Source organism: Pipistrellus kuhlii, unplaced genomic scaffold (assembly GCF_014108245.1).
Source record: "Pipistrellus kuhlii isolate mPipKuh1 unplaced genomic scaffold, mPipKuh1.p scaffold_m20_p_37, whole genome shotgun sequence".
In the NCBI taxonomy this organism is placed as follows: Eukaryota; Metazoa; Chordata; class Mammalia; order Chiroptera; family Vespertilionidae; genus Pipistrellus; species Pipistrellus kuhlii.
Genome location: NW_023425537.1, coordinates 5,165,886 through 5,308,280, shown reverse-complemented (window position 1 = coordinate 5,308,280; position 142,395 = coordinate 5,165,886). Strand labels below are relative to the sequence as shown.

The window sequence follows — 142,395 nt, the reverse complement described above, 5'->3', positions numbered from 1 at the left end:
AGAGGGCACTGGAACTGCTGCGAGAGGATACAGATGATAACTGCAATGTATCTGAACTGCCAACTGTCTTTCATAAACCACAAAACAAATCAAAAAAAGGTATACGGTGGGCCTTGCTATTCACGTGTGGCCTATGAACTAGTAGCACGGGCTCCACCTGGGAGCCTGTTAGAAATGCAGACTCTCAGACCTTACCCCAGACTTACTGAATTATAAACATTCTAATAGATCCCAGGTGATTATATGTCCATTATAATTTAAGAAGCACAAGGTAGTTCCCTCATATATTATATACGGGCATACCTTGGATATACTGCAAGTTCTGTTCCAGAACACCACAATAAAGCAAATATCTCAACAAAGTGAGTCACATAAATATTTTGGTTTCCAATGCATAAAATAGTTATGTTTATATTATACTATAATCTATTAAGTGAGAAATAGTATTATGTCTAAAAATGTACATATCTTAGTTAAAAATATTATATTGCTAAAAAATACTAACCATTGTCTGAGTCTGTTTGAAAAATGGCACTGACAGACTTGCTCAATGCAGGGTTGCCATAACCTTCAATTTGTAAAAAACACAACATCTGCGAAGTACAATAAAAACAAGGTATGCCTGTATACGCATGCCAAAGATTCATAAAACTTGCAAGAGTACATTTTTCTGTAGTCCTTCTTTAAGGAACAGAATGCCTCTATTTTACAAACTAAAATGGAAATTTATGGGGCTGAGAGTGGGGTGTGAAGGCTACATCATGTCCTGAATAGAGGGGAGATTGTATTTTTAAATCGCAGGTTACAAACCTAAGGAACACCCTTATAGCCAGGACTCTGAACTTCTGTCATTCTATTAACACTAATGACATTACATAAATCTTGCTTTTTTTAAAACTATTTCTGTTCACTGACGGACTCAAAACTATGACTCTGGCTCTTTTTCATAGCCAATCAATTCTTAAGCTTTCATTCATCCTTTTGACTCTGATAGCAAATAAACTATAGACCATCACACGCAAAAATTTCTTAAGATTTTACATCATTGAAACTCTAATTCCGTATATTAACTTCTAAAAGTGGTTAATCTGCAGCTATTTTAATGATTAATGATTAATTTAGGGCAATAAAACCAACAAATAGTCAAAAAAGAACAAGCTCTGGTAAGGTAAACAGCACTCTTCAGACTCTCTTAAGTGGCAAAACACTGAGCTATGGAAAGCTGACTATTGAAGGACGATGACCAAAAGATAATGGGCTCTGACTTAACAAATGGCATAAAATAAGTCAACTTCATTTCCTATCCATCGCAAAGAAAGTAAAGCAGCTAGAAAAAAGTAAGTGTCCCACTTCCATTTCTCTCTCAAGCTATTAAAGATTACCTGTGGCAGCATTCTTTTGCTGGAACTTGGTTAAATACATGTTCATTCCTTTCTTAAAGTCCTGAGAAAATACAATTTTTAAAAATTCAAGAGTCAGACTTCAGAATTTATAGTATATTTACATATTAATACTCAAAAGCTACTTTACTAAAATTATTGAGTGTCAGATTTATTGAAATACATATATGTCTACTGCCTTTTATTTATTTTAAAATATATACTTTTATTGGTTTTACAGAGGAAGGGAGAAGGAGAAATAGAAACATCAATGATGAGAGAGAATCATTGATCAACTGCCTCCTGCATGCCCCTTATAAGGGATCAACTCTGAAACCCAGGCATGTGCCCTGACTAGGAATCAAACCATGATTGCTTGGTTCATAGGTCAATGTTCAACCACTGAGCCACACTGGCCAGGCTACTGCCTTTTATTTAAGAATGCATACTGTGGCCCTGACTGGTTTGGCTCAGTGGATAGAGCATCGGCCTGTGGACTGAAGGGTTCAGGGTCGATTCCAGTCAAGGGCATGTACCTTTGTTGTGGGCACATCCCCAGTAAGGGGTGTGGGGCACATCCCCAGTAAGGGGTGTGCAGGAGGCAGCTGATCGATGTTTCTAACTCTCTATTCCTCTCCCTTCTTCTATGTAAAAAATTAATAAAATAAAAAAATGCATACTCTGGCCCTGACTGGTTGGCTCAGTTTGTTCAAGTCCTGTATACTAAAAGATCATGGGTTTGATTCCCAGTCAAGGCACATACCCAGGTTGTGTGGATAAAGGGGGCAACTGATTGATGTTCCACTGTCACATTAATGTTTCTCTCTTAAAAAAAGAAAAATCAATAATAATAAAAAAATGCATACTCTGCCTTCTCCTTTTAAGTTTTATACCAGCCTTCCACCCACTTCCAAACATATTTGTATATCATTCATCTAAGAGATCATAAGAGTCAATATAAAAAAATAAAGACAATCCAGTAATGTAATATTCTTCTAGATGCAAAAAAAACAATAAAAACTTTACTTAGAAACTTAATCTAATTAAGATCTTTTTTTTCACCATAAAAGAATAGAAAACTTTAAAAATTGCTTTTTTACCGTATCCCCAATGTAGTCATGCAGCATACGGATGACAGATGCACCTTTGCTATATGATATAGCATCAAATATCTCATCAACTTCAGAAGGATGGCCCACACTGACCTGGTAGACAGTGTAATTCAAGGTTATGACAGGAAGCAGACAATCTATAATATGAATTACATAAAAAGCTTTCTAGGAAAATACTTCTAATATGATACTTTTCTACATTTAGTTCCCTCATAATGTATAACGATGACCCTTAAATATGTGTGTGTGTGTGTGTGTGTGTGTGTGTGTGTGTGTGTGAGTGTGTGTGTGTGTGTATCATGATCCCTGTCAACTCTTAGGGTCCAGTCTTGGCTCTACTTTGCTTGGGATGCAAGTCACTATCAATCTGTGTATTGGTGGTGGTAGTGAATGGGAGTGGAGAAGAGAGCAATGAAAACACTTTCTTTCTTTCTTTCTTATGGTTTATAATTATATAGGACCTTGGTTAAATATGTCAAAGTAGATTATAAGTCTAGTTCTTTGAAAACAAAATTTATACATATAAACTTAGCTAAAGTAACAAACAGGTAAGTCAAGAGAATTAAAAAATATATATAAACAGATAATGACAACAATAAAAGAATATGTTCAGAATTTTCTTTGAAACAATGGAATGATAATGTTCCCCTATGCATATTACTCAATAGATATGGTTCTCCCATACTATTCAATAAAAATATATTTAATGAATGCTTAAGGGTACATAGTACTTGAGTCTACTAAGATCAATTTTTACAGTGTCTATCTTAAAAAGAAACATAATTAGACCAGTCTTGCTAGATTTTCAAGACTGGAAATATAAACTATAAAAATGAGTGAATCACCCATGCAATTTTCAGAGTTTTAAATAGCTCTGTAACAAATTACTTCATTAAAAATGAGAGCAATGGTTAAAATTATGGCTCACTTCAATAGGATGGCTGTTATCTAAGGCATCAAGCTCCTGTGCACGTGTATAATCAGCAGAAACAAACTGAGTCCAGATATCATACTCTGGGAAGCAGTGGTCTACACACAGATATTCAATCCAGGATGCAAAGCCTTCATTTAACCATAGATGTGTCCACCATTCCTAAAAACAAAAGAGAAATATGTAAAGAAAACAAAATACTTCTCATTCCACTCATTTGAAAAACTCACATGTCCTTTCCACTATACTCTAAAACTTGCCAATTTAATGAACTAAAATAAAAAATTAGTAAATAACTAAAATCTCTCTTTTTTAATCCCCAGCTGAGAATATGTTTCTACTGATTTGAGAGAGAGTCAGAGAGAGGGAGGGAGAGAGAGAAACATCAGCTGGTTGTCTCCTGTACTTTCCTGACCGGGTTTAAATCCACAATCTTTCTGTGTACTGGACAATGCTCCAACCCACTGGGCCATACAGGCCAGGGCAATAATTCATATATCTGAACTACAGGCTCTACAGCAGCGGTTCTCAATCTGTGGGTCGCGACCCACTACTAGCAGGGTTACCTAACACCATCGGAAAACACAGATATTTACATTACGATTCATAACAGTAGCAAAATTATAGTTATGAAGTAGCAACGAAAATAATTTTATGGTTGGGGGTCACCACAACATGAGGAACTGTATTAAAGGGTCGAGGCATTAAAAAGGTTGAGAACCACTGGCCTAAGGGCTGCCAGTTCAATTCCTAGTCAAGTGCATGTACCTGGGTTACAGGTTTCATCTCTGGCCCTGCTTTGGGAGTGTGCAGATGGCAACCGATCTCTCTCTCTCTCTCTCTCTCTCTCTCTCTCTCTCTCTCTCTCTCTCTCTCTCTCTCTCTCTTCTCTCCCCTTCCTCTTCCCTTTCCACTTTCTTTAAAAATCAATGGAAAAAATATCCTAGGATGAGCCGAAGCCAGTTTGGCTCAGTGGATAGAGCCTCGGTCTGCAGACTGAAAGGTCCCGGGCTCGATTCCGGTCAAGGACATGTACCTTGGTTGCAGGCACATCCCCAGTGGGGGATGTGCAAGAGGCAGCTGGTCGATGTTTCTCTCTCATCGACGTTTCTAACTCTCTATCCCTCTCATTTCATCTCTGTGTAAAATCAATAAAAATTGAGGATGAGGATTAACAAAACAACCACAACAAAAAAAACCTCCCCCCAAAACAAACAAACAAACAAAAAAAACATACACAAACAAACCCTGAAAGCTACTAGGACCAAACAAGAAAAACTGGAAAACTATTTCCATAATGTCTGAGAAAAATCATTGTTTATGGATGAGTTAAACATTCTAGATAAATAGAAAAGCAGTACTGCTTATATAAGAATTAGGTGAGATGAACAGTAATGGCAGTAAGTAGTTCAGTAATGAATGGTATTTAAGCATTTATCAAATAGAAAATTCTCACCTGTTAAGAATTAATAGGGGGATGGACAAAGAATATAATGGGTCAAAAAATCAACTTTTATTTTCTTAAAGCACATTTTAGAGATTTTAATATAATTTTCATTACAGTTGATTAAATCTCTTATGAAAAGAAAAAGATATATAAATCCATGCTAAATGCTAAAGGACTAATGCAATGGTAAAAAACAAAAAGGCATTTTAAAATTCTGAAAAGACCAAGATTTTCCAATATTAAGTGATAAATGGCTATTTGTCTAAGTGTTTTGTACTACTAGCCTCCATTAAGATAGCTGGTACAAAGCTATTCTCCAATCTATCTCCAAGCCCTTGAATTTCAGTTATTGAAACAACTAGTATTTAATAACTACAATAGTTACTCAAATCAGATAAAAAGCTGCTTAAAATCAATATAATAATGCACATATTTCCCCAAGAGTTATTACTGGTAGTTTCAAAATAAAATCATAAAAAATAAAGTTGGCTGAAAGCTGAGCCAAAAAAGAAATTGTTTAGTAGCAACAAACTTGTTGCATTAAGTAGAAAAAAACATTTATGTACATATCTGAATATGCATACTTAATTCCACATAAAATTATATTTCAAAAAAATGTTTTTTCACCCCTAAGTAAAATTTTAAACATCCAAAGTAAAAGGATAGAGTTTACTTTCAAGAGCTGACTTCCTTTAGAAACTGTCTCAGACATGTCATAGTTGCTACATGTCTTACTTTCTTGCTTATTTCTGTGACATATGGTCTTAACTAACACCCAAGTCAGGTTTTGCTCTTTGGCAGCCTAAAATGCCATCAGGGATTTGGCTGACTCCAAAATCTCCAGTTCTTCCTTTGCAGAGGTACTTCTAGTTCACTAATTAAAGCCTGTGCTCCCAAGCTTTAACATAATTGGCTATTGTAGATGATATTTATTTACACTAATTCTGCAATTTCTTTGCTTGAATTTCTATTAAATTTCAATATAACATTTTAGGCAATAAAAAATAAAAAAAAACAGACCCCGAAAAACATTTCAATATAATCGAACTACAAGCCTGGAGCATGAAATTCATGTGTATAGGGAGGGTACTTCAGCCTGGCCTATGCCCTTGGGGGATATCTGACTGATGATTTAGGCCCGATCCCTAGGGGCCTAAACCGGCAGTCAGACAACTCTCTTGCAATCTGGGATGCTGCATGCAACAGTGACCATACTTTTCATACAGATGAAAAGCATCTTGCTGCCCTAGCTGGTTTGACTCAATGGACAGAGCATCAGTCTGTGAACTGAAGGGTCCCAGGTTTGACTCTGGCCAAGGACACATGCCTGGGTTGCGGGCTTGATCCCTAGTGGGGAGCATGCAGGAGGCAGCCAATCAATGATCCTCATCATTGATGTTTCTATCCTTCTTTCCCTCTTCCTTCCTCTCTAAAATCAATAAAATATATTTAAAAAGAAAGAAATAAAAAAAAGCATCTTGCAGCTATATATTTTTTGTCCTGATTATAAAAAGTAGCACATAAAAAAAAAAAAAAAGTAGCACATAGCATGATCCTTCTAGGCAGTAGTACCATTTTCCCCATCTTATGGGTAGAAAAACTGAAGCAGAGAGAAGTTAATTGGCTTTGTCACACAATGGTAAGTGTCAGAATCAGGGCTGGCCACAAAATGTGCAAGCCAGAGTCCATGCATGTCACTGCATCATCCTGTTTTTTCAGTGGTAGAGTAGCCTTGCCAGGTTTTAATCTTTAACTCTAAGAGACTTCAATATATAGGGTAGAATATTAGGTAGATTATTAGGTAGATTATTAGGTAGATTCTATATAGGGTAGAATCCCTAGACCTTGCCGACAATGAGAGTCCATCTGTGGGGCAACCGGTGGGCAGGACAATTGGGGGTGACCAGAGTGATTGGGGGGGCCTGCTGGTGCCTGCCTTGGCTGGCGACATGGCACCGCCCACTAACCAGCCCTGCCCACTGACCACTGATCCCTGTCGCATCCCTCTCGGGGGGAAGGAGAACAGATGCCCCATTTATTTCTGTGGCACAATGTTCCAGGCAACCCTGAAATACTATGTAGCCAAAATAATGTGCAGCAGGATGAAGATAAATATAGTTGAGCACTTAAAAATATTAAATACCATAGTAACAAGATTTCCAAACCATTGATGGGCGAGTTCATGTCCCACAACCAGAGCAACCCACTGGCGTGATGAAGAACAGGAATTTTTTGAATCAATAAGCAATGCAGTCTCCCTGTATTTAAAAAAATAATAATAATAATTAAACAATAAAAATATAATAAAAACATGCACAAGTAGGGAAGGGAGATTCAAATAGTAATAAGATGATCAAATTAGGCTTTAGAGATGTCAAGAAAAATTTTCTTAGTATAAAGAATAAAAAACAGTTCCATGAAGATTAAAGACTACATCAGTAGAAATCATACAAACAGAAGATGTGACACAAGTTTAATTATCAGGTTATTGAGAGGACAGCTGCCTGAAATTTTGAAAAAACTTTGTCTTAGTGATTTAGGGATTACTGTGCTAGATAGAGAGAAGACAGTTCTTCCATTAAAAGAATGGGAGTGCCAAGTTGGGGAAGATATATTCCACAATCCTAAAAAGAACACTAAGAAGATTGTCTGAAACTTGGCTCATCATAGAAGGCAATTGCAAGTAGAAGGCAAAAACTTGTTTATAGACCCTGCTTCAAAAATTATATAACCCACATGTTTATAATGTAGTGACAGATATGTAAATATTTGGCTAGAAAATACTTTAAATCAAGGAAGGTTCGTCAAGCTAGATAAATAACTATGAAACTACTGGGAGGAAGAGAAGGCATCGAACTGAGAAACTGAGCCCCAAACATATCTAAAAATGTTACTAAAGCCAGATGCTCACTAAAAATCATACAATCCTAGATAGTAGGACTAAAAGGTGTTCATCCACGTTTTTGAAATGTGCACAGAAGTGAAGGGAGGTAGGAATATTTATGGTAGATCATAACGCAGAAGATACTCAACTGTGATTATGAGTGAAGCTTTTATGAAATCAGTGATTGAAAAGATAAGGCAGGGTAATGCCTCATTAACATACCTATAAGTAACAAGGCCCCAGTTCTCCATGGCACCTTCATAAAATAAATATAAACATTTATTGATATATACACATACTTCTTCCTCAAAAATCACAAAATCAAAATAATTATTACAATTCAGCAATAAAATGAAATTTACTTTACCAGCTGCAAAGTCTGCAATAGCAATGAGATCAATTTTAGGTAGAGGATAAGGAACATTGAAGTAGTCCTTATAAAAAGGCAGGGTTTTAGCAGCAACCTATAAAAGTATAAACAAAAAAACCATCTAATAAATATTTTATTGGAATTCATATAGAAATCCACAAAGGAATCCTGTTGCAAGCCAAATTATCTCAAGTTACTAGAAATCAATCCCAGGGGCCCTACGTTCAAAGAATGTGTTAGCCGTAAGCTTTGTTGGCCAAACTCTAGTTATATATAACTGGGTATAAAAAATATAATTACATATTTTCCCACTCACTCTCTGGATAAATAAATTCTACTCCAATATTCTCTTAATCATTATCTATAAAATGTTAGTGCAACAGCAAGGTGGGTACTTCAAAAATTCTATTACAAATAAAACCAAAGTAGCACAACAAATTTCAGTTTAAGTTATAAATAAATGTACTAATAATTGATCAGAAATGTAAATTCCCCAACCTGGAGTTATGGACTGTTGGAACAATCCTCTTCAAGTACATTTACCTCTAACGCAAATTTTCCTTGCTCTGCTTTGCCAACAGGGGTGTAAACACGGACACACACACCATCTTTTGACCTTGTTTCTACAAAGTCATATTCACCCACAACAAATGCCACCAGATACGTTGACATGACAGGTGTGCGGGCAAACTTCACTTCCACTACATTTTCATCATCAGGGTATGGTTTCCGATCAATTACATTCTTAAAAAAAAAAAAAAAGTAAAATTTAAACAGATTTACATTAAATATAGAGAAAACACTAGTCCAAAATTGTAGGCTTTGTTGCCTCTCCTTCCTCATTTCCAGAACTTATCTATAACAATTCATCCAGTGCTTTAATGCTGTCAAAATCTTTCCTATTAAGAAGAAAAGTGTACACATATAATACCTTAATAAAAAAAAAATAAAAAAAAGAGAAGGTAAATGAGTTGATCATGCATTCACATTAAAAAGTTCTAGGCTAAAGTGTTAAAAGAATGAGTAAAAAGAAACAGCTTTTTTTGAATGCCTAAATATGCCAGGCACTGGAATGTTTTAAGACAGAGCTCAATACTTTTTAAGTGAAATAAGCCTAGGAGACAATAATTATTAATAAAAAGAAAAGTGCAATTGTGAAATCTACATTTCAAAGGGAACAGATTTTTAGATTTAGAGCATTCTCTGTACTAAATAAGACTAGCTCTAAAGCAAATTTGTGAAGAAATCTCCATTATATTTTTGGAGTCCCTAATTTCCCTTTGGTCTTCTACCCTTTTTTCCTATTCAGGCTCTCAGTTTCCCCAAGATCTCTCTCATCATTCTTCCAAGGAAGACTTATTCAAAAACAGACCTGATAAATTCATACTAAATTGTAAATTAATATTTTAGTTTACTATATTAGCCTGCTCTCTAAGAATATTTGAGAAGAGAATGGCATTCTATCTGTGGAACTCTTTTCCCTAATAAAGGAGGCAAAAGCCAGTTATTTTCAGGTGCAGTAGGCTTTCCCAAGTTTCCCAGATTCACATTATAAGCTATAGGATATACTCTATGTCTGAAAGCAGTCCTAGACAAAACATTCAAGTGGTGAATGCTTGCTTTGTTTATGAATGAGATCAGTGCATATTCCAAAAATACAATCAGCCCAAAATCTAAATACAATTCATTATGTGGTTATATCTTTTGATATTTAAGAAGTCAGATTTTTTGAGGGTAGTGAACACACGATATAGGATACAGATGATGTATCATAGAATTGTACACCTGAAATTTATATACTTTTTTATTAATCAATGTCACCCCAATAAATTCAATTTAAAAGATGTTTTTTTCTTTTGTGTTATATTTATTATTCTCATCACTGATTTATGCCTCTAAATGAAAAGAAGATAATCTGGCAGATATGGTTTACAGCGGTTGCCAACCAGTGATCCTCGGACCATTGGTGGTCTGTGAGGTCCGAAAGGTGGTTTAGAATTTCTCCCATGAAGTGGAAAATTCCAAATAAGGCAACTAGAAAAAAGAGGGCTTATCAGAAATAAAAAAAACTAACATTTGTTAACTATGAAGCATATGTTAGGTGGTTTCATGCTATCTCATCTAATTAGTAAACTAAATGTGCTAAAATTCAAAATTTAAATATACTTACAAACACATACATACCATGTTTGATAAAGCTACTCTGTCTTTAGGAACAACCAATGAGATATCAAAAGTGGCTTTGATGGCAGGCTCATCCCAGCAAGGAAAAGCCCTCCGAGCATCAGTAGCCTAAAAAAAAAGAATATGAAATGTAAGTATCACTGATTAACTTAGCAGTCATCTCTTCCTCTCTATTTCTATCATTCCTTCACTTGTGCAAATGTTTACTTTCTACTTAGTGCTAGGCAACAAGCTAGGAACTAACTACAAAGAAACACAAGGCTTATTATAATTGTCATATAGTAAGGAACTATATCTTCTATAGATCATAACAATTTTTTAAAAATATATTTTATTTCTATTATTTTTTTATTAAAAATATATTTTATTGATTTTTCACAGAGAGAAAAGGAGAGGGATAGAGAGTTAGAAACATCGACCAGCTGCCTCCTGCACACCCCCCACCGGGGATGTGCCTGCAACCAAGGTACATGCCGTTGACCAGAATTGAACCTGGAACCTTTCAGTCTGCAGGCCGACGTTCTATCCACTGAGCCAAACCAGTTTCGGCTGATCATAACAATTTATAGCATCGATTTTCAACCAGTGTGTCCCAAGAATTTGTAAAACATGCAATACCTGACTATTTAATCAAAGGCACTGACCTCTTTTCCTTTAGTTTACCAAATAAAGAAATGACAACAGCCAACACAATAGCTGTCCTGTGTAAATAAATAAAAATTATACCTATTTTTGCCAATATGGCAAAAAGTTATTTTTTGGTGTGCTGTAGAATTTTAGTAGTTTATGTGTGCCATGTGATGAAAAGGGTTGAAAATCGCTGATTTATAGTATTAGAGTTATTTATAATTTTATATATATTTTATATTTTTGTTGATTTTTAGAGAGTAGGAAAGGGGAGAGAGAGAAACATCAACGAGAGAGAGAAACATCGATCAGTTGCCTCCTGTTTGCACCCTGACCAGGGATGGAACCCTCAACTAGGGGGTCTGTGCTCTGACCAGGAATCGAATCCACAGTCTTCTGGTGTACAGAAAGATGCTACAACCAACCGAGTCCCACTGGCCAGGGCCATAATTATATACATATATTTTTAAAAATAGAGATTTTATTGATTTTTTTTACAGAGAGGAAGGGAGAGGGATAGAGAGTTAGAAACATTGATGAGAAACATCGATCAGCTGCCTCCTGCACACTTTCCTCTAGGTTTGTTCCCGCAATCTAGGTACATGCCCTTGACCAGAATTAAACCTGGGACCCTTGAGTCCACAGGCTGACGCTCTATCTACTGAGCCAAACTGGTTAGGGCTATAATTACTTTTTTTTTTTTTTTGAATTTTTTTTGTGAGTTTATTTGAGCCTTACTGTCGACATATGCCGGGAAGCAGAACCTCAACGGATTGAGATAATGCTCCAAAGAATGGCGGGTTACATTTCTCTATTTATACACTGAAATCAAAGGAGGGACATAGGTGGGTTACATGAAATTCATTGGTGATGGAGTAAGGAGGCGGGAGAAAGTAAAGCGGGATTGGATAAAAAGTAAAATGATGGACGTGTACTCAGGTGAGTGCAGGAACAATTAACATAATAACGAAGGAATTTGAGGCATCTGTCCTGGCGCCCACCACATTTGGTTGTGCCCCAGGGGCTCCATATAATTACATTTTTAATAAAAATATTTCAAAAATGGAATGCAAATGGCTCCATCAATAATGTTAACACAATAAGAGCATAGAGAGGGTCAATAGTATACTGTAAGGATTCAGAATTGGGAAAATATGATAGGTTGCCTCTCTGGCTTTTATTTCAAAAGTAAAAATATTTTCAGAATCTTTGGTGTACTTTGTTCTTTATCTGAAATGTTAGCAATGGGGATAAAGACAGACATTTCATCAATTCTAAGCAGGTAATTTGTTCAATGGCATTTCCATATACTAAACTTAAAACTATCACCACTTGACTTACTTAAATAGACCTCATTCTTTCTTTAAAAGTAAAAACAGAGCACAGTCGTTAAAGCAAAATAAAACTTAGTGGTTCAATAGAATATCAGTGGCAAAAGGACAAAATTAAATAAAAGAACAAAACAGAAAAAAAAGAACTAATGACAATATTCTGTGTCATGAAAAGGAAGTAACAAAATATACAGAAGTAGCCGAAACCGGTTTGGCTCAATGGATAGAGCGTCGGCTTGGGGACTGAGGGGTCCCGGGTTCGATTCCGGCCAAGGGCATGTACCTTGGTTGCGGGCATATCCCCAGTCGGGGGTGTGCAGGAGGCAGCTGATCGATGACTCTCTCTCATCGATGTTTCTAACTCTCTGTCCCTCTCTCTTCCTCTCTGTACAAAATCAATAAAATATATTAAAATATATATATATACACACACACACACACACACACACACATACACACACACACACACACACACACACACACACACACACACACACACAGAAGTAGAGAAACCCTGAAAAGGGTTTTCTAAAGAGGAAAAATGTTAGATGGGTGATTGCACTCTCAAAAAAATTAGATTAAAATTCTGTCAAAGAATAAAAAAGACATTTGAAAAGTAAGTAGAGTATAAGAAAAGAAATGATAGTAAAGAGAACTTAAATTAGGAGCAGAAGCAGTACAGAAAGAAATTTATACTAGAGGAAATTAAATGAATGATACAAATAACAAAATTTAAAAATTTCTGAAATATTCAAAGGATAAAGTGATGAAAGCAATCAAAGGCACGTTTGCACGATAAACTCAATATGTATACACACACACACACACACACACAAATACATGCAGGTAATAAATTTTCAATAATTATATATTGCTTTTATACTAGTACCTTTCTTAATTAAAATTATCCTTAGCACTTGACACGTGTGGTTTTTCCTATTAAATTAATAGTAATCCTGTTTTTCTCCCTCTTATAATGAAAATAATTGGCTGAATATAATATAAAAATCTAAAATCATAAATATAATTATGGCCAAAGGCACCTAGCATCAAATGATCACACAAATAATAAAATAAACCTTTGTAAAAATATCTCATTTAAGATCATAATACTTCAGAAAAGAATACCATACCTCAAACTGTGTGACAGCAGCATAGCGTACCTCTCCAGAAGGGGTAGTATATTTACTTCTATAGAAACCTTTCATTTTGTCATTCAGTTCTCCAACAAAATCTATCTTTAAGGTTCCTGTACCTGTGATTGAAGATAAATGAAAACCACTTTTAGGGAAATGTTAAGTACAAGTTATCAAAAATATGTCCATGACAATAATTCGACAGGCTATTTACAATGTTTAAATCAATCCTTCCTTTCTCACATACTCCTCCTGGCGATGGAGAGAATGTAGTATTTACTAAAGTTACATGGCAGACTAATTCTAAAGTAAACTTAAAGTCATGTATAGGGTGGGTAACTGCTTAGAAAGTTCTTCAACTGTATTATTAATCTCAAATGACCATTAAAAAACAGAAAAAGAAATGAATATTTATTATTAAATGTATAACATGCTATTGTGTTTTAAAGTATTTATAAACTTGCAAATACCGTGTTTCCCCGAAAATAAGACATCCTCCGAAAATAAGACCTACTTACAGGTTTCCTTCTGAGTGAAATATAAGGCATCCCCCCGAAAATAAGCCCCCCCGCCCCCCAGGCTCTGTCTCAGAATGTTATTGCTAAACATGAGAGATTTGGTCCACTGATTCTGAAAGAAATGGAGTCACAAGAAATTCACCAGGAAATTCAGGAATTGAATTGTTATGATGATGTTCCAGAAGATGATGACATGATTGTCATTGAATAAATGAGTAAATTCTTGATACTGTAGGATTCACAGGTTGTCTGGTTTGTGTTGACAACTACCATACTACCGTACCGTATACAGGTAATAAATTTCCTTTATTTTCATTTAACAATAAATGTGTACCGTATTCTTCTTCATGGAAAAATAAGACATCCCCTGAAAATAAGACCTAGCGCATCTTTGGGAGCAAAAATTAATATAAGACACTTGTCTTATTTTCGGGGAAACAGGGTAAGTATTGTCTCAGATGAGGAAACAGGCTGCAAAGTTAAATAACTTGTCCAAGATCATACAATTAGGTAAGTAGCAAAAATGAGATAAAAACTTAAACCTGTTTAATTTAAAATTCATGCTTCCTGCTCATTTTACCATGTAAATTGGTCCTTTTAGATGAATTCATGTCAATACCTTTATCATTAAGAAAAGACACTATGTGCTCAATCTACATGGAACAGTGAGTCCACACTTTTTAGGAGCCACAGGGAATACCAATGATTTGATCATCCAAGGGCATAAAACAATTCTTAGAGCCACCTCAATCATTTGCAATCTGATATGAAATACATTTAATCAATAATTATTAAATACAAATAAAAATGAATATTTAACCTGAATATATATTCTATCAGAGGCCTGGTGCACAGATTCATGCATGGGTGGGGTCCCTCAGCTTGGTTAGCAATCAGGGCCAATCAAAGCCTTCTCGCTCAGTCCCAATCGAGGCAGACTGGCGCCAGCAGGCTGGGGGAAGGGACTGTAGGAGGTTGGCTGTGCGAGTGCACTGACCATTAGGGGGTAGTTCCTACATTGAGCGTCTGCCCCTGGTCAGTGCACATCATGGTCAGTGCACATCATGGCGACTGGTCAACCGGTCATAATAGTAGCTTAGGCTTTTAAATATATAGACTAGAGGCCCAGTGCACAAAATTCATGCATGGGGGGGGGGGTCCCTAGGCCTGACTGAGATCAGGACCCCTCAGGTTCCCCAACTCCCCACCTCCTCCTTCCCCTGCAGCCAACATCCACTGCCACCCACCCCCTGGTTCTCAGTCCCAGCCCCGGGGGCCAACCGCCACCGCAGGAAGGAGCCAACTGCAACCGTGACAGCTGATTGAGGTCTGACGGCTGTGAGGTTTGTCAACAGTCCAAGGAGGGAGCTGGCCATTGGCCCCACTGAGAAAGGGGCCACATGTGCCACCACTCACCCCCAGTTCTCCATCCCAGCCCGGGGGCCTGGCCCCAATCAGGCGATCAGAACCTGCCAACCAGGAAGAGGAACCAGGAACTTGGCCAGTAGGCCCCTCAGCAATCAGGGCCTGTGGGCTGGGGAAAACTCCTGAGTTGAGCATCTGCCCCCTGGTGGTTAGTGTGCTTTTATATAGATAGATAGATTATTGTACAGATACAAAACAAACTCAGATAAAATGGGATTTTTTGGGTGAGTATATATACTTTTTTCATAAAAGAAATTATTATCTAGTAGTCATCTACTAAACTCATATGCACGACAAAATAATAGTAATTCCATTCTACATTTTACAAATCAAGTCACAAAAAGAAACAGAAAAATGTTGACTTTAAAAATGATCCTTTTAAAGTACCTATACATACATATTATAGAATCTAGAGTATGGAAGTACAATGAATCAAGATATAGTAGAACTATAAATTAATCATACCCAAACTTTTGTATCATAAAGTTTTAAACTGTCATTTTAGAATGCCATGAAACAATGACACTGACAATGTTCAAAATGCTCTTGTATTTCTCCCTCTACCTTTCAAACTTATCTCTTGGATGTTCAAAAACTCAAATCTTCATCTTCCAAAATTGAATTTGCTTTTCAGAAAGATCCAAAAGTTATAAAGAGTCCAAGTCTACGAATAAGTGAATGATGAGTTGTAAACCATTTCTAAACAAAACACTAAGTGTATTTATTAACTACTTAAACTGATGATTTTCTTATCACAAACTGGTTCTGAAAGTAATTTCAAGTGAAAATTTCAGACTTTTGTACCAAATTCATCACTAAAGCAAGTTCCACGTTCTTTCTTTTTTAAAAAAATACTATATATTTTATTGATTTTTCAAAGAGAAGAAGGAAGAGGGATAGAGAGCTAGAAACGTCGATGAGAGAGAAACATCGACCCGCTGCCTCTTGCACACCCCCTACTGGGGGATCTGCCCGCAGCTAAGGTACATGCCCTTGACCGGAATCGAACCAGGGACCTTTCTGTCCGCAGGCCGACACTCTATCCACTGAGCCAAACCGGTTTCGGCAAGTTCCACATTCTTAAAGTAATCATATTGGGAAAAGAGAACAACTGAATTGAAGTTCAATTGAATAGACATTTGTGATTTTTAAAAAATATATTTTTTTATTGATTTTAGAGAGGAAGGAAGAGGGAATGAGAGACAGAAACATCAATGATGAGAGAGAATCATTGATTGGCAGCCTCCTGCATGCTCCCTACCGGAGATCAAGCCCACAACCCGGGCATGTGCTCTTGACCAGAATTGAACCCGGGACCTCTCAGTCCCGCAGGTCGACACTCTATCCACTGAGCCAAACCCGCTAGGGCTGTGATTATTTTTTTTAAATGAGACATTCTGGTCTGGCCAGCAAGGCGCAGAGATTGAGTGTCAACCTATGCACCAGGAAGCCACGGTTCAATTCCCAGACAGGGCACATGCCCGAGAATGCGGGCTCACTCCCCAGTGTGTGGTGTGCAGGAGGTAGGTGATCAATGATCCTCTCTCATCATTAATGTATCCCTCTCTCTCTCTTCCTCTCCTTTCTTCTCTGAAATCAATAAAAGTATATATTTTTTGAAATATGACATTCTGTCTTAAGGGAACAATGAATAGTTTTTTTATTTTAAAGAGAACGACAGATTACAAGGACAGTAAATGTAAATATAGTAAAAGAATCTGAAAGAGTTTTAAATTACTGATAATTTAAAATTTTAACTACAAAATTTCTCTTTTCTTTAGGAATTCACTGACTTTTTAAAAAAGCAGATATATCGACATTAATAAAGTTTACAAGGAATAGCTAATAGATTACCAAAACCCATTCCCTTCTATGTTACAATTCCATTAATAGAATTGGTAAGTCTGTTTTCACTAAGTTAACTGTTAAGGTGTCTTTTATATAACTCAGATTCCATGGTAAATCTACTTTCAACTTTTCCTATTTGGAATAAAATTCAAAACTAAATAAGAAAGGCTGCTTACACTTTTACTTGGTATTAAATCGCCAAGGCCATCAAACCATAACAAGATAATGACAGTGACCACTGCCAAAAGTGGCATACTAAACAAAATACAAAGTATTAGGAAGGGTTATTACCTGAAATTCAAACAAAATACAAGTTAAAAATGTTTTTAATCATTAATAAATTTAATTAGTGTCACACTGTACAATATTAATTACAAAGTATTTATTATTAATGTAGTAGAATTTTAGGCCAAGAAAGAAAAGGAGAAAAAAGAACTTCTAAAAAATTAATTTCACATCAAATTTATACCATATGGAAGAACTGATTGCCAGGTTGACTAATTTTATACATATCTGCACATATAAATTACAATGCTTCCTCAAATTATATATAATATTTTGATATCCACTATTTATCTGCTTGGGGTGGTAACCCTTTTAAAACATACAATGAGCCGAAACCAGTTTGGAGCGTCAGCCTGCGGACAGAAGGGTCCCGGGTTGGAGGTCAAGGGCATGTACCTTGGTTGCGGACACATCGCCAGTGCAAGAGGCAGCTGATCGATGACTCTCATCGATGTTTCTATCTCTCTCCCTTCCTCTCTGTAAAAAATCAATAAGATATTCTTCCATAAATCATCTGACTCCTTCTTTAAAGAAGATGGTTTATGGAAGAATCTGACAATTAAAATTAAAAAATAATAAAAAAATAAAATAAAACATACATTGAGCTCATTTATAAATTAAACAACTGAAAAATTGAGACTTGCACTAAAAAATTTTAATTGCTTAGTATTTAGGAGAGTATAATAATTATTATAAAAACTGAAGTAGATCTTGAAATACTTTAATACAAATTTAATGAGCCTACTAAATACAGTAAAATCAAAGACAGATTATAGAAAAAGAGAGTAAAGGTCTTTGCCTCTGTGTGATCATTTCTTATGATCTTTCAAAATGTTAATATCTTCTAGTGTTTCTCCAAATAAATGCCACTCTACAGGATTCTTAACCACTGATTCTGAGGTTGTTAGGTCTTACAAAGATTATGGTAACTTAACACTATTCTAGAATGGTGCCAATTTCAGAAAAGATATTTTACTTAGAGAGAGAGGATGGAAGAGTGAGAGAGAGAAACATCAACGTGAGAGCAGAACATCAATGAGCTGCCTCCTGCATGCCCCTTACCTGGGATCAAGTCCACAATCCAGGCATGTGCCCTGACCAGAAATCGAACTGGCAACCTTGTGGTGCATGGGAAGATGCTTAACCAACTAAGCCATGCTGGCCAAGGCTATTTTAACCTCTTTAAATGCTAAGCATGGAATTCTAGGTTGAAATTTAGAATCTCATAACTTTGAATGGCTTCATTAGAGTCTAGTTTCCATTTTTTTTAAATATGATTTTTATTGATTTGATTGGGGAGGGGGGGGAGGGAAAGGGAATAAAGGGAAAAGAGAGAAGGGAGACAGAGAGGGAGAGGGAAAAAGAAACACTGATGAGAGAGAACGATCAACTGGCTGCCTCCTCCATGCCCCCTGGGACCAAGTCCACAATATGGGCATGTTCCCTGATCAGGAATACAATGGCAACCTGGTCCAATACAATGGTCCATGGGATGACACTCAAGCAACTGAGCCACATTGGCCAGGGCTAGTTTCCATTGGTGATGGTAAATCAACTGCTATTCTGATTCCTGAACTTTGAGGAGGAATTTCAATTTTTAAGTTATATTCTTAGGTATCTGTTAATGATCATAGCAAAACACTTATATTTATAATAATTTCATACAAAAAAATCCTAGTTGGAAAAGGGCAAAATGAAAGGTCATTAAGAGCCCTGAATAAAAGATAACTTGCCCAATTAAATTTTTACTAAAAACACTTTTAGCCCTGGCTGGTTGGCTCAGTGGATAGAGCATCGGCCTGTGGACTAAAGGGTCCCCGATTCAATTTCGGCCAAGGGCACACGCAGGGGTTGAGGGCTCAATCCCCAGTAGGGAGCATGCGGGAGGGAGGTGGTCTATGATTCTCATCACTGATGCTTCCATCTCTCCCTCTCCCTTCCTCTTTGAAATCAATAAAAATATATTTTTAAAAAATATTTTTATATTAAGGCAATGTTTTCTCAGTGTAAAAATTATACAAACCAGAGAGAAAAGTGTTAATCAGAATAAAAATCATCAATTACTTCAACAACCAGACATATAATTTTATTTTTATCATTTCAGTTATGATTCATCACCCTGGATATGTAATTTTGTATTCTGCTTTTTAATTTCACATTATAATAAGCACTTTACAGTGTTAAGAATTCACAAACCTCACTTTTAATTGCTACTATAGTATATATATTTCACCAGATAGACACGTCCTACTATGTCATAGCTTGATTATTTCCTTAATGTTGGACAAACACATTAATTCCAACTTTTTACTACCTTAAGTAATGTCTCTGTAGATATCCTTGGAATAAAGCCTTTTCGAAATTTATAATTTTTCTTTAGGATATATTTCTATTACCAGAATTGCTGGGTCAAAGGACATAAACATGTTTAGTCTCTTGAATCATTCTGCTAGACTGCTTCTAAATAAATTACATGGATTTACATTCCCACCAAAAATATCAAGTCAGACATATTATGGAGAATATTTTTAAAATTTCTCTTACAGAACAGACAAAAACTGGCATATCGATAACTGTTGTTTTAATATTTCTCATGACTAGGAAGCTGAATATTAGTATATTTTCACATTTAAAAAATATATTTTTTTATTAAGTTCAGAGAGGAGAGGAGAGGGAGACACAGAAACATTAATGATGAGAGAGAGAATCACTGACTGGGGAGCAGGGAGCAAACCTGCAACCCACATAGGTGCCCTTGACAGGGAATGGAACCTGTGACCCTCTGGTTCTCAGGCCAACATTTTAACCACTTAACTTCACTGGCCAGGGCTAATCAAAGTCTTAGTGCTTTACCAACAAATTTGTACATAATTTTTCCCACTATTTTAAGTTTGGAAAGTCTTCTATTTTCTTTGTGGTTTTATACCTAATAGTAACATATTAACAAATCTTTCCTTTCATGCCCTCACTAACATTTTATCTATCTAGTCTCCAGTTGTACATCAAAATTATCTATGGGATATTCATATCAGAGATTTGGAATCACAATTAGTTAAAGATGGAGCTAGGTAAATGTATTTTTAAAAAACTGAAACTGAAAAGGTGAAAAACAATGTTCTAGGGTAAAATGAGCATTAATTTTGAGTCTCTCTCTCTCTCTCTCTCTCTCTCTCTCTCTCTCTCTCTTTCTCTCTCTCTCTTGTTCCCCCTGGTGGTCCAAAAGCTGCAATATACCTAACTTTAATCTGCTTAAAACATGAGTGGGGAAAATGGCATGCAATGAATTTCTTTGGAAGAAGTATGATGCCACTATTTTTCATCGGACTTTACAAAAGCCATGTCTCTTACCTGGTTGGAGAGTACTAGGAAAAGACAAGGTGACTTTTTCATCTTCATTCTGATAGTTAAATCCTGTAGCATGTATTTCTGGAATGGAAAAAAAAGTTACAATAAATCTGACTGAACTAATAAGGTTAAAACAGAATGCAGCAATTAACATTTTCAAGAGCAAAATCTCTACTAAAATGAAATTCTTAACTTAATAAATTAAGTTCCTACTAAGAAGAGTGTCATTTCAAACTAACCTCTTAAGGATATGTGACCTTCATTAAATATACTCCTTAAAAATAATCCTTACACATCCTACATTCATTCACAACACTTTATAAGGGAAATGGGGTTACTATAAATGTAAAAAGGTTTTCTACCAGATTCTCAGACCTGCTTCATTCTTGCCTTTGAGTGGCAATATTGCTTTTTATGTTTCAGTCTTACTCGTGATCATTTGAAGATTGAGAAAATTGATGAGCTTTCAGTGTTAGAGATACCAATGAAAGTTCTGTTTCCCACCCAAAGATAGGTAACAATTCCAAATAAGACATAAATTATACTAACTTCCAGCAAAATTCTTTGTTGTTACATTTTACGGAAATAAAGGAGGTGTGTGGGTTAAATTAAGGCTTTGATTTGCTTTCTGCCAAGAGTGAGAAGAGACTGCTTATTTGACAGACTTTAGAAAACTTAATTGACACTTTCGGGAAAGAGCTAAGCAGATCAGCTTCCAATCAGAGTACATCCCCATCCCAAATGAAAAGTCAGCCCGTCGAAGAGGTAGCCTTAATAAGCACATGAAAATATGCTCAACATCATTAAGTCAAAACCACAGAGAGATACTATTTCACAACCATTAGTATGACTATAATAATAACAAAAAATATAATAGTAAGTGTAAGGGAAGATGCAGAAAAATGGGAACCGGTCAGGGCAAGAATAGCAGTTTTAAAATTGAAACAATAAAATATTGTATTGCTAGATTCCATTAATGAACACATCAACTACATTATATTACATGTGTATTTAAAAAAAAAAAAAGTAAAATTTCCTCCAAAATTTTTTCTTATAAAAAAGAGAGTAGTCATGTATTTGAATTTCTTAAAAGTCTCATGTATTATGGGATACTCTACCAATTACTTTACATTGGAAAACGTACTACTTTGCAAATATACATTAGAGTTTGAAATAACCTTGGTCAACACAGTTTTGGATATTCTGTAAATATCCACCATTCATCCAGTAGCTCAAGGCAAAAATATGGAACCATCCTAACTGCCTCCCTCAATATGTGTCTGTCTGTCTCTCATACCATCATCCAATATGTGGATTTAACAGCCTATACCTTTAATCTCAGACTATTTAATGCCTCCATCACTACAGCCCCAGTCCAATATACCATTATTTCCCTCCTAGACCACTACACAATATCCTTCTATTTCTATTCTTGCCGCCTTATAATCTATTCTTCTTCACACATCAGCCAGGGTAATGAGAGATCAAAGCCTCTAATAGAGTCCCATAATATTCAGCATGAAAGGCTCAGTCTATTTGAGTTTGACAATTATTTGTTTGTTAGAGAGGACAAAAAAAAAGCACTAACCACAAAAGAAAAAAAGTGATAGATCTGATTTAATATTTAGTAAAACTTGTGATTATTAAAATACACTGTTAAGAAAATGAATAGGCAATGCCAAAACCGGTTTGGCTCAGTGAATAGAGCGTCAGCCTGCAGACTAAAGGGTTCCGGGTTTTATTCCGGTCAAGGGCATGTACCTTGGTTGCGGGCACATCCCCAGTAGGGGGTGTGCGGGAGGCAGCTGACGATGTTTCTCTCTCATCAATGTTTCTAACTCTCTACTCTCTCCCTTCTTCTCTGTAAAAAATCAATATTTTAAAAACAGAAAATGAATAGGCAAATCATGTGCATATTTTTTTGTCATCTATATGACAAAGAACTTGTATCCAGAGATACACAAACACTTCTACAACTCAATAATAAAAAGATAGCAACTAAATAAAAAGATAGGCAGAAACCTGAACAATTTCCTAATGGAAGATATATGAATTTTGCCAAATTTCACTGGGGGAATAGTTTTGACACAATTTATAGGTATACCACTCTCACTGGTGCACAAAAGATGTCCTATGTACTGTTTATAATTGATAAAAAAGTGAGGGATAACCAAGATGTGTAATATTAAGAAATGACTTTGTAAAATGGTACATCTATACAAAGGATAACTAGGTCTTTATGAGACATGTCTACATATACTTCCTTAAAAGTTGTACACTAGATTAAGTTAAAAAAGCAAGATGAAAATATTATATATTTTACAATCTCACTTCTGTAATTAAAGAAAAAAATTGCATGTATAAAAGAATTCATATCAAATTATTAACATGGATACTTCTAGAAGTGGAGGAGTAGGTGATATAATGAAAAAGGAAAGAGAACTTTTACATCTTATATTCTATACTTGACTTTATTATAAGTATTTCTTTTATAATTATAAAATATAAGCAAAAGAATATATTAAAAAGCATTTAATGATATAAACAATAATTGTTTTATAACTGTTCACATTTTAGAAGTTATTCTTATGCAATGTTTACAAAAGTATTTTACACTTTAATAACAATCTTTAGATCATCTTAATATTTGCGAACTATAATTTGTATATGGATTAGGGCCAATAACCTTTGAACCTACAAATAGCTGAAAGAACTATCACTTGCTATAGTTCTCATAATGAAATATGTTTCACTTTTTAAAATGATGCATCTCCACATGTGTCAAACACAAGGCCCGCGGGCCAAATCCGTCCCGCCAGGCCTTGCAATGTGGCTTGCACCGCGCTGTCATCACTGCATTCCGCTGCGTTTCCATCACAATGACAGTTTATGACTGTTCAGTAAACCATTCGGCCCGCGATTTAGGCTGGATTTTAGATTTTGGCCCCTTCTCTGATTGAGTTCGACACCCCTAATCTAGACTTTCGCTTTGGCTGTGACAGCTTAGCTGGTGTCAGAAAAACTATAAAAACTGGGTCAAATGTTTTAAGTGTTTGGAAATCACACAAAAATTTGCTCTATATTCACAGGCTCTTTATTCATTTGTTGTATTTATTGACTTCTAAGTAGAACATAGAGGTCAATAAAGAAAGAAGAGTCATAGGCCAGGCCCGGAGCAGCCAGGCCCGAAACAGCTCGCTCCTCGCCTGCCCCTGCCCCACGGCTGCCTCTCAGACATGGCTGGAAACTTTTGTGGGAACTTGAAGGTCTGCTGAATCAAGTGATGAAGGCTTAGATCTGGATGTGTTGAGTTAGTATAGGGCTGGGGTGTTGACCTATGAGTGCCTTGGGTGGGGCCTGGATGAGGCTGGTTGACCTATTTGGAAATGTCTTTTGTGTGAAATGTATCATTGGGCATGTGGTGGTATTATTGATATGAAAAAATGCTAAGTAACTGTTTTACTATCTGAAAGGGATTTACTATCGGGGAAAGGGAGGGAGAAAGAGACTGAACATAAACTGCACCTATAGATGAGGACAATGGGGGGTGGGGAGGGGGCGGAGGGTGGGGTGGGAACCTGGTGGAGGGGGGAAGAAATGAGGAACTTTTGTAACAATATGAACAATAAAGATTGATTTAAAAAAAATTTTTTTAATTAAAAATAAAAGGAGAGGGGAAATGAAAATATATAAAAAAAATAAAAATAAATAAAAAAAAGAAAGAAGAGTCATAAAGTTTGCAGCAGTCTCACTGGGCTGAGGAGAGAAAAACTGGATTTAAGGACTACCAAAGCAGCCAGGATTCAAGGCCAAGATTTCAGAAAAGTGGAATAACAGATGAAGTTTAACATGCTTCATTCAATTTCCCCTCAAGATATCTGCTGACTACTAGATTTAATTTTGTAATGATATGGAAGTAAAAAATAGATTTCAGGCCTAAAAAGTAAGGGAAAACCTTAGTAAAGATTCCTGACAGGGCTACAAACTATCAATAAGAGCAAATTGACGGGAAAAAAACAAACTTAACTGGATCAAGATGATCTCACTTAGTGAAAACATTGAAAGCTTTTCTTTCCCCTATGATCCAGAACAAGACGAGAATGCCTGTTTTTGTCACTTTTATTCAATATAGTACTAGAGGTTCTAGCCAGACTAAACAAGAAAAGGAAATAAAAGACATCCAAACTAGAAAAGAAAAAATAATTATCTCTGTTCATAGACAAAATAATCTTATATGTAGGAAACCCTAAAAGTTCCACAAAATAAAAACAAAACAATAAAAAACCAAATAACTATAAGAATTAATAAACAAATTCAGCAAAGTTATACAATACAAAACCATCATTTAAAAAAATCAGCTGTATTTCTATACATTAATGATGAACAATCTCAAAAGAATTTAACAAACCCATTCCAATAGCATAAAGAATATATAATACTTAAGAACAAATTTAATCAAGGAAGTGAAAGACCTACACACTGACAATTACAAAACATTGCTGAGAGAAATTAAAGAATATACAAATTGCCCTGGCCTGGTGGCTCCATTGTTTGGAGCATTGCATCATACACCAAAAGGTTGTAGGTTTGATTCCCAGGCAGGGCATGTACAAGAGGCAACATACCGATGTCTCTTTCTCTGTGTTCGTTCTCTCTCTCTCTCTCTCTCTCTCTCTCTCTCCCCCACCTCCCATCTCTCTCTCTCTTTCTCCAACCCCCCTCTAAAAATCAATAAAAACATATCCTTGGTGAGGATTAAAAAAACAACAATAAATGGAAAGACATATTCCATTCATGGATTTAGAAGACTTAATATTGTGAAGATGTACATTATATCCAAAGTGATCTATGGATTCAATGCAGTCCCTCTCAGAAGCCCGACAGTATTTTTTGTAGAAATTTAAAAATCCATCCAAAAATTCATGGAATCTCAAAGGATCCCAAAGAGCCAAAACAATCTAGAAAAAAGAACAAAGTTGAAGTATCATATTACACAGTTATAGTAAGAAGAGAGAGAGTATAGTACTAGCATAAAGACAGTTATAAAGCATTGGAGTAGAACAGAGAGCCCCAAAATGAACTCTTCCATATATGGTCAAATGATTCTCAATGAGGGTGCTAAGACCATTCAATGGAGGAAAAACAGTGTTGGGAAAACTGAATATACATATGCAAAAAAAAATGAAGTTAGACCTTTTATATCCTATAGAAATTTTAACTCAAAATGAATCAAAGGCCTACATGTCAAAGTTAAAATTATATAATTCCAGAAAAAACATGCAAAACATAATCTTAATGTCCTTAAATTTTGCAATAACATCTTAAATAGGTTACACAAAAACATGAACTATAAAAGAAAATTAAGTAAATTGGAATTCATTGAGATTAAAAACTTATGCTCTTTAAAAAGTACTGCAATGAAAATGAAAAGGCAAGCCACAGATTGGGAGAGAGTATTTGCAAACATGTCCAAGAAAAGCTTATATCTGGAATATATAAAGAATTCTTAAAATTCACTAAGAAGATTAACAACTCCCACCCCCAAATGGCAAAAGGTCTGAAGAGTTATTTCACCGAGATAGACATGGGGCGTGCAGAAGGCAGCCAATCAATGATACTCTCTCATCGATTGATGTTTCTATCTCCTTTCCTCTCTAAAATCAATAAAAAGATATTTTTTAAAAGTTGAATATATTTATATGAGATATATACTCTCTAGCTCAGCTTCTGTCCCAACATTCTTACTTTCCTACATCCAGCTCAATTCATTAATTTTTATTATTTGCTTAACCCCAAGGGTAACTTTGGTTTGAGCCCCTACCATATATCATTGTTATACTTGGAGCCCTAGCCAGTTTGGCTCAGTGGATAGAGCATTGGCCTGTGGCCTGAAGGGTCCTGGGTTCAATTCCAGCAGGAAACATTCCCAGGTTGTGGGCTTGATCCCTAGTGAGGGGTATGCAGGAGGCAACCTATCAATGATTCTCTCTCATCATTGATGTTTCTCCCATCCAAGTACTAACCAGGCCCGACCCTGCTTAGCTTCTGAGATCAGATGAGATCGGGAGTGTTCAGGGTGGTATGGCCGTAGACTCATCATTGATGTTTCTATCTCTCTCTCCCTCTCCCTTCCTCTCTGAAATCCATAAAAATTTTTTTTAGAAAAGTTATACTTGGATTCCCTTTACACAAAATTTCTGTATGAAATTCTGTATCATATGTCAATACATTTGTATTAGCAATTTTCCCTTCTCTTTCAATCTCCCTGATTTGAGGGTTAGTGCTTAATTAGTTGTATATGTATCTTCAGAATGATACAGCAACTCTATTGCAAAAAAGAGAGTGGGTTATTAATGCTATTATTAATGCACACATAATTATATGACAGAATATATATTACTAATAGCTAGACAAAAACTGATAATCAAGTGTCATGAACCTTTCCTTTTTTTCAAGTTAATAGTTTTGCTTAAAATTATTAATGTCTGGCAATATTTCTATTTTATCCTTTTATTAAACACACACATGTACATATGCACACACTAAAAACTACAATCATATTCAAGAATAACATGCTAAAGTTTACATGTCTTATATGGATAAATCAGTGATGCTGGTGGATCTGAAACTATTTTATATAATAAAAGACTAATATGCTAAGTGTTTGGTCATCCGGTCGGCTGTTCAACCAATCAAAGCATAATATGCTAATGATATGCTAATGCTGCTCAATAGTTCACTATGATGTGCACTGACCATCAGAGGGCAGACAGTGAACTGGTAGGTTTGCTTGCTGCTGGAGTCCAGCCAATCAGGACTGAGCGAGACAGGCCGGACACACCCTGGAGCCCTCCTGTGGTCCCTCCCTGGCTGGCCAACCTCCTTTGTCCCTCCCCAGCCCTGTTTGTGCACTGGTGGGGTCCCTTGGCCTGACCTGTGCCCTCTCTTAATCTGGGACCTCTCGGGAGATGTTGGAAAGTCAATTTTGACCTGATCCCACAGGCCAAGCCGAGGGACTCCACTGGTGCACAAATTTCATGCACCGGGCCTCTAGTATACTATAATGTTGTATGAAATATTATGTCACTGATTAAAAAAAAGGTTTTTTCTTACGAACATATACCTAGCAGAGTATAGTGAGGGAAACATTGATACAAATCTTTCAAGTGATCATTTTCTATGTGGCTATGCCCAAGCCATCTATTAATGATAAATTAAAAGACTCTTTACCTGTCAGGACCTGAGTTCAGGCACTCAAAAGTTTCGTATTTCTCTTGAAGAAGCTGATGACAATACTAATCCCTGCACTGTGTAGGGAGGTGCATTCCTTGCACTGGCTTAAGTGCTAGTGATTTCACCAACCCTTGAAGTGCAGAACAGTAAAAAAACAGTTTTCAGCCGTTTTTCTTACTGATTTCTCATTTTTAAAATATTACAAAGTAAGATCTCAGATATATTTTTTAAATAAATTAGTTCTGTTTTATAAAAGGCAGTGCCTTAGTTTAAAGAAACACATGCCAATAGACACTTCTGAGTTATTTCACATATAAGATGGCCTTTTCAATATTAAGAACTTACACAAAAAAGCAAAAATCGTATGCTTTCAAATAATTTTCTAATTTTATCTTAAAGCACCAAGATTTGGTGGCTACAAATATGTTAATCGGTCTTACAGAAGGCACCCACCAGTATTAATAGGTACTACATGAGATTAGCTGGGTTAATAAATGGTATCTCTGTACTGATTCATTTGTTCCCCTGCCATCAGCATAGAGCCCTGGGAGGAGCTGGAAGTCAAATTCATAACTACTAGTTTATAAAGCAACATTATACTCTCTCATAAGATAAAAATAAAAATACTGCCCTGGCTGGCATGGCCAGTGGTTAGAGTGTCGGCCTGAACATCAAAGGGTCTCAGGTCCGATTCCCAGTCAAGGGCATGCACCTGGGTTGCAGGTTCAACACCCCCGCCCCCATTGTGGCATGTGTGGGAGGCAACCAATCTATTTATCTCTCTCACATTGATGTTTTTCTTTCTCTCCTCTCTCCCTTCTCGGCCTCCCTTCCACTCTGAAAAATCAATGGGGAAAAATATCCTTGGGTGAGGATTAAAAAAAAAATTTTAATGCTACTATGTCCAAGAGTAAAATTAAGGTATATAAGCTATATATGTATATATATGAAAGGCAAAATCTATCTTTGTTTCTGACTGAAATCCTAAAGTGCCAAATTCGTACAACTTTTCAATCTCTTATACTCCAAAATAAAATGGGTTTACACACGACTCCAGGATTTTCTGTTGCTGTAGGAGAAATGGTTTGAGAAATGTACCTTAGCTAGTTCTAGAGAAAATATTTTATGTATCTAAAAAAAATTAATATTTTATCTGAATTCTCTCCAAATCCTCTTCATTTCCTTTAAGTTTTCATTTCTCTCCCGACTCTCTTAGTGAGAATATTAACACTACTTCCTTGAGGTTCATATCATTATGAGTTGGCACCATGCAATTATACATTTTCAAAATTCTTACTTGACAGTTTAGTAGAGGAAGATAAAAAACAAACCTGAGGCCTAGCTGGTTTGGCTCAGTGGATAGAGAATTGGCCTGTGGACTGAAGGGTCCCAGCTTCGATTTTGGTCAAGGGCACATGCCTGAGTTGCAAGTTCGATCCCCAGTGGGGGGCATGCAGGAGGCAACTGATCAATGAGTCCCTCTCATCATTGATGTTTCTCTCTGTCCCTCTCCCTTCCTCTCTGAATTCTATAAATAAATAAATTCTTAAAAATAAATAAATAAAAAGGGAAATGATTAGCTTGGTATGTTTCTAAATTACTTTAAAAAAAAAATATATATATATATATGTGTGTGTGTGTGTGTGTGTGTGTGTGTATGTATATCCAAGCCTTAAATGTTACTTTTATGCTTCTTTTCAGTATAATGTAAAAGAGAGGGAAACCAGCAATGCAAAATGTAAAAAGGTCAAATTTTTAACTTATTTTATACCAAATGAAAAGACTTTCTAAGAGGAAATCTTAGAGTAGTAGAAACTAACCAATCAATCATTTTGACAAGGAATGTCAAGGTAAAGTAAAAAATTAAAAGCAATTCAACTCCAATATTAACATACCTTCGAGTTTGTGCCAAACTGGGTAACTTTAAAATATGCAGCTTATGTAGAAATAAGTTCATGCCAAAACTGATTACTAAATTTAATCCTTGTTGTAATTATAAGATCTAAAATAGTTCACATTTTAAAGATGTTCATTAAGTTCCTACTCATTCTATGCCATGTTTCTTTTTAATCTATTCTTCCCCTGTAACTAACTCCATCATTTAGCTTCTAACCTTTATATTTGATATCATAAAGCAAAAGTTTTTCTCTCAGTTAAGAGTAAGACTTCTCTCAATTTTAATTTATAGTTCAAGAGGAAAAAAATTTTTAGGAAAACCACATATGAACTAAGCCAACTTGATGAACCTTTCGTGTTCAAATTGCTTAATTTTTAAAATAACTCATCAGTTTTTTAAAGCATGGTATTATGTTCATTTTATACTTAAAAGTGATTTGTCTAGAGTCACAAAATAAGTTAATGTTTGAAGTAGAATTAAAATTGTGACATTTCCATTATCTGGTAGTACAATCAGATTATACTATTCAAATATTTCCCATGAATACCTTAAGAATTTTTCTATTTCTAAAGTAAAACTGATATCTTAATATAATGTATATTTATACATGCACACAAAAGCACACACAAATATAGGGTGCAGCAAAAGTTGGTTTATAGTTGTTTGTATGAAAAATAAACTATATATATAGAAGGTTAAGCAATTAGCCGACTGGCCAACTGGCCAGTAGGTATGATGTGCACTGACCATCAAGGGCAAACACTCAATGCAGGAGCTGCCGAGTGACAGCAACTTTGCTGAGTGCCCTCTCTAACTCCTGGACCCTTCGGGGGATGTCAGACTGCTGGTTGCCGCCAATCCCTGCAGACCAGCCAGAGGGACCCCTCCAGCTGGAAGAACCCCACTCACTCCACAGATGCAGTTTGTGCCCTGGCACCGCCCCAGGTGCGGCTGACCAGCGAGAGACCACGGGAGGTTAGCTCCAGGGCGTATCCAGCCCATCTCGCCCAGTCCTGCCCCACTGGCCACCTTCTTTATTTTATTTTTAATTTTATTTTATTGTTTAATGTATTACAAATAGTAGTACATGTGTCTCCTTTCCCCCCCCCCCCCCATTGACTTTTTTGGCCACTTTCTAATTAATTTCCTTTCAATGTGCATGAATCCATGCACTCGGCCTCTAGTAATTAATAAATACCAGAATAAACTGTCTTTCATGTACTGAACTATAAACACCTACTTTTGTCCCACCCTGTTCATAACATACACATACAAATAGAACAGCAAATTGAAATGAAAAACAGCTCTTACCTTCATCTCCCTCTGGTACATATGAAGCTGTAATAATGTCAATATCAGCACAATTCATCACAATCTGATTGGTTGCCTGCCTCACCTAAGGGAAAAGAAAAACCAGCAATGTCAGAAATTGCTTGATTATTATTTATATCTTCAACTTGACTTAATATATGTAGCAGACAAACTTTTTATTGTTTTGAAATATATTTTTATTTATTTCAGAGAGGAGGGGGGAGAGAGAGAGGGGAAAAAAACATCAATAATGAAAATCATTGATTGGCTGCCTCCTGCACGCCCCCTACTGGAGATGGAGCCCACAACTCGGGCATGTACCCTTGACCAGAATCAAACCAAGGACCTTTCAGTTTGCTGGCTGATGCTCTATCCACTGAGCCAAACCAGTTAGGGAGAGGCAAGCTCACTAAAACTTAAACTATTTATGCATCAACGGTAGAAATAAATGATCAGCTGCCTCCTGCACACTCCCTACTGAGGATCGAGGCCACAACCCAGGCATGTACCAGTACCTTAACCAGGAATCAAACAGATAACCTCTTGGTTCATGGGTCAATGCTCAACCACTTAGTCACCTTGACTGGGCAAACATGATTAATTTTAAACTAAAATTATCTGACCTATATTACAAATAGTATGCTATCAAGCCTATAAGAGACTGTCAAAATCTCTAACACATAAAGTGTTGGCTCATTATTTATTTTGGCTCAATAAAAAACATCCTTCACCCTGGCTGGGTGGCTCAGTTGGTGGAGCATCCTTCCATATACCAAAAATATGGCAGGTTCTATTTTGGTCCCTCGATCCTCAGTAGGAAGTGTGCAGGAGGCAGCTGATCGATGTTTTTATTGCTCTATTCCTCTTCCTTACCCTTTCTCTAAAATCAATAAAAACATATTATAAAAAAATATGCTTATGTATGGTTTGTTAGTAAAATGATTACTGTTAGGTATAGCTTTTTTATACAGATATTATATTACTCCTGTAGGTAATATAGCCAGGTTCGAGTTCAATCCCAGGTTGAAGCACATAAGGGACGCAGCCAACTATGTGTTTCTCTCACATCGATGTTTCTCTCTCTCTGTCTCTCCCCCCATGCCTTCCACTCACTCTAAAAATCAATGGAAAAAAATATCCTTCAGTGAGGATTAACAAACTAACAAAAAAATCCTTTTCATAAGTCAAATCTTCTTGTTCCTAAACAAAAAATGTCATTTAATAAACATATTTTTTTAATTTAGTATTATTTCACCAGAACATATTCAAACAACACTAAAACTTTTATGACCCAACTGGCCACTTATAGCATTACATCTGACCAACATCAAAATCTTTGCCTATTCATATATATGACTTTTTAAAAATTCAGAAACAGAGAAATGAAGCACTTACTGGTTGTTCGCCAAAGGGCAAAATGAATCAAAACCTTTCAGAGTTTGAAGTTTATGCCAACAAAATAATAACAGGAGTTTAGTTATATATCTTAATCTTTATCTAGGCAACTATATTTTCATCCATCAACATCTACAGTGAATTTAATAATAGCCAAGCAGTTAATCTACCAATGTCAAGATACCAGTACAACACTACATATGCCAAATGATACCATTTATCTCAGTACTATTATAATATTCTGAGGGAAAGTGTGTATTTTGGTAAGACATGGTGCACAACATCTAGTTACAAGTACATTCCAATTCCTCTCATGATTAGAGAAAACCCACTTGTTTATACTAATGAATTAAGCTACTTGTTGAACAGCTACTAATTTTTTTTCCAGGAATTACTGCCATTTCTGGAAGGGTGGGAGTAAAGAAACAAAGGAACAAAAATACTTAATAATTAAATTAAACTCACATTTTAAAAATCTGATATATCTATCTCATATTAGAGATGCACTTAAAACAACAAAATAATCCATAGAAAGTGCTTATAGAAGCAGTTAGTGCCCGATACATAGTAATCACTAAATAGATATTATTAAGGTTCCCACACAAAGACCAAGAGTAAATGTGCTCCAATCATAAAGATATTACTCTGAATATCATCTAACAGCACTCACCTGACAGTTTATAAAGCACCCGATCAGAATGATATAAAATTTAAGAACTAGGTACTGTGATATATACCGTTTCCCTGAAAATAAGACAGCGTCTTATATTAATTTTTTCTCCCAAAGTTGCGCTAGGTCTTATTTTCAGGGGATATCTTATCTTTCCATGCGCTAGGTCTTATTTTCGGGGAAACATGGTAGCACTTTGGATATCAGCATATATGTATTGCCTAAGGAAGGCAATTTAAAAAAAAAACATATAGACTTAGGCATATGCTTAAGTGGTTGATTACTACACTAGAACACTTGTTTTTAATGCTTTTCCAACAATAGCACTGACCTGATGATTTCATATTTGATTTCTCACATTCTAACATCATCCTGTTAGTGATATGACCTGTGTGTTCCACTATCAAAATAGTAATAGTGTGGCCGGTGTGGCTAAGTGGTTGAGAGTCAACCCACGAATCAGGAGGTCAGGGTTCGATTCTGGTGAGGACACATGCCAAGATTGCATGATTAATTCCCAGTGGAGGGTGGGGGGCGATTCTCTCTCATCATTGATGTTTCTCTCTCTCTCCCTCTCCCTTCATTTCTCTGAAAGCAATAAAAATCTATTTTTAAAAAATACAGGTAACCATGCAAAGGATTTTCAGTTTTCAAGCTTAAAAGAGAGCAAATGCTAAAGTTAGCATATAAAATTGTGTTGCACTTCAACAAAACCAAAGCTAAGTAATAGCTCTACTGAAGAGGCAGCTTGACCATTTGTAAGAATTTTACAATGGAAGTTTCCTATGAACTAGGAAGACAGCAATTTGAGGCATTTTTTCTGCCCCTGAATGAGTCTTGACTACAATCATTCAGAAATACACCTTACATAGTAAGACTCAAGAGGTTTTTTCTGGTTGCCCAAATGCTGAGATTTTAGTAAAAGGAAATCTCCAGTGTAACAATTCCAAATACCAGTAAATCTGAAGCCTGAGTCACTTTGCGTAAGAAACAATTTCATCGTTAAAATTTTGTAATAATTGTCATCTTTGTGGAACAGGGCTATAATTTCTTAAGACAATAAGGAGCAAATAATTAGTAAGCACAAGTTGAGCCAAGTTTTCTAATAATAAAGACATTGAAAGAGCAAGTTGCAGAAAGTCATAATAAGTACCAATAATGTAAAAATGTTAAACACACAAAACATTGCTATTTATTGCCTGTGGCTACTTACATACACAATAACACTTTAAAATTACACACAAGAAAATACTTACCTACCTAAAGAAAGAAGTTACCGCTGGGTATGAGTGGAAGAGATGGAAATGGGCTTTAGTGATGCCTGTGACATTTTATTCTCCCCTCCCTCAAAATCATGCAGTCTGAAGCAAATGGGGCCAAATATTAATAACTGCAAAATCTAGGTGGTGGGTTAATTTTCCAATTTCTTAAATATGTCATAGTTTAAAATAAAAATTTTAAGTGATTACAAGTGGCCAAATAAATTGAGAACTACATGCATGTATGGTGTTCAAAGTGAAATCTCCAAGGTCTACAGAACTAATCTCAGTTAACAACAAAACAGCTATTAGAAGGCTCAGTCCTTTGCCACTGACTCACATACAGATTAGAATAAGACTTAATTTTACAATAAGCACAGCTCATTTACTATGTAGCAAAGTTCAGAGACATTTCATAAGTTTCAATTTACTACTTAAAACCACATTTATCCAGGTTGTATTGACAGTATCAATTATCCAGAACCCGGAAGTTAAAAAAAAAAAAAAAAAAAAAGCCTCTATGGAAAGCCAGAAGAGTTAATACAAAGTCCATACTCACAGCTCATACCCTTCACTCAAAGGAGAATCCATCAAACCCTCTCTTAGGAATGTCTTTATAAATTCAAACAAGCCTGTTTATCTGGTTACTTAGACCTCTTCAGATCAAGTTCAGTAAAATAAAAGAGGCAAAAATTTCACAACAGGCAGCAACAAGGCACAATAAGCAGCAAAAAATAATAGCCTCAAAGTAAGAAAACAAACAAACAAAAAAACTTTAAAGAACAGATATGAAACTAATATATATATATCATAGTGCATAGTTTTTAGTAATCTATGACTATAAGTATCAATGACAGATGGTCAGAATGGTGTACAGTATTTTAAAAAAGAAAAGAAACAAACCTAGATTATGAGGAAGTATAGACTTTTTTAAAAATAACAGATTTTAGGAATATTTTCATCCTAATCAGTAAATATTTTTAAAATTCTAAATGCCTCAATGGGTATGCTTCATTTATCTAAAAAATTAATTGCAGAATTCACTGCCAGATGATATTAGATAAAGCTTCACATATAAAAATTTCTTAGGCGTTTCTTCATAGGTACATTTCAAAAAACAGAATAGAAAATCTGAACAAATTCAATTCCTTATCCAATCTTTCAAATTTAATTTCTTAAGACAATTTAGTGTTCTAGCACAATGCTGGACAAATTATTAATTTTATCATTTTTAAAGTAATAAAGATGACCAAATTCACTGCAAATGCTAAAATGGGGCAGAAAATTCCATAACACGGGGTTGACAATAACATCCATTTATGTGTCAACTTTCAGTGTTCCAAACAAACTACTATATCTGTAACTCTCCTGTAAGTGCCAATTTAGTCACCATGGACATGAATATTTTGTTGGCGCAGGCCAGGGTGTATCCTGACTTCTGGCCTTGAAAGATGATGGTAATTTCCCTGGCACAGGTGAAATATTTCCATAAGGAAAAAAACCAATTATTGCATAAATACAATTATAATAAAGAATTGTAGCCACTCACATAAGCTTGTAACCTATTTCTTAATTATCCACAAAGCAAGAAAATCAAAATTTGAAATAATTACAAAAATCCAGTGCTCTCAAATATTCTAAAGGGACGAAAAAGGGAATGTTCCATTTCTCCAGGTCAGTGATTTTCAATCTTTTTCATCTCGTGGCACACAAACTAATTTCTCATCTGTGGCACACCAAAAAAATTTTTTTTTAATAATCTGACAAAAAAAGAATACTTTTTATTCATTCACACTCGACAGCTATTGTTGTAGTGGCTGTTGTCATTTTTTTTTATTTGACAATCTATGGAAAAAGAGGTCAGTGCCACAACTAAATAGTGAGGTATTTCATGTTTTCAAAATTCTTGTGGCACAGGTTGAAAATAGCTGCTCTAGGCCCATGATAAACATCTTTTCAAAACCTGCCGAATCAGACCACACTCACTTTGTGTAGAAGACAACTACTTTTTAAATTATCCACATTGACAATTTCTTCACCTTCTTCAAGAGTCCACACCCCAGGCCAGGTTAAAAATCCACTAAGTTTCTAATATGTAACCTGTACAAATACTCTGGGCTTATCATAAAATTCTGTAACTTAAGCAACCAAGCAACTTGCATACTTTGTGTAATGTGATTCCAACTATTAGGAAACTGACCCAATCCCAGTTATAGATCTGGTTTCTAGAAATATAATTTTGTCCACATTTTAAATTTTCCACTATAAGATACTACCTAATGCCACAATTTATTGCTCCAATCCATGGATTTCAAAAAAACATTAACATCTGCTTTTTACTATTAATGTAACTTTTTACTAATGTTAATTCCTCTTTATACTTCCAAACATGGCAATTCACACAATTGAAGAGTCCAACTGTCCTTTAATAACACCTGTTAGAATCCACTATGGATTGAAATGCCGTCTTTCATGTGTTGCATGCACCTAGCCTGAAAAGTATTTCTGAAAAGAAACACTTTGAAAAGTTCATGCTACCAAAAAAATCCACATATTTCCTTGTATCAAATTCCCAAGTCCCTGCTAATATCTAGCATGTTACCATGTGCTCCCTCAATGACCCCAACCGATCTTTGAAGTATTTCTCATCTTTTTGAAAAAGTTAAAAAGGGATAAGAAGTACATCACTGCTTGTTGTTCTATCCTAATACTCAAATTAAACTGTCACTTCCTAACAAAATAATCATTTCAAAATCTTTGGCAATTTTGTTTCCTGAAAATTTCCCTTAAATATACATTCCTCTCAGAATTATGAGCCTATTATGCCAGCTAATGTGGTAAAGAAACAAATAATGTTTTTAAATGTTAGTCTTTTCACATAATGCGAACTCATTCATCACTAGGGCCTTCCTTTGCCAAGTCACAAGACACGCTACTGTTTACAATCCCTCCCATCTGCCCCCTGCCAATATATATCAAACACTCCAGTCACTTGGCTTAAACAAACACCGTTCCCCAAATAACCCTTTCAAATCCTAATTCAAACCCAAGATGCATTCATTCTGATCCATACTCTTCATGGAAAAATTCTAAGTCACCTGACTTTCACAGGGTTAAGTTTTGCTTTTGGATGCAGCCAGACCTTAGACCCAGTCCTCATGCTTTCACACAAGTGCCCCAAATTTGACAGTACACTTTTTTAATTGTACGCTTTTAGACATATTTTTCATCTGAGCACTCGGCTTTCAAAGACAATTGCCAACTTTCAACTCATTCAAACACTAGTCTGCATCTCTTTCATTTCGCCGCTATATACACACCCTGTTCTTTAAGGCTGAGGCCTACAGATTTTTCCTCCTGACTGCAGTGGGAAGAAAAACGAAACAAAATATTTTTGACCCTCATTCTTTTCAAAGATAAACTGCTACACAGTTCCCACGTTTCCTTAGAGATTTCACATACTACATCATATAACATGGTATATATACAATGTCTACTGTTCAGGACCTTTGAAAGGGCATCAATGTGAATGGTCTCCAAAATCCAAAATCAAACAATACTTCAGATCATGCTGCAGAGGGTGAGGGGCGGTGGGGAAGAGCATGATTCACCAAAAAACAAAACAAAAAAAAAACCTGCCACCAAGAGGAATGGAATATTTTCACCAGTGGAATGCTCACACTAATAGCTTCTTTCAGGGGACCGGGCTGCCACACAAACCATCGCCGTGGCAATAAATCCACCTGCTTCGGGGGCTGCAAAGGGCTAGGAGGCTGGGAGGACAACCGGAAACGGGGTCCTCCTCCAGCTTCTCCGGGGGGTCGGGGAGAGCAGTCAGGCTGCACTGTCACTTGCGGAGAAGGGGAGGGGGGAGGGGCGGACCATCTCGGAAACCCAGCCCCTGGGCCGGAGCAGGCGGGGAGAACTCAGCCTGGCTGCCCGGGATTAACATTCTCCTTCTCACCCCGTCCCCGCTTCTAGAATCTCCCCTCCGCCTAACGCGCGGCGGGCCGGGGGAGTCCCCGATGAGCGGCCCCGCCAGTGTCCTCCGCGAGGCGTGGGCAGGACCATGGAGGAGACCCGAGTCGGGCAGCTGAGGCAGAGCGGGGACGAGGAGGACCCCTCTGGCCTCTCCCAACACCCTCCACCGCTCCCACAACACCTCCGAGCCCGGAAGGGCCGGGGGTCCGAGGGGTGCCCCCGCCCAGGTGTGCCGGCCCCGGAGGGGCGCACCGGGCCGGTCCCGCCGGCCCCCGCAGCGCTCCCCGCAGCGCGGCCTGGCCCCGGCCCCCGGCCCCCGGCCCCGGCCCCCGGCAGGCAGGACACCCCGGACCCCGCGCCCCGCCGCCGCCCCGAGGGGCGCGCCCGTCCGGGATCCAGCCGCCCGGCCCGGGGCCCGCAGCCGCCCAGGCCCGGCCGCCCGGCCCCCAGCCCAGCCCGCGGGCGCGGCCTAACTGCTGGCCCGGCAGCTGGCCCCGGCGCGAGGGTCGCCGTACCTGGGCGGCGGCCTCCAGCTTGCCCTCGAAGGTGAAGTCCAGCAGGTCGGGCTTGAGGCAGAGGCTGTAGTTGATGGGGGAGACGTCGGCGGGCAGCCTCTCGAAGGGCCTCTTCTCCGGCATCGCGGCGAGGCCCAGGCTGTGGAGGCGGCGGCGGCGGCGGCGAGAGGAGCGGCTGAGGAGGAGAAGGAGGAGGGGAGGAGGCGGAGGGCCGAGGAAGAGCAGGCGGCGAGCGAGGGAGGGGGCGGCGGCTGCCAGCCACATCCACCGAGCGAGCGGGAGCGGCCGCCTGAGGAGAGCCACCGGGGAGGGGTCCTGGGGGGCCGGCCGGGGAGAGGCCCAGCCCGAGCGCCAGGGGCCGGGAGGGAGTCAATGCGGGCGGGCGGGCGGACTGCCTACGGGGAAGGGGGCGGAGGGAGGGCAGGGGAGGAGAGCCGGGAGGGAGGGAGGGAGGGAGGGAGGGAGCGAGGGGAGGGAGGCGGCGGCAGCGGCGGCGCTGCGTGCGCGGCCCCGCGGGCCAGGCGCGGCCCCGCCGTGTGCGCGTGCGCGGCGCAGGGGGCGGGGCGGCGCGGCGCGGCCCGCGGGCGGGGATGGGGGGACGCGGGCAGGCGGCCGGCGGCTGCGCACCTGTCGGCGGCGCCGGGGACCCCGCTAGCCTTCCGGGAGGAGCCGGAAGGACGGGCCGGCCGAGGGGAAGGTGTGGCCGCCGCCCCCCGGCCCGCTCCTCCCCGCCCCGCGCTGTCCTGGGAAACAGAAGCCTACTTCTCTGGTCAGGGCAGTCAGGGCTAAAGGGTAAAACGTCAGTTCAGAGCAAACCCTCCCCCCCCCAACCTGGATGTTCACCCCCAGATCAGTGCAAAGCCGCTCCTGTGATTTGAAGGAGCAACTTCAAGGGATGTTAATGGAAAACGTTGTCAGAAAACTTTTAAGAACCCACGTTTCTTAAGCCCGGGTGATCTGGACCTTTGAGGGAGTGAGTTCAAAAGTTAAGGTTTTTGTGTCCGTGATTTAATGTTCAAAATAAAGATAGGCTCTACCTTTTTCCGTTTTCATCTTTGTTCTTGCTTTTTTTTAAAGTAAAATTTAAAAAATTTAATCCCTTTCCCAATTGTGGCCTCTTGAAAGGTAAATTAGCTGTGGCTCCCTCAGTTCTATAGCTACCTAGCAAATTGAGGCATATATATATATATATATATATATTGCTGGAAAGACCTCTTGCTCCTCCCTTTCTTTAAAACTCATCTTTCCCAGAAAGTCCTCATTGAGTAACTCCATTCAACACTAACCCATTAGTCATCTGGGGCTATTGGGCATCCAAAAGATGGCTAATCAGATTTCAAAGCCTTAGTACAAAAAAAATATCAGCTCCCAAGTACTGGCTTGTGCTGATTTATGTAAATTTGTTCTGTAGTTATATTTTAAATTTTTTTATATGTATATCTTTTCAAGATGTACTACTAGCAAGAGCTTGACTTCTAATTATTTTTACAACTGTCAGTACTCAGCCTTGCACAAAGTACAACTCAGTTGTTATTGACCCAACTAACCCAGTGGTCGGCAAACTCATTAGTCAGCTGAGCCAAATATCAACAGTACAACGACTGAAATTTCTTTTGAGAGCCACATTTTTAAAACTTAAACTTCTTCTAACACCACTTCTTCAAAATAGACTTGCCCAGGCCGTGGTATTTTGTGGAAGAGCCACACTCAAGGGACCAAAGAGCCACGTATGGCTCTCGAGCTGCAGTTTGCCGACCACGGAACTAACCAATTGACTAAAAGAGAGTATTTTATCAGCCTGTAGCCTTTCCTTTATATATAAGATGTGTGCCTCACGGAGAAAGCACAGTGCCTTACTATGTGAACATAAGACTAGAGCCCACCATTTTTTTATTTAAAAAAAAAACACACAAAATGATTTTTAAAACAAAACTAAAAAAGCCAAAACCTGTTTGGCTTAGTGGATAGAGTATCAACCTGCAGACTGAAAGTTCGATTCCGGTCAAGGGCATGTACCTTGGTTGTGGACACATCCCCAATGGGGGGTGTGCAGGAGGCAGCTGATCAGTGTTTCTCTCTCATCGATGTTTCTAACTCTCTGTCCCTCTCCCTTCCTCTTTGTAAAAAATCAATAAAATATATATATATATTTTTTAAAGGAGGGCCATAGGCTTCATCGCAGCAGTGCTTGCGACCCTGTTGAGGAAAGGGTGGGTGGGGGAGACTTAATTGTCCTAATCTCTAGTCCCAGGACCCAGAAGGTTCTAATGAAACAAGAGTAAACCCAGACTTACTACCTACAACTTGATGTAGGGGAATTGAAGGTTGCTTGTAGTTCCCATAATAATAATTTTTTAAAAGACTAGCTAGTAATCTCTCATATGCTCAAAGCAGGCTTCTCTGGAATAACTGAAATGAAGGGCATATGTATTCTTGAAAATTCATTTCCCTTAGAGAGGAGTGGGCGGGGGTGAGGGGGGGTGGGGTGGAGAACTGGGTGAAGGTGAAAGGATTAGGAAATACAAATTGGTTGTTACCAAATAGTTATGGGGTGTAAAGTACTGCATAGGGAATATAGTCAATAATATTGTAAATAACTATATATGGTGCCAGGTGAGTGCGGAAATATCAAGGGAAACACTTTGTAAAGTATATGATTGTATAACCACTATACTATACCCCTGAAACTAATATAAAATAATATTGACTGTCAACTATAATTGAACCCCCTCCCCAAAAAAGAATGAGAGTTGAACATGTTCTATACTTAGATTGTGGTGGTGGTTGCATAGCTCTGTGAATTTGCCCCAAACAATTACATGGGTGGATTTTATGGTATGTGAATTATATTTCAATAAAAATGTTTCAAATAGAAAATAAAATTATGGTGAATACCCGATAGCATAATATGATAATATTAGGTCCAATAAACAGTCTTTGATTTAAAAAAAGAAATTAATTTCCCCCCATGGGATTTCAGAAGGAGTGGGAAAGTCAGTAATGTGTCAAAAAGTTGTAAGTCCTACCTATAACAGACTTCTAGGCATCTCTATTTAGAAGCCCTTGAAAATCTGCAAATGAAAAACCTATGCACGTTGTATACTTTAATAAAAATTTAAAAAAGCAAAAAAATGAATTAAGTTCATCCTTATCTTGGGCACTTTTTGTCTTTAGCTTTCAAGCACTAATCTGAGCATCTAATCTCAGAGCCTGAATCTTATCAGTGACTTGTCTATGACCTAGATCAAATCTTATTAATTTCTCTGCTTCAGCTTTCTCATTGGTAAAGCAAGCAAGGTGCATAATGCTTTTTTTTTTTTTTTTTTTTTAACAAAAAATGTATTATTTTACCTGTGGTTTGGGGGCTTCTCAAAAAACAACATAATGTTCTTAATATTAGAATAGTCTTCAGAGCAAGTTGTAGATAATGAGTTGGTGTAAAGGATATATACTGGTAAAGCAAATGTAAATCATTGAAAGAAACGTTTCAAAGCAGAGAGAATATAAAGGAGTTGGGTTAGGAAGCCAAAATATTCGGGCAAGCCCTGGCCAGGTTGTTCAGTTGGTTAAAGAATCATCCTAATACACCAAGGTTTTGGGTTCAGTCTCCGGTCAGTGCACATACAAAAATCAACCAATGCCGAAACCGGTTTGGCTCAGTGGATAGAGCTAGAGCGTCGGCCTGCAGCTGAAGGGTCCCTGGTTCAATTCCAGTCAAGGGCATGTACCTTGGTTGCAGGCACATCCCCAGTGGGGGAGGGGTGTGTGTTTTTTTTTAAAGAATCAATCAGCCAAAACCAGTTTGGCTTAGTGGTAGAGCGTCTGTCTGTGGACTGAAAGGTCCCAGGTTCGATTCCGGTCAAGGGCATGTACCTTGGTTGCGGACACATCCCCGGTAGGGGGTGTGCAAGAGACAGCTGGCCGATGTTTCTCTCTCATTGGCGTTTCTAGCTCTCTATCTCTCTCCTTTCCTCTCTGTAAAAAATCAATAAAATATATTTTAAAAAAATCAACCAATGAATGCATAAATAGTGGAACAACGAATCAATGTTTCTCTCTCTCTTTCTCTCTCTCTAAAATCAATAAAATATATCTATATACAGGCAGAAGGGAAGACACACTAGCTATAAATCATTGAAAGGGGAAAAGAAAGAAGTGGAAAAGTTTGGAAAACCGTTATAAAGCCCGCCACATGAGATAAAAAACAAAGCATTGCTGGTACTACTTAGCCTCCCTGACTTAGAAAGTGTGGCCTTCAATGTCAATGTCAAGAGTGGAAATTAAAACTATAATTCCACTAATATGAATCTTACATGCGGAAGACGGTAAAGAGGTTCCAAAACCCAGGAACACAAAAAGTTGGAGAGCAATCCATAGGAAGATCCCAACCTTCTGCTTCCTTTTCTGTAACTTTAAACGGCTGTTGGGATGACAGTTGGAAATGCGGAGAGCAGATGGAATGTTGCCTACCTATGCCGTGTTCTTCATGAAAGGGAAGTAGATCAATTCCATATGCTTTAGCCCTGGCTGGTGTGGCTCAGTTGGTTGGACATGTCCTGTGCACTGAAGGGTTGCCAGTTTATTCCAAGTCTAGGCAGCTAGCTGCCGGGGTTTTGGTCTTGATCATAGCAGAGGCAGCAGATCATGTTATGCTCTCATATCAATGTTTCTCTTTCTTGTTCTCTCTCTCCCTCTTCCTTTCTCTCTCTAAAAAATAATTTTTAAATCTTTAATAAGTAGGTAAATAAATAAAATGTATCCTATACAAATGAATAACAACTATTGATATAGCAGGTGATACATGTATATATCTATATGCATATATGTATGTATATATATGTATTTGAAATTGGCAATATGGCATATACATCTAAATATGGCCACAGAAAGGTTCTCAGAGTTAGAAGTTTTATTTATTTCTTTATTTTTAAATTTCTTTATTGATTATGGTGTCACATAATTGTCTTCATCCCCCATTCCCATCCCAAACCCCTCACCATGTATGCCCACCCGCTGTTGTCCATGACCTCTGGTTAGGCTTATATGCATGCACACAAGTCCTTTGGATGATATCTCCCCTTTGCCCCCATCCTCCCCTACCTTCCCTCAGAAGTTTTATTCCTTTTGGTATCTTTCCATCAGGAAGTTGAAAAAGTCATACGTTTCCACCTGCCTTACTTCCTTTCTAACCCCTTCGCCCCTCCCTTTTTATTTCACTACTTCTGCTTCCTTTTTCAAAACCACTTCCCTGAGATTATTTACCAATCCCAAGTGACTGGCAGCTACATGACTAAACCCCTTTGCTGGTGATGTTTAAATTGAGATGAACCTGTTTGGCTGTGCCCTCTTAAGAAGGGTTACTCACTAGAATCTTGTAGAAAGTGAGTTAGGGAGCAAAGCCAACGCCCCCTTGCTGCGGGCAAGAATGCATATGTCTGTGTCTGACGCGTGGGTCTCTGGAATGCTGCTACATTTCTTGTGGAATCCCAAGTTTTTAAAGGTTACAGTATTTGGGAGCTAGCATGCTGGAATTGACTTAGCACTGATGTTGCCTTGACTTCAAATCCAAATAAATAAATAAATAAATAAATAAATAAATAAATAAGTAAGTAAAGGCTCAGGCTGAACCAGACCAGTAGAGTAGGCAAGAGGATTAAAAATCTTAGAGGCTTGCCAACAGTCAGGTGGCCTCAGTTTCTCCACCCTTGGCTCTATTTCTGTTTGCTTTTGAAATTCCTGAAAACAAGAATTTACATCAGAATTAGTTCTCACTCAGTTAAGCCTAGCAAAGAGAATAATTTTCAACCTCTGGCTAACCCTAGGGTAAGGGTGGGGTGCAAAAAAAAGACCTAAAACATTAAGGCCTGCCAACTTGGTCAAATCACATCATACAGGATGTGATTTTTTTTGTTTTATTTTTTTTTTGTTTCATTTTTTAAAATATATTTTATTGATTTTTTACAGAGAGGAAGGGAGAGGGATAGAGAGAGAAACATCTGGGGATGTGCCCGCAACCAATGTACATGCCCTTGAACAGAATCGAACCTGGGACCTTTCAGTCTGCAGACCGACACTCTATCCACTGAGCCAAACAGGTTTCGACTTGTTTTATTTTTATTTTTATACAGGGTGTGATTTTATGAGAGCCAATTTGCGTTGGGGTTTTAGCCACCTAGCTTAAATAACAGAGGATGAAAATCTTCCACTTCCAGCTTCCCTAATTTGAATATGAATCAAGATTAATAAACATTTAAAAAGTGTAGGAGAAGCTAGAAATTGGCTCATGGCCTGCTTATGCACAGGACTGAGCCAAAGTCATCTTGTCTCCAATAAACTAAAAATGCTGAAGCTGAACAGAAACTTAAGGCGAGCATTGAGGACCCTTTCATTTTCAGATAGTCTGCATTTTCTAGGGAATAGTCTCCAGCATGGAGGCTAGCCTTTGGGATCTGGTGTCTTAAAAAACAACAACACCTAAATGGTAACATCTCTGTATTGTGAACTGACTCAAGAAGAAGCCAGAGACAAAAAGCAATTCAACCTCTTATATTCTTTAGTCCTGGGAAGCTGTACCCTCAGATTTCTAGATATGGTCTATTTTAGTTCAAAGTGTGATCACACTGTATAAAATATACATTCACTGAGAATGAGACCTAGCACAGACACCCTAGGGACCTGACATCAGGAATTAGGGCAGGCCAAAAAAAGACAAAATTCTTTAGGCAAACAGGCACAATTCAAACATTCAAGAGGGATTTATAGTTTTCTTGCCCCAAACCTATAGTAGCTATGAAGTGGGAGCCACAGTTTTAGGAATTCTACATCAGGGAACATCTATGTACTTTTGCTAAAGTGATTCATTACGTCTCATCTCACCGTAAAAGTATATCAATATGTGGAACAGAAGGAGACAGAATCAAAGGGATTAGAGAGGTGGAGGGGAGGGAAAAGTCACTATTTCACAGAACCTGTTACTCTTTCTCTCCGATGAAGTAAATCACTTTCTTTTTAAAAATACATTTGTATTGATTTCAGAGAGGAATGGAGAGGGAGAGAGACACATCAATGATGAGAGAGAACCATCGATCAGCTGCCTCCTGCATGGCCTACATGGGACTGACCCTGCAACCCGGGCATGTGTCCTTGACCAAAATCGAACCTGGGACCCTTCAGTCCACAGGCTGACACTCTGTCAATCCACAGAGCCAAACTGGCTAGAGTAGTAATTTCTTTTAAGGCCTTTGTTTTCCATAACTACCCCCCCCCCACACACACACACACCTTTCCTGGTAAAGGGACAGAGAAATCCAATATGCCATATTACAAATACTAGGATTCAAACTTAAATTTTAAGGATAGGCATAATAAGTAGTTATGTTCTTTTTTTATTATTGTTTTAGGGGACTTCAAGTAAAAAAAAGGACCAGAAACTGACACAGAGCAGAGATAGAAGCAGCAATTTGCTCAAGGTTAACTGCAGAATTGTGACAAAAACCATGATGAGTAGAATTTCTGATTCGTAGTCCTGTCTCTTTTCCAAACATCCTTGCAGTTGTAGGTAACTGTTAGAGGACAGGTGTTGATATATTAGCGGGACTACTTGCCCTAGATTTTATCAGACAGTCCTGGTTTCACATTATTCCCCACCTTTGTCATAGCCACGTACCTGTCCTAGAAATTCCAATATCCCAGCATTTGAGTCTAAAGAAAATGAAAGAAGAATTGTGTACCTGGGAGTCAAAGCAAAGAGGGCACACACGATAGCTGGTGTCCAGGCCCGGTAACAGGAAGGAGACAGAAAGATCTGATTGCTAGCATAACCAGGCAGCTCAAATGAAGGTAATAGAATCCCATGCAGAACATCAGCTGATGCCGAAAAGAATGCTCTCTCCATGAGTGCTTACCACAGACTCGGAGCAATATTGCTGTTTGGAGCCCACCTCTGGAGCACTAATACTCCGGCCTCCATAGAAGCAGGCTTCCACCTTGGAGAGCTGACATAGTATCGATATAACGAGTCCTATAAAGCAAGAGAATCACATGGGGATAATCCCTTAGTGAGAGTTGAGGGCCGAAACTGGTTTGGCTCAGTGGATAGAGCATCGGTCCCGGTTTCAATTCTGGTCAGGGGCAGGTACCTTGGTTGCGGGCATATCCCCAATGGGGGCGGTGCAGGACGCAGCTGACCGATGTTTCTCTCTCATCGATGTTTCTAACTATCTCTCTCCCTTCCTCTCTGTAAGAAATCAATAAAAAACATTTTTTTAAATATATTTTATTGATTTTTTACAGAGAGAAAGGGAGAGAGATAGAGAGCCAGAAACATCGATGAGAGAGAAACATCGACCAGCTGCCTCTTGCACAACCCCCACCAGGGATGTGCCCCCAACCAACATACATGCCCTTGACCGGAATCGAACCTGGGACCTTTCAGTCTGCAGACCGATGCTCTACCACTGAGCCAAACCGGTTTCGGCAAAAAACATATTTTTTTTTTTTTTAAAAAAGAAAGAGGTGGGGGCAGAACTTCATTAAAAAAAATACACTTTTATGAAGCAAATTTGAAGTCCTCCAACTGCTTTACAAAATCAGGTCTGGTCATACCTCATAAGAATAGCAAACCTAGCAAGAGAAACACGTTCGCTGGGTTAGTCCTGGGCTCTTGGCCCCTACACAAACACTCCCTAGAGATCCTATTGAAGTATCCTCTTCATTTAGTACAACTAATCCATTACAACTCTGAATAAATGGAAACACATTTAAATGCTTCTCAAAGTATTTTTCGGTGTGAAAGAGAGAATAGAAACCCATGGAGTGGAAGAATGGTTCAGTTTTTTCTCTTCCCAGGACCATTGCTAACCTTTTCATTCCATGTACTAACCCTAAAGACATTCTCATCGGCCAGGTGGGGCCTCTTGTTCTACACAGTAGACCAAGTAATTCTCCCCTAAGGATATCTAGTTAAATTTGATTTTCAGGTAAACAATAAATAGGGGTTTTTTGTTTTTTTTTTAGTATAAATATGTCTCAAATGTTTCATAGCACATGCTCATACTAAAAATATGCAATATTTGGGGGGTATACTTATTCTAAAAACTATTCATTGTTTATCTGAAAATCATATTTTCTTGAACTTCCTGTATTTGTATTGCCTAAATCTGGCAACCCCACCATTAGTCTGCTTTCAGATTTTGAAGATGGCAGCCCAATGGCTTTGGAACTGTTTGATTGTATAAAAGGGAATTTTAAAATAGCTTTGTGTCGTCCTAACCATTTTGGCTCAGTGGATAGAGCGTTGACCTGAGGACTAAAAGGTCCTGAGTTTGATTGCGGTCAAGGACATGAACCTCAGTTGCAGGATCCTCCCTGGCTGGGGCCCTGGTCAGGGTGAGTGCAGGAGGCAACCAAACAATGCGTTTCTCTCACATTGATGTTTCTCTTTGTCTTTCCCTCTCTCTTTCATCCTCTCTAAAAATCAATGGAAAAATATCCCTGGATGAGGATTAAAAAAAAAATCATTAAAAAAAATAAAGAAAAGAAAATAGCTTTGTGTGTTTGCAAAACTTTTTCTTGAGAGTTGATTGGCATTCTGCCATCTGTAGTGGTTTTTTTAAAATATATTTTTGATTGACTTTAAAGAGAGAGGAAGGGAGAGGGATAGACAGAAACATCAATGAAAGAACATGGTTCAGCTCTCTCCTGCATGCCCCCTCCTGGGGATTGAGCCCACAACCTGCGCATGTTACCTGACCAGGAATCTAACAGAGGACCTCTTGGTTCCTGGGTCAACATTCAACCACTGAGCTACACTGGCTGGGCGTGTTTATTTTTTTAGGCTTTGAAACTCCTTCAAGGACTTTCTTCTAATTTTCGTACACCCCAGGTATTAACCTTAGTGGAAAACAGATTAGTTTAGTGTCAACTGGCTCCATTAAAAAATCAACTTGTCTCGTCAGATATTTCAAATGCTTTAAATACTTTTTCTGAGATTAAATACCCATGTTCAAAATAGGGTGGTGATTGTGCCATATTTTATGAGAGAAACTGCTTTGAGAGTGATGTTGGCAAGATTACATGGAGTTGCAGCCAAATGCTGATCTGCCACACTGGGAAACCAATGATAGTTTCTTATTTCTTTCCTCTCACCACTGATACTATATTAATATACTTTTAGTATTTCCACTCACCTGAAAATGATGCAGTCAGACATTATAGACCTGATTCTGCCACTCCTGTAGATATTACTAGTAAAGCTTAACCATTTTAATGGGGAAGGAAAAAAAAAACTTTGAAGAATAAAATTCACAGGATTTTCATAAGGAATTTTCCAAAAGAATCTCATATTTTAACATTATTCAAGAGAAGGAAATCTTTCCATAATTATTAATAATTTGGTCTTTAAAAAAAACATCTCTTCCAACCTGTTTCTTAAACACTTATTGCTACTGTGTGCTACTCTTGAGTGTATGTGTCTTCTTTCAGATACAAAACTAGAGGCCGGTGCACAAAATTTATGCACGGTGGGGAGGGGGGTGTCCAGCCCAGCCTGCAACCTCTCCAGTGTGGGACCCCTCAAGAAATGTTCGACTGCCTGTTTACAGGAATTGGGCCATGGGGGTGTGGCCAGCCTGGGTGAGGGGCTGAGGGCTGTTTGTAGGCTGGGCACACACCCCGGTGACCCAAGGTCCCAGCTCCTCCTTTTTTTCTTTTCTTTTTATTATTTTTTTCTTTTTATTTTTTTTGTGCCTCCTTGAGCAGAAACCAGGGCCATCTGGGATTTATTTATCCCCCATAATTGATACGTAGGATAGAGGCCTGAGTGGCGGCCGGCTGATTTGCCCTGAAGGGTGTCCCGGATCAGGGTAGGGGTTCCCTGGGCAAGGGGCCTGTGGTGGTTTGCAGGCTGGCCACGCTCTCCCGGTGACCCAAGCGGAGGCCCTGGTATCTGGGATTTATTAATCATCTATAATTGAAACTTTGTAGCCTTGAGTGGAGGCCTGGGGCAGCCAGGGTGTGGGAAAACTTGGCTTCCTTCATTGCTGGGGGAAACTCAAGCCTCCTGCTCTCTCCACGGCCACAGCCATCTTGGTTGGGTTAATTTGCATACTCCCTCTTGATTGGCTGGTGGGCGTGGCTTGTGGGTATAGCAGTGTGATGGTTAATTTGTATATTACTCTTTTATTAGACAAGATATTTGTGAGGGGGAGGAAGGTTATGAAAACTCATACTTAGTACATTTCTTTCCTATCATATTAAGAACAAACATATAGACAGGTAGATATGATAGATCTCCCCTCATACACACACACACACACACACACACACACACATACACATTTGATTGTTTCTTAGGCTAAGTATCTAGAAGTAAAACTCTGGTTCAAAAAGTGTGAACATGTTTTAAGGCTCTAAATACACATGCCAAACTGACCTCCAGGAATGTACCAATTTACACTCCTTTTAGCAATATATAAGAATGTCTGCTTCCACACCCTCTAGCATTATTAGCTTCGTTTTCTTTTCATCTTGATTTGGTGGGTGAAGGTTATAGCCCATTGCTGTTTACTCCATTTGTTTGATTTCTGGTTAGGAAGAATATTCTTTTTCATTTTGGCCGTATTTATTGCTTTGGTGAATTGCTATACACTTTACACTAAGTATTCTTTCAGTTATTCCCCCAAGTACTACATGGAATATATGTTATTATTTTCATTTTGGAAAACTGAGAAATGCATGAGTTAAATGACCTGCCTGGGACCTCGGTGGCTATTAACTGGCAGAGCCAGTGCCAGAACAAACCCAAGTCCGTCTGATTCAGAGCAGGCACTCTTTCCTCCTCAATACTCGGTTTTCCCATTATCTCTTTCTATAAATTCCAGGGCTGATGTAACTTAACCCAAAGAATGGAACAAGACTAGGAGGAACAGAGCTGAGTTCCTATTTAGCTCATCGCTAACAGATGGCGCGTAGCATGGCCTGCTCAAGAGCAGATGAGTTTCCATCACCTGTTTCACTTAAATATTAAGAACTATTAAAAGACATTGTTTTCTCTTGATGACTCTCAGAATCTCCTGACTTTCCAAAAATGTCACCCAAATCCTTTATCTGTCTCTGGAATCTCTCAGTGCCTTAGTTTCTTCATCTATAAAATTAAGTTATATAAATGTCAAAGAAATATGTTGTACACTTGAAACTAACATTATATTGTATGTTATTATAATTGAAAAATACATTTTTATAAATAAATAAAAAGATTAGATGTTGCATTATATACTCGTTTTTTTTTCTACTAATTTTTTTCTACTAATTTTCTGTAGAAAAAGTTATTATACTTGCATCCAGCAGCTTTGGCCAATGAGGGCTACATTCATTGTGAAGTTTAGAAAATTCCCCTTAAAATATGTGTTTTCTTTTCTTACATACCTTTCCATCCTGACTGTCCTTTCTCCTTGATATGTTTTCAGAGGATCTTTTTCTCTCCCTCCCTCTTTCTACCTCTCCCTCCCTCCTCCTCCTTTTTCCACCCTCCTACCCTGGATTTCAATATTCCACTCCACCCAATTTTGCAACCTTTGTGCTTCTACTTTCCCTCTCTATCTTTCTCTAGATTCTTTGGGGTTTTAATTGCATCTATTCTCTATGTTCATCTCTGTGAAAGCTACAAGATAGCCATAAAACCTGGAAACATACATAATAGCTTATTTTTTAATTTTCTTTTATTTTTTAAAATATATTTTTACTGATTTTTTTTTTTACAAAGAGGAAGAGAGAGGGATAGAGAGTTAGAAACATTGATGAGAGAGAGACATCGATCAGCTGCCTCCTACACCTCCCACTGGGGATGTGCTCACAACCTACTAGATGTGAGTTGCTTGTGGGCCAGAAACATCTCTTCCATCTTTATATCCCCAGTGTTGGAGCAGATTTTGTAGCTTCATATTCTTTGAATAGCATTAAATGAATAATATTAATACTGGATGTTTTGATTATACCGGTACATGTAAAATTTAAAAAATTATTACATATGCATTTTAATAAAATATTAATTATTCAAAACTAATCCCCTTACTATTGGTGACACATATTGATGTTATCTATTTTATTTTGTTCATTTTAAAAAATAGAAGTTGCCCTTGACCGGAATCAAACCTGCACCCTTCAGTCAGTAGGCCAATGCTCTATCCACTGAGCCAAACCAGTCAGGGCATAATAGCTTAGTTTTTACACATTGAACTCCTTTGATTACTTCTTCTGGGCTGTATAGGTTTGTTCAGTGGAAATGAAAATTAAGTTATATGAGACAAAGCATCACAGATTCATTTGCAGGAATTGATAGAAACTCTATAGCACTGACTGTCCTATAGGTTGATGCATCACATTAACTAAGCATTTGCGTTCTTTTAAAAATATATTTTATTGATTTTTTACAGAGAGGAAGGGAGAGGGAGAGAGAGTTAGAAACATTGATGAGAGAGAAACATCAATCAGCTGCCTCCTGCACACCTCCTACTGGGAATGTGCCTGCAATTAAGGTACATGTCCTTGACCAGAATTGAACCTGGGACCCTTGAGTCTGCCGGCTGATGCTCTATCCACTGAGCCAAACCAGTTAGAGCTAACTAAGCATTTATAGTGAGGGACATTATATTGACCATATCATGTAATGTTATTGAACATAGACTATTTGATATTATAATATTCACTAGAGGCCTGATGCACGAAGATTCATGCAAGAATGGGTCTCCCTTCCCCTGGCTGCTAGCACTGCCTTTGCTCAGGCCAGGAGCCACTTTTCTGCCTTTGCTCCAGCCCAGAGCCGCCTTTCCACTTTCCCACACTGCCCAGAGGCCCAGAGTGGTGGGGGTGGTGCTGCAGAATGCCTGTATCGTCGCCATGGTGATGATGCAGGCATCCTGCACCATCCCCTGGTCACTCAGCACCTGCATATGCAAATTAACCCACTATCTTTGTTGTGTTAATTTGTATAATCACTCCTGATTGGCTGGTGGGCATTGCACAGGTATGGTTAATTTTTATCTTTCTCTTTTATTAGTGTAGATAAGCCTTCAGTTATGGATGTTCACCTATGTTTCCTGATTTTCTGGCCACTTGTGTTCATCAGTGGATTTTTGTTCTTGCCTTTTCTTTCATTTTGCATTATACGTATTTCTTCTTAAATATGCTCTTCACGTCGGTCTGTGAACTGAAGGGTCCCGGGTTTGATTCCGGTTAAGGGCATGTACATTGGTTGCAGGCACATCCCCGGAGGGGATGTGCAGGAGGCAGCTGATCGATGACTCTCTCTCATCGGTATTTCTAGCTCCTATCTCTCTCCCTTCCTCTCTGTAAAAAATCAGTAAAATATATTTTAAATATGCTCTTCATTAAAACTAGCCCATGTATTAATGATTTAGCTTTGAAGATAAAACCAAATGCTTAAATGGAGTCTATCAAGAACCAGAGTTGTAGAACAGTTAAGTTCTAGCTTGCCCCTTCTATGTTTGTCAATGGCCAGAATTTCTGTCCCAATTAAGAGGAGGAAGTTACTCAAGAGAGGCCCCTGAGTAAACACTCAGCATCCATTTAGAAAAATAATATATCAGCCATGTCCTTCTTACTTTTCTGAAACAGTCTGAGAAATAATTAAGACAATAAAATCTATCTCTACAAAGTGCTATTTCCTGAGCCATTAAATCTATATTTCTTACTCCTTTCTTCCATTCTTCACAATATTGAGAGACAAGAATTTATAGTTCCCACAACACAAATGAGATGTACAGATAGGCTGTGAATTTCCAAAGCTCACAGTAAGTTGGACCAGGTCTGAAAGCAGAAACAGGATCTCCCTGCTGGCTGAGTCTCCTGTCCACGGTTCTTTATACTGCGAGAAGCTGTCTGGTTAATGTAGAGGATGTGGCTTGCTTATTCATTGCTCTTGGAAAATGAACCTTTCTCTTCCTCTCTTCCTTCCTCCCTACCTCCTACCTTCAAAATCCACACGTACGCACGCACACACCTTCACTTTATTAAATGAGCACGAGGGGAAAGAAGTCCAAAACAGCCTGCCATCTGGAATGGCTCAGGGGGTAGCCAGCCACCTAGAAGCAGGGAAATGACTGTGTGGTCACTGGTGATTTCAGTGATTTCCCCCACCCCCCACCCCCCACACCAGCTGTCATCACAATTTCCAGAAAAGCTGCCAAGAAAAAGCAGTAATTAGCATTTCACAGAACCCTCACCCTCCACGCTGTTATGGATCTTGGAACTTTTTCTGACTGCTTTTTGCCCACAGTCCCTCCTTCCTCCTCCATTCTGGATAAAAAGACAAGGCATTGGACCTCACCTACAGATGAAGGACTCTTCTCCTGAAGATGCTTCCCTTCTGCCAGGAACCCTTGCTGAGACTCAGTTATTATTCCTTTCCCTAATCTTCCCCCAAGGAAAAAGCCCCTTATTCCTCCTTTCCTTTCCCCCCTTTCTCCTGGTGAGCTCTCTCACTCTCAACAATACACACGCAGGCCTCTAGCTCCTGAGGCACCTTATCACACTGTAGGTAACTAGCAATTGAAGTGCTTATCTTCACTTATAAGGAATGTGACTTAATGTATCCTAACCCGGCATAATGCCTGGCCCATTGTTGAGACTCAGTCAATCTTTGTTGAATAGAATTTGCCTAAGTTGGTCTCAGGCACCTCCTGAATTTCACAGTGTGCTGAATAAACCCGCTGCTCCCTTCCCGTCTGGGGAGACCCACCCAAAGACCAGAAGAGGGAGGTCACAACTCTGCAGAGATAGGGGCTTGACTGATGTCCCGTCCCTCTCTATAATCCTACTCCACACTTTCTCCTCTGCCACAGGCTAAGTAAGGCAGTCCTCAAACTTGTTTTTTCCAGACACATTTGTGCGGGCAGAGCTGCTAATAGAACCGGCTATGGACTAGTTAGGGATCAGGGTAGAGTTCAAAGCCTGAACTATCCTAAATATAATAAAAGACTAATATGCAAATCGATCGAACAGCAGAATGAGCGGTCACTATGAAACACACTGACCACCAGAGGGCAGACGCTCAATGCAGGAGCTGCCCCCTGGTGGTCAGTGGGCTCCCACAGGGGGAGGGCTGCTCAGCCAGAAGCCGGGCTTACTGCTGGCAAGGGCCGCGGTGGTGGCAGGAGCCCTTTTAGCCTCTGAGGCTGTGAGACATCCCCCGAGGGCTCCCACCCGGGCTGAGTGACCCTCCTGAGTGCACGAATTTCATGCACTGGGCCTCTAGCATTATAGAAATCCCTAAGAAAGTTAGCTTAGAATTTGATACGGACCAACAATGTACTAGACTTGTATAACCCAAGAGAGGTCTGTAAGGGTGGGTTAAGAGTTTTGTCTCTAGCCCTAGCTGGTTGCCTCAGAGGATAGAGTGTTGGCTTGTGGACCAAAGGGTCCCAGGTTCAATTCCAGTCAAGGGCACATACCTTGATTATAGGCTCCTCCCAGGCCCAGGCCATGGTTGAGGCTCATGCAGGAGGCAACCAATCGATGTGTTTCTCTCACATCAATGTTTCTCTTTTCCTCTCTTTTCTACTCTCCCTAACAGTCAATGGAAAAAAATATTGGGTGAGGATAAATAAATAAATAAATAAATGGTTTCTTAGGAGGGGGGAAAAAACAAACACACACACAAAAACAAGGCAATTAAAAAAACCTGATGAATAATATTAACTGTTGGATATGGTAGATCGGAGGTATGAACTGATGATTCTCAGGGAAAAGAGGAGTGGGGGGTGCAGGAAGAGACTGAACATAGACTGTGCACCTTTGGATGAGGACAATGGGGGTGGGGAAAGGGCAGAGGGTGGAGTGGGAACCTGGTGGAGGGGGGGAAAATGAGAAACTTTTGTAATAATATGAACAATAAAGGTTTATTAAAAAAAAAGTGTTGTTGTAGAGACCTGTTATCTAGGTTCAAATAGTATTTGTGCAATTTTAATATATAAATATATATTTTTTAGCTGAAACAGATTTAGCTCAGTGGATAGAGTGTCAGTCTGCAGACTGAAGGGTCCCGGGTTCGATTCCGGTCAAGGGCACGTACCATGGTTGCGGGCACATCCCCAGTAGGGGGTGTGCAGGAGGCAGCTGGTCGATGATTCTCTCTCATCAATGTTTCTACTATCTATTCCTCTCCCTTACTCTCTGTGAAAAATCAATAAAATATATTTAAATACATATATATATATATATATATATATATATATATATATATACTTTATTGATTGTTTACAGAGAGGAAGGAAGAGGGATAGAGAGTTAGAAACATCGATGAGAGAGAATCATCTCTCAGCTGCCTCCTGCACACCCCCTACTGGGAATGTGCCCGCAACCAATGTACGTGCCCTTGACCGAATCGAACCCGGGACCTTTCAGTCTGCAAACCGACACTCTATCTACTGAGCCAAACCGGTTTCAGCTATTTGTGCAATTTTTAATCTATGTAACCTTGGACACATTAATCTCTACTTTATCTCTCTATACCCCACTTTTCTCATGAAGTAGGGAAAATTACGGCACCGGTGTCATAAGGTTGTTAAAGGGTTAACTAAGTTAACACATGTTAGTGCTCAATGTTGTGATTACTAAGGAGAATGGCTTTGGATGGCACCAAATTTATGATGGGATTTTATGTGCAAATGCAGGGCTGGGACAGAGTTAAGTAGCAGGGTCTGGAGATAGCAGAATTTCTTTGGATAAATGAGTGCAAAGAATTTGGAGTTTAGGGTGGGGGAACACTTAGAGAAGAAAGTAGAGAAATAGGAAAGAGGAAATTTTAAAAGCAATTTCAAATTTACAATAGTAGTTAAGAACAGGTATATTTAATTCAAAATTGTTTATGTTGCTGAGGTCTAAACCACCACAAAAATAAAATGGTACAGTACTCCTTGGAGAGTACTTTGGCACTCTCAAAATTAAAATGTTTGTATTTTGACCCTTTAATTTTATTTCCAGGAATTTATCTGACCTTGGTACTTGCAAACAGACTCATGACCTTTTTTTGCAAAACCAGAGTTTAGGAACCACCACCTATCAATGGAATACTATGTGTCCATTAAAAATATTGAGGCAAGGTTATACATATAGCCAATCTAAAAAAGAGATACACTTCTCAGGCAGAAGGGGAGCACTAAGAGTCCATGGAAGGAGCCATGCCAAAGTCCACGCCAGAGTCTAAACACCTGGAAGAACTTAGAGGCTTCCTATTTAGAGTTGCTGGCCGTGGGGTTAGGAGGGATGAGAATTGCCAAGCCTCCCACAGAGTTGTGTGGAGGAAATATCAGCATGACAGCAGGTGGGGAATTAGCAAAGGGGAAGGTGCTTGACAATTCCTTTAAAAACATCAGGTGTTTGTAGGGCCCATACAGAAAGCTGTAGTTGTGTGGTCCCTGGGGTGGGTCTGGTTTGCTAGATGTCCCAGGGACAGATTGAAGAAAGGTAGTAATGGAGCGAGAAGATGGGGCTAGGGAAATGAGCCTGGGAAGCTATGGGTGGATAATCACAGCTACGTGGATTTTAACTAGCTTTTCAACTGAGCTCAAAGGATATTAATTAAAAGATTGATATCAACAAAGAGAGGTGCCTCACTGTCTTAGTAAATACATATACGTATACATACATATATATGTATGTGTGTGTGTGTGTATTTTAAATGTTTTTATTGACTTTAGTGAGAGAGGGAGAGAGAGGGTGATAGTAACATCCATGAGAGAAACATTGATCTGCTGCCTCGTGCACCTCCCTACAACTCCAGCATGTGCCCTGACTGGGAATCAAACCAGCGACCTCTTGGTGCATGGGTTGATGATTAACCCCTAAGCCACACCTGCCAGGCTTACTAAATACCTTTTTAAATCAATGACTTAGCTAAGCAATTTTCAACCTTTTCATCTCATGGCACACATAAACTAATTACTAAAATTCTATGGCACACCAAAAACCATATTATTATTTATTTTATTGTTTTGCTGGGATCTGACCAAAAAACAGGTATAATTTTGATTCATTCACACTGGACAGCTATTGTTGTGTTGGCTCTTGTCATTTTTAAATTTGAGAATCTCAGGGAAAAGAGGTCAATGCCTCTGACTAAATAATCAGGTATTGTGTGTTTTAAAAATTCTCGTGACACACCACTTGAAAACTGCTGACTTAGATGATGATCTCGCTGGGACAGATAACTAATAGGATGGGTGATAGAAGCAAGATTTAAAATAATCTTGACAGATTAGAACAAAGTGCCAAAATCAACAAGAAGTTTGACAGGGCTAAAGTGAAGACTTACCTACATTTAGGTTTTTAAAAAAATCAATTGTACAGGAAGGAGTGAGACTGGCTTGACAGCATTTGACGTGAGAAAGGTTTGGGTCTCGCTAAATCCAGTGCCGGCACAGTTTCATGAAAAGACAATGTCAGATCAAGAGCGCTAATAGTCCCACCATGGTTTGAACTGACCAGTCCTGACTGCCCTGAAGGTATTGATGAGTTAGTGTATATCAGTAAGAGATCAGGTTGAGAAAAAATCCAGTAATCTCACCAGGTGAGGAAAAACGGGTCGAGTTTAGAGATGTTAAATAGGGGGAAGAGAACTCCACGGTGCATAAATAATAGATGTCCTCAAATAGCTGATTTTGACAAGTATAAGGTAACACCATGAAATTGCCAATGCTTAACCATTTTGATCCCTAAATTGGCAATTTCATTTGGTTCGACCTAGTGGAAGAGGATTGAGACTCTTTTTGTAATGCTGCAGAGACAAATGAGAATCATTGGGTGAAAGAGGGAAGCAAAGATTACAGTACATCAATATAAGAAGGAATTTGTCACAATCAGGCTCTCTAAAGCAGATTGAGCTGCCTTACAAAGGTCACTGAGAGAGGCCAGGCAGAGCTGGGCAACAGTCTCTGGAGGGCATTTAGAATTTTCTGCACTCAGTGGGAGACTCCATGGTCCAGCCTGAGTCTCCAGTCCCTCCAGCTCAACTCCACAATACACAGACAACACAGCAGGCTGCTGTGAATGCTGTGGCCAGGCTGTGTTTTTGTGCACGTCAGTCTGTGGTGGGGTGCTTCTCCTTTGTCCGCCTCCCGCACGAAAAGGGAGAAGGACAGCTTCCTGAGTGGAGGAGCTGGGGATTAAGAAATAAAAGGGGAAAAAAAGACAAGAGGCAGAAATAGATTCATCAAGCTAGATGCTAGGTGGGCGCCATCCTCTCTGATGGAGAGGCAGCAAGCAGCTGAGCCACGAAGCAGGTTTATTTTATAGGGTCAAAGGAGCTTATTTGCATTCTTAACTAGGCCCTAGCATTACTGGATTTACATATCTAGACCCACCCCTGCTGACACCTGGACAAAGGTAAGTCAGAAACTGAATACACCCTCAGCCCTTGGTCTCAGCTGACAATTTAAAGGATGTCCATGTGCCTTCTCAGGCGGCCCCCTACATCAATCCTAGAATTTCACATCTCCTAACTATGCACCCTTCAAATTCCTGCTCACCTCTGCAGACTCAACTCAAGTGTAGGCCCATCTGAACTCTCCAAATGGTCTGCCATACTGTCGCCAATGCACCTTGTATCTACTGCTTACTCTGTAGTGTCACTTAACATTCTTTTGTAATTTTTCGTGGACCTGTCTCTTTCCTACTAGATGTGAGCTGCTTGTGGGCCAGAAACATCTCTTCCATCTTTCTATCCCCAGTGTTGGAGCAGATTTTGTAGCTTTATATTCTTTGGATAGCATTAAATGAATGAATAATAAATATTAACACTGGATGTTTCGATTATACATGTAAAAATTTAAAAATTATTACATATGTATTTTAATAAAATATTAATTATTCAAAACTAATGCCCTTACTATGGGTGACATATGTTGATATTTTCTGTTTTATTTTGTTCATTTTTAAAAATAGAAGACATACTCTAGGTTCCAAAATTAATGTACAATAGGTTTCCAGTCTTAATCTGAAAAACATTGAATTGCATAGTTAAGAGCAGGGATTTGAGGTCTGGCCTGGTAGCTCATTTGATCAGCGTGTCATCCTGATACGCCAAGGCTGCAAGTTCAATCTCTGGTCAAGGCACATACAAGAAGCAACCGATGAATACACAAATAAGTGGAACAACAAATCAATGCTTCTCTCTCTCTCTCTCTCTCTCTCTCTCTCTTTCTCGTTTCTCTCTTTTCTCTCTCTCCCCTCTCTCAAATCAATTAAAAAATAAAAATAGCAGGGGTTTGAATGGAAGGTCTGAGAGCCTATGGGAGCTGTGGGCCTTCTTGCCAGAAAGATGCGTGTGTGCACTAAGTTGACATTCCGCTTCAGAGGCTCCGTGTACCCACTAAAGTCCTTCTGTGCATCATGGGTTATGAGAGTTCCTTCTAACTCCTGTTTTTCTGAGAAGCATGTAGACGTAGTCTAGGAACATCTAAGAGTCGCCCATAGAGAGAGCACAGAAATGGAAGGGAGATGCATAAAGAACAAAGACTAGAGGGACAATTCAGAGGTGGGGCAGGCTGGACTGTTGCGTCCATGTGAAAAGCAAAGGAATGGAGAGCAAAGTGAATCCTGGCTAAGGGTTAGGAGGAAGGGAAGGTGCAGCGCCCCTGGGCCAGGAGAGTAGGCCTGCTGATCGGATATTCTTTCCAAACTATGGGGCTTTCTCCTCTCCTCCCTCTGGCTCACTTTCCCTTCCTCCCCTGTAGGCAGCCCTATGGAAACTCTGAAACTTTTCCTCTTTTCTTCCAGATGGGGAGCTCTGGCAGAAGAAGCGTGCTGGCCTGTGTGCAATGACGCCGTTCCCTCTGCCAAGGGATCAAGTTAAAATCTGCTTCCTGGGAACCAGCTAATGTCTTTCGGAAGCATGACCCTGGTGAGGGAGAGATGGGGACCTTTGGGTAAAGGAGGGATGGAAAAATAACTTTCAGCATGCGCTGATATAGTAACGTACAAGGATAAAATGTGAACATCACCCTAGCCGGGTTGCTCAGTGGATAGAGCGTTAGCCTGCGGAATAAAGGGTCCTTGGTTCTGTTCCGGGCAAGGACACATGCCTGGGGTGTGAGCCAGATCCCCAGTAGGGGGCGTGCAAGAGGCAGCCGATCAATGATTCTCATCATTGATATTTCTGTCTCTCCCTCTCCCCTCCTCTCTGAAATCAATAGAGAAATATATTTTTTAAAATAAATAAATAAAATATGAGCACCAACAAATAATTTAAAAATGGAATCTCCTATTTCTGAGATCTAAACCCAGGATCACAGACTTGATAAGGTCTTCCTTTCCATCTTAGATAACTCTAAAGTGCTTCCAGCAACAAACATATAACCTACATTCCACAGGACATGTAGTGAAAGGGACATGAGCATAACACGATTGATTTCCTATTGCCCTTTAGGAATTTGGGGGTTGTAAGGCATTTTGTAAAACCCAGAAAGCCCAAGACATTATTGTAGTCCATAATTAGCATGGCTAAGGGGAAAAGAATGAAATTTGGGGCGGAGTTCTGTGCCTAGATAGGCCCTGACTCACTCTGCGATAATGGCCAGCCACTTCCGGGCTCAGTGTTCCAGTCCCCCTTTCCCCAGCTCCTTCGTCTGCCCAAGAAAAATAAAAGAACAATTTTATTCTCTCTTAAGAAAGTTAGACCTGATTGTTTCTATAAAGCACTCTGGAAAGTAGCCAGCCTCTGAGGGTAGCAATGGGAGATGATTTTGTTCATTTTATAACCAATGACCTGGGTGGCACCTAAACCAGGAGGACTGTAAACTTCTTATTTTGGTCGGAGTCCTCGGATGGGGAGGAAATACATAGGTGGTCCGCTGCCTCTTCTCTTGGGTCTCTTCTGCCTTCTGGGAAGGACACTGTTGAGTTGCTAAAACCTCCGCGGGGAGATATTTGGGAGATAACTGGGTAACACCCAAGTAGGTCAGGGAATGAGTCAGGGCTCAAGGACTCGATACCAACCTCTCCCACTCCTGCCAGGAAACCTCCTGGGGTGAGACAGGGATGAGAAAGGAGCCAAAGGGGCCAGCCTCACGGCCGCCTTCCCTGGGGCCTCTGGCTTGCAGTTTCACCCCGGTTTGCCCTGCAGCTGTACTGTGTCAGCTGACGTGCAAGCCCTCACACACTCCCTCCCTCTCTCCTGAACCTCTGCTCAGGCTCAAGAACAGATGGCACATTCCACCCCAGAAGTGACTGCTAGAGAGTTGAGAAGGAAAGGGAGGAACCGAACCAGGTGGAGACCTACCACTTCAGGAAACACAGGGCAAAATACAAGAGCGGTTTGCCTAGGAGGTGAAGAGGAAGTGGAAACTGAACTCACCTCTGAGGACTCAGGATAAGGAAAGAACAGAAAAGCATGATGGCCGGCTGACACAGATGATGATAGAACAGGATTGAGAGCTAACGCTGAGAAGAACCAAATAATATTAGCCTGAAATCCTGCAAGACTCAAGAGTGAAATGGGGAAAAAAAAGAAAAAAAAGAAAAAAGAAAAAAAAAAGTCTCAATTCTTCTTTGGAAGTCCTCAGCTCGTGCAAATCCATCTTTCAACATCAATCCCAGTTGGTGGCAATTCTTAGAACTCTCCTCCAGGACAAATAAAATAAAATAAAATAAAATAAAATAAAATAAAATAAATAAAATAAAAATTTTAGGCACCTAAGGTTTACCAGTCCCATGTTTCCATAAGTGATTTCACTTAGTAGTGTTCACAACAGCCTTACCAAGTAAGTTTTATTATCGCCATTTCACAGAGGGGTACACTGAGACTTTAATCATTTCAAGGATTAAAGTGATTTGTTCATAGAGTTTGGAAGTAGTGGGATCTGTACTAGTTACCAGAGTCCCCGGAGCTTCCATTATACCAAACTAGTGCCCCTGAACACGAATCGTGCAAAATAGCTCGCTGCGCCTGGCCTCAGCTGGCGGCCCCGCCCACTGCTGCTGTAGCTCTCCGCTGCACGTAGCTCCTAGCTCCCTGCCCACTGCCCCGCCCGCCCCGCCCTCCTGCTGTTCAGTTGTTACGTGACAGCAGTCCTGAACCAATTTGCATATTACCCTATTATAAGTAGAGATTGCCTTTGATTTGAAATCAAATCAAATCAAAATGACGTCAAAAAAAGAGATTTCTTGAAGCTCCCAAGGAGCAGTAAGGAGCAGACCAAGTAAAGAGCCATGGACAGAGAGCTCGAATTCTCTAAATGTAGGTGTTTTAACATCCTGGGATTGCTGGGTTTGCATAGGCCTCCGTGCAGTCTGAGATCCCAGTGCAGCCTTGGTACCCTCTAGTGGAAGTTTTCTGCATTCACACAGCTTCCCTTCAACCCCAAAGAGCAGGAGAGCATCCCAAAGAATGGTCAGCGGGAAGGTGCATGTTTGTATGTCAGAGTCCGTGGCCGGTAAACAGAAGAAGGCAGACTAAAGGTGTGCTAAGCACTTGGTTCACAAGGGGCCCCAAAGGGAGTCCTTCCAGTGTATTACAAATGAGCACAGGCCTTGGTGCATTACTGATAAGAGCTAAATACACATCACATGAGACTGGAGGCTTTTGGGGCTCTAGTCTAGAGAGTAACTTTTTTTTTTAATTTATTTTTTACAAAGAGGAAGAGAGAGGGATAGAGAGTTAGAAACATCGATGAGAGAGAAACATCGATCAACTGCCTCTTGCACACCCCCCACTGGGGATGTGCCCGCAACCAAGGTACATGCCCTTGACCGGAATCAAACCTGGGACCTTTCAGTCCGTAGGCCGACGCTCTATCCACTGAGTCAAACTGGTTTCAGCTAGAGAGTAACTTTTTTGGAAAATAAGTGGTCAGAGATGTGAAGTGACTTTCTTTAAGGCAAGATAAGTCAATGTCAGCAATGGTGGGACTTGAACCCATGTCTCCTGCCTCCCAACCCAGAGCTCTTCTCACTGTATCACACTTTCTGTTTGTTGACTTTAGACATAAATTGATGGCATATAAGGACATGGGATTGTAGGTGTAATCAGGAAGTTGTTTTTGCCTTCATCTGCCCAGAATCTATACATTTTTCAAGTTTGTTGTTCAACACATTTGTAAAATACCTTTTATTGCCCAACACTACTCTAGGAATTGCTTTTTTTTTTAATACATTTTATTGACTTTTTTATAGAAAAGAAGGGAGAAGGATAGAGAGTTAGAAACATCAATGAGAGAGAAACATCGATCAGCTGCCTCCTGCACACCTCCTGCTGGAGATGTGCCCACAATCAAGGTATTCCTTGACCGGTATCGAACCTGGGAACTTTCAGTCCGCAGGCCGACTCTCTATCCACTGAGCCAAACTGGTTAGGGCCTAGGAATTGCTTTTACAGAGTACCCCAGCATATGAGAACAGTGCCCAGGCTCCAAACCACGTGACTACAGCCCTCCTGACACTCCTGGAGCTTCTTCCCCATTTCCCAGCACTTACGTGTGTGTCAGATTTCTTTCTGTCTCCTTCCTCCAGGAGAGGTAAGCCCTGGGAGCGAAAGTGGGTTAGAAACAGATTACTCTGATCCAGGGGCTTTGTTCTCTCTTCTCTAAATGTGGCTCTTGGCTGCGGGGGGGAGGGAGGGGGAAGGGAAGTTGGGGGGGCAGGTGTAGGGGGAGAAGGGTCGGTGTCACAAATAGCTTGAAATTCCCTTTTAGGATTATTGCTTGATTTAGCCAGCTGGGGCGAAAGTGGAGTGAGAAGAGGCTAGGGATTAATTCTAGACCCAGTGTGAACAGCGGGCAGCCTTGGCTTCTTTTCTGGCTGAGCTGGAACCAGCAATATCTTTTTTTCTAAACAGACCTTAGAGCTAAGGAGTCTGAGGCGGGCAGAAATGGTAAAGGAAAAGGCCTTTGCCCTCAGCAGTAGGGATGAGTGGAAGGACAGATGAGAGAGAAGAACAGCTAGGAGAAGAAAGTTGTGCGGCACAGAAATAAGAAATCACCTTTGGACTTGGAAACAGACCTGCCTCTAGTGGGCTTAGTTTCGGCAGCGGTGAGAACTGCCCCCCAGGGGACGGCAGCTGACACACAGGCTTCCTGAAGATTTCCCGCGTCTGGCAGAGTTAGGAGCCCTCCTGCTTTAGGGACATTGCCCCCAGCGGACGCTGGGGGCGGGGGTGCTGTGTGTCCAGCACAAAGAGCAGCTGCCCGTAGCGGGACTCTGCTAGGCTCTGTACATCCCTTCCAGGGTCATAGGACTTGGAAGCAGTGGCCATAACTAACCGGAATGGGAACATGAACTCATTTAATGATTTCATAACAATTCTATGAGTTAGCTATGTATTTACCCCTTTGTACAGCTGAGGAAAAGAGGTGGGGCTAAGATGTAAATGTAGGCACTATAGCTTTCTTCCTTTCTTTCTTTTTTTTTTTAAATATATTTTTATTGATTTTTTACCGAGAGGAAGGGAAAGAGATAGAAAGCCAGAAACATCAATGAGAGCGAAACATTGACCAGCTGCCTCCTGCACACCCCCCACTAGGAATGTGCCTGCAACCAAGGTACATGCCCTTGACCGGAATCGAACCTGGGACCTTTTGATCCATCGACCGAAGCTCTATCCACTGAGCCAAACCAGTTTCAGCGGCACTATAGCTTTCTTAACCCTTATGTGAGAGTCATAGATAGTTAACCCTTGGAGTGATAAATAAGCTCTGCTAACATTAGCTGAAAATCACTTGAGAACATTTCCTAGAAAGTCAGAATTCTTGGCTTTTCTCTGCCACTTTACCTTGGAGGATTCTGCATGCTCTCAAGGGAAGGAAGTACAACAGGAATACATGGCAAGCCTGATCCTTGCACTGTCATCAATAAATACATTGTAACCAGATTCGTTCAGTTCTCCAGAAGGATTTTTCTTCTTTTGAATCAACTGTGCTCCTCTTAGAATGTAGGTTGCCAGAAAGAACTCCAGGAATTTCAATCTTAGCCGCCACCTGCCCTGGGAGAAGAGAACAATGCCAGTATGTTTATGAGATATCCCACTGCTTATGAGCTATTCCATTCTTTTTGGCTCCGTTTAGAGATTTCAAAATTTGGAGAAGCAAGAAATCAATTCTGTCTTCTGCTTCATCGTATTTCATCTGGGATTCTATTCATTTATTGAGTAAATCCATGAATGTCTACTAGCAAGGCTGTCCTTTGCGAGGCTGAACCGCTAACCACTTTATTCCTATCTCTAATTGCACGAGTTCCCTTCTCTCGCTTTTCCTGACATGTGAATTACTAGGGTTATAGAATTAAGACATATCCCATGGTGTTACTTTCCCAGCAGACAGCTCCCGGTTTTCCATGGAGTTAATGAGATAGAAAGATAATATGAGTTTTCTAAAAGAGCAGCTAATAGAAAAAGAGAAGCTAATTCATTCATCACAGAATGAATTAAATGATGTTAACTTCCCTTCTTATTTCATCCAGGCTGATATGAAACAAATTTGCATTCCTTGAGAAGTGGATTAGAGGGCAGGCAGAGGATGATCTGTGATGTGTTGGCTACCATGTGAGGCCAACAAGAAACTCAGCAGTGGAACAAATAATGCCAGACAGACTATACCAATGTTCTGTAGTAATCAATAACTATTTAGTGGAGTGGGGTTTTTTTGTTTGTTTTTTTTCACTTCTGTGGTGAGACAAGTAAAATAAAAATTTCATGTTTTATTTTTTTGGGCATACATTGACAGAAGTCTGTTAAGAAACGAGTAATCTCTCTCATTTAACTACTTCATAATATATGTTCTTTAATTAATGCATACATAGGGCAACTAACTTCATGTTGCTATTAATTTGCAATGCTATAGGTTCAGTGCTGTGGCTAGGACTGATAGGGGAATTCTGATCCTTGAAGAATTTGCAGCATAGTTGAGAAGTCAAGACTTAAGACAGTACATGTGATCCCCAAACCCAAAAGTAATCTCTCTCTTTCCTTTCATAGTCCTTAGCATTTTACCTGGAACTTTGTAGCAGTTCTATTCCAGCCAGTAAGCTCTTGTATGTACACACTATAGCTTCTAACTCATTGCAAAATACTATAGGTAAGTGCTCAATAAACACTAATTGTCAGGATAAAATGAGAACCTATGGGTAAGAGGAAAGTGTTTGTGGTGAGAAGTAATTTAATTAATATATGTACATGTTTAGAAAACCATTTGGCACCCGGTAAACATTTCTAAGTGTAAACTATTATGTGTTCATGTTGATCCCATGCCTCTTTCCAAAAAAAAAAAAAAGACAGATAAGAAATGTTTTTGTCGCCCACGTGTCTTTCGCTTCAATAAACGCAGCAGCCCGTATGTTTGTTCAATAAACATACCAGTCATCTGACATTAAGAAAAAAAAAAATTTTCTTTCCACAATACAGATTGGGAAAACTAGGGCTTACGTTTAAGGTTACCCAGCACATTGAGGTCAGATCCAGATCCAGAAACTAATCGTTATTGCCTATCTGGCATCCAAGGAGGCATTGGGGGAAAAAAGAAAAAAAACTTGTCCCAGGAGAGCCACACCTTCCCATTTTCCTCGGAACTGAAACGAGGTGCAGCGGCGGTGCAACCACCTAAGACTGCAGCAACTCCCGGCCGCCCGCGTGCCTCCTGCGCAGGCGCAGCTCGCGCCCCGGCGCTCTGGGGTGGGCGCGTGACAGCCGTGCGCTCCACCCCGCCCCCAACGCCGTCCCAGTGCGCACGCCCGGCCTGCGCACCACGCGCCCGTGCGCGCGCACGCCGCTCACACTCCGGCGGCGGAGGGCGCGCGCCCTGGAAAATTCCACACCCGAGTCGGCTCCACCCTGTGCGCCTGCTCCCGGGTCCCAGGCTCTCCGCTCTCAGTCCCCTACCCAGAAGGCTTTGCGCGGATAAGATGGCTGCCCCCATGCCGCGGGGGCTGTCTTGCCTATCCAGGGCTTTAGGATGGTGGAACCGACAGGTGGGTAGGGAGGGGGCTGACAGGGCTCTAGGGGCCGGAGAAGGAGGACAGAGTAGAGGAAATACTCCCTTCGCAGCTGTCCTCGGTGAGCTTGGAGGATGCGAGTCCCACCAAGTCGAGGGGAGAGTTTAAGGGAGATGGAACCCAGCTACTGAGCTAAAGGGCTGGGTAGCGAAAGTCTCGGTAGGACCATGAAGGGGAGCAAGTTCTCGGGTATTAACGTTCTCCAGTGTGGTCGGGTTTGTTTGGCGATGAGGGTTTAAAGGGGAAAGACGTAATGGTTTGGAAGGTGAGCTCGCTTCCCCTTGATTCTCTAAGCGTCCCTAAATGGAACAGTATCTGGCCCTGTCCCTGCCCGAGCAAACCTCATGGTCACAGAGGAAAGAGAGCTGGCCTTTAAAGAGCTTATTAATCAGTTGGGAGCTATAATGACTGGAATTGACAGTGAGGATGCCAATAGGATGAGCAGAATGTAATCTTAGTAAACAAACAAACAAAAAATAGAGGAGATGGTCTGTGATGTGTTGGCTACCATGTGAGGCCAACAAGAAACTCAACAGTGTAGCAAATAATGCCAGACAGACGTTTCTTATGCTTTAATAATAGCATTCTGCTCATTTCAGCATCAGGTCGGTGTTTAATCCCCTTCAGACTGAAATTCTTTGAAAGCAGAAGCCTTGCTTTAGGGGCGGGGGCAATGTTAAAATATGTACACAGATAATAATTTAATAAAAAAAGTAAATAAATAAAAAAGCCTTGCTTTAATCAGTCTGTATCCCTTGGAGTTGGCATAGCCCTGCACTATGGAGACATCTAAAGGGAAGCTTTTAGTAAATTTTGAGGCGTTAGTAAAAGTTGCTTACTAGCTTCTAGTAAGAAATGCCCATAAATATTAAAGTAGTAATGTATCTACTCCCCCTCCCGCATATGTGGCTTTATAATTGTTCCTAAGTCATTCTTTGTATATTCCCTTTCTACCATTGTTTAGAGTTTGTTCAAGATAGTAGTTTTTTCCAAGTTTATCTATATCCTATCCTTTCCTACCTTCCAGCCAGTCCTGGTGACTCAGTCCATAGCTGTAGTTCCAGTGAGAACTAAAACACGTTTCACACCTCCTCCTTATGAACCTAAATACAAATCACAAAAGGAGTTTATAGAACGTTCCCGGAAAGCAGGAATCGTCATTCCTCCAGAACGTTTGGAGCGTCCCATACATCTGGCCTGTACAGGTGAGGCATGATATTTCTGGGGCCTTGACCCATTCCCCTTCTGTCAGAGATCATCTGGAAAGTAAAATGATTTGTACTATGATTGACACTAGTTAGTTAACCACAAAACCAGTGGATCAATAGAACCTCAACAATCATTTACTTTGTATGCATTGTATTTCATGAGGTCATCTTTGATCTTGTTTTTCCACTATTCCTAGAAGGCAAAGGTGAAATTTCCCCATTTTGTACAAGAAGAATCTGAAGCTCTGAGAGGAGACTTAAATTATTCTATTTTTTTCCTAATGTAACATGATTCCCTCTACATCAGTGTTTCCCAAAGTGTGGTACGCGTACCCCCAGGGGTACAGGAAGAGTTTGGTGGGGGTACGCGTTGCACCGAAGTTTGGTGGGGTTATGCACTGCACCGTGCTTAGCTGCGCCTAATTCTACATTCTCATGAGAACGGGGGGGTACTCAGCATTAAGAAAATTATAGAAGGGGTACACATATGTCAAAAGTTTGAGAAACACTGCCTACATGAAAGTCTAGTCCATTAATCTACTTTATTAAGGATTCCTCCTAATTTTATATGACTTCAAGATGACTTTTTCTTCGTCTTTCAATGCTTTCTTAGTTGTCTCCTTCTCTCATTTCAGGTGGTATCTTTGACCCCTATGTTCCTCCAGAGGGTGATGCTCGGGTATCAGCTCTTTCAAAGGAAGGACTGGCACAGAAAACTGAACGATTGAAGAAGAATGTGGCATCACAGTTGTCGTAGGTGTCTTAGACAACTGGGAGTTAATATTAGAATAAAATTCCTGGTTGCTACTTTATTCCAAAGAGATCATCCTGGATTAGTTGGTTGGATATAACTCTTATAACAACTTGACGTTATTTTCTTTCTCAGTAATAGAGTCCGTAGTTAATGTAGAATAGTATGGGCATTCTGATTCTTAGCATCTCAGCCTTTATTGGTTGTTTTTGTCACATCAATTAGGGAGTTGACTTTGAAGTTTGTAGGACTTTAAAAAAATATTTTTAATTACTTAAAAAAATTTTTTAATTGAATTCAGAGAGGAAATGTATTTTTATCGATTCCATACTGGCGGGGCAGTTTGTAAGACTTTTTTTTTTTTTTTATCACATATTTTGTTTTATTATTATTTAAAAAGATATATTTTTATTGATTTCAGAGAGGAAGGAAGAGGGAGGGGGAGAGTAACATTAATAGTGAGAGAGAATCATTGCTACCTCCTGCACATCCCATACTGGGGATTGAGCCCACAACCCCAGCATATTCCCTGACCAGGGATCAAACTGTGTTCTGGTTCATAGGTCAATGCTCAATCATTGAGCCATGCCGGCCAGGTCTGAGTCTTTTTATAAAATATTTTTATTGATTGATTTGAGAGAGAGAGAGAAACATCAATTTGTTGTTCTACTTATTTGTGTATTCATTGGTTAATACATATATATGCACTGACCAGGGATTGAATTTGCAAGCTTGGTGTATTCTACTGGGGATCTAGCCCACAAACCTGACTGGGAATCAAACCATGACCTGGTTCATAGGTCAATGCTCAACAATTGAGCTACATCCGCCAGGCTCATTCTGACTCTTAAGCCTTTCTATGACATCCTGGAAAAATCCAGGATGTTTTCTTTCTTAGTGCTTATAGGATGTTTTCTTTGATGCCAGAGTTATGAAATTTTACTATAGGAATCCTTGATTTTTCTTTAGGATGGTTAATTAAAATGAAAGTTAGAAGGTTGAATTCATAGGACTGGACACATTTAAAAAACAATTAATGAATAAGTAGATAGACATTAATGGAGGTTAATATAAGCTGTGAGTAATAGAATTGAACGAAGTCTTTAAAAATGATTCTCATGCTTAACTTTACAGCATACGGAGGATAAGAGACTATGATGCTAATTTTAAAATAAAGGACTTCCCTGAAAAAGCTAAGGATATCTTCATTGAAGCTCACCTTTGTCTAAATAAGTAAGTGAACTCCCTGTCCTATACCCATTATGGTCTCATAGCCAGCAGTACTAAACCATGGCATCACTTGCTCTGGTCTCTGCAATCCACCAGGCTGACCAAAATGTGCAACCCCAAAATTTTGGAGGACAAGGTATCTACTATCCGCCCTGGCGCCAGCCATCCACTCCAGAAACACAGGCCACTATCCCCACAGTCATGATAGGGTGGAGGAAGGGGGGGGGGGGTAGATAGGTAGTTTGCACATATTGTTCTTCTACCTGAGATCATTAGCTTCTCCCCTCATCAGGCACTCCTCTGCTGGTTATAAGTGTCCAGTCAGAATCCAGAGTTCTGAAATAGTGGTTCTGGTAATTTTTTCTTAAGTTACCAGGTGTTTCAATGGAGGGACCCACCCCTAGAGCTTCCTACTCCATTATTTTGCTTGATATCTTGAGTCTGTTGTTTTCCCTGAGTAGATTCCAGGTCTCCGTTTGAAACGTTTAGTGTAAGCTCATCTTCATTGGAGAGGGTGTCTTCTGAGGAAATCCTAAACAACCTAAGTTATGAACAGGCTTCCAGAGAGGTTTTGTGTGTGTTTCTGCCAGATACCTCAGGGATATCATTGACTAGGTGTCAGTTTTTATGTTAATTTCTTAGCTTAGGAATTCTGTTTTTAAATATATATATTTTATTGAGTTTTCACATAGAGGAAGGGAGAGGATAGAGATTTAGAAACATTGATGAGAGAGAAACTTCAATCAGCTGCCCCCTGCACACTTCCTACTGGGGATGTGCCCAAAATCAAAGTACATGCCCTTGACCGGAATCAAACCTGCAACCCTTCATTCTGCAGACCGTTCTCTATCCACTGAGCCAAAGCAGCTAGGGCAGCTTAAGAATTCTTACACCATAAATTTCATATTCACATTTGCATAGAATGTGGGCTTAGAGCTTTAATTTTTCATTTTCTTTGTTTTTATTCTCTCTCCCTCCCTCCCCCCCATCACAGCCCTAGACAGAGAGAAGTTTTATCTCTCAGTTGGTGGGCTATTTTTCTCGTCTCCATTTTACTCTTATAGTCATAGCTTTATTCAGGGATTTCAGTTCCAACTCCCTGTTTTTTGAGGGCCCAAGGTTTTAGGAAGAGACCAGTTCCTAGTCTTCAGACCCAATTTCTGGATCCCTTTGTCATCTGATGTGCTATTGTAGCAGATTGTATTCTTTCCATCTGGTTTTCCTTCCCTCTTCCTTTCTGGCATCTAGGGATTTACCTATCTTTCTAGTGAACTAGGACAGTGCATTGAAAAGTGTGTGTGTGTGTGTGTGTGTGTGTGTGTATCTGTGCAACATTTCTAGATGCTTATAGTGGGTATAATTTTTGTTTTGTTTTTTTAGTGGGTGTAGTTTTACATTAGTTCAGTCCATTATGTTACCAGAAGCAGATGTCTTTATTTTTCAGTGTAAGTTCCATTGTAAAATAGTAAATGAACTCATAGAAAAGGGGATCTATTTCTACTGAGGATTTCTAGGTCAGTACAGAGAGGAGGAAGGGTTCATCAGAGGTGCCAGGCACAGTGGTTGAGGTAGCTCTCACCACAGTGCAGTCTAGTCTAGAGCCACAGCGGGAGAGATGAGTTGGCATCTTTTCTCTTAGAAATAGAGGTGGGCGGGAAGCAGCTAGAACTAATTCCTTCTCCATTCTGGGATGAGAGTCAAGAGTTTTTAAGGGGATAAGGACTTAAACTGCCCAGGAAGTATCAAACTGAGGGAAGGGCATGAATGTGTATATAAAGAAACTAATCTGTACTCTTAGGTTTATATGAAACTCCTCAGTAAGGAATCTTGCTAAAATCTTGTATGTACAAAGGCTGGGGTTTGCAGTTTTCTTTTACTGCACAGAATCAGCATGACTAGGACACTGTGGCAGTAACAGAGATGGGCGTGGGGGAGGGGAGCATGGCTCAGAAAAGGTCGATGATTATCTTTGCTAGGTTCAAAGATGACAGTGTAAGATTCAAGGCCCAGCCCTTGGTACTAATGATGTGTCTGCGGTGAGAAGAGGCGATGAGCTTTTGATTATTTATGTTGGGTTTTGTTCCCTGTTGCAGTTTAGAACAAAAGTCAGTCCCCATGTCAGGGTCTCTTGCCCATCTTAAGGATGTATATAATAATTTCAGAGAAATCTCTTTCTGCTCCTGAGATTTAGACCTAACTTTACTCAGCTATGGAGCTCAGGATTTTCTGGTGACTGTTCATCTTTGTGTCTCCAGGACTTAGCACATTACCTGGCTTATGGTAGGAGTAAAGAAAATACTTATAAAAGTGAATTGTTTTTCATTTTCAGGGTCATTTTTGACTTTCATACAGGGTATCATAAAAGTAGGAGTCACTGATATGTATCTCTTTTTTAGCTCAGACCATGACCGACTTCATGCCTTGGCAACTGAAAACTGTTTTCCGGTAGGTTCTCGGCCTTAGAATTGTGGGATGCTGAATGGGCATATTGTAGACATCACCTTTGGTTTCCTTAAGTAAGATCAGTTTTGAAAGTGCAGGAAGTTTCCAGCAAAAGCTGAAGCTCCATTGTTTTTGCCTGAATGATAATGACTTGATGTGGACTTTGGTAAGGGCCATGCAAATGAGGAAGGAGAAAGTCCCTCAACAAGCAGTACTGGAACCTTAGGTACGGATCTTGAGCTCAGGGTGTGGGCCACATTGGGCCAGCCCACACTTGCCCACGCTGTAATAAAGGACTTAACGAGCATTCACAAGGCTTCATTGTGTGGTAACAGGGGTGCTAGGTACTTTGGGAGACCCTCAAGGAGGGGAACTTTGTGATTCAAGAGTAAGAACTTCAGATTCTATCAGTTTGGCCTTATCTCCCCAGAGACAGGGGTAGCTAACCAAGTCTTAGCAGTGTAGCTTTTATATCCCTGCAAAATCCCACTCTTCTTTGCTAGAAAGGGGAGGGGGCAACATATATGCAGTCAGCAGCAATGCATGCAATAATTACCAGAATGTGAAAGTGTATGGGAGGTTGGGTGGTGAACACACAGCATAATATTCAAATGATGTATTCTAGAATTGACCACCTGAAACCTAAATCATTTTATTAATGAATGTCACCCCAATAAACTCAATAAAAAAGGGGAAAAATAAAGCTGTCAATTTGGAGTGTGGCTTTCATTGATTCAGAGAAGGGTCCTCAAGGAGGCAGGTTGGTCCGGAGTTGTGATTTAAATGAAAAGAGGGTTGTTGTGAGGTGGGCTTGAGCAGTAGTTCAGTGAAAACTTGGGATGGTTAAGAAGAAAGCATTTGGTGGGAAATGTTGCATGTTGGCTGTAACATTGTAAGAAGTGAGAGCAGGTGCGGAAGGAAGCACCAGCTTTCCTAAAGGGAGGGAAACACTCGGTGGAACTTGTTCTCTTCTGCCTTCAGGACATGGTCTGGGACATCCAATACAAGACCGTCCGCTGGAGCTTCGTAGAGTCGTTAGAGCCAGCCCAAGTGGTTCAGGTTCGCTGTTCGAGCATGGTGAACCAGGGCAATGTGTATGGCCAGATCACCGTCCGCATGCATACCCGCCAGGTAGGGTCGCCAGTCTGCGTTCCTCCCAGCTGCTCTCCTTCCCTCAGGTTGGGCACCTACCTCTGGAATGATGGCTCCAGCTGCCCAGGATTGTGGGCTCTAAGGAAAGGCTCACTGAGATCTTCCTTGCCCTTTCACTACGCCCTTCCCACTGCTGGAAGTTAGCTCTGCCAAGACAGATGCAAGGATATTTTCTCCAACCTTCCCAGGCTCAGCTTCCTCCCTCCTCTCCTCCCCAGTAACAATACTTCTAAAAACAAAGTGTCAGTAGTTGATCAGTTAATCTAGATTCAGAACCTGAGATAATTTTTCTACCCATTAAAATGTTTTGTTACGGTTGTTTTTAAAATGGTTGCATGCAAAAAAAACAAACAAAACAAAAAACAAACCAGACAGGACAATTCTGAGATTAACTGGCCAGACTTGGTTTCATCCTTGTAGACTTTGGCCATCTATGACCGGTTTGGCAGATTGATGTATGGACAGGAAGATGTGCCCAAGGATGTCCTCGAGTATGTTGTTTTTGAAAAGCACCTGACAAACCCCTATGGAAGCTGGAGAATGCACGGCAAGATTGTGCCTCCATGGGCGCCCCCTAAGCAGCCCATCCTCAAGGTAAGTCAGCCTGAAAAGAGCTAAAAGAGCTGAGGCCATCCTAGCGGTATCCTGTCAGTCCCGTTAGACTCCCCCTAGGGGAGAGAGGGGCTGATGCAGCACCAGGAAAGGGTTGGGCATGAGGGTGAGGGAGAATCTCCTGGGTGAGCCTTGGGCTTGGGTGATAGATAACTTGGCTTCCTGCTTTTCAGACGGTGATGATCCCTGGCCCCCAGCTGAACCCTGGAGAAGACTGTGAAGAGCCACAAGCAGAGGCCCAGAAGTCTCAGCTGGCCTGATGGCAAACATGACTCCTGGGGTGAAGTGTGGGCAATGAGACAACTGGGAGCTATGAAGACATCCACCTCCATCACGCTGTAGCAGGAACTATCTTTGTTCTCTCCTGCTCTGCTTCGGTCACTACAGCAGTCTCATCCTCGATAACCACAGCTGATGGCCGGGCCCAGGTGGGTGGCTGTTATGCACAGCCCTGAACCCACTTCTTTTAAATTGTCTACATACCTCCTGGGTCCAGATGAAAGACACTATGTTTCAGAGAACGTCTGACACCAGTCTTTCCTGCAGCAGGGACTGACAGGAGCAAACTGGCAGAAATTTCTTTCTTACCACAGGACAGGGGTCAGAGTTTGAAATAAAACACTCTTGCAGTGTTGGATCAATTGTGGTTGGTTCTGTCCATATTCCCGGGTTCAGGCTAGTAGTAGACCAGCCTTCAGATGGCAGTAATGGAAAACAGGTTTAATGGTGAGTGATATGACTTCCAGGAAATCCAGCCTTGGGAAAAATAATTAGTGTTTATAAGAGATGGTATCTCATATAAGAGGATCTTTTCTCAGACGCTGACTCAGTGAATCAGCATTCGTATTTCACAGAAGAATGTAAATCCAAAGAAATCATTTCTCCCTCAGCCTTTGGATTGTGTTCTTAATTATCAGCTGTGCCCTGGCATGATCCCAGGAAGCGTGGGGGAAGTTTATACACTAGGGTAATCCATCTGTAAATCTTGGTTCCCTGACTTTGATCGCCTTTGAGAGTAGGTGATTATTTTCAGCCCAATGCAGGGAAAGCCAAGGTACCAGACTGTGGGCCTGTGTAGAGTGAAACAACCCAGCCCCTCCTCGTTCCTTAGCTCCAGCTGGACTGTCAGGAGGAGGAAGAGGGACTGCCCATGTGTCCTGTGTCATTGGAGGTTCAAGACGAGGGAAATCAGTCTGTACCCATCAGCAAGCTTGGCTTATAGTACTATTGCTTCATCAGCCCGGTGTGGCCTTCCCTGGAAAAACAGGACCTTAATTCTCATACTTTGTATTTTTCAAACCCAGAATTTTCTTTTAAGGAGTCTGTAAATTAGGGTAAGGATTAATCTGTTCTGACCTTGACCTGAGAGTAGAATCCAAATAAACTGGAATCAGTTGAGAATAATCTAACTCCTCAGTCCCTCTAAAGCAGGCGTCTTCAAACTACGGCCCACGGGCCACATGCGGCCCGCAGAGGAGTCTGATCCGGCCCGCCAGGTTTTTTGGGCAGTGAGCGCAGCCGAGGTGTTACAGTAGGAATTAGTAGTTCATATAGTCCGGCCCTCCAGCTCTCTGAGGGACCGTGATCTGGCCCCCACTTTAAAAAGTTTGAGGACGCCTGCAAAGCTACCATCTCAGCAAAGGAGCAAACCCACCATGCTTCACTGGGGAAGATGGTTGTTTCTGCACCAGCTGCTGAGTGCTGGCTGTGGAAACAAGATGTGTGTGCTTCAGGAAGAGGCAGCATTGATGGGTTAATCCAGAACAGTCACTCTCATCATGCTACTTAGTATCAACCTCTTCGGCTTAAAATGTACATCATTTTGCAGCCCATGGAAGGTTTGGTCAAATCCTATTTGTGTGATCCCCAGATTAAGGCAAAATGAGATGGGAAGTGCTTTGAGCAGGATCCACAGCCATGATGAATAAGGGGCGGTAATGCAGGTTGGGTAGGGAAGCGGAGAAACAAAGCACACTTACTGGGCAAATGATACATTGATTTATCTGAATATGTGAAAACTGTGCTTTAAATAAGCAAGCGGTTTCACCCCACTCCCCTCGATCTGTCTCCGGGGTCTCTAGATAATCCTAAACAGCAGCTAAGCAGTAGCTGCCACCAGGGAGCCAGAGGATAAGTGCAATTTTCATTTCCCCTTGGGATCAAATCCAGATGAGCGAATGGCCCAGATGTGAAGGATTGACTAGAAAGACCAGCTGACACCATCTGCAGTGCCTCCCGCAGAGCTTAGGTCCTGAAGGCTGCAGTGTGTTACCTTGGGCTTCAGAGCAGGCATTGTTTTTATTTCCTGTTCTTGTTTAAAAACATTGGGAAAAGAAAATCATAATGAATAAAGCTAGAACCAACTGCCAAGAAAAAGCATTCTTTATTTTTTTCTGTATGGTTTATTTCACAGCAGTGGGCATAGAGACAATATTTTTGTTCCCAGCTAGACCAGACCCAATGGGATTGTTCTGAGGTGCACGGTTAGCAAACTATGCATTGGTTCAGAAGCTGTGGGGTTAGCCAGCCAGAGCCCAGAGCAACAACACACATCAAATACTTGTGTGGATAGGAGGACAAGGGTATTTAGTCCCTGAAAACGTGGGTTACTCCATTCCTTTTCCTCCTTTATGGAAATGTAGCTACTTTTTCTGTGACTTGCTGATTCTGCCCAGAGTATTCTCATGCAGACTCATTTCTTCCCCATTGGGTATTTGGTCTTATTTTGCCTTCCCTCCTTGTGAATGGCATCAGTACCTGTTTAGTTAACAGGTGGGCATACTGCCATCTGTAGTGCCTCCGCCCAGTTCTGCCATGTTTAGCCTGCATGTTTCTATCCCCCACTCACCACTGCCAATCCTGGGACTTCTTTGACCAATGTTTTCTCTTTCCTCATTTCCCTCTGGTAGTATCATCTAATTCCAGCACTCTGTTATCTAGGATTGCTTAAGAAAGAGGAGCCTGAACTGACTTGAGAGAAGAGAGCTGAGCTAGGAACAAAAGAGCTCCCCAAGAAAGAAGGCTTTGTATTTGCACGATGCCCTTTCCCCAGCCCTCGGGCCTCTCACCTGCTCTGCAGCCCTCCTCTTTCTGGGGGCAGTTTATAGTGCTGGCTGCAAACAGGACCTCCTTTCTTTCTCAGGAAGGAGGCTGATGTGGGCCTCTTGTTACTGGGCAAGTGATTTGGAGTGGTTCTTGCATCAGAACCAGAGAGTCCCTCTGGCTCCAGTTGCATTGACAGCAGAGAGGGGTCGCTTTGATGGCAGCTCTGAAAGGCTAGGAGCGGGAGAATGAGCCAGTGAGATGAACTCTAGACGCAAAAGATGGGGCAGGAAGAAGGGGCCATCTGAAAGAGCTAAACTGGGAGACAGGGTGTCTAGAAGGGAGAACTTGACCTTGGCCTGCATGGGGCGGGCCTGGAGCGATTGCCTTTCCTTCTTTGCTCCGTCTCTGATACTGCTTTGGTTGGCAGATGACATGGATGTAAGATTGCCCAGTTGGCTCTGCTTCATTAGTAAACATGGCAGGTCTGAGGATCGGTTAAGCCGAAACTGGAGATCCAAAGTCAAAAGGACAAGGTCTTAAGGCCTTTTCAGGCACTTCCTTTGAGCCACTTAGGTTTTTTCTCTTATTTATCTTTGAACTTCAATTAAGTGGCTTCTTAAGCTTCCCACGGTGACCTGTATAGCCTTCTGTCACCCTCAGCCCTTGTACAGTCAGCACCTTGTTTGGTTTCGTTCCTTCTTTAAAACAAAAAGGTCCTTTGTAGACTTCAGAGAAGACATGTTCTCCCTGTGAGAAAACGGGGGCGGGCGCTACTGATTTCCTTTCATCCCTAACCTTGGCTTTCAAGTGAGGGTCTAGACACAGACTGCTTGTGTTGAGTACTCTGGCTGGACAGGAGGATTCATTAGGAGCAGAGGGTCTGGCCTTTGTCCCCTACAGCAGGAAGAATTGGCGGTCAAGAGAAGGTACGACTTCCTGTAGGGATTTGAGCTGCACCCTTCTCGTACAATTTGTCTTTGAGTGAATTGACCTCTGGCTTTCCTGGCAAGGGGTGGTCCAGGGTCTTTGTTCCAGCTCTTTGAGAACACCTAGGACTTGGACAGGATTTAGCTCCTGAAAGCCAACCTCCCAGTGTTTGACCTCACAGGAGTTTAAAGGGAATCGTTACTCCCGATCCCAAGGATAGACAATTGGAGGGACGAGTTCTTCATGTGGGTCGTCGGAAGCCTCTTCTCCTTGGTGTTCAGTGAGGGAAGAAGAATTCTGAGCCTCAGCCTCTTGGAGCATTGGCCTTGCAGCTAAGCTGGTTCTTGGCCCAAGCCCCGAAGGCCCTTGGCATTCCCTGACACCTTCCAGAGTGAAAGAGCTGGCTGGCTGGCTCATTTGGGGGCGGGAGCACTTGCTCTCTGGAAGGAAGCTGCCCAGAGGCCTCTGGATGGAAAGGCCTGCTAGGTTCTCGGGGCCTCTGGGGGGAAATGTTTCTGTCTGCGTTGCTGTCAAAGCCGGGAGGCCGGATTCCTCAGATGGGGCTCCAGTGTCCTCCCAAGGACAGATGTCTGCCATGGTGCCCTTTATTTTATTTCCTTCTGGATCTGTGACTTCCCATTGATACAGCTCCGCCACCCCGCTCCCCACACTGCTTGCTCCATGGGGACTGACTGTGGCTTGCTCAGTGTCCAGAGCTTCTGGCTGGCGGAGGTGTCCCCCTGAATCCATGCCTGCCCAGGGGCAAACTGCCTCCTGCTCTCTGCTGCCTTTTGCTGCTGCTTCTGAACAGTGTTCTTTAGTCCCGCCAGACCCTGCCTTCTGAAGGAACACCTCTCCCTGCCCTTGGAGTGCTCTGTCCACCTCCTGCTCGGGGCCCTCTGCCTCTGCGGCTGCTGTGCTCATCTCCCAAGGGCAGACTTCCGCTCTCCTGGCAGAGAGAACCTCTCCCGCTTCCCACGGACACACGTCTGCCACCCTGGCCCCCGCACTGCCTGCTGCCCTGGAAGTGCCTTTGCCACTGTCAGAAGCCGGTGGGGCTGGTGGTGGAGACAGGCCTCCACTGTCTTGACTCTCCCAGGGTCCCACAGCCTCCTGCTTCCTGACTGCCCTCTCTGGCTTTTCCTCAACTGCCCCAGCTCTGGGCTCTGCTTTCTCTGGAGCTTTCCCCTCCTCTTGAGGTCCCCCTTTTCTGCTCTGTGTTGACACCCCTTTTTCAGGGGTTCTCTCAGTCCCCTCCCAGGGACAGACCTCTGCTTTGATGCTGCCCTCAGGCCGATGAGCAGTTGAAGCAGGAGCATCCCGGGGGCACAGCTCAGCGTGCCTGCCCCCCGCGCTGGCCAGTCCCCGAGAGCCAGCTCTCGGAGGGTCAGGGCGCTCGCTTCCGGGGCTGGGGGACAAGATTGCCGGGGCCACGCTCTCCCATGGACAGACCGACTGTGGCTCCTCCTTTGCTTTCTCCCCGTCTTCAGGAGCGGCGTCTGCCTTTGAAGATGGAGCTTTTTCGTGGGTTGTGTGTTCTTGGAGGGAATCCGTTTTGGGGTCTTGCATCAGGTCTCCCTTCTCCGCTACCTCCTCAGCGACTCCCAGGGAGTGCTCCTCTGCCACTCTCCTGCTCTCGCTGCTGGAGGAGGCTGAGACCTGAGGGGCCTGAGCAGAGGGCTCCCTCAAGTCCTCCCAAGGACAAACAGCTTCCTGCCCTGGACCCAGTCTTGTCTCCCTTTTTGATCTGTCTTCTTGCAGGGAGGCGAGTCTCCCCCTTTCTGGAGTTCTCTCTTTCTGCTCCGTTGACTCACTCCCCATCTCTCGTTCTAGTCCCTTCCCAGCGGCCCCTCCAGTCACTTCCCAGGGACAGATCGTGGCTCTTTCATTGGTAGATGCTTCCTCTACTTCCCAGGGACACACCTCAGCTGGCCTGCCCCCCACGTGATCCAGTTCCCTCAATCCTGCTTTTGATCGGTCCGTGTTCGCAGTGTCTGAATGCTGGGAGGAGCTGCCTGGATCCTCGCTCGCCCTCGGACAGGTCACCTCCTGCTCCCCAGCTGGCCTCTCCGGCCTCTTTGGAGCAGAAACAGCTGCCTCACCGGGTCCAGGATCTGCAGAATCCTTTCCTGCAATGTTTGGACGTTTCCTAACGGCCTCACCTCCCAGAGCTCGTCCCTCCCCTGCTCCGGCCCTCGCCTCCCAGGGACAGATCTCTGCCCTCTCCGCAGACAGGGTGTCCTCCACGTCCCACGGACAGATTTCGGCAGCTTTGCTTCCCGCACCGCCTGACACCTGGAAACCGGCCTTGGCTCTGTCTGTGTCTTGAGGCCCTGGTTGTGGGTGGAATCCGCCAGGGTCATCACTCTCCCAAGGACAGACGGCTGCCCGCCTTTGGAGCTGTCCCTCAGGCTTCTCCCAAGAGGTGACCTCTTTGATTCCTGGTGTTCCAGGCATCTTCTCCTTGTCCTGAGATTCTCCTCCTTTGGGTGCCTGTCCTGATGTCCAGTCCTCTATTGCTTCACTTACCTCCCAGGGACAGATTTCTGCCTTTCCCTCTGGCCCGAGGTCTTCTCGAGGGCATCCCTGTGTGGCCCTGCTTCCTCCATTGCTGAGGAGTTGGCCGCTGGCTGTGCTCTCCCTGGGACTCAGCGACTCCTGCTGCTGACCAGATACCTGCACCGCTTTCCCAGTTTGTTCCCCTGTCTCTCCAAAGAGCCTGTTTCTGGAGGCTTGACCCTCTTCTTGGACAGACTCTCCACCGGTCCCCGGATGTAGCATTTCCTTCCCCACTTCCTCATCACCCAGCTCCCAGGGACAGATCTCTGCTCTCCTGATAGCAGGAGCCGCTCCTGCCTCCGGTGGACACACCTCCACAACGCTCCTCGGGCACTCGGCAGCTCCTGGGGCCTCCGCAGAGATTGCTCCGGGGCCACGGAAATCAGTCCTCTCCCATGAACCGAGAGACTCCAAGTCTCTGCCCAGTTTCTCTTCTTTCCCGGAGGTTGCTTCCTTGGGACCTTTCTGCTTTTCCTGGGGGAGCATCTTCACTCCCTCCTGGGACGGCTTCTCATTCTCTCCTCCTCCGCTTGCCTCCCAGGGACAGCGCTCTGCCTTGGCCACGTCAGGTGTACCCGCTTCTGGGCCTGTGACTTTCTGCGGACGCTTTTCCTCCTCTTCAGCCTCTGCACTGCCCCCTGCCTCAGACCTGCCCGTGGTTCTCTCAGAGTCCTGAGGGGACAGGCCCCTGGGATTGGCTTCCTCCCAGGGACACACTGCCTCCTGCCCCCTGACCAGCCTCTCTGGCTTTTTCCGGGCCAGGGCAGCCACGACTTTAGGCTCGGGTTCTTCTGGGGCTTTCCCCCTCTCTCCTCGGGAGTCATCTACATCTTGTCTCAGTGCTCCCGTCTCTGGGCCTCCACTCACCTCCCAGGGGCAGATTTCAGCCTTGTTGCTCGCAGGCAGACTTGTTTCTGACTCAGGGACTTCCCAGGGGCAGACCTCTGCCACCCTGCAGCTGGCACTGCCCAGGTGCTGGAGGATGGCTCCGAGCAGCTCCTGCCTCCCTGCCGGGGCTGCTTTTGCTCGCTCAGCACTTCTGTCCCCACCTGTGCCCCGCCTGACTCGCCTCAGTGTGGCAGGCCCTGTTCCACCTGCTCTCTCCACTTTCCCCTCCCCTTGGCCCTGAGCTGTCCTCCTGCCTCTGTCTTCTTGTTCCCCGCTGCCCTCCTGGGGACAGACCTGGAGCATCCTGCTGGTGTGTGCATTCTGTTGGTTCTGGAGGGACTCCTCGTCTTCACAGAGGGCGAGGGCGGCCTGCTTACTCACCACCTTGCGCCCGCCTAGCCTGGGGGACCTGGGGCATGCCCCCAGCCCCTCTCCTGAAGCTCGGCCCTTGTCCCTCTCAGGACTCCTTTCCCCACTCCCCCTTTCCCTGTGCGTGCTCCGGGAATGGGTCAGAGCTCTGATGGCCAGGCCCAGGCTGCGCACCGAACCCTGCTGCACGGGGGTCTTGAGGCTGTGGGATTTAGAAAAGAGCTTGGGCCTGTCCTCGTCCACATCATCAGCTTCCCCCCGGAGATGCCTGTCCCCCCCATTCTCCCCGGCACCCCTTTTCTCCACCGCGACCGAGAGGGCCCTCCAGAGCCTTGGCCGAGCCGGGCCAGCGGAGAGGTTGCCTTCCTCTGGCCCCGAGGGGCCTTCTTGAGCCACGTTGTCTTTCTTGGCTGGCAGCTCTGCATTCTCCCAAGGGCAGATGAAGGTGAGGAAGCTGGGGCTCTGGGTGAGTTTTGGGACTGCCGCTAGGGCAGGGCTTGGGGCCAGAGTTGGGGCTGGACCTGGTATGAGAGCTGGAGCCAAGGTGGGAGTGGGAGACAGCATCCTTGGCTCTGCCAGGCAGGCCCCAGACAGGGCCGTGGTGGGCATGGAGACCTGGTGCCGGATGGGTGAGCGAGGCAGCCCTCGGGCAGCCTCTTTCTGAAGCTTGCCAGGGGCCCAGGAGCTGTCCATGCTGCTGCTGCTCATGGCAGGGGAAGGTGGGGCTGACAGAGTGGCCCCTGGAGCTCCCTCCAGCCTCCTGGCCGATGGCCTCCGAACCGGGCTCCGACTCCGAACTGGGCTCCGAACTGGAGTCGCCAAGGCCGCCTCTGCCTTCTTTCTCTCCTCTCGTTTCTTTGCCTGCCGATAGCTCTCCTCCAGATAGGCCTGGCTGGCCACCAGCAGGGCCGTTTCCCCGGAGCCGGCCATGACACTGAGCGACTTCTGCAGGGAGGCGGGCCGGGCTCTGGGGAGCCTCTCTCCCACGGTCAGGTTGTGGGCGCTGGCCGACCTGAAGCCCAGGGCGGGAGGCCCCGCTGCCAGCTCCCGGCTCTGTGCCAGGGAGGCCCTCTTGGCCGGCTTCCTCCTCGGCAGCGAGTCCAGGAGCGGCGGGCCCTGCTCCCCGCAGTGGTTGTGGTCGCAGGCGCTGCGGGACTTGCGCAGGGCCCGGGGCCCCTCGGGCTCCTGGAGGCTGGAGCGGAGGAGCCCGAGGCGGGAGGAGCGGGGCAGGCTGCCGCGGCCCGGCGAGCCCGCGGCCCGGGAGTGCTGCCGGGCCAGGGCCTCGGGGAACTCAGCCAGGTACCTCATGAAGGAGCGGCCCAGGCCCTGGCGCCAGCTGCCCCGCTTCTTGGGCAGGTGCGGGTTGTTAGCAGCCATTTCCTTGGTCTTGTGGACCTCCAGCTGGGCGTAGAGCTTCTTCAACTCGTCCTGGGGAGAGGGAGGACCGGGGAGAGCAGAGCTGGCGTTGGGACCAATGGGCTAGTCTCTCCGTTCGTTGGCTGCACCGTATCCGCTCAGCCCTCATTTAGACCATCGCTTTCCCCCAAGCTGTGTCCCTTCCTTGCTTTTAAACATCTCAGGCTCTAGCCAGTTTGGCTCAGTGGGTAGAGCATCGGCCCACAGACTGAAGGGTCCTGGGTTCCATTCCAGTCAAGGACATGTACCTCGGTTGCAGCCTTCATCCCAGTTCTGGTTCGGGTGTGAGCAGGAGGCAAACAATCGATCTGTCTCTCTTACATCAATGTTTCTCTCTCCCTCTCTCTCTCTCTCTCTCTCTCTCTCTCTCTCTCTCTCCTCTCTCCTCTCTCTCCCTTCTTTCCACTCTTTCCAAAAATCAATGGAAATATATCCTCAGGTGAGGATAAACCAAAAAATAAATAAATAAGTAGATAAAAATAAGCCTCTCAGCTCAGCCAGCATGGCTTAGTTGTTGAGCATCAACTTACGAAACAGGAGGTCAGGAGGTCATGGTTCAATTCCGGGTCAGGACACATGCCTGGGTTTTGAGCTCAATCACTGCCTGCCCAGCCCCAACTGACTGGAGCCACCCACTGCCCCAGCTGGAGACTCAGTCTGCCCCTCGGGGTGCCCTGCTCCTGGGGAGTGGGGGACATGGATGAGAGCTCCACTCACGGCTCTGCCTCTAACTTTAAAGAGAGTCCGGGGAAGTAGCTCAGGGCGATGGTAGAGAAGGGTGGGAGAGAAGCAAGTCTTAGAGGGAAAGCTAGGAGCTGGGCAGCAGCGCTCCCTACTGGTCCCTGAAAGCTAGCACCAAAGGGAGGCGGAGAGAGCAGAGGGCGGAGAGGGCAGAGGGCGGAGGGCGGAGGGCGGAGAGGGCGGGAGGGGCACCCACCCGAATGTCTCCCGGGTCCAGGCTACGCTCGCTCCATGCGGAGACGGTGCTGCTGTTGAAGTAGGAGGCTGAGCGCTGCAGGTCCAGCTCGTCCTCAAACTCCTCCTCCACCATCTCCTCCCGGGGAGGCGCCCCCGGCTTCCAGAACTGCCAGGGGAACGGGCGGTGGGGAGAAGGCTCGCCTTGGGCCTCGGGTCCCTGCCCGCGACTCCCCGCCCACCTGCCCCATGAATAAGTCTTCGTGGATCCGCACCCCCTCTCTGACTCGGAATTCCAGGGTCCAAAGACTTTTGCTTCCTCTCATCCTCCCTGATCTCGAGCTTAGAGACCAGGGGCTCTCGGCCTCCCGCTGCTGCAACTCCTGGCCCTGTCTGCAGCTCCCCACCCGTCTGTCAGAGCCCGCCCCCTGAAAGCTTTCCCTCCCATCCAGTCCTTCCTCTCACTTCCCTTGCCCAGGGGCCGGGGTAGCTTCCTCCCCAAGTGGGCTCCTTCCTTAGGATCAGGGTGCCTGTCCTTCTCACCGGGCCCTGGGGATGGCGCTGTGCTGCGGATCCACAGGGCCCTCATGCGGGGTGGGCGGGGCGGGGGCCCTGCCTTATACCAGGAGGGGGAGGAGCTCACCTTGGGGACGAAGAGCAGAGCCAGGGTGGCAGTGACTGTGCTGTGGGTGTGGACGAAGCTGAGGAGGAGCGTCCAGTCCGGGTGCAGGGAGGGAACCAGCACAAACCTGCGAGGGGATGGGAGGGAGAGTCTTCCTGGGGGTGGGTGGCCCCTCCCACCTCCCTACTCTCCCTTGCCCAGCTCCAGCCTGGTTTCCGTGGAGCTGTGGGTGGGTGCGGAGGGCCCTCTTCCTTCTCGCCCTCTCTGGGATGGAGGTCCTGCCGGTAGGAGCCCTCCCGCACTCCTGCTGGCCTTCTCTGGCTGCCTCTAGTGCAGGCTCTGCCCCACCACCCCGTTAGGGACCACCTTCTGGACGGAGTCTGCCTCCACCACACGGCGGGCATGCTACTGGGACAGCTGAGAGGGGAGGTGGGAGAGTCTGGGAGAACGGGGCATGTGTGGGCGGGCACTTCCTCTTCCCGGGTTTTGGGTGAGACATGGGGTAGGGAGAGAGCTGCAGGAGGGGGCCTCCTCGCTTGCTGAGGCAGAGCCGCGTTGCAGGGATGGCCATGGAGGGGGGAGGGAGGAGTGTTGGGGGGAGTGGTGAGTGGGGGCCTGTCCTCACCTGGCCGCATGGAAGGCGGCGGAGAGCAGCAGCTCGTTGTGCAGGGCGATGCCCATGTAGCGCGGCTCGTGGAAGGCGGAGGGCACGGCCCGCGTGGCGTAGCAGAGGAAGCTGCCCCAGCAGAGCAGCAGCATCTCGGCTGGGGGAGCAGGGAGGGACAGGCAGAGCCGGCGCCCCCTCAGCAGCCAGCCTGCCCCTTTCTCTGCAGGGTTTGCTGGGAGGATCCGGGGCCAGGGCTCCGGGTACGAGGCAGGAGGAGTTGGACCGGAGGACACGTGGGAAGGCAGGGCCGGGCCCGGCGAGAGACTCACCCCCAACCATGGTGTAGTCCCAGCGGTCGTGGTGGCAGCGGGAGAAGAGGCGGCCCGCGGGCGTGTGGCCCCGGGTCACCAGCGGGCTGTGCAGCGCGCCTCGGTCCAGGACCCTCACCGTCCACACCGCCAGGAAGCACAGCACGGCCAGCAGGAGCAGCCCCAGGCGCCGCAGCTGCTGCCCGCTGCTCAGATGGGAGCCCCGCTGGGGCGTTCGAGACAGAAACAGCTGGAGCACTCTACAGGGAGAGGGGAGGACCTCGCAGAGGGGCCAGGACTCTGTCCTCTGACCGGTGCTTCCCTCCCCTCCACATGGACCTGTTTCCCCATCCCTTCCAGGGCTCACTGCCTCCTGAACTCCCAGAAAGGAGACGTGGAGGGGTGGACAGTAGTGATGGGGCAGGCCTAGGGGACAGGGAGTGCAGCTGTTATGGATGTGACTGTGAAGAACGTTCCACCGTGAGCTGGGGCGAGGGGGAGGTGGGAGAGAGCAGAGTGAGAGCAAGGCCTGGGCCAGCCCTACCTGTAAAGCTTGAGTATGACGGTGCCGTAGACAATGGCGAAACCCAGCAGCCGGACCCAGCGCAGAGCGATGCAGCGGAACACGCTGGGCTTGAAGTACAGGATGAAGACCTGTTTGGGTGGGGGAGGGGGGCAAATGGCTGCTTTCCGCTGCACTCCTGCTGTGTGCCAGGCCTCCTAACGCGCTTGTAACAGAAGCACCATCGCCTCCATTCTGCACAGGAGCAGCTTAAGAACCAGAGAGGTGCCGCGGCCGGTGTGGCTCGGTGGGGCCTTGTCCCATGCACAAAAGGATTGCTGATTCGATGCCACGTGCCCGGGTTGTGGGCTCAATCCCCTGTAGGGAGTGTGCAGGAGGCAGCTGATCTGTTACCCTCTCCCATCCATGGTTCGTTCTCTTTCTCTCTCTCTCTCTCTCTCTCTCTCTCTCTCTCTCTCTCTAAGAAATCAATGATAATTTAAAAAAAGCTTTTATTTATAAAAAAGAATCGGAGAGGTTAGGTAACTTGTCCTAAGTCACACAGCAGGTCACAGAGTTCTAGTAAGCTTGGGCTGTTTGCTTCCAGAGCTCACTAGGCCAGCCCGCCATGTGTTGATCTGAAAAGGGGGGTTTGGAGGTCTCTTACACCCCCAACCCCTGACAGGGCAGAGAAGAAGCATTCGGGGTTTGGAGGGTCCCACGTTGGGACTGGGGGAACCTTGAGGTGGGGGCGGGCGGAGGTTGGCCTCTGGCCACAGACTCACAGGGAAGTAAAGCAGCAGGGATCCAAACAGGATGGTTTCCAGCAGGACAACTCCAGACGCCCGGATCCTCTGTGAACCCAGGAGCAGAGAGGCGGGTAAGCAGGGCCGTGGGAGGACAGCTGGGTGGCGGTGCGGGAGGGTCGCAGGCCTTTTTCAGGGGTCACTCAGTGGTCCCGGGCTAAGACTTTACCCCACAACAGTAGCCCTGCCCTCCATCCACAGCCGCACTCCTCTTCTTGCCACAGGCTTAGCTCCCCTGGCAGGGAGTCCGGCTGAGGCCCTGGTTTCAGCCCCCACCAGCCTAGCCCCATGCTCCTCCCCACCCCAGCCTGGGCCTTGCTGCAGACCTGGGCTCAGACCAGAGGCTGTGGGAGCTGGAAGGTGCCTCCTGCATCCCTCCAAGCTTTGGTTCAGACGGCTCCCTCGCCTAGAGGTCTCCATCCCTGCCCGGTAGCCATCTGGATGAACTTCAAATGGCACATTCTCCGGAAAGTCTTTCCCGGTCAGCTCAGGCAGGACAGCGGGGCCCTTCCCTGGGCCGCCACAGAAGCCAACCCTTAGCTCTGCCCTCACCCTGTCTCGCTGGGCTGTCCTTTTTATTTGCATGTCTGTTTCCTCCATTCACCTGGGAGCTCCCTAAGGGTCTGGATCACTGCTCTTAGTAGCTCCACGCTATTTTGAATCAAGTGCCTTCATTTTACAGGTGAAGGGGCAGGTCTAAGTGGTGAGGTCACTTACCTAATGTCACCTACGGCGTTAGATTAAGAATCTAGATTTTTATTTCTCCCAGATTCTTGTAGTCTCTGGTCTCGTTGATGCCAGGGGCCCCAGATGGGGAGGACGTGTGTGAGGAAGAGAGGCGCGGGGCCTTGCTCACCTTGCTCTGGCGGCAGCGGTAGGAGACCAGCATGCTCAGGAAGACAGCCAGCATGCAGCAGGCCTGGCAGGCCAACACTGCCGCCCGCAAAGCCCCGGCCTCCTCCACCAGGCACGGTGTGGCATCCAGGCAGCTGGGGCAGCCCGCAGCACAAGGCTGGCACTGAAGCAGCCTTCCGGAGCCGCCTTGCGGGGACCCGAATTGCCCGGTGGGCTGGGTGGCATTCTCCTCTAACCCTATAAAGGACGAGATGGGCGCAGAGAGAGCAGCACGGCGGGTGCATGCTGACATCCTAGCCTCCTCTCCCAGTGGTCACCACCTCCTCTCCCTGCCCTCCCAGGGTGGCTCCGGGATCGGGTTAGGAGGGGAGGAATGAGGAAGGACTCCACAATTACATACCCCTGGAGAGGCTTGCCCCGTAGAAGCCAGGTTGGCAGCGGCAGAGGTAGCGGCCAAGGACAAAGCCCTGACTCTCCAGAGGGATGCACTGTGGGAAGGAAACACACACACACACACACACACACACACACACACAATAGATATTTGTATGAGGCTTTCCCTCCTGGTAAGAGATGGAGAATCCATCTACCTTCCTATACATTGCACCTGGCTCCACACTAGGCTAAGGTGACCAGATGTCTTGCTTTTGGTGGGACAGTCCTGATTTTTAACAATTTGTCCCGTGTCCTGCGGCATTTTTAAAAAGTCCAAAAGATCTGCCGAGACTGGTTTGGCTCAGTGGATAGAGCATCGACCTGCGGACTGAAAGGTCCCAGGTTCTATTCCTGTCAAGAGCATGTACCTTGGTTGCGGGCACATCCCCAGTGAGGAGTGTGCAGGAGGCGGCTGATCGATGTTTCTCTCTCATCGATGTTTCTAGCTCTCTATCCTTCTCTCTTCCTCTCTGTAAAAAATCAATAAAAACATATTTAATAAATAAATAAATAAGTCCAAAAGATTTAAAAGAATCTTTCCAAAAACCAGGACTTTTTTAAAACGCCTCAGGACGCAGGACAAATTGTTAAAAAATGGGAACTGTCCCGCCAAAAGCGGGACATCTGGTCACCTTACACTAGGGCATCTCACCAGAAGCCCTCCTTAGTCCCAGGGAAGCCTTCCCTCTGTGGGGACCCTACTGTACCCCACACCCACTGCCACCCTTCCCCAAGAGACACCCAAGCAAAGAGGATGGGGTTAGACCACCCTGTTATTCAGACCAGCAGTGACAGGAGCCTCCCAGGTCCCGTTTCCCAGTGCCCAGCTGGGCGAGTGGGGTGCTCCCGGAGGTGGATGTAGGAAGAACTCTGAGCCCAACCACACCCCTGTACCTGCATCCTGCATCCTGCTTCAGAGAGTGCCGTCAGCCCCCTCTTGGGCGTACCAGTGGATTGAAAAGGCTCCCACAGAGGAGTGCTTCCTCCGTCAGGGCCATCTGGCCTTGGCACAGGCCTGCTTTCCCCAGCCCTAATGCCAGGCTAATGCCAGGCTGGTGGGATGCCAAGGCCAGCTCCTTATTCTGCCTCCGCCCATTAATATCTACCCAGCAGGGGACAGAGCAGACCTCAGAGCTAGGGGAGGAAGATGAGCCCATGGATGAAGCCAGATCTGCTGTAGGGGAAGGCTAGAAACAGCATTAGGCAAGGGAAAGGGTGAACGCTCAGAGATGCTTTTGTTTTGTTTTTTTATTTTAATATTTTGTGTATATTTTTATTGATTGAAGGGAGAGGGGTATAGAGATAGAAACACCAATAATGAGAGAGATTCATTGATCAGCTGCCTCCTGCAACCCCACTCCTCCCCAAGTCCCCTACTGGGGATCAAGCCCGCAACCAGGGCATGTGCCTGACTGGGAATAGAACTGTGACTTCCTGGTTTATGTGTGAATGCTCAACCACTGGCCAGGCAAACCCTTGGAGATATACAATATATCCAGCTCAGCTTCACCAGGAAAGGTTAGAGGGTGCTGCTTCTGAAGCCGTGGCCCAGCTTCCCCTCCGGCCTGAACCACCGGAACACCTTCTGCTCTTGCCTCCGTCCGTGCAATCAGACTAAAGCCTGCCCAGAGATGTGAGTGTGGCTAGGATTTAAAATGTACCGGACTGCCGAAACCGGTTTGGCTCAGTGGTAGAGCGTTGGTCTGCGGACTGGGGGGTCCCAGGTTTGATTCCGGTCAAGGGCATGTACATTGGTTGCGGGCACATCCCCGATGGGGGGTGTGCAGGAGGCAGCTGGTCGATGTTTCTCTCTCATCTACGTTTCTAGCTCTCTATCTCTCTCCGGTCCTCCTCTTTGTAAAATATCAATAAAATATATTAAAAAAATAAATAAAAATAAAATAAAATAAAATGCACCGGACAGTAGGGTCCCCTTTCTGTCCCTGGACCTACAGCTTCAAACACACGTGCCTTGAAGAGCAGCAGATGCCCCAGCTGGCTGCAGGGCTCGCCTTGGCTTCAGACTAGCTCAGGAATAAGCATGCAGTCAGTGTGACTGTGGAGCAAGCAGGTTAGCGCACTGGCCTCCCAGTTCCCCAGTACCGGGCTTGCAGGATGACCAGCCATTGCTTTCCATTATCCAGGTTCTTCTGCATCCATGGCTTTGATTCTGCTGGCATCTGGCCTGGGTGCCATCACCTATACCATCCCAGAGCTCTTCAGGCTCCTGCTTTGGTTAGATTCCCCCCACACCTCCACCAGCAATTCCACTTATTTCAACAAACACCAGCTGAGCATTCCTTGTGGGTCAGAAGGAGCTTGGAGCTCTGATGACATGACATGACAGTGTGGTCCAGGACAAGGGGCGGGGATGACTAATAGAGGCTCAGAAGATGGACCTGGGGAGGGACCCTGAAGCCCCCAGTCCCAGAAGGGTCAACAGACAGGGAGGCTCACTGACATTTCAAAGAAATGAGGGTGGCTGTCTTGGGTAAATAGTGGAGGTAGGCTGTACATGTCCCTACTTTTTTTTTTTTTAATATATATATTTTTAATTGATTTTTTTACAGAGAGAAAGGGAGAGAGAGATAGAGAGTTAGAAACATCGATGAGAGAGAGAGTCATTGATCAGCTGCCTCTTGCACAACCCCTACTGGGGATATGCCCGCAACCAAGGTACATGCCCCTAGACCGGAATCAAACCCGGGACCCTTCAGTCCGCAGGCTGACGCTCTATCCAATGAGCCAAACTGGTTTCGACCATGTCCCCACTTTTTAAAAGCCTGGAAACCATTTTCAGCTCATCACTAGGAGCTCCCCTGAAGCCTTGAAAGGCTGGTGTGCCTTTGTCAGCTGCTTCTGGGAGCTGGGTGGTGATAGTGGTGAGAAAGGAAGGAGTCAGGGCTCTATCCCCCCCCACCCCTCCCACACACACCCTTATCCTTACCTGGGTGCTGTTGAGATCACACAGGTGCGTGTTAGAGTACCATCCTGGGCCGCTGGCACACTGATTGATGTCCACCTTCTGAAGATCTATGTCCATCTGCACCTGCCCCCTAGGGCAGTGAACTAGCAGTTAGAGACATAGTGAAGGCTGCCAAGGAAGACATGTGTCCTTGGGCCCCAAACTATGGGCAATGCAAGCTCTGCAAACTAGCACGGTGGTTGCAGTGTGTAGAGCGAGGGCACACGTGCCTCCCATTCCTCCAACACTGGTAACCCTCACTGTCTCTGAGGCAACAATCCCCATCCCTCAGCTGTTCAACATCCTAGCACCATAGTCTGCAAACTCTTGCTCGAGAGCCACATGCGTCTCTTTGGCCCCTTGAGTGTGGCTCTTCCACAAAATACCACGACCTAGGTGAGTCTATTTTGAAGAAGTGGCATTAGAAGAAGTTTAAGTTTAAAAAATGTGGCTCTCGAAAGAAATTTCAATCGTTGTACTGTTGATATTTGGCTCTGTTGACTCATGAGTTTGCCGACCACTGTCCTAGCATTACCTGCTTTCTATCAATTGATAGAGGGAGGGGGCACGTCAAGACATTTGGGAGCCGGGACTTTGATGATCTGTTTGAAGGGGATTTTCACACGTTCCCACTGCATGTACACACACACACACACACACACACACACACACTCACACACTCACACACACACACACTCACACACACGCACATTTGGAACTCAAGTATTAACCACACCTTACTCTGCCCAAACCAGGTCTGAATTCATTATAGCAAAGGAGTTATGGAATGGAGAGGCCCTGAGTTAGAGCTGACGGACCCAAGGGCTCCCAACCTCTGCTCTGGTTAAGTGGGGAGAGAGCTGGCGGGGAGCCGAGCTTCCTGCTGGGGACAGTGAGGGGGGACACGTCGTCGCTGGAAAAACAATGCTGATGTTGAATGTCCTGAGGGACTGTGCCCACTGGCTGCCTCCTTCCCACCAGGACTCCCAATCACCTCTTTATCCTGGTTGAGGGGGTCATTTAGTTGAGGGGTATCACAGACTCCTGGGCCAGGACAGGCAGGAGAGTGGAGCTTAGTTGATATAAGAATAGAGCCATTGGGAGTGACCCGAGGACCTGGCCAACTGCTGAGCAGAAGGGGCGATGGTTTCAAGTACCTCCCTTCCCCCAGCCAAGAACTTTCCTTCTCGTAAAAAACCCTCCTTGTACAGCTCTGGATTGCTAGAACGCAGTGGGCTCAGCTCCTGGGGTACTCACCTGGCTCCCCCAACATGCCTGGAGCATGGATTAACCTTTTCATCCACACCAAGCCCTCTCACGCTTCTTATGCTCGGCCCTGGGGGCCGAGACCTACACCGGGCTATATCCACACCTCTTACACCTGTGCACACACACGTGTCTCCCTATGTGTAAATACATGGATTCATACACAGTACACAGTATGTGCACTCACACCTGCATGTGTTAACAGTTACACACACAGAGTCAACGGCAAATGCACACTGCTGAATGCAAGTATGCACATCTGTGTCCCCCAGACACGCATGTGCATGCTAAACGGCCCATGCACGGCTGGGTGGACTTGGGCCCCCGTCCCCATAAACCCACAAACGCATTGAATCCTGAGCAAACCTGATCTCTGGGCTGAGGTCTGGCTTGAGTCCATAGAAGGTGGCCGAAAGGGTGAGGAGCCAGCCTGGGCGAAGCCGGCCCTCCTGGCACTCCAGGAAGGGAGGAGACAGCCTCACCTGCCGCAGCTCCCCCAGATACCCATCTCCCCGCGGCCACTTGGGGCTCCCGAGGCTCCCCAGGTCATTGGTCAGCACCCGCTTCTGCAGGGCAGGGGAGGCCAGGGCCCCGGTGAGGCGCTCTCCCAGCACCCGCTTCCCAGACAAGTCCTGAAGGACGGTCTCCTCTCCCAGGCGGGTGGCCTGCAGGGCCAGCGGCAGGTGGCTGGCTCCTGGTGGCGGGTTAAAGGTCAGCCGAGCCCGGTACGCCCTCGGGTCCCCCTCGGCCACGCTGCGGACCAGTGCCTGGTACCACTCCACGTCCTCCTCCACGCTGGACTCGCGGATGTCGTTGGCTTGCAGCAGCATGTTGAGGAAGTTGGCGGCCTGGGTCAGGGTGCCCGCTGCCCTCGCTAAGATTGGGGGAAGCCGTGGACTGGCCTCTGCCCCCTGGGCTTCGTAGCGCTCACTGCAATTCGCCCCCAACAGCTGCTGAGCGTCTCCAGAGTAGAGAAAGGCCAGGGCTGCGTCAGCCCCCTCCGCGCCCCCCCACTCGGGTACATATCCCGGCCTGACGTGGGAGGACAGCGGGGGCAGAGAGCGGAGGGGCCGCAGACCCCCCAGAGCCCAGCCACAGAGGAAACAGCAGCCCAGGAGCCCCCACACGGGAGGGGGCATGACCACTGGCGCTGGGGGGGGCCTGGGGGCCTGGCTGCAGGGGGGCAGGGGGAGATCTGGTGGCTCAGGGGAGCCCAGGTAGAGAGAGTGGCTGCAGCCTGGGACTGCCGGCCCTCCCGCTTCCTTCCCTCACTTTCTCTTTTCCTCTCCCCCTCTTTCTCTACGTTTGTGCTGCCTCTCCTGTTTCTTCTTCCCAGTGTCATCAGCTGGACTTAGGCACGGGCTCCGCCGCCTCCCCTCTGTGTGGCCCCCACTGCAAACCTAATCCTGACACAGCGCTCTGCCCTCCCCCTCTTATCCAGCTTTTGGGCTCCCTCCTCCAATCCCCACTCTCCACCCTACATCTGTTCCAGAGAGCTAGATGGGAGGGGAGAGGGATGAGGGGAGAGGCAGGGACCAGTCATTCTCTCCCTCCCTGCCTCTCTTCCTGCCTCCCTCTGCCCTTTGCTCCATTATGAGAGATGGGGAAATCCAGGACGGGATGTCATAGCAACCGCAGTTGAGCCGGTGCTCCCCTCTCCTCATTCCGCCTCCTGGCAGCAATTGCGATGGGCATGATCAAGGGGCAAGCTGCATCTCCTGGCAATCTGCTCTGGCTGCCTGTACCCGCTGGACAGCGTGCTGCTGAATTGGAATTTGACATTGGGGATGGCAAGGGTAGGAAGCCGAGATTCATATTAACTATGATTGTACAGACTGTGGCAGTTTATAAAGTGTCTTTCATTTGCATCATCTCAATCTTCCCCACAACTATGTAAGGTGAATATTCTTTTGTAAAAAAATTTTTGTTTTTTATTGAGTCAGAGAGGAAGGGAGAGGGAGAGAGAGAGAGAGAAACATCAATAATGAGAATCATTGATCAGCTGCCTCCTGCATGCCCCACACTGGGGATTGAGCCAGCAACTCAGGCATGCGCCCTGACCAAGAATCAGACTGTGACCTCCTGGTTCATAGGTTGATACCCAAACACTGAGCCACGCCAGCTGAGCACCATTCCATATTCTTAGTATTACCAGTTACCGTTATTTAAGTCCAAAACACACTGGGTGAAGACATAATAGTGAGTTGTTTTTCCCTTCAAGAAGCTTTTCATAGTAATAACAACTAGCATTTGTAGTGTTTTAGCATTTACATGTAAGTCATTTAATCCCCACAATAGCTCAGTGGAGGGAGATTATTATTGACCTGCTTTTGCAATGAAACACGGGTTCAAAGATGTTAACTATTTGCTCTTGGTCATACATCCAGGAAATGGCATGATTGGGATTCAAACGAGATAGCCGAGGGACAGGGACTGAGCCTCTCTCACTCATCACTGCACCCTGAGGCCTGGCCCATCGCTGAGCGACTGAAGTGAACCTCGGGACTGGTTTACATCATCTTAATTGTTCTTTACAAACTTTAAAAACAAGGGCCCTGCCATTCGGGGGCCACTTTTACAGCCTTCAGTGAAAGAGGTACTATGTGAGATACAATATCTGCTCAATGAACACACACACACCCAACTCATATACAGATGTACTTCCTGTGCTTGGGTCCATAGGCCTGGACATTCACGGGGATGGAGAAAGGCAGCATTCCTCGCCCTCCTTTAGAAAGGGGCCGTGTGCGTTCCCTGAGCCTCTGTGCACTCGGACAGGTGGAAATGCTCCAGGTGGCAAGCTCCCTCTTAGGCCAAAAACGCAGAGGACAGCAGAGGGCGCTGCAGAGCCATGGACCTTAGTTCTCTGGTAATGGCGTCTGGGGCCAGAGCTTTCCAGAAACAGCCAGGGATCTTAGGTGGTCTTGGTAGGCCTCAGGTGTTCTGTGATCCTATAGCACTTTCTCTTCTTTTCTCCAGAAACCTCAGTGACACCTGAGAGGAGCTGAGGGAGAGGAGTTAGAGAGTACAATATTTGGCATCAGACAGGGCTGATTTTGAATACCACTGCAACTTTTGAATTGTGTGATTTTGGGTGAATAACTGAGTTTCAGTTTCTTCATGGGCAAGGAAGGATATTAATTCTGTTGGCTGAATGAGATGAATTTGTATCAAGAGCCATCAGGTGTGAGGTTGAACAAACACTCAATACTTATCATCAAGGGCTTACTCTGTGCCCAGAAAGAGTCCTCGGCACTGAGAGACCACGATGGGCAAATGTGGCCCTGACCTTCATGGAGCTGACAGCTTAGTAATGAAGAAAGACTTCAACCCCACAACTTCACAGATGACAAATTATATCTGTGCAATTAAGTGCAACAAAGGAGTGGTCCTGGACCTGCGGACCTAAGAAGGAAGTGCCAGGCAGGGAGATTTCCCTGAGGTGGTGAGAAGTGCGATCTGAAGAATGAGTAGACATTTACCAAGCAAAGAGAGGAAAAAGCCTTTCCAGGAAAGGGAATCGCTTATGCGATGGCCACATGTGTGCAAGCTGGACACAGGGCAAGTGGAACTACAGGGGAGAGAGAACAGGGGGAAGCTTGGTGGGAGGAGGCTGGAGAAAGGCAGGGTCAGATCCCACAGGACCCAAAAACCTCCTTATTAAGTTTTGTCTTTAGCTTGAAAACAATGGGAAATCAGGACGCATTGTAATGACTGGCTATTGGACAGATTTCCATTTTTATTTATTTATTTATTTATTTATTTATTTATTTAAAAATATATTTTATTGTTTTTTTTTACAGAGCGGAAGGGAGAGGGATAGAGAGCTAGAAACATCAACCAGCTGCCTCCTGCACACCCCTACTGGGGATGTGACCAAGGTATATGCCCTTGACTGGAATTGAACCTGGGACCTTTCAGTCCACAGGCTGACACTCTATCCACTGAACCAAACCAGTTTGGGTACAAATTTCCATTTTAAAAAGGTCTTTCAGGCGGCAGGACTCATAGCAGACCCTCCACCCTCTTCCCCTCAGTGCACCCTGGGTACCAAAGTTGCTAAATTCTGGTGGCTGCTGCTTCCCCATGATCCCTTGCTCCCTAAACACTTCGCATAGGACGATTGCAATGGTTTCCTAACTGGTCTCCCTGCCACCAGTCTGACCTCCTCTACACATCAAGCTTGCTTTTGTTTGATCTTCACAACATGCCTGCCAGTAAGTCAAGCAGCAATCCTTATTCCTGTTTTTTTCAGATGAGAAAACGGTAGTATGATGGAGCTGGCTCGTACAGGTTTGTGAGAGCCAATTAAAAACATTTCAGGAATTCTGCAAGCCAGTTGTTAAACTTAGCCAGTGTTAAAATTAAATTATACAAATTTGTAATGGAATAAATATTAAAAACTAAGGTAATGAATTATCAAAATTCATCACTTCCTAATAATTTTACTATTATGAATTATCTATGCTCTTGGCATGCTACTTCTCATCTCTTTCTAACTCTGTGTTCAGATTGAAATCAACCATGACAGGAGTATTTACAACATGGAAATTGGCAAACCATACAAGTGTGGTGTTTTGTTGATTATCTTCATTTAAGAAAGTGATGGAGAAAATGTTAATAATTCAGATTTAAATTTAATATGTTATGTCTGTGGCCATTACATTGTGAATAGAACAAAATTTGTGGACATATTAAGTATTGAAAACAGTTTTCTGATTCAGCAAAGAAGTCACTCCCATAATTGACAGTTAAGATTGTCTTTTTTAAAAAAATATATTTTTTATTGATTTTTTACAGAGGAAGAGAGAGGGATAGAGAGTTAGAAACATTGATGAGAGAGAATCATCGATTAGCTGCCTCTTGCAGGATGTGCCTGCAACCAATGTACATGCCCTTGACCCGGACCTTTCAGTCCCCAGACCGAAGCTCTACCACTGAGCCAAACCGGTTTCAGCGTTTGTCTTTTTTTTTTTTTTTTTTTTTTTTTTACTTTCCTCTTACGTTGACATAGAGGAAAATATTAACCAACATCCACTCCTTGGTCAAATGACACCACAGGGTTACTCTTCAAAAGCTTGGCAAAAGCCAATAAAAACATTTTGCGAGAATCAATTGATTACATGGAACTTGCAATTGTATATTATTACTAGAAGCCTGATGCACGAAATTCATGCAAGAGTAGGCCTTCCTGCCGAAACCGGTTTGGTTCAGTGGATAGAGCGTCGGCCTGCAGACTGAAGGGTCCCAGGTTTGATTCCGGTCAAGGGCATGCACCTTGGTTGCGGGCACATCCCCAGTGGCGGGTGTGCAAGAGGCAGTTGATCGATGAATCTCTTTCATCGATGTTTCTAGCTCTCTCTCCCTCTCTCTTCCTCTCTGTAAAAAATCAATAAAATATTTTTTTTTTAAAAAAAGAGGCCTTCCTGCCCCTGGCTGCCCGCACAGGCTTCCTTCTGGCACCGGGATAGGAGCTTCATCCGGCAGGTCCTCAGGAAGAACGCCCGGTCTAATTATCACACTTTTATTATTATAGGTTTTTTTATAAATTGTGTGCTACATATCTTTACATCAGTAACATTTATGCCAAATTTATGTATTCCATTCATATATCTGCATACACCTCCTCCCCCTTCTCTCCCAGTGCCAGTTCAACATTTATCAGCACTCTTAGAACACACTATCCATGTGTCATTGCATGTACATTCACTCCATGACAGGGGTGATAACAGTTTATCAATGAAGAAGTGACTCCGCCTCGGTCACACCTCGGGAGCGGCACAGGCGGGACCAGAAACCGAGGACCTCCCAAGGACAGCAGCTCTCTCCCGGGATCAGACCTGGAGTCCCAGGGCTGGTGCCCACCTCGCCCGCAGGGGTGGCTTCGGCCTGAGCGCCCGGGAAGTGAAAAGCGAGGGTCGGGCCGGGGACCAACAGCCAAGCGAGAGGCAGCTCGCGGCCAATAGCGGGCCAGGCCTCGCGTGACGTCACGCCCCCGGAGGCCGGCGCGAGCCCGCCCTGGGGAAGGGGCGTGGCCACCGCTTCCCGGAAGTGACGCCATCGGGGGCCGTCCTCCGCGGCGGCGGCGCGCGGCCTGGGCCTGCGCTTGCCTCCGCGCGCCCCCCGCCCCCCTCTATGAGGCTGAGGCCGCGGCGGCCGTTAGCGCTGTCGCTCCGGGGCCCGTGGCGGGCGGGGCTCCGGCGGGGCCCGGCCTAGTCCCCACCCCAGCTCGGCTCCCAGCCGCCCGCCCTCCCTCCCTCTCTCCCCGATGCAGGGGGCCGAACTCCGGGATGGCGAGGCAGCGGCGGCGGCGGCCGCTTCGTACCGAGTCCTGAGCCGCCTGCTCGGCTATGGAGAGGCGGCCCCCGAGCCAGGCCCTCCGCCGCCGCCCCCGGGCCATGGCCCCCCGCCGCCATCCTTCCTCGCGCGGCCCGGTGCGCGGGGCTCCCGGCCGCCGCAGCTGATGGTGTTCCGCAACGTGGGCCGGCCGCCGGAGGAGGAGGACGCGGAGGCAGCCCCGCAGCCAGGACCCTCGGAACTGCTGTGTCCCCGGCACCGGTGTGCCCTGGACCCCAAGGCCCTGCCCCCGGGGTTGGCGCTCGAGCGGACCTGGGGCCCGGCGGCTGGACTCGAGGCGCAGCTGGCGGCCCTGGGGCTCCGGCAGCCGGTGGGGCCGGGGGTCAAGGCGGTGGGTGGCTGCTGCCCGTGCCCGTGCCCCCCGCAGCCGCCCGCTCCGCAGCCCCAGCCGCCTGCCGCCACCCCGCAGGCCGGGGAGGACCCCACGGAGACGAGCGACGCGCTGCTGGTCCTGGAGGGCTTGGAGTCGGAGGCCGAGAGCCTGGAGACCAACAGCTGCTCGGAAGAGGAGCTCAGCAGCCCGGGCCGCGGCGGCGGCGGCGGCGGCGGCCGGCTCCTGCTGCAGCCCCCGTGCCCGGAGCTGCCCCCGGCGCCCTTCCCGCTGCAGGACTTGGTCCCTCCGGGGCGCTTGAGTAGAGGGGAGCAGCCGCAGCCGCCTCCCCCGCCGCCGCCGCCTCCGGGGCCCCTCCGGCCGCTCACAGGCCCTTCCCTGAAGGGCTCCCTCAAAACCCGCCTCAGCCGCCTCTTTCGCACCAAGAGCTGCCACGGCGGCGGCTCCGGGGCCGGCAAGAGGCCTGCGGGGGAGCTGGCCGCCTCGGCCGCGAGCCTGACGGACGTGGGGGGCTCCGCGGGCCGCGAGCTGGACGCCGGGAGGTAAGACCCGCTGGGGGCCTGGCAGGCAACGTGCCTTTTGTGCTTCGTTTCCCGTTTATCCTAACGAGATCCTGACAGTTCTTACGCTGTGGCGATCGTAAGGAGGCAGAGAATTGGGGCTAAAGGTGGTGATCATTGCCTCATTAGGTCAGAGGCAATGATGGGAAACAGCTTTCACCCCCGAGTTCGTTCATTCCCCTTGGTATGTCTCACCTGGTTAGCACCTCTCTCGTGCTCGGAGATGATTTGGAACCATGCCTCCACCCCACCCCTACCCTGGCCCAGCTTGTAAAGTTTCCCCAAGGTGTCTGCCTGCCATTCACACCCACAAAGCGATCGCTGGAGACAAAAAGTTGGTGTTGCATTCTGACCACCTTGCTTACGATGACTCTTTCTGCTCCCCCAGCACCCCACCCCCTTCACACTCACGCATACTAATGAGGTGGTGAGTTGTAGGCCCACCGTCAATTGGGCCTCTCAACACCAAGACTTCATGTTTTCCTCGTTGGGCTCTTATGTAGGAGATATCGCAAGCCCGTGTGCCGAGCACTGTCAGTGACACTGCAAAACAGCTTTGCAATCAAGCCCATGTGAGAATTCTAAGTCTGAGGTGTAAGTATTGGTGCATGAGTTCCAGGTGAATGGATGGAACTTTCAAACTTAGACATTGAGGTTTTCCCCCCTGCGTTTCTGAAGGGGTGGGCTGCTCAGTATCATCCAGTATATATTGGTTTAGAAAGCTGTCAACTTCTGTGTCGGTGAAATGAGACTTCCCTTGTGGTAAACGCCACTGTGGTTTGTGCTGCTGAGCGGATTCTGAGAAAGACTGGGATTGGTTTTGGTGCGGCTCATGTGATGGGTTCTTGAGACACACTGGCAGCCACAGCCCGAGGCTGAAGAACAGGTAGACGACAGATTGAGAACTCTGTGCACCAGAATCACGTGGGGAGCTTCGAGGAAAGATCAGCATGTCTGAGGGCCCAGGAATTTGATTTTTAAAAAGCTCCTCAGTTGATCTGAAGTAGGACCTGGACTGGGAACCACTCATCCAGGACTTCTCTTTTCAGAGGAACTTGTGTTCTCCAAAAGGGAAGTGTGGGGTTCCTTTGACGTAGCTGCCCTTTCGGAACAGCTGTGCAGGGGCTTATGGTGTCAAACCAAAAGTCCCTAAAGAAATTGGTAGGCTGATGCATGTTACCCCTTCAGGTAGACCTGTGTCTGCATTTGCCTCCAGTGAGCTCGTGCTCAGGTCTTAAAAAGTGTGTGGCTGCTGAAACAGCTCTTTTGTAGTAGGCTCTGCATGCGATGCTCCACTTAACCAGAATAGATGAAATTCTCATCATACGGAGGGAGGGCAGGATTGAAGCTGTGGGTAATGACATAGGACGGATTGCTAATTTTCTTGTGATTTGTCTTGCCTTTGTTCCATATTGACCAGGCCTTGGTCTGGGATTCCAGAGACGCTGGGTACGAGGTGTGACGTGAAATTAGCTGCCCCGTCTAATAGATCAGGAAGGGGAAAAGGCATATAACATTATACGGTGTTTGCCTTTGGAAGCAGAATTTAATGGTCATTGGCTGCTCTGTCACCAACCCTCACACTAAGCACAATACAGACTTCTGCTGCAGAGCACATTGGGCTGTAGATCTGCAAAGCTTAGTTCAGGGCACTGGAGAATTACATTTTTTGGTCCAAAGGCTTTTTCTGATGAATTGGAGAAGAGCTAGGTATTTGTGTATGAGCGTTTGGCTGACTGCTGTGAGGAGGCAGCTTGTTGGACAGAGAACACCTAGACTCCATTTAGAACTCCAGCAGCAGCTGTGGGATGCTGGCCAATTGTGTTTTCTCTCTTTTTACTTTTTACTAGTAACTATCCTGACCTTGTAGGAATAGAGTGAAGACAAGAGAAGTGGAGATGGAATAGTTTGTGCTTTGGAGCAGTAATAGGATTGATCTGGTGGTTTTTTTAAATTTTTTTTTAATGCTAGATTTGCTTGTTAGCTCTTACACAGCTTCCTATGTGCCAGTCTTGCTGGCAGCCTCGAGGCTGCGAGAAACTTGGTAAGTCTGGCCAGGGTAGTTGTGATTTCTATGGATCTGCACCTCCGAAGGAAGGAAGAATGAGTTTGGGTATTTAGCTTGTTCTCTTGTTTTGATTGGTAGGATCTGGAAGCTGTGAGAATTCTCAGTCTCTTGCCAGAAGGTATATGCCTTCCTCCTTAATGATTTGGAGCCTTTGCTGTATAATTTGGGGCTTTAATAGTAACCTCTGGACATGATTCTCTTTGCTCTGCTTAATATCTACCTTTCCCACAGTTATCACTAGAAAATACTTCCTATAATCATTTTATAAGGCTAACAGTTTCCATATTTTAACATTAAGAAAAACTTTAGTTCCTTTCAGATGTTTGTGCTAAGTGGACCTGCTTGGTGGAGCCTTAAACCTGGTTTGAGTTAGCTTAGAGAACTCTTGAATCAAAGGATGAAATGGGCCTACCAACTAATCAGGCTTCTGTTGTGGAGAACTGGGCTAAGCCTTTTACACATATGCTGAATTCACAGAGCTGGGCTTGGTGCCTGAGGGCTGCAGTGTAATATAGAATTGCTATTTCAGGAAAACCAGAGAAGTTCCCTTTTCTGTTTCACATATGTTGAGCTGATTGTCTTCCTTTATATTTGGTGAGAAATGGTATTTGATCTGACTTTTAAAAAAATTATCACTTAATACACACTTGGTTGTAAAGTTTCATTGTTTAAGTCTCTTCCCCCCTCTCCCCCCCGAGTTAATGACTAAGGCTATTACTATTGATTTTCATAGTTTGAGGTGGAAAAATGGAGAACAGTTCTGTAGTCGTTTTCTATTTGTTTTTTTGGGGGAAGATACAATTCTGGGAAGAGAGGCAGGCTGCCTTGGCATCAGTTTGGGACCCTGCTGTTGTGGACAGAATTGGCAGACATGAGAAATCCTTTTCTCTGTTGCCTTGGGTCTTCAGGTCCAAGGGGGTAGTTTTAAGAAATAGCATGCCATACTGAGAGCAAAATGATTGTACGGTGTGGTGAGGAAGTTCTGACTCTATGTCTGAGTTTGGGGTCCATACCTCTATTGATCTTTTTAACTATTTTCACAAAGTGGTTGTGGTTATTTGGAACGAGCAGCCTGGCTTCAGAAATCTCTGTCCATTTGAGTCTTGTATCTTTCACTCCTTAATATCTCCCCTGCTAACATCAGTCCTAAGGTTTTAGACCTTGCACTATACCTTCTGGCTTTTCCCTGGAAGTTCCCTCCATAGGTTCTTTAGTTGGTTGATGATGGAGTTTTGGATCTGACCTTGCTGCACAGATGTCTGTGTATTGGAACTAAAAATGAACACATGGTTTTTGTGCCTTAGCACATGAACAGACACTGGCTTATGACGTGTTGAAAATGGCACAGGCTGGCTGAGTTGGCACTGTGTGCTTTAGTAGGGGCAGAGGTAACTTGCGGCTGTAAAGCCTGGTATTTGGACATTCTTGTTTGGAAGTTACTCCAGAAAATTACACATGTAAGTCTTAAGGCATCAGTAGAGGAGATTAATGGACAAGGAAGGGAAGGCATTGCTATTTCATTGTTTATATTTTAGGTTTCAAGGAATTTGAAAAGTAGCCAATGGTTATATCAGTGTGTTGTCGGCCTGTCTAGTCTAATTCTTTTAACTCCTTTTATCCCACAGAGCTGTTGCCACACAGTTAGCATTTTCAGAGTGAGGAAGGACGGAGTCCTCTGTCTGTTACCTGCAGCACAGCAATGCTTAGCTGTCACAAAGGACAGCTTAGCCTCAAAGAAGACCTTTGCCTAAGGTCTCCTGCCACCCACTGAGGCATAGCCCCCCGAATCCTACCGCACCCCACCCCCAAGTCTTTTTGCTACTAAGATTCACATCGCCCACTAGCAGTTACAGTGGCTTAACTTTGCACCCTAATGCTTGTCAAGGTGATGTGAGGAGAAATATAACATGGGAATGAATTATAGAAAGGTTAGTTAAAAATGTTATCCCAACATTCATGCTTTAAAAAACACACACAGCACATCCAGCTTTTATCATTTTAAATGTTCCATATATACAAAAGGAGGTGTGTGTGTGTGCACTATAATAATAAGTGCATACCTAGGCAGTCATCTCTAAGCTTAGCAGATAGAATGTTATCAGTTACCTTTGAAGACCCCTGTGTGTTGTTTCCTGATTATATCTCCGCAGCTACTGTAACCACTGTCCTCAATTTTATGTTAATCATTCCCTTGCTTTGTTTTTTTAATCGTCATCTAGATTGGTCTTTTCATGAGTGACTGCCGTTAGAATGCTCCCAGGATCCTTGAGACAGAAACTGCTTTGGATTTTCAGTTAGAGGCTCCCGGAGAGAGAGAAACATTATTAGCCTTCCAGCCTCTCAGTCCCACCTCTCCAAGCTTCCAGCTCTGAGGCCCCTTATGTGCCAGGAAAAACCCACCCCAGGGCTCTTAAGTGACTCTGCCTGGGTTTCGATTCATATGTACTTCTTTTTCCAGATCCTAGAAACTATGATTTCCTTCTTCAAAATGCTGGGGGCGGGGGAGGAGACGCGGTGGAGTGAGAAGGCCTCCCTCCGCAAGCTGTGTGCGTTCGGGCACTGCCTCTCCAGGGCCTGGCACTGGAGAGATCCGTCCCCGGTAGGCAGATGGCGGAGTAATGCAGCTTCCTGTGAAAAGAGGCACGCAGCCAAGTGGCTGAGGTGTGAACCCTGTGAAGACCAATGCTTAGGTTTCTCCTTGCTGGGTTCCATGTACCATGGTTACCAAATAAAAGCCAGTTTGGAAGCTCTTCAGTCTTAAGTTCCTGTCCAGTGGAATTAACTTTCTATTTCAGCCCTCTGGAGTGTTGGGAATAAGCTGCAGACGGTCATGAGCAACTTTTATACACAGGAACTGTGCATGCTTGTGTCTTGTATGATGCAGCCATTTCTCCCATGGGCGCCGTGGATGGGCATTTATAATGGGCACCATCATTAGACTTCTTGAGTTTCAGCATGGAGGTAGGTTGCAGAGGACGGAATTCCGGAGCAAAGATCTAGCTTCTGGGCTATTTTTGTGTAAGATCTTTACAGTATGGTTTTAAACTTTTGTTTGAATTGAATTCTGAGAATCTCAAATATCTATGCTAAAACATAAATGCATAAAGATCTAAAATAAAATAATTTTAAATATGATTTTCTTTGCTTCACCTTTCTTACATTGGTGCAGTTGAAGTTTCATTTAGTCCTTTGGATGAGAATAATTTTGGAAGGTCAGCCAGCTACAAGGCCCAGAGTCAGGCCCTCAAGTCAGTGGTGCAAAGTTTGTTTTTATAATTATTTATTGTTGAAAGTATTACATATGACCGCCTTTTTCCCCATTGACCCCCTCCAACCTGTCTCTCCACCCGCCCCCCTGCCAAGCCTTCAGCACCCTGTTGTCTGTGTCCATGACTTAAGCATATATGCACACAAGGTCTTTGGTTGATTACCTCCCACCCACCTATTCTCCCCCGCCGTCCCCTGAGATTCCATACTTTTCCATGCTCCCATGACTCTGGATCCACTTCGTTCATCAGTTTATTTTGTTACTTATAATCTATTATACATATGAGTGCGATGTGATACTTGTCTTTCTCTGACTGATTTATTTCACTTAGCATGATACTCTCCAGGTCCCTCCATGCTGTCTCAGAGGGTAAGATATTCTCCTTTTTTTCTGCTGCCTAGTATTCCATGTATAAATGTACCACAGTTACCCACTCATCTGCTGTTGGACACTTGGGCTGTTTCCAAATGTTAGCTATTGTACATTGTGGTCCTCTGAACATAGGGGTGCATACCTTCTTTCTCATTGGTGCTTAGGGTTTCTTATAATATATTCCTAGAAGGGGGATTGCTGGGTCAAATGGTAGTTCGTGTTTAATTTTTTGAGGAAACTCCATACTGCTTTCCATAATGGTCGCACCAGTCTGCATTCCCACCAGCAGTGAACTAGGGTTCCCTTTTCTCTGCATCCTCGACAGCACTTGTCATTCGTTGATTTGTTGATGGTAGCCATTCTGACAGCTATGAGGTGATATCTCGTTGTTGTTTTAATTTGCATCTCTCTGATGATCAGTGATTTTATTTTTTCATATGTCTCTTGGCCATCTGTATGTCCTCTTTGGAGAAGTATCTAGTTAGGCCTTTTGCCCATTTTTTTGGTTCCCGTTTTTTAATTGCATTGTTTGTCTTCCTTTTGTTAAGTTGTATGAGTTCCTTTTATATTTTGGATATTAATGATATCAGATGTATCATTGCCAAATATGTTCTCCCATACAGTGGGCTCAGTGGTGGGAATTTTTTAAAAGACTAGTTTATTGAGGTAGGATTTATATACCACCTAAAATTCATCGTTTTTATGTGTTCTATTAATTTTTTAAAATATATTTTATTGATTTTGTACAGAGAGGAAGGAAGAGAGATAGTTAGAAACATCGATGAGAGAGAGTCATCGATCAGCTGCCTCTTGCACACCCTCTACGGGGATATGCCCGCAACCAAGGTACATGCCCTTGACCGGAATCGAACCCGGGACTCTTCAGTCCCCAAGCTGACGCTCTATTCATTGAGCCAAACCGGTTTCGGCTGTTCTATTAATTTTGATAAATAGTCATCATGACCTCTGTCACAATCAAGATGTAACATATTTTCATCACCTCCACAAGTCTTTGACTAGTGGTCGTCAGTTCAGTCATCCTGAGTGATTTTTAAAATAATGTGCACTGTTTTATTTATAAAATTTATCCTTATTACTGAAAGTATTGAACTTAGCACATTTCTAGCCAGAAAGTCTCTCTATTCACAGGAGATCTGGGGTTTTCCAGCTCGCTCCCTGGAGCAGCTTCCTGGGGAAGTCACAAGGAGAGCTGTGTGACTGGCAGTTCAGAGAGGAGAAGGGGCATCTGGTTTGGGTGCCAGGCAGAGCCCATAACATAGGGAAGCCCCCTTGTTAGTTGCTGGCTTTACCCCATGTGCATGTCTTTCGTGGTTGAAGATGACATGTGCGTCCTGCAGTGCTGGTCTCAAGCCCAAATATGTTCTCTGGTTCACTTTGGGACCTGCTCTCCTAGCAGCAGGCCCCAAGGGAAAGCACCTGGTCAGATAAGAGGCTTTTTCTTGGTTCCCACATGAAAATAAACTGTGCTTCTGACTTCCTCTAGAAATAGACTTGCTAATTACCACTCAAGGTGTTTCACTCTATGTGGTGGGTGAGGAGAGATCCAAAGGGATTTTTCATGCTTTTGTAGGGTAGTGAATTCTGTAGCTAGATCTATTTAAGGAATTGCCTTAATTATTTTATTCTCCCCCTTTAAATTTTAGGCTTTATTACAAAACTGTTGCTGATAATGACTGGGTTTGCTTTGTTTTTCAGTGCACATGGAATTGAGTATTGTAGCGATTTAACCACCCCCACCCCTTACTCTCTCTGTGCTCTTCACCCCCTAGGAAACCCAGGTTGACAAGAACTCAAAGTGCCTTTTCTCCGGTCTCCTTCAGCCCCCTGTTCACAGGTAAGGTGATCTTTTTCCCCCCCCTGACATCTGAAAGCAGGAGTGTTCTGAGACCTGCCAGGAAACAGAGCATTGCAGAGGGAGCTTCAGGCCTACTGTGCTTATTTTCTTCATTCCCTGCCTGCTGGGCTTGGGAGGGGCTGTTTTTATGGTGTAGAACGTGTTCTTGGCTTTGGATGCTTTATAGGTTGAGGAGTGACTGCTTGCTGGTAATTAAGTGACCCTGGCAGTTGTGCCGACCTTAGTTCAGAGTCATCACTTATAAATTAAAAGGAGGAATTACAAATTTATAGGCTCGCAATGCATGAAGGACTCCTAAGAAGTCATACAATTCCTGTCTCTGCCTCCAAGGGAGTTCATGGATTATCTAATAAACACGGCCCATGATTATCTAGTCTATTTTTAAAGACTTTGGGCAAAGGGGATTACATGAACTCTTGTCTTACCCATTTCAGGGGGTAGCAGTTCTTGCAGCTGTCCGAGTTCTTCATGGTGGCTAATTTAAGTCTATAATGTAACTGCAAGGAACACAGTTGCTAAAGTAGGAAAGCGGTTGAATGTCCTTTGGGCAACTGCCTTCTCTTTAATGGGGAACTTTTTCAGGGAGACCTTTTGTTGTGTCAGTCAGATGAGAAGCTCCTGCTTGAATAAGCTGCTTAAAAGAAGGTCTTTGGCACATTGCTTCAAGTCTTAGAAACTGGATGCTCATTGATTGTGACTGAGAAGATTTTAAAAAATAATTCCGATTTCAAACTCTTTTGGTGCTGTGTCCCTCAAAGAGATGATTGGAGGAATTGTGATTAGGGATAGACATTTCCAGAGTTAAGCAGGCTAGTGGGACCCCCGCCCCCAGCCCTTACTACATAGACAGCTATGAGCTGTCAGACAAGTGTGCTGGTACCTGTAATAGGCACAGGTGAAGAAGGAGATCTCTGTTTTTACCTCAAGCCCAGAATTAATCTTTTTAAAAAAATGTATTTTTATTATTTTTTTAATAGTGATTTTGGTAGTGTGGGTTTACATGCACAATCTCACATTCTAGTGATGGGGTGCTTGACAACCCATTCCTATCTTTCTTTAGTGTGGAGTTCCCTTTAAAAAAATTTTATATATGATTTCAGAGAGGAAGGAAGAAGAAATAGAAACATCAGTGATGAGAGAGAATCATTGATTGGCTTCCTCCTGCACGCCCCCTACTGGGGATGGAGCCCGAAACCCGGGCATGTGCCCTTGACCGGAATTGAACCCAGGACCCTCCAGTCTGCAGGCAGACATTCTTTCCACTGAGCCAAACCGGCTAGGGCCAGAATTAAAGAATCTTATCATGTAGTAATATGTCTTTCTGGTTAATAATTGTTTCCTCTCCAAGGTAAGGAACACCCAGATTTGAAGTGTTCTTGTTTCACACAGCTTAGCTCCTTTGAATTATATATTTTTATTGAGATATTATACCTACAACCTAGACCTCTCTGACCCTTCAGGAGGCACACTTGTCTGGGTTCATCGCATTGCTCTGGGCATCTAGGCTATCGGTTAAGCTCTGTGATGAGTCCAGTATGTACTGCAACTTCCACTGATGACTTTTAGAAGAGCTTTTCTGTATCTTAATCTATGATCAAGAACTTTGTAAAAAACAAACAAACAAACAACAAAGTCAAGACTGTGTATTAGGTTCTATTAGAGACATTGGTCTTTAATAATAATAAAATCTTGCTGAGGGGATAATTGAGCCTCCTGCATAAGAAAAAGATATTGGAAATAACACCCTCAAATTAGAGAAATCCCGAGTTTTGACCTATTTTTGGCTGTCAACCTTAGTTAAAATACCCTTCATCCTCTGGTAACTCCACGGAGAGAGAGGAGCCAGGGCTGGGCGGAATGTATACGGCAGAGAACAGGACTGCGTCACATGCTGGGAAGTAAAGAGAAACCACATGTCATCTTCCTAACCTCCCACCCCCAATCAACTTCCTACTGAGAAGCTTCCTCGTAGCTAACCTGACTCTTGGCTGGCTGTGGAAGTAGTTAATTATTAGGGTTGTAAATGTACTTTCCAGCCTTTGTAGCCTTAGCTATTAGGAACTAATTCATATCTGAAATGGGTTCTCTTATGAATGAATAGTCTGAAAACTAGACATGGAAAGCCGTTTAGGAAGAAGTCAGGGCTAACCTTGGGACTTTATTTGCATGCAGTGTACCATGCAGCTCTTACATTTTTGGCACTTGCTTTCTATGTCCACTTGGACTTGTAACAAGCTGTTTGCCTTGCTCCCTAAGGCAGAAATTAGTGTGCAATAGATGGTGTGGTTTCCATTTGAATAAAGAAGATCACTTGGTCAAGGTTATATTGTCAGTGGCAGAATCACAATTAGTTGACTTTCCCACTGTCAAGTCCATGTTTTCATCCTTAAAGAATCCTTGACCATTAAGATGGTAAAGAAATGATAGCATTTAAAATTGACTTCCCAGGTGGTTAGGGGGTGATTCCAGCCCTGGGAGCATTAGATTTTGAGCTTGTTGAGAGCCAGCGACTAACTTCCTTCGCTTGCCCTTTGCTTTCCTTTGCTCTGGCCTCCGCTTTGGGCAAGGTGTTCTCTAACACGCCTGCTCCATGAATCCCTCAGGTGAGACAGTATCGCTTGTGGATGTGGACATCTCTCAGCGGGGCCTGGCCTCTCCGCACCCTCCAACTCCCCCTCCTCCTCCGAGAAGAAGCCTCAGCCTCCTAGGTACAGTCTCCTCCACTCTACCTTCTTGCTGTAGTGGGAGTGGGAGTGCTTGGGTCTGTTTTCTTTGCCAGGAGTCAAACAAGCTCCTGGGTTTCCAATGATAACCAGTTATTCCCTGTCCCTTTCTCAGCACCCTGTCTTACCTGCATGCTATTACAGCATTTATTATCCATATGTTGATTAGATCTGCATTTATCTTACCCTGAATCTACAGCTAGTGGGCTGCTTTAAGAATAGCCTTACTCTCCTGCAGAGGAAGCCAGATTCAGATGATTGTTGCCCTCTGAACAGAAAGATAGGGTGAAGGTCAGGCCACCTTGCCCCAGCGGGCAGCCTGATGACCCTTCTCCATCTCCTCTGCTTCACCTTGCCCAGTCTGTGCTCATATTTCTGAATCTTTTGCTTTTGTTCTCTCTTCTAGATGATATCAGTGGGACGCTGCCTACATCTGTCCTTGTGGCTCCGATGGGGTCTTCCCTGCAGTCTTTCCCCCTACCTCCGCCTCCTCCACCCCATGCCCCAGGTTAGCTTAGCTTAGAGACAAGACTTGCAAGAGTTGGGAGTACAAATGATAAACTTTTTGAAGGATGGGAGAAATCTATTTATGGAAATAACAGAACTTATGAGAAAGCTTATAGAACTCCTTGAAAATGAGGCCAAGAACTGATTTTTTAACCTGTTTTTATTTATGGAGTTGAATTTGATTTTTGTTAGAGATAAAAGACTATTGAATTTTTTTCGTCTTTTCCCCACTGAGACTTTGGTTTTTTAATCTTTGAGTAGACATCTCTGAGGAAACTAGTTTAATTTTAGGACAATGAGGAGGTTTAATATATTGCTGGTTTTCAAAGTTCTGTGGTTTTTCTAAGCTTTTAGTACTGACTCTGCAGCCTTGTAAATATGTAGCAAGCATTTAGTAGCCCATACCTGCTTTGCCAGCCTCCAGTACCCAAGGAATAAAATGAATAAAATCGGCATTTTTTTCTACTTGCCTGGCAAAATGGTTACACTTCCTGGGCAAGTAAGCGAGGCACTATTTCCAAGGCTGCTTTACCGGCACTTCACCTCGAGGTGTGAGAAGTTGGAATCACTCTAGGCTGGTGAAGGCCCTGAAGTAGTCACCTTAGTCAGGTTAGTGAGCAGCTCCCCACCCCCTTCCTGGGGTTCAGTGCCCTCACCCATCCTTCATAGCTTACACAAGCCCACACAGCTCTTGTCCCCGCCCATCAGCTCCTTCCTGCTGCTTTGGCTCTCACCCTTCCAGCTTAGCTCCTAATGCCTTGCCCTCTTCAGTTAGCATCTGTTTTGGGAGGAGGGTGTACTGTGGTTGGGAGCATTGAGGGTAAGCAAGTGACCACCACTCTCCCGCCTTACAGATGCATTTCCAAGGATTGCTCCTATCCGAGCAGCTGAATCCCTGCACAGCCAGCCCCCCCAGCACTTCCAGTGTCCCCTCTACCGGCCCGACTCGAGCAGCTTTGCAGCTAGCCTTCGAGAGTTGGAGAAGGTAGGCAGCACTTGAGCACTGGAGGCTTTCCTCCTCTTCCACTCCCTAGTTCTGTATCTGACTCCCTTTTTATTATTTTTAGAGGGAGAGTAGTTTCCTCATCTCTATGTTTATAGTGACAAAGCAAGATGCTTCTGTTATCAATTGCATAAAATATATTGTAAAATTGAAACTGGGGCTTGGGGGGACCTGGAATTGAATATGATAAGGAAAGGCGTGGAGAAATGTTTACTTAGTCTAAACTGATCGTAGCAGGTTAACTGATTCCAGTCCCTCTTCTCTTCTTTGAAGAGCCGTGGTAATGGAATTGTAGAATTCTCCTTCTGCTTTGGAGAGTTAAAAGTATACTGAGCCTGATGTTTATTGCTCTTACAGCTTTTCCCTCCTGAAATGTTTGGAAGTGGGGTTCTCCTGTGGTAAGCTCGATTGTGCTGAACACTGACATTTCTCTGTTCTGTTAACCACTTGACCCCTTTGTATCTTTGATAGTGTGGTTGGTATTGGGGACCAATGAATTGGGAAGATGCAGAGATGAAGCTGAAAGGGAAACCAGATGGTTCCTTCCTGGTACGAGACAGCTCTGATCCTCGTTATATCCTGAGCCTCAGTTTTCGATCACAGGGTATCACCCACCACACTAGAATGGAGCACTACAGAGGTAAGAGGTGCTAGTTTTGGGGGAAGCCTTTCTCTGCCTTTGCTATTTGACTTTTTCATAGGAAGGGCTCATAGAAATGGAATTGTGAAATGGAGAAAGAATCTCAGAGTCAATTGAATGCTGATGTGGGCACTGATTTCAGTCACAAAGAAAAGTTGGCAGGGGTAAGGATGAGAGTAAGGGTTCCATTTAAAAGTATTTTCAGCATCTTGTTTCCTAAATAGGAGGGCCTAAACAAGACTAGTGAAGAACAGAACAAAGCCAGTAAAACTCTCTTGGTAAAAAAAGAAATAACCCAGACAAATTCTCTCAAACTTTGTTCATAATTAAACTTAACATTTAGAGATAATTCCTATTAAATCATATGGATGGAAAGGAGACGAGTGTTGATGCTGGACTGTTCTGTTCTGAATTTCTTTGCCTGATCGTACATCAGCTCTTCTGCCAGTCAGCATGGTGATGATAATTCTCTCTTGGTCAACTTTGTAGTCTCTTAGGAAATAGTCATCAGTACTCCAAGAGTCTGTGAAATCAACTTGCTTTGTGGACTGTCTACCTGCTTCCCAAGTAGTTATGGTCTGTGTGGTCATGCTGTGCTTCATGTCGCCGCCATGTCTGGAAGGTGACTTGTTTAACACCACTCTGGATTAACTCTGCAGCAGGCATTCTGCTTAACTTGGGCCAGAAACTTGTGACATCATTGGTGGTAGGACTGGATGATATATCACTTGTTGAAATACCTGCATATGCTATAAATTTTAAAAGTGTAGAGAACTTTGGGGAGTTTTAGGGAATTGCCTCTCCCATCTCTCACACTCTTCCCGTGTGTGACCACCTTAAGTGAGCTGTGTTAGACATCCATCTCTGCTCTTCTGAGGCACCACCATGTCTTTTCTGCCTCCAGCCGTGTTCTGCTGGATTTATTTGGTTTGCTTCTCTCGTGAGGCAGGAAGTAGCTGTTTAGGTCAGCATGGTTTCCTCTGCCTCCACCTTTGTCTTAGAGATGCAGGAAGAGAAAGGAACTCCGGTCTAAAGATCTGAGCATTAATTAGCTAGATCACTGTGGGATAGACTACTGCCTATTTTCCTGCTGTTTCTAAAAGCAAACATCAGACAAACAAATGCAAAACAAAGCATTTCAGAGGGAAGTATTTTTTTATTTTTTTTATTTTTTAATTTTTTATTTTTAATATATTTAATTGATTTTTTTTTTGCCCCCCTCCCTCCCTCCTATACATACCCTCCCTCCCCAGAGTTTTATGTCCATTGGTTGTACTTATATGCATGTACACAAGTCCTTCGGTTGATCTATTATCTCCCCCAGATCTTCTCCCCTCCCCACTGTAATTTGACAGTCTACCTGTTGCTTTACTGTTTCTATATCTGTCTCTTGGTTCATCAATTTATAATGTTCTTTATCATCCACAAATGAGTGAGGTCATGTGGTGTTTCTCTTTCATTGATTGGCTTATTTCACTCAGCATGATGTTCTCCAATTCCATCCAGGTTGCTGCAAATGATGAGAATTCCTTCTTTTTTATGGCAGCATAGTATTCCATTGTGTAGATGTACCATAGTTTTTGGATCCAATCATCTGCTGACGGGCACCTAGGCTGTTTCCAAATTCTGGCTATTGTAGATTGTGCTGCTATGAATATAGGGGTGCATATATCCTTTCTGATTGGTATTTCTAGTTTCTTGGGATATATTCCTAGAAGTGGGATTACTGGGTCAAATGGGAGTTCCATTTTCAGTTTTTTGAGAAAACTCCACACTGTTCTCCACAGTGGTTGCACCAGTCTGCATTCCCACCAGCAGTGCACGAGGGTTCCTTTTTCTCCGCAACCTCGCCAACACTTGTTGTTTGTTGATTTGTTAATGTTGACCATTCTGACAGGAGTGAGATGGTACCGCATTGTTGTTTTGATTTGCACCTCTCGGACAATTAGTGACTTTGAGCATGTTTTCATGTGCCTTTTGGTCTTCAGAGGGAAGTATTTTTATAAACCCATTTTAAAATAAATGACTAGGCTATGGGAATAAATGTTTGACCTCTAGATTCCTGATAGTGAGATGCCAGGAATGAGAGAGTTCTTTTAAATGGTTCTCCAGTTACCTTTTATTCAAAGGGACTTTTATTTCTTGAATAAATGGAATTTTTAGTAGAAGCCTTGTGGGCCTTTTAGTTGCCAGTTTGCAATGGAGCATTTGTCTTTGTCGTTTTAAGTGATACTGTAAGAGTAGCTAGCGAGACTCAGATCCGCAGTTTTCTTGAGTGATTTAGTTTCCCCTTTGTGGGTGATTCTTTTGGATTTAGAGCTTTAGTTGTTTTGTTTGAAGTCCTGGGAGTTCAGATTCCCATTCACCTTTGGGATCTTGAAGTTTGGGGTGGGATCTTTGTAACATGTTAGGGCATAGAATTTTAGAAGTTAAAGGAAAGACTTAGAATTTGATTTTTTTTGTGCCCAACACATACATGAATGGGTAGTACTCACAAAACCTCTCTTCTTGTCTTTCTTCAGCTGTCCCATGAATACTTGAAGACTTAGGTCTTTTTGAGGGGAATGTCATTTAAACTCGCTTTTGCTGTGGCAATCTTTTTTTTTTTTTTCCCAATTACAGTTGACATTCAATATTAGTTTCAGGTGTACAGCATAGTGACTGCACATTTATATAACTTACAGAGTGATCCCCTTGATAAATCTAGTATGTACCTGACACTGTACATAGTCAGTCTCTCTCCCTCCCCCCCCATATATATATATATGGATTTTTTTCCCATTACTTTTTCATGGAATGGGAGGGAGGAAGGAGGGGAGGGGGAGAAAGTAAGGGAGAGGGATGTATGTCCTCTTTGGAGAAGTGTCTATTCAGGTTCTCTGCCTGCCTTTTATTTTACATATATAGCAATCATGAGAAAAAAATCATTGACTGCCTGCCTGCTTTTTAATTGGATTTGTTAGGGGGTTTTTTGCTGTTGAGGTGTGTTGTGTGACTTTATAAATTTTGGATATTAATCCCTACGGGATGTATCATTGGTGAATATCTTCTCCCATTCAGTAGGTTGTCTTTTTGTTTTGTTGATGGTTTCCTTTGCTATGCAAAAACTTTTTAGTTTGATATAGTCCCACTTGTTTATTTTTTCTTTTCTTTTTTCCTAAGGAGATATATCAGAAAAAAATATTGCTAAGAGAAATTAAAAAAGGTATTTTTATATCTTTTTCCTGACTTGAATTTATTATTTACTTTAACAAAAGCCTTGTAAGACCTAATGTGTGTCTTATTAAAGGCAATGTCTTTCTTTCCATTAACTATAGAACAAGTATAGGGCAAGTTCAGCTTGCCCATAAAGTCTTGCCCTCCGAAACATAAAAATGTGCAAACCCGCTTCCCATATCTTTTGAAAATGTTTTACATTTTTACCTCTTCTTAATGTTTACTGGTAGGAACCTTCAGCCTCTGGTGTCATCCCAAGTTTGAGGATCGCTGTCAGTCGGTGGTGGAGTTCATTAAGAGAGCCATCATGCACTCCAAGAACGGGAAGTTTCTCTATTTCTTGAGATCCAGGGTTCCAGGTATGGCTGTGGCTGTTATAAAATTATTCAACTTACTTGGGCATAGTCCAATATAGAATCAAAATGCACCTCCCACCCCCACCAAAAAGGCCATACTTGCTTAAAGCTTTTTTCTTGGCTCTTAATAGGAAACATTCTTTCTAGAGTCCAGAGGTTAGTCCCCTACCCTTGTACATTAATCCCTCAGCATCTGGGAAGGAACCTTTGCTTCTTTAACCACATGAGTGAGAAAACGGAACCTTCCTCTGCGGTCCAGGCATCATGTGCATATTTTGCACTCTGAGAGGTCTCCTTGTCCCTGATCCAGGCATCTTACACTTCATGTGAAACAGAGGTGAGAGCTCTCAGCTCATTTCCACGGAACAGGGAAGGTAAAAGAGTGTTCACTAGAAAGACAGTGGTGAGGGCCGAGAATAGGTTCTCCGGAGTGAAATCTGGTAGCTGTAGTTCTGCAGGTGGAAATCTGCAGTCTTTGTGGAGGCACAGAACACAGGTGAACTGTAAGGAAGCCGTTTCCTTTCCCTGGACTCTTCATAAGGGAAGACAGCTGCATTGTTCCTACTGAATATTCCTCTTGGTTTCCATTCTTGAAGGACTGCCACCAACTCCAGTCCAGCTGCTCTATCCAGTGTCCCGATTCAGCAACGTCAAATCCCTGCAGCACCTTTGCAGATTCCGAATCCGACAGCTCGTCCGGATTGATCACATCCCGGATCTCCCACTGCCTAAGTGCGATGCGGTCTGGGGCTGGGGCAGGAAGGAGGGCTACTTAAAAATGTTAGCGAGGCTGCAAGCCAATTCACAGGCAGGCCTGGCAGGTTCACTGGCTTCACTTCTCCTTTGTCCTGACGTTGTTCATTGCAGCCAGAGGGAGGAAGGTGTGTGTCAGTCTCTGAGAAGGTAGAGGGAAGGAGACAGAACTATAATAAGTGAGAAAATGGGAATTTTGTTAGGGTGGCAAAGTCTTTGGTGTAGTCTCAACCATATAGGGATTGAAAAGAAGGAAGAGTTGAACAAAGGTGGTCTTTCTTTTCAATCTACATAAATGGCACTTGTGTGTATTCCTCTTATGTTTCTACAGACCTCTGATCTCTTATATCCGAAAGTTCTACTACTACGACCCTCAGGAAGAGGCGTACCTGTCTCTAAAGGAAGTGCAGCTTACTTCCAGACAGAAGCAAGAGGTGGAGCCGTCCACGTAGCGAGGGCCCTGCTGGTCACTACTGGGGTATGAGCTCTCTGCCTCTCGTCCAGCCATGTCTTCCTGGGCAGTTGTCATCATGCATGGGCCTTGTCCTCCCTCTCTCCTCCCCCTGCCATCCTGTGTGTATCCAAACATCTGCCCACAGTTACCACATCCGATAACAGAGTCCCCAAAGGGGCACCCCAATTGGAAAAGAGCAGGTAGACAGGGAGACTTAAAGAAGAATATGTTTGCCAGTAACGTGCAGGCTAACTACTGGAAATGAAGAAGGAGAAGGACACACGTGTAACTAAGTGTTCAGCCTTCTCTCATACTGCGGCTGAGCTCCCTGATGCTGCACAAATGATGTGCAAAGCTGGAAGCCAAAATGGAAGGAAGGAGTCTTCATCAAAGGAAACGCAGACATGCCTTTAATTGCAATAGAAATACACTTCAAGGAGAGCTCCACTGTGTCCCATGGCTCGGAAAGGGGTAGAGGAAAAACAGCTCCCTCTTCCCTTTAGAGATCCCTTTAGGCCACTGAGAAGTAAATGGTTCAATAGAATGAGTGAATTAATGAAGGAATTCATTTATATAAGAAGCTATTCTCCCATTCTACACTAAGTCCTACTCATTTGTTTTCCCATAAAATGTCATGGAATGCTGGTTTGTGCAGATGAGTTCTAATTAGTCTTTTAAATTTCATTAAAGTGAGCATTGAAAAGTAGCGGTGAGTAGGGACCAAATTCCCACAGAATAGTGATTTTGGTAGTGTGGGTTTACATGCACAATCTCACATTCTAGTGATGGGGTGCTTGACAACCCATCCCCATCTTTCTTTAGTGTGAAGTTTCCTTAAGAAAATAAGTAAATCATGCCGGAACCGGTTTGGCTCAGTGGATAGAGCCTCGGCCTGCGGACTGAAAGGTTCCGGGTTCGATTCCGGGCAAGGGCATGTATCTTGGTTGCGGGCACATCCCCAGTAGGGGGTGTGCAAGAGGCAGCTGATCGATGATTCTCTCTCATCGATGTTTCTAACTTTCTATCCCTCTCTCTTCATCTCTGTGAAAAATCAATAAAATATATTTAAAAAAAAAAAAAAAAAAAAAAAGAAAATAAGTAAATCATATATATATATATATATATATATATATATATATATATAATTGATTTCAGAGAGGAAGGGAGAGGAAGGAAGAAATAGAAACATCAGTGATAAGAGAGAATCATTGAATGGTTGCCTCCTGCAGGCCCCCTACTGGGAATCGACCCCACAACCCGAAACCCAGGAGTGTGCCCTGGCCCTGGCCCTGGCTGGGAATTGAACTGGTTCATAGGTTGACGCGTAGCCACTGAGCCACGCCTGCCAGGCTCAGCTCCTTTTTTAATCCCTAGAGTCCTAGTAGGTAGGCCTCGGTGGAAATAGGTGGAAAATTAAGGACTAAGGGAAATGGAAAGAGGGAAGTTAGAACCAGTTTTTGGCATTCCGGTTGTAGGCTACTCAGGCCTCCTGACAAAGGCTGTTGCTGCATCCCCCGCAGCTACAGTGTTTGTGGGAGTGCTTGGCTCCGTTCTTCTTTTGAGCTATACTCCAGAGGCTGGGCTATTCCTTCACTCTGTTCTGGTTCCATTCTGTTGAACCACTCTAATTTTTTTACCTCTCCTCCCCCCTAGGCATTTGGTTGCCAAGCTCCAGTTTTGAAGAACCAGATGAAGGTATCATGAAAAGAGGAGTGAGAAAAAACCAAGAGGAAACAGGAAGGATTGGGATCCTCTGTGCAAAGACTTTGGTGCCCCTCACCACCCTGGGGCTCGGAAGAAGCACACAACCACACTGTCTGAGTGAGGCTCCAACCTTCCCCATCCTGCCATCTGGTGTCTTGGAACTGGATGAGCTCCTGGAAAACTGGAAGAAGTCTCAACACTGTTCCTTTTTTTGGATATTTGTTTTGGATATTTACATTTCTTGGTATGGAAAACTCAAAGGCAGCTGGGTTTCGCGCCCATTGGATTGGAAGTGGTGTGAAGGGTGAGCAGGTCCAAAGGAGGACTGGGGAGGGGATTGCCAGTGCCGGTCAAACAGCTGGTGCCAAAGGCAGAGTGCGAGTCTTCACCATTGACCTTGAAGAAGGGGAGAGAAGGAATCAAGTGCAGATCAAGTTAGAGTTTCTGAAGGATGAGAATCTGCTCCTCTTTAAGCATATGTAGCATCACTAGGAGCAGGGAAGAAAGGAGGTGGGTGGTCTCGGGAGATGACTGCACAGAGACTGGCAGATGGCCTCTGCCGGGGGAAGTAGTGACTCCTTGAATCCTTTTAATTTAGGAACCTGATTTTAGAATCGCCTCTCACAGAAGCTGGATTTGTTTTATTTAATTTTTAAGCTTTGTGACCTCAAGTTAACCTCGTTCTTCCTCCATCCTCAACCTGTTCCCCAAGATAACTGTACATTTCACTCTGGTCATGGTCACGTCATTCCTATTGCTTTCGCCAGCTGTCAAGGCAATAGTTTTTTTCATCACCTGAGCAGTAGCACTCCAATCATGCTGCTCAAGTTAATGGAGCATGCCTCCAGATTCTTAATGGCAAACCGTACCCATGACTTAGGAGCCAGTGTTCCTTACCTCCAGATGTCTGTCAGCTAATGAGAGGGACTGGAGGAAGGCTGTGAAACGAAGCTATCATGGTTGTGCTCTTCCTGCAGAAAGCTCTCTGGTGTCAGCCATAGCAGGATGTCCTTAGATCAGAGAGGAGGAGGGCGCCTCGTCTCGTGGTTTATCACTGTTGTCCCCCTTGTGGAAAGGCTTAACTTCCCTGTGTTCTTTCTGGCAACCCAGACATTTCCCAGAGTCAGATCCTGTTTGCCCTCCTTTCGTTGGGATTCTGTCAGATGCCGATTTCAGAGTTGCCAGTCTTCCAGTGGACGTGGGAAGGAGGAAGACAAACTCCAGTGTTTTTCAATGGTCCTCAATTTTCTCTGAAGCAGGCCATTGTCAGATCATGTAAGATTATGCGTTTGCTTTTATGTAGAGTTACTCTGGGGAAAGGTTTGCTACTAAAATGTGAAAGTTGAGCTGTTTGGTCTTTACTACTCTTTTGCAGTAGTGTTCCATTAGACTGCCTCTTTTGCTTCCCCTGTGCTTATCTGTCTCATCTCATTAGATAAAGTACTGTCAGGTCTGTGGTTTCTTGATGGCTTGGGGTGAGGCCCAGTGATTTTGGGCCTCACCCATAGCTGAGCAGGGAGGAAATGTGCATTGTTACTGGCCTGTGAAGAGGTGGCCCACAAAAGGAGCTGTGAACCATAAACACAGCCCAGCCTCTGGCTTGTTAGAAGGTACCTCTTTCTGGTTTCCATGGTAGTATTACCAATCAGTTAAGACTGTGACCCCAGAAATGGACTTGACCTGTGAGTCTTTCTTCTTGAGGGTACAGATTAACTTGCCATCTTGCAGAAAGTGCCACCCTCACCCCCACCACTGTGGAGCCTGAAGACTGGAATCCATTGGGATCCTTGCGTGGCTGGTGTGCAGCTACCTGGGATTTTAAAAAAAAAAACCATTTTGGCTATAATTTACAAACTATTCTTAGTATTTGTTTGCCTGGCTCTGGGCTAGATATTGAGGAAAACACAAGAAGTGGAAGACATGGTATCTGGCCTTCATGGCCTTTTAGATGACTGCCCCCCAGGAAGCAATTGGAGAATGAGGCCCATGTTTAAAGAAATTCGGAGTGGTAAGATCAGGGTAGACAGATGGTGTAGGAAAGCTGAGGCGGGAGGCTTTGGATCGTGGGCGAGGGCAGGACAATAAGCTGAGAAACACAGGAGCCAGAAGCACGGAGGCAGAGATCTGCATGGTGCACGGAATGAGCAGTGCACAGCCCCACGCAGAGCGCAAGCACCTCAGAACCATCCTCAGTGCGTGGTCTAGACCGGAACTTCCAGGCATGGGCAGATCTGACTGCTGAGGGCTTAGGATTGGGTCCAAGGCCAGAAGCCCCCTGGGTTCCTGCCCATGGCCAAGGACCTCACTGCTCTCAGGGCAGCCTGGAGGAGGGAGGCAGCTCCCGGACCCTCTGTGGTGCCAGGGTTTCTGTTAGAGATTTCCTGTGCTCAGGTCCAAACCCTCTGAGGAAGCCCCACCTCACCCCACCTCCTCCCTTCTGCGAAGGACGGTTTTTATCTGTGTCCGAGATCTGTCTGTGTTTAGTCACAGCCCAGGCTGCAGCCTAGTCCTTCCTCAGGAGGGTGGGCTAAAGACAGAGGAGTGCAAGGGCGACAGGCTCCACCAGACGTGGAGGAAGAGGTGTGGCAGAGTAAGCTGAGCAGGAGCAGCGAGCCTGTGGTCAGCACTCCCCTTCATCTCTGTCTGGGCCCACCCCCTCCTCTGCCAATTCTGGAATGCAGTCTGCGGAGGGTGCTTACTCCTTTTTGGTCGTATTTTAAAGTCACAAACTGGAAAAGGCTCACTCCTAGTGACCCCTCACTGATAGCTCAGTGTGGGGCCAGTCCCCTGAGGCCCTCCACACCTGAGGGAGCCTGTTTCCCCGCCCACTCCTCTGGAACCTTCCTCACTGTGAGCTAGCGACAACTACTGCTACAACTCGCTACTACTTGAAACTCTGTGCTGGGGTAGGAGCCATGAGTAAGGAGGGTCGGGGGTTGGTGTAGGGACTAGGTAAATGGGTGACGCTGGGAGTTTGGGACCATTGGCGATGACCTTGGCCTGGTCTGCCTGTGCCTCTTACAGTGAATGTGTATTCACTGGAGTCTGAGCCGAGGACTGCACCCATCAGCCTCCCGTGAGGAAAAGCATGGCCTGAGCTCACCCCAGCCTATGCTCCTCTGCCTCTTTTCTGCTTTTCATTTAGTGATTTTGCAGGCCCCTCATTAAGGTGGGAATGATAAGATAGCCTCGAACACCCATGTAGTGCACATCCAGGAAGAACTGGGAGCAGGGAGGGCGGCCAGTGGTCCCAGATCTGGGTGTGAGACTGGAGTGGAGCTGATGCCCTGGGGTGGTTGCTTATTCCGCTTCACCCAGAGCCCCCGGAAGAGCTGGGCCTGCTAGGAGCCCTCAGGGCTGGGGGGGGGGGTGGACTTTTCCCTTAGGTTCCATCTGTCTGCCTGCTGCCTCTCCCTTGGCCTTGAGCCCTGAGCTTGGAGTACTGGGCGCTGGGAGAGCCCTGTAGCTGCTGGTGGCAGTGTGAGAGTAGCGTGTACATGTGTGAGTGTGTGTGTCTTCATTTGTGGAAGTCTTGTCACCAATTGGGGTGTTGAGAGCATCTCCATTGTGGGGAGACTTGCCATTTTTCCCCCCCACTTTTAAGAGAATGACATGCCCCCTGTCCGTAAGGGAGGAGCTTTTGAGTTAGACATTTTCCCTATGGGAATCCTCTTGGTTTTGTCTTGTGGGGAAGGGGGGAACAGATGAATGATTTTTATCTCTTAATTGTCAACACAGCTGTTCTTACACTGAATTTGTGCTATTGCATACATGTAGCCATCTTTCTTTTCACTGCAGCAGTGTTTATTAGTAGTTCAAAATGATTTATTTGCTCCTGGGGAGTAAAACCTTTTTTATTAAAAAAAGAAAAAGACAAAAAAAAGTGACCCGCCCCCATGATCGCGATCAGATTATTGGGCCACAAAGCTCGAGAAGGCAGAGGCAGGTCTGCCAGCCGCCTGCCCTGCCCTGTTTGACATGGGAGCCTTCCTGTCAGCACGGAATGACGGGAGCCTGCAGATGGAGGGCAAAGCCTCGGGAAGATGGGGTTGGACCGCAGAGACGGGCACTGGGGACTCGGGTGCTGCGGCTAGAAAAATAGAATAATGAATTGTATTTAAAATATTGACTAATCTGCCAGAGAAAGACCTTTCTTTACATGCAGATTCTATGTTGTCTTTGTCCTTTTTATCCCTTCTTGACCTTCCTTGGTGTAGGTGCTGTCCATTTCTTTCCTGTTTCCTTCCCATCCTTTCCACCCCCTTCTTCCATCTCTTTCCCGTCACCTCGACCTCCCGGAAAGCCAGTCCTGCATGCTGAGTCTGTGACTTGCCTTCACAACCATTTCATCTCATTTTGAGGACACCTGGAACTGCTCCCTCCCCGTCTCCCAGCCCCCCTCCTCTGCATCAGGGGGAGGCAAAAGGCAGCCAGCCAGCCGTGGCGGAAGACATGCATGTCTGGTTGCAGCTGGACTGCGATCTCATAGTTGCCCCTGGAAATAGAGTGCAAGGAAAGCTTAGGGCACTCTTGATCAGAACCAGGGTAAACCCTAAGCCCCTCCCCAGCTCAGGTGGAGCGGAGGCTGGTCTGACTGCTCCATCCTTGGTGCTCCGCCCAACAGGGACCCTCCCTCGCTGTTAGGCCCAGAACCTGTTCCAAGGGACAGCGTAACCCAGGCACCAGGCTGTGGGCAGGCCAGGTATTGGAATGCCCAGACTGGTGCTGCCTGCGGCCTAGCCACTGCTTGCTTTCTGTGGTTATTTTTAAGAAGCTCGAGGCAGGTGTCATTCTGTGCCCGAGTAGTTGCCGATTATTCACCAAAGGGGAGCCACACCCCCTGCAGCCACTTCTGTCCTTCAGCCCCACCTGCCGCCCGTAGCCCTGCCTCCTCCAAGCCAAAGCTGGCCTGGCTTCTATCTTCCCCTTTGGTTTTCCTCCTTTCCTCTCCCTTTTTGGGCTTAATTTATTAAAATAGTTACTGTATAATTTATTTTCATAAGCTATAAAAAATTACTAAATGGTTTAAAATAGACTTGCAGGCCAATCTTAAATGGGGTGGGAGGGGCTAAGGGTGGGGTGGGCAGAGATGTTTTGATATAAATGAAACAAATGCACTTTGGGTGTGTTTTGGTATTTTTCTGGGCTAGAGGGGGTGGGTGGGATGTCCCTGTAGATTAGGTCCAGAATGGGTTGTCTGTATATATTGTATTAATAGGCATGATTGATTCTTGTAAAGGGACATTAGTAGCTGCTGCAGGTCCTGTTTGGAACCCCATGTACAATTCCCAGTTTTTGTAAGTGTCAGTGCGGGAGACATTTGACTCTTGTGTTTGTATCTCCTTTTTATGGTTGCTGTACTGACCCATGTCTTTTTGGGGAGGGGTGAAAAGAGATTTGAAATAAAAATGTTTAGAAATTATTTCATGTTATTCGAGTGTGTGGTTTTCAGTCCCTCTCCCATCTCATATGACGCCTCACACCATACCCCCTAAGGTCAGATGGCCCATCTTAGGGATTGGGGGACCCCTGTGATGTCAGTCAGCTAGAGCGCATCCAGAACCGGGCTTGTCGGAGTTAAAGATGTGGAAAACGTATTTTGAGTCTGATGACCGCTGCTCAAAGCCGCCTTCTCCTTCCTTAGGACATGCAGGAGCTTTCCCATGCCTCAGCCTTTGTGCTCGGTGAGCAGTGGTGTGTGTGGGCTCATGCTTTATCTTAAAACATAGTCATTCCTAGTATCTAGCTAGGCTGGCAGCCAAGGTTCTTTCATACGTTTATCTGTATCCCTCTGCCTTTCTAGCTCATTTCCTTGAGCTGTCCTCCTTGGGGAGAAAAAGTTCATGTGTGTTTCTCTGACAATTGTGTGTACTTGGGCCACTCAAGTCTCTCCTCACCTTCCCACCCAGCCCATCGCCAACTTCCCCACTGAGGGGGCCAATATACCACCTCGGCCCCTTTGGGGAATTTTCTGCAAACTTGCTGCATCCTCAGTGGGGGAAGCATGCTGAGTAAAATAAAACCAGAGTTCTCAGAAGTTGCATTTCCTACGGACTAGACGTGCCTCAAGGAGGGAGGCTGGGAATCCCCGGTCCCATCAGCTCACAAGTCCCAGGTTCGAGGTCAGATGAAATATAGCATGTCAACGACAGCATTAACTCCAGATTGAAGATCTCTCTCCTTTTGGAAGAAAAGGTGCTCCGAGCTACGAATTGTGAGCAGCATTACAAGGGAACATGCTTAACTCAGAATCAGCAATTCATGTGCTCTAATGACCAGCTACCAGTTGGACACAGTTGGTCAATCGGAATCTTTGTGCATCTCTGAAAGTAGATTAGTTCCAGAATGGGTTGTCTGTATATATTATTTTCATCACTTCAAATTGGCATCATTCATATTGGGATTGGTTTGTTTGGAAAAAGGTACTAGTCTCTTCTGATTTGGGTGATAGAGCCATTGAAGGAAAGGCATTCTTTTGGAAACAGGGGACCCAAAATTAAACTACCACCTCCTATCCCCTTTATCCCTCAAGCCTGAAACCACCACTTCATCTCCTGTGTTCTCCTTTTAACCATCACTTTAATTCTCTCACAAAAGCTGTTCCATCTCTCCTCTCAGTGGTGTCTCCTACACATACTTAACTTACTTGAATTCAATTATAAGCGTGTGGCAGATAACAATAGTGCAGGGATTTCCCCTCCGTTCCTTTGTGTGTCCGCCTGATCGAAGACAGGTAGGAAGTGAATGTTGGTTTCCTCCAGCCTCTCCCAGTGTGAGCAGCTTGTGCATAATGATTCCCGTGCCTGTTTGTGCCACGTGGCTCCTGAAGACCAGCCATGTTCACCTGGTGTCAGAGGCACAAGAGTTGATTCTAGTTCTGAAGAGGCACTAGCTGGGTTGTCGTTCCCTAATGAAGCTCCTTCCCTAGAGGCTTCCCAGAGGAATTTTGGCTGCAATGTTTTCCCGTTTAAGCTGTGATTTCATCACGCATCTCTTTCATCGCCACATCCTAGTTGAGGCAGTCCCCTTTTTCACCTGAACAATTCAACAATTGCCCAACTGGTCTCATGTTTCCCCTCGCTGATCCTTCTTAAAGGCCTTCTAAAAATAAAGATGTACTTAGGTCACTTCCTTAGTTTAAAATCGTCAATGAGCCCAGCCATCATGGCTCAGTGGTTGAGTGTTGACCTATGAACTAGGAGGTCATAGTTCAATTCCTGGTCAAGGCATATGCCTGAGTTGCAGGCTCGATCCCCAGTGTGGGGCATGCAGAAGGCAGCTGACCAATGATTCTCATCATTGATATTTCTCTCTCTCCCTCTGCAATCTGAAATCAATAAAAATATATTTAAAACAAATAAAATCGCCAATGACTGTTTACTTATCGAGAGGAAAATCTTGACTCCTCAACTTGACATTCCAGGCTGTTTCTCCTCTCCTGCCACACGAGCTGCACTGTGGTCACAATGTGTGATCGAAGTTCTCAGATCATGGCCGCCCCTTCTTCCTGCCATCCCTCTGCCTGGAGGAGCTGCACCTGTCACTCACCTGCAGATATTCTGCTCATTCTTCAAGGTTCTGCTCCAAGGCCGCCTCTGGGATTTCTACCAGTCACTCTCAGCCCAACACATGCTCTTTCCTCTGGTTAAGCCATGCCCAGCTGGCACGGCTCAGTGGTTGAGCGTCTATGAACCAGGTCACAATTCAATTCCAGGTCAGGATACATGCCTGGGTTGCAAGCTCATTCGTCAGTGGGGGGCTTGCAGGAGGCAGCAATCAATGATTCTCATTGATGCTTCTCTCCCTCTCCCTTTCTGAAAAAAATTAAATAAATAAAATATATATAATTATATATAGTTCACGTGACTTCCTGCTCGTTCCACTGTGAGGGACAGAGCCCATGTCCTGTTCAGCTTTCTCCTTGCCCCCAGGCCCGGCACAGTTAAATAGACGTGCCAAGGTGGTTGAAGGAATGTGAGACCAGCCCCCTTTCAGGGGGTGCTGCTTGTTTTCCTGGGTTTCTCATCAGCCAGCCTTGAACCTGGATTTTCACCTTTCACAGAGGACAGCTAGATTGTATCGGGGGAAGGGGTGGCCACTAAATGTCAGTCTTCAGAATTTTTTTTTTTAAGATTTAAAAAAATATATATTTTATTGATTTTTTACAGAGAGGAAGAGAGAGGGATAGAGAGTTAGAAACATCAGAGAGAATCATCGATCAGCTGCCTCCTGCACGCCCCCACTAGGGATGTGCCTGCAACCAACGTACATGCCCTTGACCGGTATCGAACATGGGACCCTTCAGTCCGCAGGCTGATGCTCTATTCACTGAGCCAAACCGGTTTCAGCGGCCTTAAGAATTTTTCCAAGGGATTGAAGTTCCAGTGGTTGGGAGTCAGAGTGTGGACTGTGTGATACAGCTGTAAACTCAAATTATTCCAAACCTGGGATGTGGACTGTGAACCATTGCTTCTTGGTGCCAATGGCATCAGGGAGAATGGCAGAGGTGCCCTCGGGGTGGGAGGTACTGCTGGTGTAGGGTCCAGTGACCAGAAGTTGCACTGGAAACCCGCCCTTCTCCAGATCCTGGGCTTCTCCTCATTCCTTGGGGTATCAAGGGGGGACGGGGGAAACCTTCGTTCTTTGCTTTGTTTCTGGGCCTTTATTCTGCAGATCGAGGGCTGGGGGGACAGGCAGGGGAGCAGAAGAAGCTAGCTGGGTTCATCCTGGGAGAGGAAAAATAAGGGTGAGAAATAATGACTGAGCTTGGGACGGGTTTGGCAGGCTTGGATGGACAGGAGCATCTGGCGCCACTAAGGGATTGATAGAGTTAAAGAAGATTTCAGGGACTCTCTGTGCATTGGATGTCATCTCCTGGCGCCCCTCCCCTGCAGCTGCCACCCTCCCCCATGCCCTGGTGTCGGTGAAGAAAACTGCAACAGAGACAGACACCCTTTTCTCCTGGATACGAACATACGTTTGAATGGGACACCATATGTAGAAGTGACTGCAGGCCCAGCTGTAGACACGTTAAACTCTTACACAGCTGGAGAGTGAGCTCTGGGTCTTTTTTTTTATTATTATTATTTTAATGCTTTTACTGATTTTTAAAGTGAGAAGAAGGGGAGGGAGAAGGGAGAAAGACAGAAATGTCAATGAGCCCCAGCTGGTTTGGCCTGTGGATTGAAGGGTCTGGGGTTTGATTCCAATCAAGGGCACATTCCCAGGTTGCAGGCTTGATCCCCAATAGGGGTGTGCAGGAGGCAGTCAATCAATGATTCTCTCTCATCATTGATATTTCTATCTCTCTCCCCCACTCTCTGAAATCAATAAAAATATATTTAAAGAAAAAGAAAAATCAACGCGAAACATCAAATGGCTGTCTCCTGCACTCCCTCTACTGGTGACTGAGCACACAGGCATGTGTCCTGACCAGGAATTGAACCAGGGACCTCTTGGATGATGGGTCGACACTCAATTACTGAGCCACACTGGCTGGGCTGGATTCTGGGTCTTGTTCATCATCTGCTCTGTCTCCTACCCCACAACCCAGCACTGGGCCAGCACCCCAAGAAATGCCCCGTGTTCGCTGGAGACGATGGCGTAGGTCAAAGGCAGGAGGGAAGGTGGCGGTGGGGAGGGCCCTGTGAGTGTGGAATAGGAATTCCCATCGGAGGCCATACTGGTGAGGGGAGAACCCAGAATGGCACGGAGTCTGGAGGAGAGGCAGCGGGGCGGGGAGCAGTGGTCTCAGCCAGGATAGCATTTTTTGTTTTGTTTTGTTTTTAAATATATTTTATTGATTTTGTACAGAGAGGAAGGGAGAGAGATAGAGAGCTAGAAACACCGATGAGAGAGTGTCATCAATCAGCTGCCTCTTGCACACCCCCTACTGGGCAACCAGGGTACATGCCCTTGACCGGAAGCGAACCCGGGACCCTTCAGTCCCCAAGCCGACGCTCTATCCGTTGAGCCAAACTGGTCTCGGCCAGGATAGCGGTTTTGTGGGCCTGATTGTCACTTGCACAATCTCACAGTCTCCCCTAGACTAACATACCTTCTAGAATCTCAAGGAAGGGGTGGGGGAGGAGGTGGTAAAGAGAGTGGACAACTTCTCAGATACATCTGATGGGTCCTGCGCCTCCTGCCCACCCCAACCTACCGTTAACACTCCTGGGGAAGACCCCCTCCCGGCATTCGCAGACCCGGGTTTGAGTGCCAGCTCCGCCCCTTGCAAGTCATGTGATCCTGGGCCCTCTATTAATGCCTCCCCGGTCTGTTTCCTCTTGCAAAGAGGGAGAGCATTTTTATTTACCTCCTGTGCGAGTGAAGGGGAGAATGCATGTGAAATGCCTGTCCCTTCTTCAGCACAATGAATAGCCACAGGCACTGCTTATCACCATCATTAGCAGCGTTATGAGAACTGGAAGCTTCCTGCCTTCCCAAAGGCAGAGGGAAAATGAAAAGACTTCAAGCCTTTCAGGCGGCAGAGAGGGGCGGGCTGGAGGGACGAGGGAGGAGGAAGGAGAGGTTGCGGGGAGGAGGGCTGAAGGGTGGTGGTGGGAGCCAGTGGGACTGGATGAATTGTTGGGCTTTTCCTGCCACCTAGTGGTCTCCTCTGGGATAGGCCACCCAGCTGTCCTCAGGTCTGGTGGTGATGGGGTGAGTCTGGGCTTACATATTCCTGAACACAGTCTCTCCTTCCTCTTCTGCGGACTCCCTTCAATGCCCTGGCCCTCGGGAGACGCTGGCCCGGGACACATCCTCCACGTGGCGCTGGTGTGTGGGACATGTCCCCTTCCCCTGGCGGAGGGGCAGGGGAAGCCTTTGTTCTCGGCTCCCAGGCAGAGTGGGGACCCTCCCAGGCAGACACCCCAGGGGCTGCTGGAGGCCACCCTCACCCTTAAAAAGACCCCTAGACCAGCCACGTGCTGCTGATCATCGCAGGGGCTTGATGGCTGCTAAAGGCATTCTTGCCCAGGGGGATGCCAGGGCCTCCTGGCACTGGGGCTCCAGACCTGCTCAGCGTCTGCCTTGGGTTGTAGGTAATTCTATAGATAGGCACTGTCCTGTGCAGGCCCTGCATTAGGGTTGTCCGGAGTCTTCCCCTCCCACCGTCTGCAGAGGATTTTGCCCTTCATCTCAGGATGAGAGGAAGGAGGGCCAGAGCGCCAACCCCAGGTCTGCTGCCGACGATGGGCCCAGCTGGGGCCCCTGAGGCAGCTCGGTGTCTGGGTCTCTCATCATCGCCCTCCCCAAGGGGAGGGGCCCTCCCCTCCGAGGAGGCTGCTGGGATGATGTCCTGGTTGCATCATGTCCCACTCCAGCTGGGACTTTTCGGGGAGGGGGTCTGAGCCTGGGGGAAGGGCTTCAGGAGTAGGCCAGGACCCACGTGAAGAAGCCACATATTGGGCTGGGAATTTAGGGCCAGGCCCCTCGTGTCTGCCCTGTGCCCACTGCCCTCCTCACCCTGGACACCTACTCTGCCTCAATGCCTTCAGCCGCAGCTGCAGCAGCCAGGATTGCATCATCCTCGGCTTTGTTTGCAGAGCAGCAGGTGGAGGAGTGAGGCCTGGTGCCCGCCACCCTCCTTCCCTCTCACCCCTTCCATCCCTCCTGGGCACGCCTCCTCCTTCCTCCCTGCTCAGGCCCACGGCACCCTTGGCACCGTCTGTCTGCCTTACCCTGAGGCTGGCAGCTCCCTCCCCACCTTCACCTGCTCCCAGGGGCTCCAGTGCAGAGGCAGAGGGAAGGAGGCTGGGGGCTGGGATCGGCACAGGCTGGAACCCGCCGCTCCCCATCTCTGTTCCCTGCTCAGTTGAGGGCAGGGGCTTCCCCGCAAAGGAACACCTGGTTGTAGGCAGGGTATGGCCTCCAGGGTTTAGGGACAAGGTCAGAAATGATCACCTGCTAAACAAAAGCTAATAACAATCAGCATAAGGTGAATCAATTCAGCTTTCTGTGGAAAGTACTTCTAATGTGTACGTATGTGCTCGGTCAGAGGACCAGGCATTTGATATTCACATCTCATTTCATCTGGCATCAGCCCCGGGAGGTGGTGCTGGGATCAGTCCTGGTCTCTGGGTGAGGAAGCTGGCACGCATCTGGTTTGAATCTTGGCCTCTCTCCCTCCGGCATGACCTCAATGCTGACCAGACTTGGACTTTTTTCTTCTTCTTTTTTTTCCCCCCTAAAAGGAGGTTTTTGCCTAAAGATACTCATCACGAGACAAGACTGTCCTCTTTTAATTTTATGGAGGAAATGAAATAAGATACCTATCAAATGGCCTGGCCTGCGCCCTGCCTCCTCCTCCCCTCCCCACTGCTGTCCCTCTGAGGTAAGGCTCTTGCTGACGGCTCCGGCCCAGGTGGGGTGTAGAAAGAAAAGACAAAGATCAGGCGCTTTGGGGGGGGGGGGGCAGGCAGCCAGGGAAGACGGGGGGGGGGGGGTTGCACATGCGGACCCTGCAGGCTGGGGCAGTGCAGCCGGCCTCTCCCGTTCACAGGGCCTCTGCTCGTGATGGCCCTGCAGACCGGGCTGTGCTGACAAGCCAGCTTGGGGCTTAGCAGTCCAGCCACCATGACTCTGGCTGGCAGGAGTCTAGTCCTCAGGGAAGCTCAGCATCTTTGGGGACGGACAATTCTCAGCCTCGCAAAGCTCAACTCCAGGCCTTAGGAGCCGTTTCAGAACCCAGCACTAGCAGGCGGCGGCTGCCACCCAGGCCACCTCCTCCTCCTTTCCTTTTCCCGGTGGTGGCTGCGGTGGCTGCTCAGCTCTGAAAGACACCCAGAGGGAAGCCACCGGGAAGCACAGAGCCTTGCCTTCCACCACGAAGGGCGCGCTTGCTGGCCGACACGCCTCTCTGTCTCTCTAGCTGGAGACTGACTCCGGCTGAAGGGACAAAGGGCCCCATTGACCCTATAGCCTTATGACCCCACCCAAGTCTGTCCCTCCTCGCCCCAGGCAGCTAGCGGGGCATTCACTTGGGTTACAGACGGGCCACGGGGCTGCTGAGGGCATGGCAGGGAAGCCAGGAGGAGCTGCAGCTTGCCGGTTGGGAAGGCTCGGAGTGCGTGGGCAGTGCCCACCAGATGCCTGAGAGGAGGGGTGGCCGGGTGCAGGGTTGCCAGGCCTCCTGGCTGCAGTCCCGGGAGCAAAGCAGCCAATATCCCAAAGGGCCAGAGCATGAGGGGAGGGGAAGGGGAGTCCAATCTCAGCCCCAGACTGAGCTGCCCGGGAGCTCAGGGCCTCCCCAGCCGGCATTCCTGCCTCCTGCCCCCAGCAACCCCCCCACGCCCAGCCGATAAAGCCCCCTTTGTCCGGGCCACTGAGGATCTTCACTCCCATCTCAGCTTCCTGCCCCCTGCCCCCTCGTCCTCTGGTGCCTCAGGAAGAGGCCAGGGCACAGCGAGAAGTGGTGAAACCCCCTTCATGCCAGCCTGGGCACCAGCCAAGAGGGGATGGGCAGTCAGCCCCTGAGCACTGATGCCCACACCCCACCGCCTGCCTTGGGGCAGGTTAATTCCCACCCCTGTCCACTCGGGACTCCACCCTGCTGCCCTGGGCAACATGCCTGCCTCTCACATGCCTGCTCATGTGATGCCCTCCTCCGTTTGGCCGGGCCCTGTCAGGGGCAGGACAGAGGACCAGTGGGCAGTCCGCAGTCAGGCCTGAAGGGGTGGGGGCTGCGAGGAGGAGGCCACCTGCCTGCCCTCCACCAGAGTGGGTGGGTTCACAGCCCACAAGGCTCTCAGATGGCATCTGGGCTTCAGATGACCCTTCTCTGGTGGCGGACAAACAGGTCACCATCCTGCTGGGCACATGCCCGGGGCATGCGCATGTGGGTGGGCGGCAGGAATCTCCGTGCTGTCCCCACACCAGCCCGGGGCCTCGCTGCACATGTGGCCAGAGGCTGGACGTTGGCCACAGGGGGTGGCCCTTCCCCACCGGGTCCTTCCTTACAGGGTCACAGGGTCGGATCCCCACTCACCCGGGAGGGGGCCTCACGGTGCCTCCCGGTGTGCCAGGCCCTGTGGGTGTCTCTGGCCTGTGCTTAGGCAGCCCCTGAGGTGGGCATCCGCCTGGGAGCCGGTGTTCCAGGCCGCATGGGGTCAGCTCTGTCCTGAAGCCGCTGTGTGACCTGGGCAGCCCCCTGTGGCCCCGGTTCCATGGGGGCGGGGCCCTCTGATTTCCATAAGCCTCAGGAGCCAGGAGGGGGGCTTCCTGTGCAAGGTGCCTCCTCTGGGACAACAGCGCCCCAGACAGGCAGAACTGGGGGTGCTGGCAGGGATGAGTCTTGAATGTGGAGGTGTGTGTGTGTGTGTGCCTGTGAGTGAGTGTGTGTGCGCATTGTGTGTGGGTGTGAGTGTGTGTGTGCATTGTGTGTGCATGTGATGGAGGGTGCGCGCGCGCGTGTGAGCGGTGCCCCCGCCGCGTGTGGAGGCCGCGGGAGGCCGGGGGCGGAGCCTGCGGGCGGCGGGCGGGGGTCCGGGCGCTGACACCCCGGCTGCTCGGGCTCCGGCTCGGAGGTGCCGCGGGCCCTGGCGCATGGAGGGGCCGCCGCCCCCCGCGCCCCCCGGCGCCGGCGCCGCGCGATCGGCATAGCTGGCGGCATGGAGCAGGTGAGGGGCGCGGGGGAGCAGGTGAGGGGCGCGGGGAGCAGGCGAGGGGCGCGGGGAGCAGGCGAGGGGCGCGGGGAGCAGGCGAGGGGCGCGGGGAGCAGGTGAGGGGCGCGGGGAGCAGGCGAGGGGCGCGGGGAGCAGGTGAGGGGCGCGGGGGAGCAGGTGAGGGGCGCGGGGCGGGGGGAAAGGAGGGAGCAGGGGTTGGGGCGCCGAAGGACACGGTGGGGTGAGTGCGCCCAGGGGGATCGCAGCCGCCGCGGGAGGGGTGGGGGCCCCGGGCGGGCGGGCGGGGCCGAGGCTCTGCGGGAGGAACGGGGCTGGCTTGGTGTGTACACACACACACACACACACACACACACACACACACACACACACGGTGTGCCGGAGGGAGCACTCTGCCTCTCCTCACCCCCCCCCCCCAAAAGGAAGCCTCCTCCCCACTCCCAGGGTCCCTGCCCCACGTGGGTCCTGGGCCCCAGGGGCTGTGGGCTCTGCAGAAGGGAGGGGTGACAGGAGGCGGGGTGCTCTCCCAGGCACACAGCTACCACCCTGGGGGACCCCAAGATGCGCTGTCTCCTCTGCCCCTTCACACCAGGGCCCTCAGCCCAGCTCCCCTCCTCTCCCAATCACAGCGGCCGCTGCTGGTCCTTCTTGGCAGTGAGGAGGTGGGCTGGGGTGGGCTGGGCAGCCTCTCTCTATGCCCCCCCCAAACAGACCTGCACCCCGTCCAGGCTGGGGGCGCTGTTCTTCTCACACAGGCTCCATCCGAACGGGGCAGGTCAGAGCTTCCAGCCCTCCCTGCAAAGCCTGGGTGAGCCGCAGTTTCCCTAGGAGGGCGGGCTCTGTCCTGACTGACCTGCAGCCCCAGTTCCGTTTGGAGGGGCTGCCGGGCTGCCTCGCTTCCCTCCTGACCCCCACGCGGTGCCCAAGGCCTGGGTGGGGCCTGGAGTGCCGTGTTTTCTGTTCCCGGGAGGGACTGCCTGGGAGAGCCGGGCTTGGGCACACTCCCAGGCCCCTTGGGGGCTGTCTGCCTGTAGCAGTGGCCTGGGCTCTGAAACCCCTCCACCCGCTTTAGACTGGGCCAGCCCCCTGCCTCTGGGGCAGAGAGAGGGGCTCCTGGGCTGTCTGTGATGGGCTGAGAAGGGGCATGAGGTGGGAGGAGGGAGAGGGGAAGGAGGAGGGGGAGCCAGGGCAGGCTGATCCTAAGTTGTGCGTCGGAGAGGGGCCCTGGGAGGGAGGATGACGTGGTCTGGACATCTGCTTGGGGTTCCCGGTGAGGTTGGGGTGGGCCTGTGGGCTGGCCTGGTCTCCGGGCCTGCTTGGCATCTCGGTCGTTAATGTAATGGCCAGTGGCAGCTCCAGGAGCGCCAGGCCTGGCCGGGGGGAGGGACTCACCATGATCTGCTGGTGTCGTGACTGACTCCATCCTCAGCTCCACTCAGAGCTCAAACAGTATTGGAGGGGAGGGAACTACTCCCAAAGGCTCCATGTAAAAGAGTTCATTTAATAGAATGTGAAATCCGCCTCAATAACAGGAGGGGGGCTGGGCCCACCAGTACCTCCTGCCTACGTCACCCTGACCTCGTCTCACTGGGTCAAAGCCGTCCCAGGTCACCTCCCTCAACCTTCTGCACTTCCTCCGGAGTCACCTGCTCCCCGTTTTCCCGGCGGATAGAGCCCACCTCCCCTGTTCTCCCGCGTCATGGAGGGGAGGGGAGAGCGGGCTGGAGGGTCAGGGCCTTGGGCTCCTGCTCTGCCCTCTCTGGGTGCTGTGAGGCCCCTGCTGAGCGGCGGCTCTCAGGGTCCTGCCAGGCGTCCCAGGGCCCCTCCATGGGGAGCACAGCAGCCGGCCTGTCCCTCCACCCAAGGGGGATTCTGCTGATCGGCACAGAGCACCACCAACCACGGAGGTGCCCAGGCTGATGTCAGTGCCTTAGGCAGCCCCAGCCCCGCCAGCCCCAAGGGCATTGCCAGCTCTCTCTCCATGTGCCAGAAGCGGGGAGCGTGTGGGGAGCTTCTGAAACCGGAGCTGCTTCCCGGCACTGGGGAAGCGCCTATTTTAAGTTTCCCATGTGCTGAGCCTTCTTGTCAAGCAAAGAATCCTTTTATAGTGCAGAGCCGCCCTGATGCGTCTGTGTGGTATGTGCGGACTTTGGCATGTGGGGTTTCCTTAAAGGGGAGCATGCCTGGGATCTCGCACAGGGGCTGGAATTGCCCCCCCCCCCCCCCCCGTGGTCAGTGCCCTGCCTCTCTGTCCTCTCCTCCTCACGCCCCTCACTCCCCCCCAGGGCTGGCTCCGGGCCAGACAGAGGCGAGGGGAGCAGCTGTCGGGGATTTCCAGAGCTTCCTGGGGGAGGTGGGGGCCCCCCTTCCCCTCCTCCTCACCCCTCCCCTCTATTCCTGTCCCTTCTCCTTCCCTTCCCTTCCTCGCCATTGCCCTCCTCTCCATTTCCCTCCTCTCCCCTCCCCTCCTCCTTTCTCCGCCGGCCCCACTATGGAAGGGGCGTGAGCAGGCCTGTCCCGTGTGCAGGGGTGTGCAGGCGCCAGGAGGGGGCGAGGCAGGGTCCGGGGAAGTGTAGAAAGCAGGGTCGGAGGTCATTTGCTGGACGAAGGAAAAAACCCTCACACAGAACCATGGAATTTAGCATCTTGGAGCCAGAAGGGGCACCTGGCCTTGCTTGGTGAGGGCATGCCAGGCAGGAGGAAGAGCTCAGCAGGAGGCGTCAGCACGCTGCTTCTCCCCGGAGCCGGCCCTGCCGTTAGGGAACGGGGCAAACAGGAGCTCCCGGGAGCTGTCACGGGCAGCACGTGATCTCCTGTTTGCAAAGAGCTCGGCACCTGGCAGGTACTCAACACATTTCACTGCCTCTCCCCTCCACCTCGGAGTTTCCAGCTCCTGCGAGGTGAGGTCATGGTCCTTATACGTCATCTGTCACCCTCGCACACTCCCTCCCACACATTCCAGCCCCCGGCTCTTCGATGGCCAGGCGGCTGCAGGGCTGAGACCCCCGGCCACAGCCACGTCTCCCTGACCCCCCCAATGACACAGGTTCCCCGACAGGGTGCCCCTGAGGGGCATCTGCCCTGACCCAGGCTTCTCCGGGTGTGTGGCTGGCCTGCCCTGTGCCAGCCCAGAGGAGCCGAAGCCTGTGGCTCCCACCCCAGCCAGCTGGCGGGAGGCTGCTGGGCTGGGTCCAGTTCCTTGGCCGGTAGCCAGTGTACCTTGGCCCCAGCCTGGCCAGGGGTCTGTGACGTCCCCTGACTGAGGGGTTTTGTGGTGGGTTTGTGCTGACCCAGATTCCCCAGGGAGCTGGAAGCAGGGATGAGGGTGGGGACTGGCCACACCCTATGCCATCACAGATGCCCAGTGAGGTTCGCTCTGGGATGCCTGCAGCTTCTTCCAGAGCCTGGGTCCCTACCGCGCCCCCCCCCCACCACCTCTCAGTCTTCAGGCCTCCTTCCTCTGCCGCTTGCCAGTTGAGAGCCTTCATGGTCTAGGTCAAACACTGCCCCCCAACCCTCTCAGTATGGAGGCTCCCGCTGTTGTTTTGTTTTTTTTTAAAATATATATATTTTATTGATTTTTTACCAAGAAGGAAGGGAGAGGGATAGAGAGTTAGAAACATCGATGAAAGAGAAACATCGATCAGCTGCTTCCTGCATACCCCCTACTGGGGATGTGCCCACAACCCAGGTATATGCCCTTGACCAGAATCGAACCTGGGACCTTTCAGTCTGCAGGCCGATGCTCTATCCATTGAGCCAAACCGGTTAGGGCTCCCGCTTGTTTTGCACGAGGCTCTGCTCAGACCACCCTCACACCATCGTCCGGGCCACTGTTTTCTGTGTCTGCTGCCCTGTCCTGGAATCCGAGCTCCTTGCAGGGAGGGAGGTCCACGGTTCAGTGAGCTGTGCCCACCACCACATACAGCCATTTGCATAGAGTCAACGCTCGACAAATGCTGTTGTTGTTGATCCTCACCTGAGGATATTTTTCCACTTATTTTTAGACAGAGTGGAAGGGAGAGGGAGAGACAGAGAGAAACAGCACCATGAGAGAGACACATCGATTGGTTGCTCCTACATGCATCCCAACCAGGGCTAGGGAACCTGCAACTGAGGCAGCTGCCCTTGACCGGAATCAAATCTGGGACCCTCCAGTCCACGGGCTGACACTCTATCCACTGAGCCAAACCGGCGAGGGCAAATGTTTTGTTTACTTGAATGAACTGAGCCGCCCCTTGCTTTGGAGAGGAGCATCTAGGTGAGGCTGGGCTGCTTTGGGGGACACGCAGAGACTGGGTGGCTGAAAGCCGGAGACACAAGCATTCTCCGTTAGTCCTGCCTTCTTGCCCTTCTCCACAAGGGGGTGCTCTTTTACCTCCAGTGGAAGGGCCAGGCGCTGGGGCCAGGTTTACGGCCACCTGTCCTATCACCTGCCTCTCCGCATTGCTTTTCCTTTTCAGCTCAGAGCTTGCTTCGAATCCCTATCAGATTGCAGGCAGGCGGAAAAGGCCTCGGCCTTACAGAGCGGGAATCCGAGGTCCAGAGAAAGTTCTTTTCCTCAAAGACTTAGAGCTGCCAGGCGGGCAGGATGGGGGCCTGACCCAGGTCTTGGGGCTCAGTGCTCCTTGAGGACACCATATAACACCTGGTCCTGACCCTGGATGGTCTGCTCTGGGGTCTCCCTGACCTTCCCCCTGCTGCCCTTCCAGCCCGGCCTGGCCCTGGCAAGATGTGTGGGTTCTCTTCCCTCCTCTCCATCCATCACCCCCTCAGGCTGTCTCTCAAGTGCCTGCTCCAGTCTCCCGTACCCACATGGAAACGTGCCCCACCCATGGCTCATCTGTGCCACCCCCTCCTCCCTCCCACCCTTTCCTGCGTATTCTCTTAGCAGGTAGGATTTTATGACCTCACCCCTGAAGCTCGTCCTCACAGCACCACCTGGCCGCTGCCCCCACCGCACCCTGAGCGCCCTCTCTGCCCAACACCGTGCCACTTCCTCCGGCTGCTCAGGCTTCCTGGCTGCCTCTTCCTCCCTTACTGCCACGAAGGGCGGGTGGTCCCAGGGTCCTGCCCCACGTCTGGTCTCCTCTCTGCTTTGTCCCGGAGGAATCTGAACCACACTCCCGGTCTGCCAATGACTCAGAGCCGTGTCTCCCACGCCAGCCTCCCTTCAGGGACATGCATGCAGGGTTTAAGCTGCCAGCCACTATGCCACACAGTCTTAGGGTTAAGTCTGTGGACTCTGGAGCCCGAATGCCTGGGTTCAAATCCCAAGTGGTCTTGGGTAAGAGATTCGAGCTCTCTGGGCCTCAGTTTCCTTATCCATAAAATGAGGATTATAATATCTATTTCACAGCCCCTTTGTAGGGCTAAATTTGAATAATGCATACAGAAGAGTTAGCATAGGACTGTGGTCGGCAAACTGCAGCTCGTGAGCCACATGCGGCTCTTTGGCCCCTTGAGTGTGGCTCTTCCACAGAATACCACGGCCTGGGCGAGTCTGTTTTGAAGAAGTGGCGTTAGAAGAAGTTTAAGTTTAAAAAAATTGGCTCTCAAAAGAAATTTCAATCGTTGTACTGTTGATATTTGGTTCTGTTGACTAATGAGTTTGCCGACCACTGGCATAGGCCGTGTCTCCTCTCCCTGAGAAGTCTTGAAACAGAAACTTTGGGGTTGTTCTAGACTCTTCTATTTCCTTCCCCCACCACCCAGTTGGTCACCGAGTCCCAGGGCCTCTGATGTTTATTGCTCCATGCTCTGGTGCAATGCCCCACCTGCTGGCAGCTCCCACCCCCCCACCCCGCCCCACCTCCAACCTACCCCCAACATCAAGCCACAAACATGGCACATCTTCTCTTGAATCCCTGCTCCAGGCCAGGCTAAAGTCTGAGTGCCTCCGGCCCAGCCACTCCAGGGTCATATCTCACCGGTGTTTCCTTCCTCATCCCTCCACGCTTCCTGTCCACACACCCTCTGCTTGGCTCCGGCCACACCCACACCCTAGTCCACTCCCTCCTGCTTCCCTGCCTTTGTCCATGATAGTCCTCCCTGGAGTGCTCCCCCCATTCCCCATCCCGCCCGCACCCCATCCACGAGCCCGTAACAACGCAAGGCCACCTCCTTCCGGATCCTTCCTCTGTTCCTCCAGCCTCGCCTCCTCCTTTTCTGGGGTCTCACCCTGGAGTCAGGGGTGGTGAGACCCAGCCCCTCACGGGAAGGAGCAAGGCTTGTCTCTGGATCCCCAAGGGGCCACCTCCACCCCCCATTTCCTCCTGTGTCAGGGCTCCCCACACACGTGTGTGAATGGAGAAAGGTGACCGGACTGGGAAGGGAGTTTAGGAAGAGTAAAGGGAAGATCCTGGGCTTTCCTGCCTGAAACCCCAAGGAGGAGAGTGTGCTGGGAAGAGGGTGGCTTTGGGGGTGGATGGTGGGAGGCAGGGAGTGGGGTGCAGGAGTCAGGGACTGGGAGCCAGGGTGGGGGGGAGGATGGGAGGAAGAGGTCCTAGAGAAGGTGGACAGGGGAGGGCCGAGGGCCGGGACAGGATGGGGGTGCGGGTCAGGGTGCAGGAAGAGGTGGGAAGGGCAGCAGGGTGGGGGCAGAGCAGGCTTTCTGGGAAGTGGGGGAGGTGAGTGCCGTGCATTGTGGAGGGAGAAACTGCCTGCCGGCCAGTGTGAGCTCATTTCCTCTCCCGCCTCCTGCAGTGTCTGAGGGTATCGGGCTCTGGAAAAAGTGAGCCAGGGGCACCCCAGGGACCACCGCTCTCCTCTCCTCCCCCACAGCCTCTGCTCAGTCTGCATCTCCGATGCCAGGGCTCCCCCCCTTACACAGACACCCATGTGTTTTGAGAGGAAAGGACCCCTCAGCCAGGGTGGCAGTAAGCTTTGGACCACTGGAGCTATGAGGCAGAAAGAATCAGAAACAGGAACCCAGTTGAAGATGAAGCAAAATAATAATAATAATAATAATAAATAAAAATAGTGTGATGAATCACAGTTACCCTGTTTCCCCGAAAATAAGACAGTGTCTTATATTAATTTTTGCTCCCAAAGATGCGCTAGGTCTTATTTTCAGGGGATGTCTCATTTTTCCATGAAGAAGAATACGGTACACATTTATTGTTAAATGAAAATAAAGGAAATTTATTACCTGTATACGGTACGGTAGTACGGTAGTTGTCAACACAAACCAGACAAACTGTGAATCCTACAGTGTCAAGAATTTACTCATTTATTCAATGACAATCATGTCATCATCTTCTGGAACATCATCATAACAATCCAATTCCTGAATTTCCTGGTGAATTTCTTGTGACTCCATTTCTTTCAGAATTGGTGGACCAAATCTCTCATGTTTAGCCTAAGGGGGGGGCCCTTATTTTTGGGGGGATGCCTTATATTTCACTCAGAAGGAAACCTGTAAGTAGGTCTTATTTTCGAAGGATGTCTTATTTTCGGGGAAACACGGGTAGATAGTAGGAAGGACTCTCAGGAGGGGGGAGGATAATTCTGGCTGCACATGACCTTGATAAAGAGGGGTGGGGAAAGAAGAGGCGTCATTTCTGCCCCTCTGACATTACAAGAGCACCAATTCCATCAACTTCCAGGGGATTTAACATAAATTTAATGAA

At 45.6% G+C, this 142,395-nt stretch overlaps 4 protein-coding genes across 11 annotated transcripts in view; 2 read left to right on the top strand and 2 right to left on the bottom strand.

Annotated features, from left to right (window-relative positions):
* The window catches only part of NPEPPS (aminopeptidase puromycin sensitive), a 62,290-nt gene extending 22,747 nt beyond the window's left edge, over positions 1-39,543 (bottom strand). Inside the window, exons 1-12 of one of the 4 annotated variants that reach the window (XM_036407649.1) lie at positions 39,084-39,543; positions 31,264-31,348; positions 20,826-20,903; positions 13,399-13,520; positions 10,308-10,415; positions 8,667-8,867; positions 8,121-8,217; positions 7,976-8,009; positions 7,013-7,127; positions 3,420-3,584; positions 2,480-2,584; positions 1,383-1,443 (exon numbers count right to left, since the gene is read on the bottom strand). In XM_036407649.1, the coding sequence (XP_036263542.1) occupies positions 1,383-1,443; positions 2,480-2,584; positions 3,420-3,584; positions 7,013-7,127; positions 7,976-8,009; positions 8,121-8,217; positions 8,667-8,867; positions 10,308-10,415; positions 13,399-13,520; positions 20,826-20,903; positions 31,264-31,348; positions 39,084-39,347 (1,435 nt within the window). In that variant the 5' untranslated portion in view covers positions 39,348-39,543. The remainder of the gene's footprint in view (positions 1-1,382; positions 1,444-2,479; positions 2,585-3,419; positions 3,585-7,012; positions 7,128-7,975; positions 8,010-8,120; positions 8,218-8,666; positions 8,868-10,307; positions 10,416-13,398; positions 13,521-20,825; positions 20,904-31,263; positions 31,349-39,083) is intronic. The other 3 variants (XM_036407653.2, XM_036407652.2, XM_036407650.2) reach the window with 3 other exon arrangements.
* Positions 39,544-67,873: 28,330 nt separating this feature from the next.
* MRPL45 (mitochondrial ribosomal protein L45) lies at positions 67,874-76,108 on the top strand. Of its 2 annotated transcripts, XM_036407656.2 has the most exons (8): positions 67,887-68,048; positions 69,100-69,277; positions 69,916-70,033; positions 71,166-71,264; positions 73,658-73,706; positions 74,685-74,834; positions 75,276-75,449; positions 75,641-76,108. In XM_036407656.2, exons 1-8 carry the CDS (start codon positions 67,983-67,985, stop codon positions 75,725-75,727), a joined length of 921 nt encoding a protein of 306 aa, XP_036263549.1. In that variant the 5' UTR covers positions 67,887-67,982; the 3' UTR covers positions 75,728-76,108. The 2 variants fall into 2 exon arrangements, with proteins under 2 accessions (XP_045426786.1, XP_036263549.1); XM_045570830.1 differs by lacking the exon at positions 74,685-74,834 and having other exon boundaries at positions 67,874-68,048.
* Positions 76,109-79,589: 3,481 nt separating this feature from the next.
* On the bottom strand, positions 79,590-95,091 carry GPR179 (G protein-coupled receptor 179). Its single transcript, XM_036407658.1, has 11 exons — positions 94,319-95,091; positions 92,669-92,777; positions 89,687-89,774; positions 89,288-89,523; positions 88,411-88,479; positions 87,668-87,777; positions 87,145-87,383; positions 86,834-86,972; positions 86,230-86,335; positions 85,609-85,755; positions 79,590-84,683 (listed from the first exon to the last, which is right to left on the bottom strand). The coding sequence occupies exons 1-11, from the start codon at positions 95,089-95,091 to the stop codon at positions 79,638-79,640; spliced, it is 7,062 nt and encodes a 2,353-aa protein (XP_036263551.1). The 3' UTR covers positions 79,590-79,637.
* A 4,908-nt stretch (positions 95,092-99,999) lies between these two features.
* SOCS7 (suppressor of cytokine signaling 7) lies at positions 100,000-125,567 on the top strand. 4 transcript variants are annotated; one of them, XM_036461407.2, is made up of 10 exons: positions 100,007-101,182; positions 108,699-108,763; positions 111,388-111,492; positions 111,914-112,015; positions 112,869-112,999; positions 113,489-113,657; positions 117,104-117,232; positions 117,826-117,961; positions 118,314-118,460; positions 120,090-125,567. In XM_036461407.2, exons 1-9 carry the CDS (start codon positions 100,221-100,223, stop codon positions 118,432-118,434), a joined length of 1,920 nt encoding a protein of 639 aa, XP_036317300.1. In that variant the 5' UTR covers positions 100,007-100,220; the 3' UTR covers positions 118,435-118,460; positions 120,090-125,567. The 4 variants fall into 4 exon arrangements, with proteins under 4 accessions (XP_045426785.1, XP_036317302.1, XP_036317300.1 ...); XM_045570829.1 differs by lacking the exon at positions 117,104-117,232 and having other exon boundaries at positions 100,000-101,182; XM_036461408.2 differs by lacking the exon at positions 111,914-112,015 and having other exon boundaries at positions 100,011-101,182.
* The last annotated feature ends 16,828 nt before the right edge of the window (positions 125,568-142,395 follow it).

Excerpts from the sequence above, each read along its gene's own strand:
- MRPL45 (XM_036407656.2), top strand. The coding sequence starts at position 67,983 with ATGGCTGCCCCCATGCCGCGGGGGCTGTCTTGCCTATCCAGGGCTTTA. Across the intron at positions 70,034-71,165 it reads AATGTGGCATCACAGTTGTC|CATACGGAGGATAAGAGACT; the intron begins GTAGGTGTCTTA and ends TTAACTTTACAG. Across the intron at positions 73,707-74,684 it reads CAACTGAAAACTGTTTTCCG|GACATGGTCTGGGACATCCA; the intron begins GTAGGTTCTCGG and ends TTCTGCCTTCAG.
- GPR179 (XM_036407658.1), bottom strand. The coding sequence starts at position 95,091 with ATGCCCCCTCCCGTGTGGGGGCTCCTGGGCTGCTGTTTCCTCTGTGGC. Across the intron at positions 88,480-89,287 it reads ACCGCTGCCGCCAGAGCAAG|AGGATCCGGGCGTCTGGAGT; the intron begins GTGAGCAAGGCC and ends CTGGGTTCACAG. Across the intron at positions 86,336-86,833 it reads GCCGCCTTCCATGCGGCCAG|GTTTGTGCTGGTTCCCTCCC; the intron begins GTGAGGACAGGC and ends ATCCCCTCGCAG.
- SOCS7 (XM_036461407.2), top strand. The coding sequence starts at position 100,221 with ATGCAGGGGGCCGAACTCCGGGATGGCGAGGCAGCGGCGGCGGCGGCC. Across the intron at positions 111,493-111,913 it reads AAGAAGCCTCAGCCTCCTAG|ATGATATCAGTGGGACGCTG; the intron begins GTACAGTCTCCT and ends TCTCTCTTCTAG. Across the intron at positions 117,233-117,825 it reads CTTGAGATCCAGGGTTCCAG|GACTGCCACCAACTCCAGTC; the intron begins GTATGGCTGTGG and ends CCATTCTTGAAG.